This window comes from Myotis myotis, unplaced genomic scaffold (assembly GCF_014108235.1).
Source record: "Myotis myotis isolate mMyoMyo1 unplaced genomic scaffold, mMyoMyo1.p scaffold_m19_p_22, whole genome shotgun sequence".
In the NCBI taxonomy this organism is placed as follows: Eukaryota; Metazoa; Chordata; class Mammalia; order Chiroptera; family Vespertilionidae; genus Myotis; species Myotis myotis.
The window spans coordinates 3,320,175-3,436,087 of record NW_023416327.1 but is presented as its reverse complement, the minus strand read 5'-3'; the positions used below and the strand labels follow the sequence as shown (position 1 = coordinate 3,436,087).

At 49.1% G+C, this 115,913-nt stretch overlaps 2 protein-coding genes and 1 pseudogene across 6 annotated transcripts; 1 reads left to right on the top strand and 2 right to left on the bottom strand.

Moving 5' to 3' along the window:
- Nucleotides 1–8,367: 8,367 nt before the first annotated feature.
- On the top strand, nt 8,368–25,761 carry CUNH2orf49 (chromosome unknown C2orf49 homolog). 4 transcript variants are annotated; one of them, XR_004975102.1, is made up of 6 exons: nt 8,368–8,509; nt 9,955–10,121; nt 13,025–13,400; nt 16,392–16,466; nt 23,707–24,701; nt 24,900–25,761. XR_004975102.1 is itself a non-coding variant. In XM_036355393.1 (5 exons), the coding sequence occupies exons 1-4, from the start codon at nt 8,411–8,413 to the stop codon at nt 16,446–16,448; spliced, it is 699 nt and encodes a 232-aa protein (XP_036211286.1). In that variant the 5' UTR covers nt 8,368–8,410; the 3' UTR covers nt 16,449–16,466; nt 23,707–25,761. The 4 variants fall into 4 exon arrangements, 3 of the variants coding, with proteins under 3 accessions (XP_036211286.1, XP_036211287.1, XP_036211285.1); XM_036355393.1 differs by having other exon boundaries at nt 23,707–25,761; XM_036355394.1 differs by lacking the exons at nt 23,707–24,701; nt 24,900–25,761 and adding an exon at nt 18,962–19,502.
- Nucleotides 25,762–29,376: 3,615 nt separating this feature from the next.
- Nucleotides 29,377–103,122, bottom strand: FHL2 (four and a half LIM domains 2). Of its 2 annotated transcripts, none has more exons than XM_036355458.1 (6): nt 102,858–103,122; nt 63,075–63,250; nt 44,201–44,375; nt 32,709–32,878; nt 30,484–30,670; nt 29,377–29,974 (listed from the first exon to the last, which is right to left on the bottom strand). In XM_036355458.1, exons 1-6 carry the CDS (start codon nt 103,105–103,107, stop codon nt 29,823–29,825), a joined length of 1,110 nt encoding a protein of 369 aa, XP_036211351.1. In that variant the 5' UTR covers nt 103,108–103,122; the 3' UTR covers nt 29,377–29,822. The 2 variants fall into 2 exon arrangements, with proteins under 2 accessions (XP_036211351.1, XP_036211352.1); XM_036355459.1 differs by lacking the exon at nt 102,858–103,122 and adding an exon at nt 72,803–72,932.
- On the bottom strand, nt 55,847–57,863 carry LOC118679091 (annotated as a pseudogene).
- Nucleotides 103,123–115,913: the final 12,791 nt, after the last annotated feature.

Genomic DNA, 115,913 nt, shown 5'->3' with positions numbered 1-115,913 from the left:
TATCTCTCCATTTTACAGATCAGTTGACTGAGGCACAAATAAGCGAATTGCTTATCCCAAATTCCATGGTAGCAAGGGCAGAACAAGATACAAACCCAGAATTCAAAACCAGTGGATTTTTTATATGCATCAAATTAAGTTCTGTTGATTGAATAGTGTATGGCACAACACTATGTTCTGCTTTAAACAATACAGGAGTGAAAGTGTATATTAACAAAAAAGAGAAAAATAATTCAGAAATCATGAGTTCCTTTATGAAAGGATTCACCATAGGATGCTTACAATGTCAAACTCCACATGTGCACACTACTCCATCTAGAAACATGTGTGCTTCCTGGAACTCTGAGAAGTTTACTTCACATATGGCAGGAACCTCTATGTAAATAACTATTCCATAACCATGGAAATATCTGCATCAGGACTAATTCTAAATTAGTTTGATTACATTTAAGAAGAAATATATCAGTCATGTTTCTCCAAGGAATTGTTAATTAACTTCATTTATTAATATTTATTCAATATCCCTTGGGTCCATCCGAAACATGTTACGAGTATTTATAGCATGGGAAGTAAAGTTGTGTTCTAATGGATTAATGAAGATTAAGAGTTAAATAGATACAACTGAATGCTTTTAATAGTTGCCATCTACTCTCCTACTTTCAAAACATAACATCCTCACACTCACAAGCACACTTAAGGTTCCTCACTGGCTGTAAGCTCTTAAGGACAGGTGTGTCTATCAAGTTTTTGCTGTGTCTATCTGCATGTAGGAAGCGCTCAACCAACATTTAAAATTCTTGCCCTAGCCGGTTAGGCTCAGTGGATAGAGTGTCGGCCTGCGAACTGAAAGGTCCCAGGTTCGATTGTGGTCAAGGGCACATGCCTGGGTTGTGGGCTCGATCTCCAGTGGGGGACTTGCAGGAGGCAGCCAATCCATGATTCTCTCTCATCGTGGATGCCTCTCTCTCTCTCTCTCTCTCTCTCTCTCTCTCTCTCTCTCTCTCTCTCTCCCTCCCTCCCTCCCTCTCCCTTCCTCTCTGAAATCAATAAAAATATATTTAAACACACACACACACACAAATGCATAAAAATAAATAAATAAAATAAAATTCCTGATACTCAATATTAAATTAGGCTGTCATTAAAAGAGACTTTTCATGCTAAGATGCTGTTACTCTAATTTATAAGCTCTCGTTACAAGTACACATCTAGTTTGGATATCAGTTTAGAATGTGAGGTTAAGCAAAGAAAGGTTATATTTATGATTTTTAAAAAATTTTTAAATTAATTTTTAGAGAGAGAGAAAGGAAGAGGGAGGGAGAGAGAGAGAGATAAACATCGATGTGAAAGTGAAACATGGATCAGCTGCCTCCTGCACACGCCCCACTGGGGATTGAGCTGGAAACCTGGGCATATGCTCTGCCTGGGAATCGAACCAGCAACCACTTGGTACACAGGACGACACCTAACCAGCTGAGCCACAGCAGCCAGGGCTATAATATATATATATATATATATATATATATATATATATATATATATATATATATATATATTTTTTAGCAAGCATGTTTTAAGAGCTTTTACATGTATTAGCTGATTTAAAGATAATACACATATTTATATACTTGTAAACTAGATTCAATAAAATAAACTTTTTGAACTGTTATTCCACTCAACTATTTCTTGAGCAGCCCCTATGTGCCAGGTACTATGGCAGAGGCTGCTGGGGATACTGAAATAGGACGTAGCCCCTGACCTCAAGCAGCTTAATTTAGTTCAGTGGTTTATAAAGTATGATCGGTGATCAGCAATACCAACATCTCCTTGGAAGTTGTTGTAAGTGCAAATTCCCGTGCCCCTAATCAAACCTCCTAAGTCAGAAACTTGGGGGTGACTAGCTCTCCAGGTGACTAACGCTCAGTCAGTTTTGAGAAGCATGGCTTTAGTGGGACTTGTGGGATACTCTCCTGGTCATATCCTAACGTAAAATATAATGTGCTCGAGGTTTGGTGACAGGAGGTCAGTTAGGAAGGGCCTGAGGAGCTGGGGAGGTTTACTGACGTTTGTTCGTCACGCACTGTTCTTTTATATATATATATATATATATATATATATATATATATATATATACACACACATACATACACACACACATATATATATATATATATATATATATATATATATATATATATATATATTATTGATTTTTTTACAGAGAGGAAGGGAGAGAGATAGAGAGTTAGAAACACTGATGAGAGAAAAACATCGATCAGCCGCCTCCTGCACATCTCCTACTGGGGATGTGCCCGCAACCCAGGTACATGCCCCTGACCGGAATCGAACCTAGGACCTTTCAGTCCGCATGCCGACGCTCTATCCACTGAGCCAAACCGGCTTCGGCACGCACTGTTCTTATACTGTGCGTGGTGCTGTGCTGGGTGCGGAGACAGGATGTAAGAGGCAATGGGGGGGCTCACTGAACAGGCATCTGATGGGTTTGACAAGAAAGCCAGTAGGGAGTTTAAGTATGTAAATGCATCTTTATGGTCATTGGATTGTACAGTAAAAGGGATGAGAATTGACAATAGTAAAAAATATGGTCTTTAATAATCATTATGGCCGAAACCGGTTTGGCTCAGTGGATAGAGCGTCAGCCTGTGGACTGAGAGGTCCCGGGTTCGATTCTGGTCAAGGGCATGTACCTGGGTTGCGTGCACATCTCCAGTAGGAGATGTGCAGGAGGCAGCTGATCGATGTTTCCCTCTCATCGATGTTTCTAACTCTCTATCTCTCTCCCTTCCTCTCTGTGAAAAATCAATAAAATATATTTTTAAAAAAATAATCATTATGGTACTAAAGGTAGTTATTAAAAACTCAAAGCAGAACTGTTGTTTTATTTTTATTTTTTTTAAATATATATATATATATATATTTTTTTTTTTACAGAGAGGAAGGGAGAGGGATAGAGAGTTAGAAACATCGATGAGAGAGAAACATCGATCAGCTGCCTCCTGCACACTCCCCACTGGGGATGTGCCCGCAACCAAGGTACATGTCCTTGACCGGAATCGAACCTGGGACCCTTGGGTCCACAGGCTGACGCTCTATCCACTGAGCCAAACCGGTTAGGGCGAACTGTTGTTTTAAATAGCTAAAAATACAGGTCCCAAATGGAAAGTGTTTTTAAAATTTTTACATTCACTTTGAAGCTCTTAATTTGATTTATGCTCAGCTATATTTTTGACAACTAATGATAAAATATTTGTAACATAAATATCTTAAATATTACACTATGGACAAGAGGAATCAACACCTGAAGTTCTCAGTATATATTTCACTTATGGTTCATTCAATACATATTGATTGAGTAACTACTAAGGACAACCACTCACTGTGCATGCTGGTGACCAGGATGGAGATTCAAAGCAAAGGTGTGGCCCTGTCCTGGAGGAGCTCGGGTCCTAGTGAGGTGGTGGTGCCAGGCCAGGCAGTGTCGGCTGCTGCCCTCAGCGTTGGTCTGCCAACTACAGGCACCAAAAAATGTTAATGAATGCAACGCCATGATCCAGGTGATGCAGAAACTCTCACAATTCTGAACTTAAAAATGTACGGTTATGTAAGATACAATTTGTAGCAGGAATCAACTTCAGTCTACATATTCAAATGTGTAAAAAATAGAGTTATTTTTCTGTAACTGAGCTTTATTTCCATTTGAAGCCCCCGTTTGGCCGCGGGAACAATAATCTTATCAATAGAGGCCTGCCCCCTTCCTCAGGGCTGGGTCCAGATTAGGGAATCTCTGAAGTGCCAAGATGAGAAGAGGGAGACACCAGATCTTTGCATTACTGATCCACCCACAGGGACCCTGGGATGCTCTTGGTCTCCGGTGCCGGTTGTCAGTCTGGCCCTCCGGTCCTGGCGACACCTGGCTCGAGGCCGGCTGTGGCTTCCTTGCCCTGCGAGGTGGCAGAAATCTCTGGGAGGTGGCCCTGCTGCCTCGGCATATTTGAAACATCACCTCCGAACTCCTTAGAAAGGAAAATTCTCCTCTTTCCCAGATTCCTGCCTCAGGACACTGATTGGAACCCAGACAGCAGGTTGCGAATACTCCGAGGCTCCACGCTCCAGGCTCTGCAGACGGAGAGGGCGCAGGCATTCCCAGGCTCCCCTCCCCGGAGGGTCCGGCATCAGAATCTCACTCTACTTCCTCCTCTCTGACCCTGGGTTTTTTTCTCTGCCTCAGAAGACACTCCCTCTACCCTGAGATTTTAGCTTCAGAGACACCTAGAATTATCGTAATGGATTTTTCATTTTAAAGCGGGATGTACTCGCGTCAGGTGACTGGTCCAGAGCACCCCAGGGAGCAAGGACCTCTCGCCGTTTTCAGGGTCTGAAGCTCAAGTTTTCCGCAGCTCCACCTCCGTGCTGCCACGTCTCTCCTTTGATGACAGTCACAGGCTACCACAGATCTCCAGGCAGGGCAAGTGCTCATGCGTTGGCGCCAATCTCTTAACATGACGAGGTGTGTTATCATTCCCATTTCACAGGGGAGGAGGCTCAAGTGGGGAGACGTGACGTGTCTCAAAACCAGCTGCCATTTATTAAGCACCTACTCTGTGTCAAGTGTGTTCGTTTTTGTTTTTAAATTGATTTGAAAGAGAGGAAGAGTGAGGAATATCAATGTGTTGTTCCACTTATTTATGCACCCATTGGTTGATTCTGTATGTGCCCTGACGGGGGACCAAACCTCAACCCGGGCATTTTCGGACCCTGCTCTAATCAACTGAGCTACCTGGCCAGGGCCCAAGTGTGTTATGTAAGCTCTACTGCTTAGATATTCTCCACGGACGGTGTTAGCAGAGCATTTTTCTGGTAAGACTGAAGCTCAGGACTTGAGTGACTCACCCAGGGTCTTGGTGCAGCAGAACAAAATCTGAACTGAGGCCTGGTTTCCAAGGCTCCCTCCAAGGCAGCTGCTTGTGCCACTAAAACAATGCACGTGCCTTTTAGAGGAGGAAATGGGGCCAATGCCAGTCACACTCACTTCACTATTATCATGAAAATCAAGTCAGATTCTGGACGTGGAATGCCATGATGCTAATACCATGAAGTTAATACACATAGCTCCAAATTAGGAACCCAAACACCTGCTTCAGCTCAGTTCTAAAACCCTGTTCAATTTGGCAAGTCGTTTAATCTCCTCAGACCCACTTCCTCAGCACTAAAATGAAAGAACTGACCTGAGTAACTTTTAATTCTGCCCTGCTCTGAAATTCAATTTCTAGATAAAGCATCATATACATAAATGATTATGAAAAATTGGAAAACACCTCTCAACTTTATCTTGGCTTTTGATTTAGCACCTCACTTATTTTCCAATTCCCTTGCAAGTTTATCTTTCGGCATCCTCAGATCTTTTTAGACACCGTAATAACTTCCAATAAAACAATACATCATAGAGGATGCAAACCACAAGCTTTGAGAACTGTCTGCAAGTTTAAGTTTTAAATGTGCAAAATATTTTGGGATGTATATCCCCTCCACAAAAGATGAAAGAGAAGTAGGAAAGATTTTTCAATAAATTAACTACTAGAGATTAGATAATAACACAACTAGATTCCGTTTAAACTAAAACTGTTACTTTACTGTAGGTACAAGTGCAGAGGAAATGTACTTGAATGTTAGTCTTGCTATTTCCTCATTCTCTGATCTTGAGCAAATTCCCCCATGCCTGTTTTCTCGTTTGAAAAAAATAAGCATTCCAGTACTGTGCATCTCAGAAGACTGTTCCAAGGAACCAGTTCCAAGGAACTATATAAATGCAGTATCTGGCACACAGCCAAAGTCTAACTAATATTTGGACGTTGTCACCAGCGCTCTCAGTTATTTTTATACGTGAGCAGGTTAATTCGAGAATTATTTTAGGGAACAAATAGGCGAGTGCCTACAGACCCCCAGAGCGAGGACGATGAGCTAGGTATGGAAACTCACTAAGGCAAAAAGCCCGGGAAGCCAGATGCCGAGCAAGGGGCGAAACTGGGAAAACAAGAACTTCGCCCCCAGGGTGACCTCTCCTCCCCTAGCATATCACTGGTCATGTGGTTTGGACCGGGCTCTTTTAAAAGGCCTGAGACCTTTTCCTCTCTAGGCCTCAGTTGTTTTTCAGTTTCAAGCCAAGAAAAGCAGCAAAACCAGGCAAGTGACACTGTGGCTGCCTCAGGACCAGCTTTTACCTCCCAAGTCAGTCCCTCCACATTGTGTCCTCAGCCGTGGGTAATGATTTGGCATGTGCTACGGATTGTTTTTCCTACATCCCTTCTTAGCAGGAGACAGAATTCTACTCAAAACATGGAAAACCGGATCACAAAGACGATCAACATGGCGGGACCCTGGGACGTGCTTCTCACCACTCCAAATGCTCTGGGTCCCTGGATCCATCACACCAGAGTGAAGAGGGCCCCAGAAGGGGAAGAATGGGTGACTGAACCCCAGGAACACCTCGAGGAGGAACCTATGGAGAACAGACCTTTACATCTTGCCTGGTAGGAGCTGGCACACCTGTTGCTAATATACAGAATTATACTCATTCTATTCATTTTGGGAAGAAAGTCACATACGGGGACCTTTATGTGTTGGAACTCATTGTCCGGGAAAAGGACTGTGGATGAAAAAACAAGGCCACATGCTAACCTGACAAGCTCAGGGAGGCCTGCTTGGCGGTCTTGCAAACTCAAAGACCTAAAGTAACCATAAAGGATGGTCTAAAATTGAAACTTTAACTACAAGCAGTTTATAGTGGGTAGTCATGTCCTGGGCCAGTATCTTCCCTAGTAAAGGTCAATCTTTACCTTAACTGAGTCTGTCTGTCTTTTTGCGTCTAAGATAACATCCATGTGAAAGGTCGGGGTAACTTGTAACTTCCCTTTTTCTGGACCCCTCAGGGCATAACCAAGTGTGCTTGGGCACCAGGACAGAGATCATAAATCCCTTTAGTGTTGTTGTTATCATGTTCATTGTTGACTGTTACCTATCCTGCACCCACCTAAGTAAAAGAAGGGTGTGTCTATCATTTTACTTTTTATCCAATCCCAGAGGTTCCCACCCCTCCCCCCTTTGCTTTCTCCCACCTCCCTAATCCATCACCAATGGAATTCCTGTAACCCACCTAGGTCCCCTCCTTCAACTGCAACGTATAAAAATAGATGAAAAACCCACCATTCTCTGGAGCATTGTCCCAATCTGTTGAGATCCTGCTTCCCGGCAATTGTCGACAGTTTGGCTCAAATGAATTCACAAAAATTCTTTACAGGTTTGAATGTTTTTATGCTAACAAGATGCAGGATGTTTTCTCTAAAGGTTGCTGCAGTAGCTCCCTGTGGTGAACGTCTGCCTTTTCCCAGGTGACCTAGTTGTCTTTCAGTATCTAACAACTACAATATGAACTATTATAATGTCACCCTCCCTTATAGTAATGGACATACTAAGCTGCCAACTGGTTGTTGTTGCATATTTCAAGAAAAACAATTTTAAATATAATAATGTTAACTGGTTGGTTTCTGATATGTGGAGTAACTGTTTATTCAGATACCCGGTCAACAGCACCAGAGGGGAGGGCCTTGTTCCTTACGCCCACGGACAGAAGGAGGCCTCTGCCCCATTCCATTAAGGATAATTATTAACAAACAGAAAGGGAAGGGAAATGTTAGGACCGTAGGGCAATAGGATCCTTAACGGCCATTGGTCAGCTTCCCGCCACAGGAGACAGACCCGAAACAAAGCTTTCCTGACAGGGTCCTGAAGGCACCAGCTCGCGCGCCTGCATTCCAGCACCCCCCCTCGCCCCCCCCAACCCCCCAGCCCCCGGTCCCCCGGACAAGTCCCCGCAGGTGACTGCGCACAGGAAGAAACTCCAGCGCCTGGGAGCTGCCATCGACCACCCACGTCCCCTGGGCGGTGCTGGGCAGCCCCTGCCTTTCCCTAAATCCATTCCATTTCTCTCCAAGCACCTTTGCTTACCCTGCCCGCGGCCCTACACCGGTTCACTTTCACCTACTATGTGCTGCGCCCGGCACTAAAGTCCCGGGTCTTGCAGCAAATTAAAGCGGGATTAGGGGACAAACTAAGGAACACGTGGCCAGCGTGAGACGCGCGTCACCGAGGCGGAGGGGGACCTCCCCCAGCACTGTCCTCGCGTCGCAGCAGACACCTCGGTTCCCCGCGCGGATCCCCGCAGCCCACCCGGCTGGCCCCGCCCCGCCCCGCCCCGCCCGATTGGCTCCGCCCCGTCCCAGGAGCGCACGCGCGGCGCCCCGGGGATGACACGCTCAGCCCCGCCTACACGTCACTTCCGGGACGCTTCCTGCGCGGGGCCTTGTGGGTAGCTGGCCGGGTCCGGGCGACGGTGATGGCGGGGGACGTGGGCGGGCGCCGCTGCCCGGACTCGGAGCTGCTGCTGCACCCGGAGTTGCTGTCCCGGGAGTTCCTGCTGCTGACGCTGGAGCAGGTCGGCGCCGGGGCCGCGGGGCGGGGGCCGGGGTGCTCTGGCGGGAGCGCTCCCGCCCTCTGGGCGGCTCGGCGCTGGCCCACCTGGTCTCCCCGCGCCCCCCGAAAGGAGACTTCCTTCCACATCAGGAACCCCTGGGGATTGGGACTTACCTTTTGGGGTTCATGATGGCTCGCAAAGATGGGTCCTCGGCGACCCTCGCGGCCTGTACGGGAGCAAGGAAGAGGGGCCGGGCGAGGGTCGTGGGGGGACGGAAACGGGGACGTGGTCGGGGACTCGGGAGCACCGCATGCGCACCCGGTTGCAGACGAGGACGCAGGGGTGAACTGCCCTCTTTCGGGGCACCCCGTCGTGATTGCGGTGCAGGATCCGCCAGGAGGAGAATTCGGGGTTCTGCGCTCCCGGTGTAGCGTTTGCTCTTTCTCAGCTAATGTGGCCGCTCGTTGTAGGCGAAAAAGAAGACAGAAAGTGATAAATTTTGTGTAAAGTGGTAGAGAATTACTGGCCGTTTCCTTGGGGTTTTATGTATAGCATCTTGTTTTTCTTGTGGCTCCTGAGCCCTCCGTGCTGCATCTTTGTCTAAGCTCATCAAGCCCTAGCTCAGCGGGTCATCTCAGTGATGTCAGTTACCTTTTGCCTGTGTTTCTCAAACCTCTTAGGCACATCAGAGTCACCCAGGACTGGTTAAAACACACATTTTGCGGGACTCATCCCCACTGTGTCGGAGTCAGTAGTTCTGAGATGGGGCCTGGAAATCTGCGTGTGTTTTTTTAGCCAGTTCTCGCTTCTAGTTCAGGGACCACAGTTAGCACCGCTGCCCCTAAGCAGGGCCTCCCGGTCTAACCTGCCAGTGGTTCTGCGGGACACTGTCTATGGGACCCTCGGGGTTCCCACGTGTCCCCGAGTGAGTGAGTGCAGGTGCAAGTTGATGATACACGCCCATCTGGTATAAGACAGAAAAGGAGCACAATTGTGCTTTTAAGTTTTTAAGGGGAAAAAAGGATTGGGAAAAGTTTCAGAGGACATAGGTTGGATGTGTTTAGTCAGTTCTAAGCACAGTGTTCCCAGAATGGTAGGTGAGCCGTGATCACCTCTCCATTCCGGCTTGCTTCGCTGTTCTCCTCATCGATGAGGATGGTGTCAGCGGACGTGCCCCTGTTGCCTGGCATGTTGGCTGAACACTGTGGACAGTAGGGCTTGTCCCACGGAGGACATGTGGCCATTGCCTGTCAGAGGAGGCTGGACCTAATATTGACAGAGTTTGACCTACTTATAATACCGCATTTTTCAGTATTATAAAGGACCCTTAAACATGTGCCTAATTGTAGCAATGGTTTTATAATTTGTTGTTTAAGCAGTAATGTTCTGCCCTGTTAGGCAGGTAGTTGGTTAGTTGTTAAAAGAAGGATGTTGTTTTGAACTTACTTTTGTTTCCTTTTCCACAGAAGAACATAGCTGTTGAAAGTGATGTAAGAATAAACAAGGACAATCTTACTGATCTGTATGTTCAGCATGCAATACCATTGCCTCAGAGAGACTTGCCAAAGAATAGATGGGGGAAAATGATGGAAAAGAAAAGAGGGCGACATGAGCCAAAAAACGAGACTAAAAGGTACTTTTCAATGCTTCTGGTTTTCATCTTCTATGACGAAACAATTTTGCTTTTTTTTTCTCCCTAGGTAAATTTAGGTCAAAAAGATTTCATTTACTCAACAACTATTTATTGAGCACCAGGCACTGTACATATACCATGAATAAAACTCACACAATTTCCTGCTCATATTTTAATATGAAGAAACATGATAAAAAAATTAAGGAAAATATATTGTATGTTACATCATGACAGAAGAAAAAGCAGTGAGAGGATTTACAGTTTTATTTATTTATTTTTTAAAAAATATATTTTTATTGATTTCAGAGAGAAAGGGAGAGGAAGAGAGAGATAGAAACAGCAATGATGAGAGGGAATCCTTGATTGGCTGCCTCCTGCACGTTGGACCGAGCCAGCAACCCAGGCATGTGCCCTTGACTGGAATCGAACCTGGGACCCTTCAGTCCGCAGGCTGACGCTCTGTCCACTGAACCAAACCGGCTAGGGTGGATTTACAGTTTTAATTAAAGTGGCCAGGAACAACCTCACTGAGAAATGCCATTTCAGTAGAGAGACCTAGCGAGTAGCGTGTAAGCTAGCGTTCCAAGCAGAATACAATAATTGGGGTCAGGAGTGTGCCCACAAACAGCAAAGAGACCCCCAGGCTGGGTGGAGGGATTCAGAGGGCGAGGGGGCGAGGTTGACTGTGCGTGAGTGGAGATTGTCAGATCACATAAAGCTTTGCAACTCATTGTGAGAACTGTGGCTGGACTGTTGAGAGGAGAAGGCAGTGGAGGGTTTCAAGCAGGGCGGTGACACCATCTGAAGTCCGTTTTAACAGGGTCATGCTGGCTGCCATATTGGGAAGTGATTTAAGGTGGGGAGGGACAGGGAAAGCAGTTAGACTGCAGTGATGCAGGCAGCAGCTGGTGATGACTGTGAGGTGGTCGTGGACTTGATAAGAAGTGGTTGGGTCTGGATGTATTTTAGAGGTAGAGCCAGAGCCAACGTGTGCTGAATTGTGAGAAAAAATAGAATCAAGACTCTAATAAGGTCTTTGAATAATACAGAAATGGAGAGCTCATACAGCTTCAGGGACACTTTCACATTTTTAAATTTCAGAAAATTGTTTATAGAACCACAAGCAAATGAATTTCCCTTTTAAAGGTACATGTGATTAATCAGTGTAGTTGGTTAGTTAATGAGGACTAAGTACCCAGAGATCCCTAAGTGAGCTAGTTTCTTTTCCTGTGTCACTTATATGGCAAGTGGGTGTTACTGATTACTGAGTCTCCTTTGGGAGCCTTCTGTTTGTAAGGTACTGTCATGGGCAGTGCAGTAGCGATGGAGTGAGGGAGAATGCTAATTCTGATTCCAGGTTTTAATCTCTAGTTATGAAGGATGCAGAAAAACTCATGACCGGTAGGGAGGTTATTCTCCGAGGAGTAGAATAGTGAAGATTGGGGCATGCGTGCCCAGAGTCTTTTGGAAAGTAAATGAGCGTACACTCCCACTTTGGATCAGGAACACATTCAGTTCAGATTGAGCATCATTTTAGCTCGATGGTTGCGTGTTGGTCAGGCTGTGTATTAGTGTCAACTTTCATAAATCTGGATTATATATTATATATGCTGTGCATATCTTTAATTGACTTCTGTTAACTCTTACTTCGAAAGTATTTTCTTCTTTATCTGCACATTCAGGCCCATTGTCCTAGGCAAAGCTTTCAATCCTGACGTACTTTACTTCATGTGACGGCTTCTTTTAGTCCCTCAGAGTCACTTTGGAAAGGATCTTTGGCTCTATTTTTAAAAATCACAGTTTGACTCCTGCATCAGAGCATTAAAGCTGGAAGGATCTACTAGGTCACCGAACGTTACTGAGCCGCCTGCTGGTTCATCTCTGGAGGAACGAAGCTCTGGAGAGGTGCTGAGACGTGCCTGGTCCCACCGAGCTGGACCAGGGCTTTACTGCTGCGCTTCTCGGACCTGAAGGTGCCCCTTGCCTCTTAGATTGAACTCTCACAGCTGACGCACCTGCTCACAGTCCTTCTGTTTCCCTCCTGCAGTGGCAGTGGATTAGAATGAGTTTATTTTTCATCTTCTGCCAAACGGTTGTCAGTGGCAAATTTGGCCAATCACCTGGGATCTGGTTAAAAGGCAGATTCTGAATTTTTTACAAGCTCCCAAGATACTACAGATGCTACTGGTCCCTGGACCACACTTTGAGTGGCAAGGCTGGAGAGGTCTTCCTGCTAAGTGTGTTTAATTAAAAGGTTTTTATCATAAATCTGTTGTTTGAGGTATAAAGAATAATGACCAAATGAAATGCTTTTATTATCTTACGATTAAGAGTGGGAATTAGATTTTCAGAAGCTAAATATGAAGACGTGCTAGATTTTAAAATTAAAATCATACAAATGTCACAGTTCCAGTTTTTTAGAAAATGCCTTGGCGTAAGCTACCTTACTGAATGGAGCATGGTGTTCCGTATCGCCGTATGTAGATTGCCGCTGCGGTCGTCTTGGTATGGCTTTGTAGTTTATTATTCTTTCTGAATAGTAATACTTGGTCAAGATAACCCTGTCAATAAGATGGTGATTTTTAAAAATTAGAGAATTTTTAGTTACTAGGAAATTCTGTTTTACTTTTTAGGGGTAGTTGGTCAATTGATGTTTTAAAAATAACTCTTGTGTGTACAATAACACTTTAAATTTCATGTCAACAAATATTTAAACTTTAAAGCACTAGAAAATTGTTATTTCATTTACAATGTAAAAGAAAATTTCTTTTCCAGTGGTCCTACTTACAATAGATTGGTCTTATCAGTAAATTTTTTTGGTCATGGTTTGTTTTAACTTTACATTCTGGTAACTGCTTTGCCATTGCAGATGGCATCTTTCATGAATGTGTCTCTGATTGCAGGAGTAGCACTGTAGACGTGTCAAAGAAAAGACCTCTCATTGTGTTTGATGGAAGTTCAACAAGCACAAGCATAAAAGTGAGAAAGACAGAGAATGGGGATAATGATCGACTCAAGCCTCCCTCTCAGGCAAGCTTTGCCAGTAATGCCTTTCGAAAAGTATCCAGTTCCTCTTCAAGTGTGTCACCCCTAATTCTGTCCTCCAATTTGCCTGTGAACAATAAAACGGAACACAATAATAATGACACTAAACAGAACCATGACTTAGCGCATGGGAAAAGTCCTCTGGGCCCCGCGAAGCTGCCGCCGTTGTCCCCAGTGGGAACTACTCCAGTGAAGCTAAAGCGAGCTGCTCCGAAGGAAGAAGCCGAGGCCGTGGTGAGTGAGAGGGGAACGAGGCCTCTGAGCAGTCACTGCTGCAAGCTGGTCCTTAGCCCTCACGTGATCTGTCAGACTTTCACATCTCATTTCTCATAAATCCATCATGGTAAACTGATGCTTTTTAAGAAGTACACTCAGTTTTGTTTTTTTCCTGCTTAAAATGTGTAAAGAGAGAGTCTCTTAGACACTTATCCTAGATTTTTCTCATTTAGATCCTTTAAGTATCTTGCAACTAAAAGAAAGAAACACTCTTTTTTAAAAATTTATTTTTATTGATTTCAGAGGGGAAGGGAGAGGGAGAGAGATAGAAACATCAGTGATGAGAGAATCATTGATTGGCTGCACACCCCCCACAGGGAATCAAGCCCGCAACCCAGGCATGTGTCCTTGTCCAGAATCGAACCCCTGACTGTCAATCCTCATGCCGACGCTCTATCCACTGAGCCAAACCGGCCAGGGCAGAAAGAAATCCTCTTGTTAGCAAGGCTCAGCATGGTAGGTAATTTGTGCAGGTCACATTTCAGTAGCATGGGAGGGCGTGGTCTTTGTATTGTACTTAACTTAAGCCACACTAGAGTCTAGGACAGCCGTGGGCAAACTACGGCCCTCGGGCCAGATCCGGCCCGTTTGAAATGAATAAAACTATTGAAAAAAAAGATCGTACCCTTTTATGTAATGATGTTTACTTTGAATTTTTATTAGTTCACACAAACACTCCATCCATGCTTCTGTTCCGGCCCTCCGGTCCAGTTTAAGAACCCATTGTGGCCCTTGAGTCAAAAAGTTTGCCCACCCCTGGTCTAGGACTTACCACTTGCCTCCCCTGCCCCTTGAATGTCCCTGTCCTTGGAGGGTAGAGGACACTTGGAGGAATCTACTATGTTGTGTTCTACTGCACTTAAGCATTTTAGATGCTGGCAAATTGGATACAGTTACACAGTTTACTTAGAGTTTAATTTATGAGATTTATGTAAACATCCAGCGGTTTTATAACCTTGTTCATCTCAGACTGCTATAACAAAAATACCATTGATGGGATGGCTCAAGCAACAGGCAGTTATTTCCTACCATCCTGGAGGCTGGGAAGTCCAAAATCAAAGCCCTGGCAGATTCAGTGTCTGGTGAGAGCCCACTTCCTGGTTCATAGTCAGTTGCTTGTCTGGGACCTCACATGGCAGAAGGGACAAGGCACCTTTCTGGGGTCCCTTTTAGAAAAGCATCAATCCCGTTCATGAGGGCTCCACCCCATTACCGAATTACCTCAGAGGCCCGCCTCCAAATATCACATTGGGGGTTAGGTTTTAATACATGACTTCTGAGGGCACACAGACATTCGGTCTGTAGCACATTCCTGTAGTATATACTTGGGCTTTATTATCTTCAAATTGTGTGTAAAGGGATCAAAACTCAGAGTATTCAGTCAAAAATAGTAGACGCTAGAAAAAGAAAGCTGCTGTGTATCCAACCAGCCCTAAATCCTTACATTAGTTCCTTGAATCCTTTTAGTAATCCTGTGATGTAGACACAATAGTTACTTCCATTTCACAGATGAGGGAACAGAAGGTTGGATAATTTAAATAAACTTGTCCAGGGTTCAGTTAGAACTCATGCCTGGCCCCAGACATGCGCTTACGACACCATGTTGCCTCCACAGTAAACTCGGTCACCTTTGTAGGAAGGAGGGAGAGGGCGTCAGATAGGAGTGGGAAGAGGCATCCACCCTCACATATTACAGTAAGGAGTGAACTTTAAGGAGTTTTTTTTTTTTTTTTAGTTTTTTGAGAAAACATTTTTCTACTCAAAAAACTTTTACTCTTTCAGAGGTGTGGTTTTAAAAATTTTTACTTATTTTTAATCCTCACCCAAGGATATGTTTTCTGTTAATTTTAGAGACAGAAAGGGAGAGAGAAACATCGATGAGTTGCCTCCTGTACATGCTCCGACTGGGAATCGAACCCACAACCTAGGTGTGTGCCCTGACCAGGAATCGAACCTGCCACCCTTTGGTGTGTGGGTCGATGCTCCAACCACCTGAGCTACCCGCTAGGCCAGTGATGGCGAACCTATGACACGCGTGTCAGAGGTGACACGCAAGCTCAGTTTTTTGGTTGATTTTTCTGTGTTAAATGGCATTTAACTATATAAAATAAATATCAAAAATATACATCTTTGTTTTACTATGGTTGCAAATATCAAAAAATTTCTATATGTGACACGGCACCAGAGTTAAGTTAGGGTTTTTCAAAATGCTGGCACGCCGAGCTCAAAAAGTTCGCCATCACTGCCTAGGCTCAGAGGTGTGATTTTGTGTGTTTTTTTTAAAATCTTTTCTCCTGTTAAGGTCTTGGATTGTGAGATTAGGGGGGGACATGGGCTCTGCAGGGGGGAAGCAGCCCAGGAGCAATCAGTGGTCTCAACCCTGCGTATACCCTAGAGCAGCGGTTCTCAACCTGTGGGTCGCGACCCCTTTGGGGGTCGAACGACCCTTTCACAGGGGTCACCTAAGACCATCGGAAAACACATATATAATTACATATTGTTTTTGTGATTGATCACTATGCTTTAATTATGTTCAATTTGTAACAATGAAATTGGGGGTCACCACAACATGAGGAACTGTATTAAAGGGTCACGGCATTAGGAAGGTTGAGAACCACTGTCCTAGAGCTTCAGAAAGTCAGAGGTCAGAGCCTCATCCCTGCTGCCTGTGGGTTCTCATCTAACTGGTCCTGGGATAAGGCCCAGGTCTGGACATACTTGTAAGTGCCCTGGGTGATCCTAAGGTGCACATGTTGAGAACCACAGCTAGAAAAATGGGAGCCAAGCAGGCTTGCTCTGTTTCCTAATCTAAGATCTCTCCCACCAGATGGCAGCAGAGATCTACCATTTGTATGTTGGTAATAAACCTTGGTGGTTTAAAAATAGTCATTCCAGTTGTTCTCTGACATTTTTGTAAGTATAAACTGATTTCTGTTTATGTCATTTTAGGATAACCTGAAGCCACCAGAAACAAAGAGGAAGATACAACACGTTACATGGCCATGAAGGAAAGTTTCCAAAAATGTAAATATAACTGTAGTTTTCAAACAGTTCACATATATCGACAGTATTTACAGAGAGCTTGATTATTTTGAAAATTTTCTAAAGGTTTAAAATTAGGTTAAAAAAAAAAGTCTTTCCCTCCCTGCCTTTCTCCCTCCCTTTGAAAGAAAAAAAATTGCCTTTTATTCTCTGATTAGGAAAGAATTTCTCTTTTTTAAAAAATATGTTTTTATTGATTTTAGAGAGAGAGGGAGAGAAAAACATCCATGTAAGAGAGAAACATCGATCGGCTGCTTCCTCTGCATGCCCCCTACTGGGGATCAAGCCCGCAGCCAGGGCACATGCCCTGACCTGGAATTGAACCAGCAACCTTTCTCTGCACCGGCCGATGCCCAGCCAGCTGAGCCACACTAGCCAGGGCAGAAGGAATTTCTTTGTAAATGAATGGCTTAGTATACGTTATTTATGTTGACCGCAGTCAAATCAGGAAGCTACAAGTCTGGTGTACCATGAAGCATCTGATGGATTTTAGGAATAATTCTCAATCTGTTTCAATCTTTGGAGAACTTGGAGATTTTTTAAAAAAAACTCATATTTTAGAAGTTCACAATTTTTCTTTTCCCAAGCAAAAGAATATAACAGTTCTCAGTATTTTAGTAAATACTGCCAGTTCATCCTTGAGGTTCACTGAGAAAAGCATATTTGCAGTGCTGCCAATACACTACTCAGAATATACAGATAAAATTGCTGTCCTCTAAGTGCTTGCGATTGCTCCTTCCTTTGAAGTCATAGCAGAATTGTTTCTCATGAGTTGACTGCTCAGTGTTGCCCCAGGTCCACCCTTCAGGATATCTTGTCACAAAGCAGTCCTACCTCCTCTTTTCAGGAGCAGTCTGATCTCACTCTGAGCTCGGGGATCTCCCTCCAGGAGCTTAATGAGGCCGGCTTTAAAAATCTCCAGGTGAAGTCATCGTGTTAGAGGTGGTACCTGTTGGTAGAGAGTTCAGTGAACAGGAAGAGGAGGTAGAGTTGTAGAATTTAGGAGAGTCTGGGAGTATGGGGGTGAAGGGGGAAACTCGGTGTGACCCAGATGGGCCAGCAGAGGAGGTGCTGAAGTCGGAAGTTGGCCGGGTCCCTGCTGGTGCAGCATGGAGCGCTGTCCACAGGGCTGTCCCGCAGGCATATCTCTGAGTGTGTGCTAAGTGGTCTTGTTCCAGCTGCATAATTGAGTCAGTGAGCAAACAGGTTATTCCTCACATTCGTGACTTGCAGTGTTCACTTTCCTGCCGTGTGTTTCTAACCAAGTGCGAGAATTCTTGATACTCTCTCCCTTGTATGATTGATCTTCAAATCAGGGTTTGCCTTTTCAGTACTTTTTACAACAGTCTCATTCCTCTTTCTATTTTTAAAACAAGCATTTGAATTCAGCTATTGAATAGCCATAGGAAGAAGTAGTTCCGCCGTGCAGGTGAACACTGTACTGAAACTTTAACCCTGTAGTTTCAGTCCTGCCTTCTCCAGACTGTGCATCTGCTCGCATGAGACAAAGTGGATACATACTGAGTTGCATAAATTGTTAATGTTAGGGCAAATTATTAAGTACGCAGTTGTCTGCGGGGCTGATGTTTTCCTATGCATAACTGTTAAGGGACATTTTGAAAAGTGCAGATTTTAGGGTAGAATGACAAGTTATATTTATTCAGTTGTTCCTTCTGCTTTCATCTGCATTTCTCTCTTAGTTAAGAGAGAATTCGCCATTTGACAGTTTTAAGTCAGTAGAAACTTATTTTTCATTACTCAAAAAATTAACTTTTAATTTGTGTATTTAACTTACAAAGTAGGTTGGTACTAACAGCTGAACTGTGTAACATTGTTGCTTCAAATTGAAGTTTATATTATGGACATTCAGAGTCAGCGCTCATATAGCAGCATGCTCTTGACCTACTTTGAGTTTGAAATGTGGAGGAGCTAAGCTGGGTACTGTGTGTCCCATACACCAACATCCTGGAGCGCTGTGCCTTCCTCCGGGCACAGACACGGCTAGCCCTCGGCGTCTCCACGTGCGGCAGCGGCCCCCGGAGCCTGCCCTGCATAGCCTGCCCCGGAGCCTGCCCCGGAGCCTGCCCCGGAGCCTGCTGAGGGATGCATGGGAAGTGGCAGAGGTGTTGGGAGGCTGATGGTTTGAAGTGTTGCTTTGGTGAGCTTTCAAACTGAGAAGGACTTGAATGGCCAACAACTTCAGAATCCTCTGTGCTCCCTAACACGGGTTACTGTTGTTGCTCTCGATTCTGTAGTCCAATAAAGCCAGTTTTTCTTCTTGTTGGGGTAGGAAAGCGAATGGCATTTGTGTAGAGAGTGTCTTCTGAGGTGGAGTTCCAGGCACTGACCACTGCCTGCCCTTGCCAGGTGGTCTTGTTCTTTTCTTCCTCCCCCTCTTGGTTCCCCGTTTTCCTTTCTCATGGCCTCGTTTCCCGCATTTTCACTTCCTTTTGCCTTCATCTCCCTCCTCTCTGTAGAGCCTAAGCTTCAGGCTTGGTCACAGCGTGGCCCTGCTCATTCCCTGCGGTGGAGCTGGACCGACCCGTCCTCGTGCGGTGAGGTCGGGCGCTGCGAGGGCTCTGAGCGTGCTGGGGCCTCCGGGCTGTCGGCTGCCGTTTTCCAGACGCTCCGCAGCCAGGCCCTTTGGGAAGCTGGTTCACCTTCTGCCATGAGGCCATAGTGCTTTTCCTCAGAATTGTAATTATTTTTAGAAGTAATATTTTGGTTGCTTAAGTTTTCAGAGACAATTCTAAGCTGATCTAGAGACTCATTCAGCAGCAATGACCTTTTTAAAACTTACATTAAGTAAACTGCCAGTAGCTTAAATCACATGTATGTCAGAGCCTCCTCTGTTCTCTGCTGTGGGACTTCAAATGTTTTTCAGTGTGCTCTTTATTAAATGCTTGTGCAGGTTTTGTAATTCAGTACAGAAAGTTTAACCTTGTAATGTACATTTTTTTGTATGTAAAAAGTCTTTTAAGTAGCCTTATCCTTATTTAAATAAACTGAATAAAATTATTGAGTAGGTCTGTCGTTCGTAAAAAAAAATAAAGTGAAAAAATACTCTGTAATGACTTGATCTCTTTTTATTTGAGTAAGTGCCATTGAAAGGTGTCATTTTTATAGTAAAAAGTCTGTTTCTGGACTGAGTGAGCTCCAGCATGATTCCGATAGTCCCCCATCTCGGGGCGCTGCTGCCCAAGGAGCATGGCTGGAGTGGCCGGCGTTCAGGACTGCCTGGTGCGGCAGAGGCTGACACTGACCACCGCTGTGCCTGGGGGAGGGAGGCACGCTCCCAAACCTCATCCCTTGTAAGCTTTCTTTTTTTAAAAAAAAATGTGTGTGTGTGTGTGTGTGTGTGTGTGTGTGTGTGTGTGTGTATACATATACACACACATATATATATGCAAATTGATTTCAGAGAGGAAGGGAGAGAGAGAAACATCAATGGTGAGAATCAAAATTGGCTGCCTCCTGCAGCCCTCCCGCCCTCACCGGGGATCGAGCCATAGGCCGACGCTCAACCACTGAGCCATGCTGGCTGGGCCCTTGTAAGCTTTCTTAACTGGGGCAAACCAGAGATTCATTGAGGGCTTATTTGTGTTTGCGTGGTCTTAAGAAAGTTAATTTCTAAACTGGTGTCTTAATGTTGATAGTGAAGCTCTAAATTAACTAGGAAAAGCCTCAGGTCACCTGCCTTGAACTTAAAAATTAGATCCTTGATTTTTTTTTTTTTGTCTGGACTGAAGCGACCAAAAAATTTTATTTCCATTTAGATTTTTACTAATGTGTTCTAGTACTAACTGAAGTGCTTTGCCCTGCCAGTTGTTATAAAGTTGGTTGTCTTCCCTGTTGTGGCAGAAGAAATAAAGATGTGAATTAAGTTCTCCTAAAGAAAAGACAGGCAAGTGAACAGGAATGATGGGTAATTATAATGAGAGGGGAAAAAATCAGGCTTAGGGTGAGAAACTATTTAAATTCTAGTGGTTAGGAAAGCCTCTTTGAAACGCTGGTATTTTAAGGGGTGACAGCTATGGAAGCTTTTGGGAAAAATATCCTATAAATCGTAGATTGTGATCAAGCAAATGCTTCTACTGTCACTCCTGGACCCCTGCTGCAGCAGTGATGGGGAAGAAGCTAGAAAAATATGCCCCACTGACAGCCACCCACTCCCCATCCAGCTGCCAGGTGACTGACTGCATGAGGTCCCAGGGCAGACAGCCCAGACAGCTGACTCGAAGAATCACAGGGAATAGAAGGGGCGGTGCTAAGCCACTAAGCGCTGGGGATGGTTTGCTACCCAGCACTAGATAACAGACATCAGTCTCCATGGTGAAGTGAACACCTGAGTCTTCGTAGGTTTTTAGATCAAAAAGACTAGTGGGGAGGGTGGTATGAAATGAAGTCAGAGAAGGTAGGCAGAAGCCAGAGTAAGGTGGATCTTAGGCCATAAAGGACCTCGAATGTGATGCTAAGAGAAATTGGAAGCTGTTTGTTAGTGCTGTTCAGACTTGACCAAGTTGAATCAAAAGACAGAAACAAGACTGGTTGTGTACAATAGCATGAAATGTTTTTTAATCTCTAGTAAAAGTAACCAGGTGCCTTGTTTTTAGCCTTTGGGTACATGGTTTGAACCAAACTATTTACATTTCTTTGACTAATAATTAAACCTTAGAAGACTAAAATACCAGTTACGCTTAAAGATAGTTTTGTAAATATAAGAACGCCAACCCTAACTAAGCCTTCTCTTATGTCTATTCTGCCCTGCACATCCTTTTTTTGAAATAAACTGTTAAAACATAAACCTTGTAGCGTTTTCGGTGTATAGAAATAATGCTGGCTAAGGCGGTATTGAGAGTTTCCCTCTCCCGACAGCTTCCCGCCACTGATGCGCATTAGTCTGGTGCCTTCCTGAGACTAATCAGTACCGATACATTGTTAGCTAAAGTCCATAACTTTATTCAGGCTTTCTTAGTTTTTACCAAATGTCCCTTTTCTGTCCCAGGATACCACCTTACCTTTAGTTTTCATAATAACTCCTTAGAGTCAGCTGGGCTGTGATAGTGTCTCAGACTCTCCTTAAATTTCTCAGCCTTGACAATGGGGAGCATATTGGTTAGTTGTTTTGAAGAATGCCCCTCAGTTGGACTTGTCTCGGGTTTTTTGCATGATGAGACGGGTTACGAGTTTCAGGAAGATGGGAGGAAAGAGCCCTTCCATCCGTTGTATTAGGGTGCATTCTCTAACGGCTTTAACCCTTTCGAGGGGACCCTCGGCCACCGGCTCAGGCACTGTCAGGTCACATGGGGTCACTTTCTTTCCTCCTCTCATGCTGTGCTCGGGACAGGGTCACCGGAGGAGCGTGGAGCACGCTTCACCTTGCTGGCCAAGCGGCCACATAGCCCACTTGGAATTCTCTGCAGAATTGTCTGTTCTCCCCTCTTTTAAAATTTAATAATCATCTCAGTGTGGACTCGGACACTTGCGCTTTGGGTAATGACATAATGCTTTCTTGTTGGTTTTGCTCAGATCCCTCTGGCTCTGGCCACTGAGGACGGCCTCAGTTGGCCGCTGTGTCCCTCTGACGTAGCCATCCTGTGGCTTCTCTGGAGCACCTCCTCACTTTCTGGTGGAACAAAGTGCTCCAGGTTCCTCTTGCATGTTTCCTGTTCCAGTCCTAGGCGTGGCCATCTCTTCAAGGAGTCTTGGTTCCTTTTATTGCAGGATGGCATTAGAAAGCAAGATCTGGGCACTAGGGTGCTCATTGATACTGGGGTGTCATTGCTTCTGGGCCGCAACTGACAGAGCAAGGAAATACATATGTGTTTATACTGACCCTGGTATATGCACACATCTGCGTGTTTTTATATGTAAGCGTCTCTATAGTAAGCTAAACATGAGTTCATACTGTGTGGACCACTGTAGGCCTCCTGTGCTTGTTTCTAAGTGCCCGCCCCAAAAATGAGAAACCAGGCTCCCACCACCCACTGTCCACTTACCTGTTTGCTTCCGGTACCCAGGCGCAGCGGTGGCCGCTGTTCACCGGTGCCCGTGTGGGAAACAACGCCAACAACTACATCGAGTGCAGTGATTTATACAATTCCTCTGCCTCTATCCTTTCAGACTCCACTTGTTTCCAGTGTTACTTTAAGTCATGTCGCTTAAAAATATGGGAGTTTTATATTTTAATGAACAAGAGGATGTCAAGTTAACTTTTCTCTGTTTGATTGATTGATGAGAGAGAGAGAGAGACCGATTTGTTGTTCCACTTATTTATGCATTCATTGGGTGGTTCTTGTACGTGCCCCAATGGGACGATGCTCTAACCAACGTGATCGCCCTGTTCCTGGCCACACACGCCATTAGTGCAGTAGGGACTGGCTGTGTTTCACACTCTACATAAGGAGCTGGAATAAGACATGTCTCTGCCCCAAGGGGCTTTACCCTTTTATTTATTTTTATTTATTTATTTTTAAAATGTATTTTTTTAAAATGTATATTTTATTGATTTTTTACAGAGAAGAAGGGAGAGGGATAGAGAATTAGAAACATCGATGAGAGAGATCGATCAGCTGCCTCCTGCACGCCTCCCAGTGGGGATGTGCCCGCAACTAAGATACATGCCCTTGACCGGAATTGAACCCGGGACCCTTCAGTCCGCAGTCCGACACTCTATCCACTGAGCCAAACCGGTTAGGCGGGGCTTTACCCTTTTATTAATCCCCGTTGATTCAGTCTAAACATTCAAATAATTTGAGAAAAAATCTGAAGAACATTTTATAATTAAAGTCAGGATGTTCTGTGTACCAAATGGCTTACTAGTTAACGTTTTTAATTCTTTGAAGCCTAAGGAAACCAACCCAAAACTGGCTTTCTCTCTTGGAAGATGCTTCCGACCCTGGGAGGGTTTTGTTCACATGCTTCTCATTGTACAACTGTTGATAGTGCCTGGGATGAAGTTACCCGCTCTGATTTCTGTGGCAGACTTATTTCTTCTCTCACTTCCCTTTGGCGTGCTGAGAAGAGTCAGTTTCGTAGTTCATGTGCATTTGGGCACGTGTAATGCCTGGACATTCCCTTCTCAGTGTTTCAGAAAAGCTCGTATTCAGAGATCGCATCCCCCACAATCACCTCCACATATAAGAAAACAAATTGTGTTTTATTTTAGAAATAATGCCTCCCTTAACCTTCACCCAGTTATGGCTTTTTCTCATTGTTTCAGACTGGAAGCAATGGGGCGCAGCACTCTGATTATGGAAGAGGAGGCGTGCGGAGGGAGTGACTTCTCCGAAGGCTGCCGCTAGCTGGGGGCAGAGCAGCGGCCCAAACCTGGACCCCCTGCCCTTTTCTTAAACCAGAAATGGGCCCCTTCCCAGGCCCCTCCACGCCCACCCCTCCCCTGGAGTACAGTGCAGTGGCCCTGCGTTCACACGACGGCTCACTGGCTAGCGGAGAGGAGAGGGACATGACAGACAGACGCACAGCAGCAGGTGTGCGACCGGCAGTTCCCCAGGAGGGACGGGCTGGCGTCGGGAGCCTGCCCGTGTGCTGGCCTGCCTGGCCTCGAGTGAGCATCATTCCTCTGGGCTCCCGTTTTCACTCTGATCCGGGGTCTCCCCCAGATCTCAGTTCTCTGTATTTCCACCTCGTTTCACCCTGAGCCCCTCAGGCTGCCCTCTGAGGCCAGGCAGCCTCATGTCGGAATGAGCACTTAAATACACAGGGAGCATTATAAGGCTTTTTGCTCATGTCTATCTCTACTTCATGGACCTTGTGCCTCCTCCTGGGGTCTCTGCAGAAGAGGGGGCCTCCCGCGCCTGGCCCTCCTTCCTTTCAGCGTGCGTGGCATGCCTCCTGTGAGTGTGTCTACTCTGTGTCCGGGTTCAGGGCGCTCCGGCAGGGGCGGGGCGGGGGGTGCCCACTGTTAGTGTGGGATCCCCTTGGATACTGTCAGTCACCCTTTCCCGGAAGGATTCCCTGCCGTGGCTACCCTTCCTCTGCTCTTATAACATCTCAATAGAACACAACCCCCTGTTGAAAAAATCCAGAGCCCTGAGAGTTGACGCAAAAACCTGAGACCGCAAGAACCCAGCAGAGTAGGCCATTTGTTGGATGCGCTATTAACCAGTGTGTTATGGTGAGAAGACAGCCCCGCACCCAACAAGGTGGGGAACCTGTGGCCAGGACTCCAAAGAGCACCTGTCCCCTGTGATAAAGGTGAGCTAGAAGTCAGCCTGCCTGCTGAGGGAGGGAGGAAGCCAGGAAGGAGAAAGAGCAGAGAGATGAAGGGGGTGGGGGAGGCGGAGATGGAGGCCTGCAGCAGCAAGCAGGCTCCTGCAGGTTTGCAGCCAAAGCTGCGCCCGGAGGCTTCCTGGGAAGTATGTCCAGCCTAGGCCAGCGGAGCCCTGTCTGCAGGAAGACAGCGCTGGGCATGAGGAGACGCCTGTGGACGGTGCTGGACGCGGCAACAGCACAGGTCGGCTTACCAGACACACGAGGAAAACGCACACCAGCGCCAGATGCTGCTGAACCATCAGGTGGGAGAGACGGACCCCAGAGCTCTCAGGTATTAGAACAATCAGATACAGATCAAGCAAATTTGCTTTATATTAGCTGTCAGTATAGGAAACGATAAAGAGTATAACATACACTTTTCTGAGATGTCATAACATTGTAAAGTTTAAAACCTACAGCTCAGTGAATTCACGTGTGTGTGTGTGTGTGTGTGTGTGTGTGTGTGTGAGAGAGAGAGAGAGAGAGAGAGAGAGAGAGAGAGAGAGAGAGAGAGAGACCACTCCCCAGATCAACATAGAGAGCAAACTTCCCGTAAGAGCCAACAGTATACATTTTAGGCCTATGGGCAGGCGTGTGCGGCTGAGTGGGCAGGCTATATTCCCATACACCTTTTTAAGAGAACGCAGGGCAGCGTGCAGGACTTAGCCGAGCCAGTTTGCCAGCCGAAGCACGGAACCTTCCCGCATTCCAGAAGTTCTCTCCCCCCTTTCCCCAGCAGAATGAACCACTGTTCTGACTTCCGTCTTCATCGTTGAGTTTTACCTGCTAACATTTGTTTTATGCACTTTTATGTATGTTTTATTTTTAATAAAAAGTCTTGCTCATAAGGCAGTTTATCATAGAACTGCGTTGTTGTAGAGTCAGTCGGAAGTATTGTTCAGTGTCGTGATTCCCAGCTAGGGTGGAGGCCCATGCGGGCTCTGCAGACCCCCGAGTGGGTGTGGCGGCTCTAATCACAGTTCACTACGTTCAGGATTCTTCCCTTTATCTTTGGCTTTCCACATCTTAACTATAATATGTCTGGGTACGGATCTCTTTGCATTTTTTCTACTGTGAGTTTGTCAGGCTTCTTGGATAATTTTTAGATTAATGTTTTTCATCAAATTTCGGAAGTTTTCAGCGATTCTTTTATTTTGTAAGTATATTTTATTGATTTTTTACAGAGGAAGGGAGACGGATAGAGAGTTAGAAACATCAATGAGAGAAACATCGATCAGCTGCCTCCTGCACACCCCCTACTGGGGATGTGCCTGCCACCAAGGTACATGCCCTTCACTGGAATCAAACCTGGGTTCCTTTAGTCCGCAGGCTGATGCTCTATCCACTGAGCCAAACCGGTTAGGGCTATTAATTCTTTTTAAAAATATATATATTTTTTCATTGATTTCAGAGAGGAAGGGAGAGGGAGAGAGAGAGAAACATCAATGGTGAGAGAGAATCATTGATCGGCTGCCTCCTGCACACCCCTACGGGGGATGGAGCCCACAACCCAGGCATGTTCCCCGACCGGAATGGAACCTGGGACCCTTCAGTCCGCAGGCCAATGCTCCATCCACTGAGCCAAACCAGCCAGGGCCAGCCATTAATTCTTAAAACATTTTTTCTGTCCCTTTTCCCTCTCCTCTCCCGGTGTCCCCGTTTTGCGTACGTTGGTTCACTTAATGGTGGTTCGCATTTCTCTGAGGCTGTGGTCATTGTTTTCTTTTTCCCCGTTTTTCAGATTTCATGATCTTTATTGATCTGTCTTGGTGTTCACTGACTTCCTCTCCTCCCAGCTCAAGCGTCGCTAGTGTTTCTCATTCTGGTTACTGCGCTTTCAGACTCCTGAATTTCCAGTTGGCTCTTTTAAAAAGGTTTACCTCTTTATTGGTATTCTCACTCTGATGAGAAATGGTTATACATGTTCCTTTCATTCTTTAAGCATGGTTCCCTTTAGGTGTTTGAACACGTTCATAGTACATGCTCAGCCAGGTCAGAGCTTCTGCCTAGCCCTCTGAGCAGACAAGGTTCTAAGAGCTTTGCTGCTCTGTGTGGGGCTTGGCGAATGCTCGCACGTCTGCTCCACGTCCTCCGACGGCCCCTCAGTGGGGGCAGCCCCGTCATGCCGTTTCCTGGGCCCCCAGCGGCAAGTGGGATCCCACGAGGGCCCTTCTTCCCCTGGTTTTCTGTTAAGCTGGCTAGCCTGCCATTTTGCTTTTGGCTACTAGTCTCATGGAGCTTTAGCTCCCTGGTAGTTGCTTGCCACTAAGATCTTTGTTTTTGACAAATTGGGTAATTTAAGGTTGGATACGTTTAGTGTAGCTGTGTTTTTAACCAGGAACAAGTTAAGATGTTCCATAATGAAATTTGGAAAGCTTTTACTTTTGTTTTTTTTTGAATACTGCTATTTTTATTTTCAAAAGCACATCTGCAAGAATGCTTTTACTTTTATATTATTGTGGACGAAAGGGGCCACATGCTAACCTGACAAGCTCAGGGAAGGCCTGCTTGGCAGTCTTGCAAACTCAGACCTAAAGTCACCACAAAGGATGGTCTGAAATTAAACTTTAACTAAAAGCAGTTATGGTGGGTAGTCACCTCCTAGACCGGTATCTTCACTGACAAGGTCAACCTTTACCTTAAGTGAGCCTATCTGTCTGTTTGTATCTATGATAACATATCCTTGAAATGTCTGGGTAACTTGTAACTTCCCTTTTTCTGGACCCCTTGAGGCACAACCTAATGTGCTGGGCACCAGGACAGAGACCACAAATCCCTTCATTGTTATCATGTTAATTGTTCCTGCACCCACCTAAGTATGTGTCTATCATTTTACTTTTTATTCAATTTCAGGGGTTCCCCCCACCCCACCCGCTTTGCTTTCTCCCGCCTCTCTAGTCTAGCACCAATGGATTTCATGTCACCCTTTCCTTTGATTGCAATGTATCAATACAGATGTAACCCACCATTCTCCAGAGCATTATCTCAATCTGTTGAGGTTCTGCTTCCCGGGATATGTCAACAGTTTGGCTCAAATTAACTCACAAAAATTCTTTACAGGTTTGAATGTTTTCATGTTAACATTATAAAGTAGAAGATGGCAAAACAACTAACAAGGTGGGTTTATTCTTTTTGAGCAAAGCCTCCAGCTCACTGTAACTCTGGCGGCCTGGCTCATGTGTTCAGATGCCCTCCTGGGGGTGGCACTGGCAGAGACAGGCTTTCCCGGCACACTGTTTCATTTTATAACAATTTATCTTTTTTGATGAAACTATTACAGATGTCCCCTTTACCCCCAGTGACCCCTTCTAACCCACCCCCATGCGCTGCCCCGGCCTTCACCACTCTATGGTCTGTGTCCACAGGCTATGCATATAGGCATGCAAGTTCTTTGGTTAATCTCTTCCCACCCACCCACCCCGCCTCTTCCTCTGAGAATCTTCAGTCTGTTCCCTGCTTCCAAATCTCTGGATCTATTTTGTTTGTGAGTTTATTTTGTTCATTAGCTTCCACATATGAGTGCGATCATGTGATACTTGTCTTTCTCCGACTGGCTTATTTCACTTAGCATGATGCTCTCCAGGTCCCTCCATGCTGCTTCAAGGGTAAGAGATCGTTGTTTTTTACTGCTGCGTGGTATCCCATGGAATAATGTACCGCAGCTTTGTTGTTGTTGGAGACTATTTCTTCCATTGTTTTTAGAGAGAGTGAAAGGGACGGGGGAGAAGGAGAGAAGAGAGAAACGTTGACGTGAGAGAGCCACATCCATCAGTTGCCTCCCTCCCACATGCACCCCGACTGGAGTGGGGAACCTGCAGCCTAGGTATGCGCCCTTGACCAGAATCACACCCGGGACCCTTTGGTTCTTGGCTGATGTTCCAGCCACTGAGCCACCAGCCAGAGCAACCTCAGCTTTTTTATCCACTTTTTTTCTACTGATGGGCACTTGGCTGTTTCCAGATCTTAACCATTGTAAATTGCACTGCTATGAACATAGGGGTGTATACATCATTTCTGATTGGACACCATATCATTTTATCATGGGGCATTGTCTTAGAAAACTGAGGACCGAAGGTCGACATTGTTACTATTCTGGATAAAGAAATATGCAAAGCTAGCTCATCAACTGCTCAGTGTTTTCAGGTGTGGAGCCTGCTCTCCCAGTGACTGACAGACTGCTGCCCAGCCCGGAGCTCTGCGTGACTCTGCCTCCGTCCCTCTGACTGTCTCTGTGGCACTTCCTGCAGGCGCCAGAATGCCCAGGCGTTGGGATACACAGAATGAGCTGCCATCCTGGCCCCATGGTGCTTGCCCTCTTGCAGTCCTTCACCTTCCGAAGAGAAGGCAGGTCAGGGCACGATCCCTGACGACGGGAGAGCTCCGGCCTCTCAGGGGCCCCAACTGCCTTTGCTGTCCCGGGCTCCCTCGGGAGCCCCTGTAACTGCATCAGGTCAGAGCATGAAATTCGGGCGTTTGGGGAGCGGGTCAGAGCAGGCAGCGTGTGCTGTCAGTGAAAGGGACGATCAGTTTCAGTCAACATGCCCGCCCGCCCGCCAGGGCCCGCACCTCAGACAGTGCATGGAGCGATCACGCAGCACAGTGTCAATTACACGCAGCCTTACTGTGCACGCACCACTCCCACTCGGTGCTGGGTAGCTTTATTGCAAGTCATACAATCTCGCTGCAGGCCTCACACGACAGGAAGTGACAGCTGTAGGGACAGCTCGTCATTATTTCCAAGTTCCTGACATGTTAATTGCACTTAAAATTAAATATGCAGTGAAAGAAAGATACATTTATAAAGATATTCAGCGGGAAGTTTGCACTTGGATTTGCCTGGCTTGGTTATAAAAATTCACAACCGTCTTCCACCTAAGGTCTCCATAAGGGTTTCTCCTCCCCGGGACTGGGCTAGAAGAAAGGGCGGAGGGGTTACACAAACGTGACTAGTGACTATCGCTGAGAAGCACAAGGGAAAGCCAGGTGCGGCTGGAGGAGGCGGGCTCCACGCTGGCCCCGTGCGGGGACACGGGACGCGGGCCTGCGTGATGCAGGCAGCCGCACTCAGATGTCCTTCCCGCAGTCGGGGCACAGGATGTCGTCCCTCTCGGTGAGGAAGCCGCGGCCCACCAGCGACAGGGAGCACTTCTTGCAGTTGAAGCAGTCGTTGTGCCACTGCCGCTCCTCGAAGGAGATGTACTTTGTGCCGCCAAGTCCTGTGGGCGGAGAATGACACGGGTGGGTGAGCACGCCGGGCCAGGCGCTGGGGCTGCACCGGGAATTCTGGTTCCGCTCCTGGGAGTGGGGTCCAGACACAGCCCGAGGAGCTCAGGACTCCAAGGAGAAAGGGCTAGAGAGCAGCATACGGGACGCCCGCAGTTCCAGAGCCCGTGCGCCCCCAGAAGGAACTGAGCTGAGCGCCCCTCAGCGGGGCGTGGCCAGCACCGACTTAATGAATGACGCGCTCACAGGGAGGGTGAAGAGAAAAGGCGCCTTTTCTCTGGAATGGCGGGAAAGACCGCACAGAAGAAACGGTGGGTGTGGAGGAGGGGGCGCACTTTCTCGCAGAGGGCGGTCATGAGACAAGCCCCGGAACCCAGCCGCACCCTGCCCACAGCCTCTGCAAAGTCTGCCCGTGCAACAAGCCCTCGTGCCAGACTCTCACCCGTCAGCATTGGCTCCTGAGGAGGGGCAGGGCCGCGGCCTGGTGGCCCCAGACACTCACCGCTGATGGGGTTGGTGCAGCCGGCACACTTCTTGGCATACAGGTCGCAGAAGCAGTCCAGGCAGTAGGCAAACTCATCTCGGGACGTGAAGCGCTGCCCGGACAGCGGCTTCTTGCAGGCGGTGCACACAAAGCACTCCTTGTGCCAGGGCTGCTCCCGGTAGGTGACCCCTCCGGCGGTGATGGGCTGGGAGGCAAGAGGGCAGGGGTCAGGTCCTGGGCAGAGCGGCCTGTGTTCTTAGCGTACGGCCTCCAGGAGACGTCAGTTCTGGTTCACGGTCACTGAGAAACCGCTTCCCAGCCCTCACCGTCCCTGCTGCAGACCTGGCTTCCTGCTAGTGATGTGGGTACAAGGCGCCCGCCCTCCATCCTCAGAGGGTGCTGGACTGGGCGCAGGTGTCAGGGCAGGAGGCAGTGCCGGGGTGAAGGCCGAGCCTGCAGTGAAGAGGGCGACCCTAACCTAAGCCAGACCTCGAAGGCCTGGGCCCGGGGCCACTTGTCTGTAATGACCCGGGTCCCCCTGGTCCAGTCACTGCTGTGGAAGAGGCTAAAGCCACGTGGGACGGGCCTGCGGGGCCGCAGGACAGCTGGGAGAGGCCCCAGGCCCCCTCCTTGCGGTCTCAGCCCTCGTCCTGCGCGGAAGCCAGGCACACACACAGGTGGGCAACACCTCCACCTGACCTGCTACTTCCCGTTTGCACTGTTGCTTTCCATGTTCAGTTAACCAACGGACGTGGACAGAGCCGGGCCCCGGTCTCAGCTGGCCGCGGGCCGGCCATGCACGACGGAGGGCGCTGCACTGGCACTCGCATCCTGAACACTGCTGCCCATCCAGCTCCTGCTCTAGTCCTTACAGAGACAGATGTGACTTCCATTTTGCAGATGAACAAACTGAGACCCAGAGAAATTCAGTGACTTGCCTGAGAATTCATAGCTAGTAAATAGAAAAGTAGGTACAGAGTTCAGGATTCCTTCTATCCTGTATTCTCTTCATTAAAGTATAAACCATTAATAATTATCCAACAAGTGCTCTCTAAGGAGTAGAACTTATGCAAAACATGCTGGGTGGCAAAGTGTCTGCGAGGCTACAGAGGGCGTTTCTGTGGCAGATGCTGCACCTGGAGCAGCCTCCCTCGCCCTGCCCATCCAGACTCCGCACCCTGCCACAGTGGCGTGAGCGCTGACGGCTGTGCTGATGTCACACACACGTGCAGCCCAGGCGGTGTGCCTTCATTTCCCCACGGGAACAGGACCGTGACGGGGAATGTTCCGGGAAGACGGCCCAGGAAGAGGAGCCTCTACAGGGACGTTCCCGTGGGTCTCACTGAGGAACAACCACAAAAAGGGAGAGCGCAGGGAGAGGGTCCCATGAAGGGACGAAGGAATACACAGCACAGACACATGGTCGTGAGAGGGGGCGATGGAGAAATGGAATTCAGAACAGTAAAGAAAAAATGGAAACGCGAGAAGGAAACAAGGTGGGGACTGAAGAAACGCACAATACGCTGCCCTTTGAACCGGTGCAGGCAGGTGGCTGGCAGGGAATGGGGACACGGCACAGACAGAAAACGGGCGGGAGCCAGTCTGCGCTTAGTCCCGCGACAGCAGGCCAGGGTGCTGGTGGCGGTGGAGGGTGCACAGTCCTCACAGTGTCAGGACCTGTGTGTGAGCGGACACTGGGAAACGAAGCTACACCTGAAGGGCACAGACGTGGGGGACAGGACAGGCGGGAGGGAGACGGCTTCCTCCGAGTGCAGGGCTCCGTCCTCTCTAACCTAACGGAGCCGCGCAGCCACGGCCCGGGGCCACGTGTAACTGATGACCTGCCCTCCCCGGGCGGCCGTTCCCTGGCTTTCCCTCCCGCCGCCTCTTTCCCTTCCACAGCAGTTGGCTTCTGGCTTCGTTTCTTCCAGAGCAAGACAACAGAGATCGCTCTGGGCTCATAAGTTCTCTCCACATCGAGTCACACATGAGCACACATCTGGGAAGGAAGAAGGAAGCAATGAAGGATTTTATCTCAGACCACCGTGCGCACGCCTGGGAAGACTGGAACACAGGTCCCAGGGTCCAGTGTCCGGAGCACATGAGAATATGGACAGAGGGTGACAGAGGTGTAACTTCTGCACTGTTCCGGTGTCACAGCCGGCACCTCTTTTGGGAAGGACGAGCGGGTGGGCCATGGCCCACACTGACTCGCGTGTGCAAGGCCCAGCAGGCTCGGGTACCTTTTTGCACTGAACACACTGCAGGGCATGCTGCTTCTCGTAGCAGGGCACGCAGAAGTTCTGCTCGTCCTTGGGGATGAAGCTCTTGGTCCCGATGGGCTGCTGACAGCGGTGGCAGATGAAGCAGGTCTCGTGCCAGCTGCTGCCCTTGTACTCCATCTTGCGGGTACCTGTGGTGACAGGCAAGAACAGAGTGGCGCTGTGACACGACGGCTGGGTGCAGTCTGCCCTGGGACCGGCCACCCGCTCGGCCTGCGCACAGCGAGGCGTTTTGCTCTCAAAGGCTCGCCTCTAAGTGGGATGCTCTCTAGGTTGTAGAGAGGTGCCCACTGCTACCCACCCAGTTCGTAAAACAACATCTGTACATACTCAGTGTGTGTGTATGCACATGACGTGAAAAAATATTCTAGTCTCTCAGCATTGCAAAACACAAAGAAATCTGGCATAGCTCAGACTAACCTGTGAATCCGGAGCAGAGGGACCTGTTATGAACAGCCCTGCTGCTCAGGGGGTGGAAATGGCGGCGGGAAGGAACCTGGAGCCTCTCCCGGCTCAGTGAGGAGCCTCCACATCTCACCCAGCAAGGTGGTGCACACTGAGCTGTGATGCCCAGTGCCTCCCAGTTTCCTTCTGAGTAACTATTATCATGTGATATGTTCACATAATTTCTTCAAGTAGATTAAGAAGATGGAGAATAGAGGACTAAAAATGGCGGCAGAGTAAGTGGATGCTGCGTGGACATAATCCCAGGAACAAACTGGAATTACAACTAAAATACAGAAAAGCGTCCTGAATAATCAACGGAAAACTCACAGGAGAGAACCCTGCTACCTGAGGACCGAACGTGGAGACCCCATAGAGACTGGTAGGAAGGGTGGAGGCACAAAAGAGCTGGTGGGCGCCCACAGACAGCAACTGAAGTCTAGAGAGATATCTCAGCTGTGGGGGTTGCCACTAAAAACTCTGGGATCTAATCCCCAAGCTGGGTCCCCCAGCAGTGAGTACCAAAACTGAGAAGGGTACCCCATAACATCTGACAGTGGAAAGCAGCAGGGTGCTGTCTGCCAGGGAGTGACAGCTGAAAATTCAGGCACCCTCTTAAAGGGCCAATGCACATAATTCCCTGTGGAGCCACCCACCTTGAGCTCAGGCAGCGGGAGGGTGAAGTGGACTGGAGCTGTGAGAGCAGAAGCCAGGACTGGGGACTCGGGGGACAGAGCTCAGAAGGCAGACACCCCAAGTTTCCTGGGCTGAGTCATTCCCTTAGGCAGGGGAGGACATCTTTCCCACATAGACATCTGCCTTGCCTGGGGAGAAGATAGTCAACACATCCTATTGTAGTAGTTCTCAACCTGTGGGTCACCACCCCTTTGGCGGTCGAACGACCCCTTCACAGGGGACGCTTAAGACCATCCTGCATATCAGATATTTATATTATGATTCATAACAGTAGCAACATTACAGTTATGAAGTAGCAACAAAAATAATTTTATGGTTGGGTCACAACATGAGGAACTGTATTTAAAGGGCCAGAAGGTTGAGAACCACTGCCCTATTGGAAAACACCTTGCCCTGAGGCCACTTAAGAGACTAAAAATAACAATTAGCTTCCAGGCAGAAGCAACTGCCCCACCCTGTTGAAAAAACTCTCGCCACACCTGAGGATGATTGCCTGGTGGCAATTCAAGTTGGAATCCTATCAGTCTGTAGGCAGAGGCAATCTCTGAAGGCTTTGAGTCTTTGCCTCATCTAATTAGTCAGAAACAGCCTTTAACACTGTCCTGCACTAGAGATTGAGAGGTATAGAGGATCTACCTAGAACAAAGTCACAAACCCAAAGTCACAAACTCACAGACAACCAAAGTGAGGAGACAAAGAAATAACCCCCAAATGCAGCAGTTCTCAACCTGTGGGTCGTGACCATTGGAAAACACGTATAGCATATCAGATATTTACATTACGGTTCATAACAGTAGCAAAATTACAGTTATAAAGTAGCAACGAAAATAATTTTATGGTTGGGGGTCACCACAACATGAGGAACTGTATTAAAGGGTCATGGCATTAGGAAGGTTGAGAACCACTGCCCAAATGAGAACTAGATAATTCTCTAGAAGAAGAGATAAATGAAGCAGAGATAAGAAATTTATATGAAGCATAGTTCAGAGTAATGATGGTAAAGATGCTCAATAGCATGAAAAAAAGATATAGTAATTATGAAAAAGGAACAGTCTGAGATAAAGAATGACATAACACAAATAAAGAACACATTGGAAGGAATACACAGCAGATTAAGGGAAGCTGAAGATTGAATCAGTGAATTAGAAGACAGAGTTGAAAATATCACTCAGAGAACCAAAAAGAAAAAACAATTAAAAAACAGGAGGACAGCTTAAGGGAGCGGTGGGACAATGTGAAACATAATAATATTAGAATAGCAGGTGTGCCAGAAGAGGCAGAAAGGGAGAAAGGAATAGAGAATGTGTTTAAAGAAATAATGGCAGAAAAATTCCCTAACCTGGTAAAGGAAAAAGTCATACAAGTTCAGGAGGCACAGAGAGTGCCGAGCAAGAAGAACCCAAATAGGCCCACACCCAGACACATCATAATTAAAATGCCAAAAATTAAAGACAGAGAATTTGAAAGGCAGCAAGAGAAAAGAAAACTGTTACCTACAAAGGAGCTCCCATAAGGTTGACATCTGATTTCTCATCGGAAACTCTACAGGCCAGGAGGGAATGGCATGAAGTACTAAAGGTAATGGAAAGCAAGGATCTTAGTCCAAGATAACTATTTGCAGCAAGGCTATCATTCAAAATAGACGGTCAAATAAAGAGCTTCCCAGACAAAAAAAGGCTAACGGAGTACATCACTACCAAGCCAGCATTACAAGAAATGCTAAAGGGACTGATGTAATGAGAAAAAGAAACAGAGAGAAACCTAGCCATACAGAATTAAAATGGCAATAAATAAGTACCTATCAATAATAACCCTAAATGTAACTGGATTAAATGCTCCAATCAAAAGGCGAAGGGTAGCTGAATGGATACAAAAACATGACCCAATTATATGCTGTCAACAACAGACCCACCTCAAAACAAAAGACTCACAGAGGATGACAGTGAAGGGATGGAAAAATATCTTCCATGCAAATGGAAAAAAATAAATAAAAAGGTGGAGTAGCAATACTCCTATCCGACTTTAAAATGAAGGCCATCACAAGAGACAACAAAGGTCACTACGTAATACTAAAGGGACCGATCCAACAAGAGGATATAACCCTGGTAAACATATATGCACCTAATATAGGAGCACCTACAGATATAAAAAAAAAACTTCTAGAGAACTTTAACGAAAAGATCGACAACAATACAGTCATAGTAGGGATTTTAACACCCCTCTGACTTCACTGGATAGATCTTCCAGGAAAAAATTCAACAAGGAAACAGTGACTCTAAAGGACACACTAGATGAGGTGGATTTAATTGACATTTATAGAACATATCACGCCAATACAGCAGAATATAGAAGTGGGATTTATTCCAGGGATGCAAGGATGGTACAATATTCACAAATTAATAAACGTGACACATCATATAAACCAACTGAAAGACAAAAATCACATGATCATATCAATAGATGCAGAGAAAGCATTCGACAAAATCCAACACCCATTTTTGATAAAAACTCACAGCAATGCGGGAATAGAGGGAGCATATCTCAACATTATAAAGGCAATATATGACAAACCTACAGCCAACATCACACTCAATGGGCAAAAACTAAAACCATTTCCCCTAAGAACAGGAGCAAGACAGGGATGCCCACTTTCACCACACCTGTTTGACATAGTACTGGAAGTGCTAGCCATAGCAATCCGACAAGAAGAAGAAATAAAAAGCATCCAAGTTTGAAAAGAAGTTAAACTGTCATTATTTGCATGATATTGTACATAGAAAACCCTAAAGACTCCATAAAAAAAAAAAGACTTCATAAATGAATTCGGCAAAATTAACATCCATAAATCTATGGCTTTTTTACATACCAATAATTAATTCACAGAAAGAAACTAAAAAGAAAACAAGTCCATTTACCATTGCACACAAAAAAATTAAGATACCTAGGAATAAACTTAACTGAAGAGGTAAAAGACCTGTACTCAGAAAACTATAGGACATTGATAAAAAAGATAGAGGAAGACATAAAGAAATAGAAGAATACATTGTGTTCATGGATTCGTAGAATCAACATCATTAAAATGTCCATACTACCCAAAGCAATCTATAGATTCAATGCAATCCCTATTAAAATACCAATACATATTTCACAGACCTAGAACAAACTCTCCAAAATTCATATGGAATAAAAAAAAAAAGACCCCGAATAGCCACAGCAATCCTGAGAAAGAAGAACAAAGTTGGAGGGATCACAATACCAGATATCGAACTATATTACAAAGCCACTGTTCTCAAAACTGCCTGGTACTGGCACAAGAACAGACATAGACCAATGGAACTAAACAGAGAACCCAGAAATCAATCCAAGCCATTATGCTCAATTAATATTTGACAAAGGAGACAAATGCATACAATGAAGTCAAGACAGTCTCTTCAGTAAATGGTGTTGGGAAAATTGGACAGATACATGCAAAAAAATTGAAACTAGACCACCAGCTTACACCATACACAAAAATAAACTCAAAATGGATAACGGACTTAAACATAAGACAGGAAACCATAAAAATCTTAGAAGAATCCATAGGCAGCAAAATAACAGACATGTGTTATAATGATATCTTTACAGACACAGATCCTAGGACAATGGAAACTAAGGAGTAAATAAACAAATGGGACTACATCAAAATAAAAAGCTCTGCACAGCAAAAGAAACCATCAACAAAGCAAGAAAGGCCACTGCATGGAAGAGCGTATTTGCCAATTTTATTTCCAATAATGGTTTAATCTCCAACATTTGCAGGGAACAACTTAACAAAATGAAGATAAAGAACACAACCAGAAAATGGGTGAAGGACTTAAATAGACACTTTTCAAAAGAGGACATACAGAAAGCCAAGAGACATATGAAAACATGCTCAAAGTTTCTGATGCAAATCAAAATGACAATGAGGTACTGTCTCACACCTGTCAGAATGGCTATCAGCAACAAATCAACCAACGACAAGTGCTGGCGAGGATGTGGAGAAAAAGAAACCCTCATACACTCCTGGTGGGAATGCAGACTGGTGCAGCCACTGTGGATAACAGTATGGAGTTTCCTCAAAAAACTAAAAATGGAACTCCCATTTGACCCAGTAATCTCACTTGTAGGACTATATCCCAAGAAACCAGAAACACCAATCAGAAAGGATATATGCATCCCTATGTTCATAGCAGCACAATTCACCACAGCTAAGATTTAGAAACAGCCAAAATGCCCATCAGCAAATGAGTGGATTACAAAACTGTGGTACATCTACACAATGGAATACTATGCTGCTGTAAAAAAGAAGTAACTCTTGCCATTTGTAACAGCATGGATGGACCTGAAGAGCATTATACTAAGCAAAATAAGCCAGTCGGAGAAAGATAAATATCACATGGTCTCACTCATTTGTGGAATATAACGAACAACATAAACTGATGAACAAAAATAGAGCCAGAGGAAAAAATATTTTAGAATATAATAGAAGTAATCCTGTTACTTGCAAGATTTGTTTTATATGTTGTAAATAAGTAAAATAAATTAAAAAATAAATAAGAAGATGGAGAACCTAAATGCTTTTTGGTTCACCCCACCCCTACCCCCATGCCTGACGCACAGCAAACATTCAATACTTGTTGATCGATGTTTTCCCCATACTTTACCAAAAAAAGTGTGTATTTACTGAAAGACATGGTTCAAGACGGACAAGTATGTGAGCACCGCTGGTATGAAGCAGAAGCAGAGTACTTGGAGAAAGGGAGCAAAGGGATGAAGGAAGGAGAAGCGTGGCGCCAGCTCGCTGCACACACCCGGGCAAACCCAGGTTTTGTTGGAACCAGCCACTCCCGCTCACGCGGCCCTTCCGCAGCTGCTCTCATGCTGCCTGCAGAGGGGAGCAGCCGCGACAGGGCCGTGGCCTGCAAAGACCGGGTTACTAATCCAGCTGGGTCTTCATGGAAAACTGCGCCAACCCCTGGCTCACGGGAAGGACACTACAGTGGGATGACTGCAGCGAGCACTCCAGCAGCAGGGAGTTCGCCTGCTGGGCCCTGGGTGGCAGCTTCTGAGACAATGCAGGCAGCACAGTGCAGGCGTCTACAGTCGCTAAGTCAAAAATAATACAACCAGGCTAAGGGCTGTGTTTAGCTGGGGGGCAAGTTGGTGAGATGCAGGCGACTCGAACCATTAGACTATGCACTGGGAAGCATTACTGATTACGTTACTAGATGTCATCCTGGGGTCACTCTCTCAGCTCCCTGTCCTTTCAGGATCAGACATTTGGGCACCATCTCCCATAGTCACGGAATTCTTGCGGCGGGGGTGGGGGGCGGGGTGCATCGCGATCTTCACAGCCTATGGAATTCAATCAGGGGGTGATGAATTCTGAAGCGAGGAAAATTCTAGTAAGCAGTTTAATTTCAAGTACAAATGGTGGGTGCTATTTTATTATTATTTCAAAGCGTAAGAGAAAGTTTATTTAGAAAGTCACAGAGGTAGAAGGAGTGAGCCACGGATGTAGGAGGAATGGGCGCAGGAAACAAGGTCCAGAGGCTGGAGCCCTTGGAGCTGAGGAGAAAGGCAGCACAGGGAAGGCGCTGGGGGAGGGGGCGGGCGGCGTGCTCCCTGGAGAGAGCCGCCAGTGGTGGAGGGGTTTTCATGTAAATTCTAGAATAATTTACTTTGGTCTCGGGCTTCATTTTCCCAAATATCCCTGCATCACTTACTCTTCTCTCTGCCCTTCCCTCTGATCAAGCAGCCAAGGGCGTTGTCCATGAACACAGAGACCCCAAGCAACACTGTGCAAGTGCCTCCCTGGTGTCTTCTGAGCCGAGTCTTATACCCTCACCAGGGCTCAGGAACCAGCCTTGTCCCCGGCAGGGCATCCCGTGGGCACGCCAGCCCAAAGCGGGCCTGGGGCCTGAGACTCCATTTACACAGGCCTGCAAAAGGACTGCAAAACGTTGCCAGCAGGTGGCAGCAAACCTCGTCTAACAGAACCTGCATGGCCATGGATTCTCCAGATGGAGAGTGTGTGTGTGTGTTTGTAAAATATATTTTTATTGATTTCAGAGAGGAAGGGAGAGGGAGAGAGAGATAGAAACATCAATGATGAGAGAATCATTGACCGGCAGCCTCCTGCACGCCCATACTGGGGATTGAGCCTGAAACCCGGCATGTGCCCTTGACTGGAATCGAACCTGGGAGCCTTCAGTCCACAGGCCGACGCTCTATCCACTGAGCAAACCGGCCAGGGCCTTTCTCTCTGATTCAAATAAGCAAGGGGGCTCCAGAAGGCTGGGGAGGGCTGTGACCCACGAGCCCGCCCCAGGCTGCGGTGCTTCTGCCGGAGACCTCTGCCCAGGCCGGGGCGTTTGGTGGGTGAGCGCTGTGAGCCCTCGCACTGTGGGGTGTCACACAGCCGGGAAAGGCCGACACACTGACTTCTATGGAGTGCGGGCCAGGGTACTTTTTCACTGGGAAACGCCCCTCGTCCTGTCTGTCTAGACTCCAAAGCACCCTGCTCTGCACCGCTGGCATCTTGACTGGGCTTAGCATTTAAGCATCGAACCACAGCAAGGAAGCAGGCGTGTGACGATCCGGTGCTCGCCCTTTCTCCTTCTGGTTTTGCACGGCTAGGCTTTCCCCCACCTGCCCTGGTGCTCCTCTGACTCCTCCACTCGCTGAAACCCAGTTCATCCTTCCAGCCTGCTCCTACGGGGCAGCCCCAAGCGCCCGCCCCTTCCTCACTCCCCCGCTCTTGGCACGTTCCTCCCTCCCAGCAGGCTAGATGGCTTCTCCAACATTCCCACCAAAGCATCCAGGACAGACCCTCTCACGGAGGTGGGGGAGGGGCACTCGAGTGGACTGAGCCGTCCCCTGCTCCAGCCCCCAGAATCATGGACTGTCTTGGAAATCTCAAAACATTTGGGAACATGTCACAGCCTATTCTAAGAGACACTTGCGTTTGTCTTCATTTAAATGCCAGCTTAGTTACTCAGTGTTTTGCTCCTGATCTCGGAAGTGTGCGTTGCTCCGGGAAGTGGGAGCTCTCCCCATCCGCCATGGTTGCTCCTGTCCGAGCAGACACAGCCAGCCCCCCGGGCCCACAGGGCCGTCTCCCCAGGGACCCTCCTGCAGGGCAGGGCCACGCCTGGCTCACAGTTCCCGCGCGTCGGCTGACTGCCCTGGGTCTGCACTCGGACAGATGGCACCTGCCACTCACCCAGCCTGAGCCCATCGCCAGGACCAGCCCTCGAAGGCCTTACGCATGTCCTCCATCCCCACCCCTCGCCCATGCTGCTGCTGCTCCGGAGCTGCCCTCCCCGGGGGAAGATGGAACGGAGCTGGAGGCAGCAGGAGCCGGGAGCAGTCGCTGAAGGAAATGTGCTCCGCAGGCGGCACTGAGGAACCGAGCTCCCTCGGCCACTCTGCCAGGCTGTTTTGAATTTACAGTAACTGAGACTGGTGCGGGGCTGGGGTGGGGTGGGGAGGAGACCAGGGCCTACGCACTGTACAGTGGGGGAGGCACAGGACTGAGGAGCACAGCCTCCTGACCCGCGTCCGGTGCCCTCGCACGGATGCCGTGCTGTTTCCGGGGGAAGGGGGTGCCCCACGCTGCTCCGCACTCCTGCCAGTGGGGCTGTGGGGGTGGGGGGGTGGGGGGGGGCTGTGGGAGGGGGGGGGGTGCCCACACCGCAGAGGCTCATCCGGCTTCTCTACCTCAGAATCAATGCGGTGCCGAGGCGGGAAGCAGTCAGTATTGCCCCCCTGAGTCCCCTGTGTGCCCTCCTACCTGCGCCAGAAGGTGGCTCCCAGCCCTGCAGCAGCCTGGCCGGGACCTCTGGTGTCCTCCCTGGTGAGCTGACACAGGTGACCCTGAAGGCCATTTAAGCTTAGAACTGTCCATGCTTTTACATGTTCGCACTGTGTGATTCCACATAGCTCTCATTCCAAGGGCCGCGCTGGGCAATCTCCGCACCTGCACCCCCTGTCCCAACGCCCGGACTCCCCCGGAAAGACCTCGCCTGCAGGCGGGACCTCAGCCTGTGCGCCCCCACCAGTCCTGGGAGCTCCAGCGTGAGCTGTGTGGCCTGGGACTTCCTCCTTTGGGTCCCCTCCCCCAAGAAGGACTCCCATCCTGCCCTGGTCCTCCAGGCAGGGCAGTGAGGGGAGGACCTGGAGAAGCAGAGGGGCCCACAGGGCTTCCTTGCAAAAGGGCAGAACTCCGCTGAGCAAGTGCACACCCCGGACCCCGAGTGGACAGGGAGTGCGGAGGCAGGGCCCGCCGCCCCGGGAGACCTCGGGCGGGTGAGGGGCTGTGCACGGAGGCGGCAGGCGTCTGCTCAGAGCCGCCCACGGCCCCTCCTGGGCTCTGGCTGTGGAACCCTAGTACAGCTTGGCTTGTGCGTCCATGAACCCAGGGTCCTGTGCAGGACTGTGTGTCCCTGCTGTGGACGTGGACGTGGGCTGCGGCTGGCATTCCCACTGTCTCCACATGTGGGCCGCCTGGTTCCAACAGGTGCAGTGTTCACGTCATTTTGTAAAAGTCTTCCGGTGGCAGGGCTGTGGGCGTGGCCCGGCCTCCGCTCCCCGTGATAGGACGTCACAGTTACTTGTGAGATGTATTGACCGGGAGAATGCAGTAGCAATAGAACCATCTGACTGAGACCTAATCATGCCCCTGCCTTTCAGAAGGTTATGATTTCTTAAGGCAACAGATCTTCCTAAAATAACACCTCCCACATGCCGGTCTCCTGCTCAGAACTCTTCAGTATCTCTGTTGCCAAAAACAGAGGAAACCAAAAATAAAACACAAACTCAGAGCTTGACAAGCAGATCCCGGCAGAGTGGAGAGCCTGGCTCTCCGTGACCCCTGCAGCCTCACTGGGACCCCAGCTGCACGACCGATGATTACTCAGCAGCCGCCTTAGTTTTTAAAAATTAGCATTCAATCTACTGAGGTAACAAACTCAAAACCCTCAAGTTCACATGGCACATCTATTATCACATTCATGAATATAGTGAATTTAAAAAATCACTTTTCAGGGGCCTTTACATTTGGTTCTGTTGTTAATGTGGTGAACTGAACTCCTTTAAGACTACTTTTGAAAATTAAGAATATTTGATATCCCTTTAAAGTTCCTCAACTAACAAACTGAACCTCAAGTTCTGAAGTAATTGTTGAAATGAAGAAAACTTCTAACCATGGGGAATCATAAGATACCTTAAATGTCCAAACAGTTTATCAATGAAGACATTTTCCATTTAAAATCACAAGCCTAAATCACTTATTCCATGCACTTTAAGTCAGAATCACTAGTTTAATTTACTCTTTAGATCGACTTTTTAAAACCCCACACATACTTTATCAGATTACTTCATGCATCATTTCTGTGGGTGCCATTCTCTTAATGTGCCCCCTTAGTTCTAAACCTTGCCCCGTAAGGCTGAGCTTCCCTAAAGCAGCATAAAGCAGCAGTCTCGTGGGTGGGGCCGGGGGGGGGGAGGGGATGTCTCCAGCCCTCGCTCCAAGGGCCACTGTGCCCGAGGCTGGCTCCGTGGGCCCTCCAGACCCTCCCGACCGCCTCAGAGTCCTCAGGCCCCAAGTCCTCCACGCCCCGTGGCACCCTCATGCAGGCATCTGTACCCCACTGGCCGGCTATCGCAGGCTCCAGGGACTTAGTCGCTGCTCCCCCCTCTGTGCTCCACGGGCTGTCCTGGTTCATGTGGCTCTCCGATAGGGATGCCAGATTAAAGGTCCCGAATGGGAGACACTAGAAGATGAGCTGACGTTCAGACATAACTGGGAGGTCTGTGTTCTTATTTGCTAAACCCACCAAGTCTGCGAGGTCTGCACCTGTGTCAGCGGCAGGTCCGAGTCATCGGCCCCGCACAGGGCGCTCTACTTGCTCGCATTTCTATGTCTCACAAGATCTATTTTTTAAATGTCATATATATTTGTTCGCTCTAGTTTTTAAAAGGAAACATTCCTCCCTCCCGCAAAAACCAAAACAAAACAAACTACTTTCCTCCTAAACAATGAGGGACACAGCCCTGCCCCACCCCTCACGGGCAAGTCCTTGCTGGGTCGCGTCTGGGTTGCTCTGAAGGTGGGTCCGTCTGCAGAATGTGAGCTCCAGGACGGAGGACCGGTCGCCTCTCTGCCCACCAGTCTATGCACACCTAGCTGCTGCGTGGGGCATGCGGGGTACAGGCGTGCTGGCCGACACGACCACGATACAGAATCGCGAGCGCAGGGAGGGAGGAGCCTCGTGTGCAGGGCGCCTGACCTGGCATGATGGTCTTCTTGCACTCCTGGCACCTGGACGAGTACTCGTGGGAGTAGCAGTCGGTGCAGAGCAGCTGGTCCTCCTTGGCGGCGAAGGGCTTGTCCACCAGCGAGTTCTCGCAGCGGGAGCAGTGGAAGCAGGCCTCGTGCCAGTGCCGGTCCTTATAGGACAAGTCCTGCAGACCCAGATACAGCGACAGTCAGGTGGGGCGGGGTGGGGGGGGGGAGGGGGAGAAGTGGCTCCGCCTACTGCAGAGGCACCTGTGCCAACCTGGGAGGCAGACGGAGTGAAGGGCCGGAGGCTGTGGGCATTCCTGGGCCATGCCCTCCACCTACTGCTCAAATGGGTAAGGCGAGGCTGCTGTCCTACTGCATTTCAGAGCAACTGTTTAGATGGTGTGTGTGTGTGTGTGTGTGTGTGTGTGTGTGTGTGTGAGAGAGAGAGAGAGAGAGAGAGGGAGAGAGAGAGAGACGGAGAGAGAATGAGATGCTTTGAAAAGCGAATGGATTTCCCTTAGGTATCATCTCTGAGAAAGAGACAGAAAACATGAAAGTCAAGGCTTCTCACCGACAGCCTCTGGGCCGCAGGAGCCTGGGCCTCCGAGGGAGGCGGGCAGAGCCCCCTGACAGCAGGATCCCGAGGTGGCGGGAGGAGGGGAGCCCCAGGTGGAGGGCGAGTCAGGGAAGGAGCCAGGCACAGGCCCTGGCGGGACCTGGCGGAAAGTGCCAGGAGACTCCACGTGTTGGTTCCACCAGCTGCGGCTGGAGCCCAGGGGGGCGGTGAGCGGGAGGAAGGTCGGGAAGGGCATTCCGGGCAGAGAAAGGCCTGTGCATGGACGAGGGGCAGGAGCGGGGCGGGGTGCTTGCTGGAGCTGGTGCTGGGCTCCAGCCGGGGCCCACGGGGCGCATTCCCACCCGGGCGGGGCCAGGAGGGCGCTGTAAGGCCTGCACGCAGTCTAGGTTCATCCTGAGGCCGTGCAGGGGACATGCGTGTGCAGGTGGATGAGGACAGGGGACGGGGAGGGGACGTGGAGGTGGAAACGTGCAGAAGGTCCCGTGGAGACGCGAGGGCTGGGGGGTCTGGTCCCTGGGAAGAGCAAGTAAGGAACCGACGGGGCAGGTGCTGAGAAGACGGAGCCCCTGTGTTTCGGGAAGAGGGGCCGAGAGTGAGCCCAGGGGAGCTGCGGGCTCCCCGCTGCCCTGGGGCCCGAAGAAGAAACCTCCTCATGCTGTGCTGTTCAAATGGCTTTTGAAAGCACCAATTCGAAATTAAAGTGACCTGTTTACATGCAGCTTTATCTTAAACAAATTATTTTTCTATTGTTCCTGGTATTCCCAGCTCTGGCCCAGAACCGCCATCCATTTACTAATGAGGCAGAATCAGAATCGGAGGCCACGGCGAGGGCTCCGGGCCGGCTCCTAGCTCAGTGCCCTGACGCGGCTGCTCACACCACCGCCAAGAGCATCCCCCCCCCCCCCACCCCCGCCCCACGTCTCTGGTACCAACACCCAGGTGGGAGCTGGAGCAGGGTGTGAGAACACATCCTGGCCTTGATAGAAAGACAAAACACTGGATCCACTCGGACCTGAGACCTAAAACACCAGCTCCACTCGGACCTGAACCAGAACAAACAGTTCTCTTTTGCGGAAACACCGCAGAACTTGGAACAAACTAAAGCTATCTGATTCGGTGATCTCTTTGCGCATTGTTTTAATTTGGGGAATTTAAACAGTATCATTGCTGAACGCCTGTGAGCACAGCTGGGCGACTGGGAGGGTGAGCCTGCGGCCCGCATGCGCGCCCATCAGCGGCTTGCTTCCCAGGACACCTGGGAGGAGTCACGCCGGTGCCAGGTAACACGGAAAGGAGGTGAGACAAGCACAGAATCTCCCAGTGCAGGACTCCGTGGGCTTGTTTCTGTGAGGCGGGTTCTCCCCTGAGCCCAGCAGCCCTGGGATTGGGGGTCCTGTGAGCGGGCACTGCCTCTCAGGACCAGGGGACGACACATTGCAGCCCGCCCGCCCCGAGGGCTCATGGCCTGCGGGCAGAGCGCTGTCCTGTCTCTTGAATCTCTAGCCTCAAGTATTTTCAGAAAAGGGGAGAGATTATCTGCACTTGGCTGGTTATTTTGACAAATGAAGAAGGTAGGAACTGCACTACTTTGAGTTAACAGTACAGTGGGGCCTTGACTTACGAGTGTCCCGACTAACAAGTTTTTCGAGATACGAGCCGTCTGTCGGCCAATTTTTTGCTTTGAGTTGCGAGCTAAAATTTGGGTTACGAGCCAGCTTCAGATACCCGCTAGTTGGCGCAGCGAACGTCACAGTGAACGCCACAACATCAGCCCAGCATCACGTGTCTCACTCTTTCACTTTATGATTTGACATACGAGTAATTTGAGTTACGAGCTCCGGCACAGAACGAATTAAACTCGTAAGTCAAGGCCCCACTGTACAGATAAACTCATTTCACACCACAAAGCCCTTCTCCCTAAAGCTGTCATCATTGTTCCTTTCTGGCATGCCAGGGACAGTGCGTGTGGCCATGCAGGGAGGTCCGGCTGCGCGGCCTGCGTGGGGAAAGTTGCTGGAGGCCCAGAGATGCCCAGTCTAACAGATACATGACCGCGGGCACGCAAGACTCTTAACCGCTTCTGGCCTCAGATTTCTCACCTGTGAAGAAGCAATAACAGTAGCTACCACTGGCTGCAAAGATGGAAAGAGTTCATGAGTTACTACATGGAAAGCATTTCTTTTTCAATGTATTTTATTGATTTTTTTACAGAGCAGAAGGGAGAGGGATAGAGAATTAGAAACATCAATGAGAGAGAAACATCGATCAGCTGCCTCTTGCACACCCCCTGCTGGGGATGTGCCCGCAACCAAGGTACGTGCCCTTGACCGGAATCGAACCTGGGACCCTTCAGTCCGCAGGCCGACGCTCTAGCCACTGAGTCAAACCAGTTAGGGCTACATGGAAAGCATTTTAACACACACAAGTTCTAAGGTAAAGCAGATACACCAAGCATAACTAACTTGCTTTACTGTAATTGCTCAATTAATGTCAGTATTGGCTTCTGTTCAGATCGCCGTGAACGATGAACACACTGGCTCTGTTCCCACCGCGAGTGGCTGGCTGAGCCCCAGGGACTCTCGAAGCCATGGGCCTGACAAGGTTTCCTACCCTGCTCTCCCACACCGGGAACAGCCCCTCTCCCTTTGCCCAGTGCTGCTAGTGTCCTCAGCCCTTTTACATCTAAAACCCTGTTCCTTTTTCCTTCTTACCTATTTGGAGCCATACAATACCCTGTGACATAAGGTTTTATTCTTATTTTACACATGAGCGAATTGAACACAACGCTAAAAGCCCACATTCCGTTTCCTACAGCATTCGGCCTTCAGGGGTTTGACAGACCCAGGCATGTTTCTCACCGTCGTTGCCGGACACGGCAGCATCTTTGCAAGTTGGTCCCAACACGCCTGCCCAGCCTCGTCCTCTGCTCTGTCCCCCTTCCGCCCTCCAGGCCGTGCCCAGGCAGCCCAGCCTCGGCAGGCCCTCCCCTCCTCTCCGGGCACAGGCCCCGCTGACCCTGCACAGCTCCAGCTGCCGGCCTTACTGTGGTGGGGACGCCACCGCCGCCCCGGCCCACGACACCAGGAAGCGAGAGGAGGCGGCGTGGACAGCGGAAGGTCGAGGAACTGCGGCTGTTTTCAGGGCGGCGGCGGCTCTGGCCACACAGCACTGCCCTGGGCGACGCGGGGCGAGGAGGGCCAGAGGTGCCCGATCCCAGAGCTCAAGGCAGACGGGAAGTGCCACAGAGAGGCCGCCAGGCCGGGTGGCAGCAGTGGCCTCGTGCCCGCCCGGCCTTAGGTCGCACCCGGAAATTTCTCTGGGGAGACACGGCGGCCCTTTCTCTGCAGCGTCCCCATCCACACAGGTTTCCTTTCCGTCCTCAGTAGCCAGAACCTCGTCCAGCCCTGTCAACATTGTGACCTAAGGGCGCTGCGCCCCGGCACCCCGCGGGGAGTGTGACGGAGATGCTTCAGACCCACACAGACTCCCTGGCGGACCTTCAATCACTTTAAAGTGCCCTAAAGTATCCTGGTTCTAGCCCTCGCTGGTTTGGCTCAGTGGATAGAGCAGGGGTAGGCAAACTTTTTGACTCGAGGGCCACAATGGGTTCTTAAACTGGACCGGAGGGCCGGAACAAAAGCATGGATGGAGTGTTTGTGTGAACTAATATAAATTCAAAGTAAACATCATTACATAAAAGGGTACGGTCTTTCTTTTTTTTTAGTTTTATTCATTTCAAACAGGCCGGATCCGGCCCGCGGGCCGTAGTTTGCCCACGGCTGGGATAGAGCATTGGCCTTCGGATCAAAGGGTCCCTGTTCAAATCCGGTCAAGGGCACGCACCTCACCTCGGTTGCAGACTCCACCCCGGCCTGGTCAGGGCTCGTGCAGGAGGCAACCAATCGATGTGCTTCTCTCACATCCATGTTTCTCTCTGTCTTTCCCTCTCTTCTACTCTCCCTAAAAATCAGTGGAGAAATATCCTCAGGTGAAGATTAACAACAACAACAACAAAAAGTAAATAAATGTCCTTGTTCTGAATTCTTCTAGAGAGAGAGGGAAGAAGAAAAAAGAAAATAATCTATTATACATCCTAGAAAAAATAGCAACACTAATCTTATGCTCACAGAAATGTCATAAATCGAAGTAAGATGTTGATAAATAATGTGATTAAACACTTCCTGTCAGATTTCCTATTTTTCCATTTCAGAAACTCCCTAATATGGAAGTGCTTGTTGCTTGGCCCTTCCTGAGCCTTCAGCTGAGCCAGGGGGTGGACTGAGTGTCCTGGCGGGACCCCGGCCCGGGGCTCAGTGCAGGTGGCCGGGCAGCAGGCGGCTCCTCACCGCAGCGGGCCTGGCGCTGGCACTCCTTCGCGCACCGTCCCGCCTGGGCGGGGGGCGTTCAGCTGCTATTTCCCAAAGCAACCGCATCCACGGGACTCCCCTGTGTGAGTGGATTCTCAGTGCCTGCCATCTCAGCACTCTGAAAAGGTGGCTGACGGCCTCAGATGGTCAGGTTACTGGGCTTTGGACGGCATATTCTTTCAAACCCGCAAACAAAGGTGCAGAGGAGCAGATGAGGGCCTCTCCTATGCGACGCCCTGGTCCGTCCCCCAGCGCAGTCAGCCCCCTGGGAGAGGGACCCTGATTTCAGACCTGGGCACCAAGGCTCCCGGGGCAAGTCTGGCCCAAGTCCACCTGGGTGGGCGCGATCCCTGCTGCGTGCAGGGCGTGCCTTGCCGTGCCCTTGGTTTCCGTGGAATGAGAGGTCCTTATAGTCGCCATCTGGCTATTTTGTTCCCAGTGCTGAGGCTCCTGCTTTACTCAGCTCCCTCAGCTTTCTCTCTTAGAGGAGGGTGTCCAAATACACGTACATACTTAGTGCTCATTACAAACTCGGACAAATTACACGGAAACTCTAACGAGCTGATCCACTCATTAAGCACTTAACACAACCAACAAAAGGAGCCAGGCTGCGAGCTGGCCTGTGAGCACACGAGTGGAACAGCGAGCTGCCCCTCCCGGAAGCGCGGCCGGAGGGCAGGCGGCCGTGACCCGCTGGAGGGCAGGAAGAACACGTCAGTCTCACTTCTGCCCCTCAGCCGGGGCCAGGAATCCTCAGAATTGTCACAGAGACACCTAGCTCTAACCTGGACGTGGGCTAACCCAGTCTCCTGTCCCATTCCCGGGGCTGCCTTTTGCCAAAAGGCCTCAGGCATTTTCTGTCCTTTAAGAACTTCCAAATGTCAAAAGAGAAACTTTTATAGTTTGATGAGTACACTCGGGGCTATTTGATCATCAATTCAACGTTTCCCATTTATCTAATTAGGAAACTGACTGGAAAGAGTGTTCTAGAAGGAATCAATTCTGCAGCACAGTCAGGGCGACCTGAAGGCCCAGCAGGAACAGGAGCCCTTTGCTGAGGTCCGCGATGGAGGCAAGGCAGGCAGCTGACCCACACGACAGACCACCAGTCCCATCGCAGCTGGCCCGCGAGTTCCGCAGACAACATCCCGCCGAGGCTGGCGGGGCTGGCGGGGCTGGCGGGGCTGGCGAGGCAGCACGTGGGTCAGGAACCACCCCACCGGGGCTTTAATTCTAACTCAAGTGCCTCCCAACCCAGAAAAGACCCCACCCCTCTCTCAGCCTCAGTGGCTTCTCCATAAAATACAACGAAAAAGTCCCTCCATAGGGGGTGTTATGGGAAGTTCAGATCATGCAATTAGCGCATTTCCCAGTGTCTGGAACAAAAGTTCCACTCACTGCGTGGGGCTTTTGTGACAAGTGGACGCTACCCCTGAATGCTAGTCTTACATCCACAGATGGATTTTCAGTCGTTACTGTCTTCATCTTCCCAGAACCTGCTAGGGCACATGCATGGGTCAGGTGGCCTAGCTGACTTTATGACCTGCTCACACAGACATGCAAACTCAAAGTCTGAGCTGGGCATGTGGCCTGGAGTGTGCTGAAGTCACTGATTTGATGAATGTATGGTTCTTACAGCCATCTCTGGAGCTCCAGCCCAGCCTGTCTCATCTTTACTTTCTTGAATTTTTGAAGCCCAGAACATAGGTAGATAAACCCATCCACAAAAACAAATTTGTAATCAGGCTATAAAAAATGTTTTTTTGCTAGTATCCACAGGAACAGTGCAATGTTGGAGGATCAAAAAATTTTATTTGTATTATGTGTTCTCAACTGTCCCACTGGCCACAAAAATAAATGGTTTTTACCCGTTGAGATCATAGCATTTCCTCAGAGTAACTAAGTAGAAGTAAAGAATGTAATTGAGTGACTGCATAGAAATGACATTCAAATATATATAATCCAACTACGGTAATAGGTCCTGAAGTCTTGTCTATCTCATTTAAAAGGCAGTCAGGATGGCAGTAGAGTAAGTGGAAGCTACACTGACACTCTCTCAGGGCCAAACTGGAAATAGCGAAAATACAGAAAAACCACCCTGAAAAATCAACTGAAGACTCGTTGGAGAGAACCCCGATAACCAAGAACGGGAAGTGGAAACTGAATAGAGATTCGTAGGAAAGGTGGAGGCGTGAAAGGGCTGGCTGGGCTCCCACAGGCAGCAGCTGAAGGTCTGGAGGGACATCTCAGCTGTGGGGGGTTCCCACTGAGAACTCTGAGGTCTAAACCCAAACCTGGGCTCCTCCGCCCAGAGAACCAGAACTGAGAAAGGTGCTCACATAACATCTGGTTGAGAAAAGCAGCAGGGTTACTGTCTGCCAGGGAGAGAAGGCTGGAAATGCAGGCACCCTGTTAAAGGGCCAACGCACAAAATTGCCTGTGCAGCCACTCACTTTGGGCGCTGGCAGAAGGAGGGCAGAGTGGACTGGAGCTGTGTGAGCAGAAGCCAGGATCGGGGGCTCTGAGGTTAGAGCTCAGAAGGCAGACACCTTCTGTGCTGGTTTCCTGTGCTGAGCCATTCCCTCACGCTGCCGATGTCATCTTTCTACTATGGACCTTTGCTATTCAGGTGGTTTTGGCCTGAGGTAAGGCAGTAGCCACACCCTGTTGCGAGAACTGTTGCCCCACCCTATGGTTCACAGTCTAAGACCAATTGAGGCTGATAACAATTAGACTTCAGGCAGGTCTCTGGATCCTTTGAGTCTTTGCCTGATCTCCTTCTGGGCCTGCATCCAGTCCCAGGAGAGGGAGCCACAAACTGTGGATTGCTGATAGTCCCAAGCAGGGTACTCAGGACCAATCAGAAAGAGCATCTGACATTGTTCTGCACTAGAGATTGGGTGTCATAGCAGATCTACCTAACACATAGACACAAACCCAAACAGGCAGCCCAGATGGGGAGACAAAAAACAACAACCCCCAAATGAAAGAACAAGAGAATTTACCAAGAGAATGAAATTTATCTGATGAAATGAAGAAATTTATCTGATATAGATAAATTTATCTGATATAGAGTTCAGAATAATGATGGTAAAGATGCTAAACAGTATGTGAAAATATATAGTAACTATGAAAAAGGAACAGTCAGAAATAAAGAATGACATAGTCCGAATAAAGAACACATTGGAAGGAATACACAGCAGATTAGGGGAAGCTATGGATCAGATCAGTGAATTAGAAGACAGGGTTGAACAAAATCACTCAATCAGAGAACCAAAAAGAAAAAAAAAAATTAAAAAACAGGAGGACAGCTTAAGGGAGCTGTGGGACAATGTGAAATGTAACAATATTCACATAATATGTGTGCCAGAAAGGAAAGAAAGGGAGCAAGGGATAGAGAATGTGTTTGAAGAAATAAATGGCAGAAAACTTCCCTAACCTGGTAAAGGAAAAAGTTACTCAGGAGGTATAGAGTCCCAAGCAAGAAGAATCCAAACAGACTCATGCCCAGACATATAATAATTAAAATGCCAAAAATTAAAGACAAAGAGAGAATCTGAAAGGCAGCAAGGAAAAAGCAATTTGTTACCTACAAAGGAGCTTCCAAAGGCTGACAGCTGATTTTTCATCAGAAACTCTATAGTTTCTGGGACCAGAGGGAATGGCATGAAGTACTCAAGGTAATGAAAACCAAGGATCTGAGACCAAGATTACTATATCCAGCAAGGCTATCATTCAAAATAGATGGTGAAATAAAGAGCTTCCCAGACAAAAAAAGCCTAAAGGAGTTTATCACCACCAAACCAGCACTGAAAGAAATGCTAAAGGGACAGCTATAACGAGAAGAAAAAAAAAAGAGAGAAAAATCAAGGCATACAGAATTAAAATGGCAATAAATAAGTACATTATCAATAATAACCTAAACTATAAAGGGATTAAATACTCCAATCAAAAGACATAGGGTAGCTGAATGGATACAAAAACATAAACCCAATTACATGCTGTCTACAAGACACCCACCTCAGAACAAAAGACTCACATAGGCCCTAGCTGGTTTGGCTCAGTGGATAGAGCATCAGCCTATGAACTGAAGGGTCCTGGGTTTGATTCTGGTCAAGGGCATGTGCCGGCTTCTCCCAGGCCCAGGCCCTAGTTGAGACACATGCAGGAGGCAACCAATAGATGTGTTTCTCTCACATTGATATTTCTCTCAGTCTTTCCCCCTCTTTTTCACTCTCTCTAAAATCAATGGAAAAATATCCTTGGATGAGGATTAACAAAAAAGAATAATAATAATAATAATAATAAGAAGAAGAAGAAGAAGAAGAACAACAACAACAACAGACTCACACAGGATGAGAGTGAAGGGATGGAAAAAAATTTTCCAGGCAAATGGAAAGGAAAAAAAAGCTGAGGTAGCAATATTCATATATGACAAAATAGACTTCAAAATAAAGACCATCATAAGAGACAACAAAGGTCACTACATAATACTAAAGGGATTGATCCAACAAGAGGATATAACCCTGGTAAATATCAAGCATCTTCTCAGATCACAGTGGAATGAAATTAGAAAATAACTATAGTCAAAATACCCAAAAACATTCAAACACATGCAGGCTAAATAGCATATTATTAAACAATGAATGAGATCAGGAAAGAAATAAAAAAACTTCCTGGAAACAAATGAAAATGAACACACAACAACCCAAAATCTCTAGGACATAGTAAAAGCCGTCCTGAAAGGGAAGTTGATAGTATTACAGTCTACCTCAAAAAACAAGAAAAAGTAATAATAAACTACTTAACCCTATAACTTAAAGAATTAGAAAGAGAACAACAAGAAAAGCCTAGTAAGTAGAAGGAAGAAAATAATAAAGACTAGAGCAGAAATAAATTGCATAGAGGCTAAAAAAAGAATACCAAAAAATCAATGAAACCAAGAGCTGGTTCTTTGAAAAGATGCACAAGATTGATGAACTATTAGCCAGATTCATCAAGAAACAAAGAAAGAGGACCCAAATAAATAAAATCAGAAATGAAAGTGGAGAAGTAACCACTGGCACCAAAGAAGCACAAAGGAATGTGAGAAAATACTATGAACAACTATATGCCAACATTCTGGATATGTGAATGATATGAACAAATTCTTAGAAAAATATAATCTCCCAAAACTGAATCAAGAAGAATCAGAAAACCTGAATAGGCCAATACCAAGTGATGAAAATAAAAAACTCCCAGCAAACAAAAGCCCAGGTCCACATGGCTTCACAGGGGAGTTTTACCAAACATTCAAAGAAGAACGAACACCTATACTCCTCAAACTATACCAAAAAATCCAAGATGAAGGAACACTTCCAAACTCTTTTTAAGAGGCCAGCATTTGTCTTAATTCCAAAAACAAATAAAGACACCACAATGAAAGAGAACTACAGGCCAATATCCCTGAGAAAATATTTTCTAAAATCCTCAAGAAAATATTAGCAAATCAGATCCAGCAATATATTAAAAAGATCATACACCAAAAAGATCATACAAGTGGGATTTTATCCAGGGATGCAAGGCTGGTACAATATTCACAAATCAATAAATGTGACACATCACATAAACCAATTGAAAGACAAAAGTCATATGATCATATCAACAGACACAGAGAAAGCATTTGACAAAATCCAACACCCATTTCTGATAAAAACTCTCAGCAAAGTGGGAATAGAGGGATCATATCTCAACATAATAAAAGCCTTATATGACAAACATACAGCCAACATCAAGGGATGTCCACTTTCACCACTCTTATTCAACACTAGAGGCCCGGAGCATGAAATTCATGCGCCGGTATGGTCCCTAGGCATAGCCTGCAATCAGGGCCATCTTCCCTGGCTGCTGGCTGCCAGCGGCCGGCCCTGCCCCACCGCCGCCACCCACCCGGGTTCGCAGTTTGCCATCAGGCGGGCAATCGGAGCCTGACAGCTGGAGGGGAGGGAATGAGAGGTCGGCTGCTATCGCCCGCTCATGGCCCCACCCCTGCCATGGGTTGCCCTCTGTGTGTGGGGCAACCGGCTGGGGGGCAGGGCTTGACCTGGCACTGCCCCGCCCACATCCCCTGCTATCCACCCCCAGGTTCCTGTTCGCCATTGGGCGATTGGACCCTGCTGGCCAGGGGAGGGACCGAGAGGTCAGCCATTCTACCCGCTTGCCGGCCCCACCACCCATCGCCACCTACCCCCAGTCCCTGTTCACCATCAGGCGATGGGAGCCTGCCAGCCAGGGGTAGGGAGCGAGAGGTGGTCAGTGCAACTCATAGTGACTGGTCAAGCGGTCATTCTGTTTGTTCTGCTGTTATGGTCGCTGGGCTTTTATTATATAGGATATTATACTCTGTAGCTGATCATTAATCAGGTGTGTGAGCCCAACAATGGAGCCCTCTAACTGTTAAATATACCAGAGAAGCTTATCTAAGCATGAGCGTCCTCCTTGCTGTTTATCCAGAATGAGCGAGGGAGGGAGTCACTGTGTGCACGTGTGTGAATGCTTTCAACCCAGTTTTCAAGCCTCAAAAACATAAATACAGAGATGCATCCTTCACAGAAATCAAGTAAAATCTGAATAATTTCAAATACAGAAGTATGGCACAGACTGGAGCCACCACGGTTGCTTTAATGACACAACTCTCACACATGCCAGCATGGAGCTGCTCCTCAGGCGTACAGCGGCCCTTTCCTTGATTCAATCGGCCCTGCCCCCAGCACAGACAGGAAGTGATTCAATAATAACAACAGTAAAAATCAGGCCCGTTTGGCACTATGATACAAATGGGAAAATAGCCAGGGGAGCCTCCACTGTCCCAGCCCCAGGATATTCCTGCTGAAACAGCTATTCTCTTTAAAGGAACTGGGTACGAGGAGTGGTCTAGATTTCGAGAACTGCAAATATGAGTTTAAGAGTCTGCGTGCGACCTGGCAGGGCCCAGGCTCGGGCCCGCCCTGCCAGTCCCGGCCCAGCCTCACATGGCCTCGAACTCATCGATGATCGGTGTTGCCCTATCGGATGTGCTGTAGCATCTTGTACTTGTCACGGCCTTGCCTCATGTTCTCGTTGTGGATGATGTCGTTGTGGGTCCTCTTGTTCTTGTCTCTGGCCTGGGACAGTTCGCTGGACAGAGTCATCAGCTGCTGCTGCATGCACAGGTTCTAGGCCACGGTGACCCGCTTCTCCTCATTGCGGTCATCCAGGATGCCCTCGCTGGACAGCTTGGTGCTGTAGCCTGAGTCCTCCGTGCCCTCCTCCTGCAGGTTCTCGTGGATGTGATAGGCCACTGGCTCATACACAGGGGGTGGTGGGGGCGGTGGCGCCATCATCACCAGCTGCAGCTCTTCCTTGGTCTTCACCAGGTCATCCTGGGCTTCCTTGGTCTGGTGCTGCCACTCCTCTACCTCGTCCTCCTTGCACCTGCGCCCCTCCTCCAGGAGCGCGACCTTGGCGGTGTATTCTGTGAGGTCCGCAGCCAGCTGCTCCGGGCTCTTTATCTGACCCACCACCTGCCTCTCCAGCTCCTCCTTGGTGCAGTGCAACCATGTGGTGGGCCTCCAGGCGCCCACTCCTCCTCCAGCTGCAGGGCCCTCTGGATCTGGTCCGAGAGCTCTTTCTTGGCCTTCTTGGTCTTCTGCTCATAGTCCTGGAGCCTGAGCATCAGCTCCTCCTTCTCCCGCATCGTCTGCTCCTTCTCTCTCCACACTCCCTCGCCTCTTCTTAGTTTCCAGCTGCTGCTGCTCCAGCTGCTTCTGGTGCTTCTCCTCGCGGGCCTGGGCCTTCATCTGCTGCACCTCGATGTTGTTGGGCTTCCTGCAGCACATGTATAGCTCGTGGTTCCCCATGTGGAGCTGCAGGATCCACTTGTTGATGTGCAGGTGGGGGGCATAGAAGACGAAGTCAGGCACCTTCTTGTCGATGGGCTTGATGACAAAGTTCTTGTCATTGAAATGGATGTTCCTGATCTCACTCCACGGGAAGCCAACTTTGGGGTCAACTTATCAACTTTCTCATAAATATTTAGTCCCAGGGCATCCACTACAAGCCACAGTCAGTTCCTTTCTTATTTTTTATCTCAAAATAGTTGATTCTGTACATTTCCAGGTCCTGGGCAATCTTCAGGCACTCCAGCATGGCACTAGCTTTGAGCATCCCTTGGTGCCCCACATGCCATACCTGGATCCAGTCCTCCCACTGGTCCCTGGTGAGCTTGTGCTGCTCAATGACTCTCTGGGGGATCAGCCGCTCGGAGCTGAGGTACCCATACTTGTGAATTTCTTTGTTATCATCTCCAAACTTGGCCTGCACAGAAGCCAAGGAGCACCACAGTCTCAGGAGGGCAGTAAATCTCATCGCTAAGAATGCCCTACTTCACGTGGAGGAAGAAAAGCTTCTCCGTGATGTCCCGGATGAGCTCCTCAGACACATCTTCAGGGCAGAACTTGGCCCTGAACTTGAATTGCAGGAGGTTCTCCTTCCTGACTTCCTGGGCCACACCTTTTTATCAAGTTTCAACCAGGTGGGAAATCCTTTATTATCTACATACTGGAGGCCAAAGCACCACACTTCCCAAAGGCTGATTGTCTTAACCACCTGATCAAAAAACTGCTTTCCTGGCGTGTCTGGCTAGATGGCGAACTCCAGCTCCACGCATCCATGGTGGTGACTTGGACATTGATTGGTTTCGGCATTTTCGGTTCCTAGGGGTTCTCCTTAATCCTTAGGAACATGGCGCAGCAGCAGCAGCAGCAGATACAGTGGTGGGGACCGGTGGCAGTGGACGGTCAGGGTTTTATATTGCTATAGAGGCCCGGTGCATGGGTAGGGGCCAGCCAGCCTGCCCTGATGGGGGCCCTGGATCGGGATAGGGGTCCCCACTGGGGGGTGAGGCTGGCTGGGGTGAGGGGCCTCTGGCGGTTTGCAGGTTGGCCACACCCCCGATCAGGGTGGGGGTCCCTGCTGGGGGATGGGGCACCTGGGGTGAGGGGCCGTGGTTGTTCTGGTCATTGTGGTCATTCTGGTCATTCCACCATTTTGGTCACTGGGCTTTTATTATATAGGATAGTACTGGAAGTCCTACCCACAGTGATCAGACAAAAAAAAGAAATAAAAGGCATCCAAATTGGAAAAGAGGAAGTAAAACTGTCATTATTTGCAGATGACATGATATTGTACATAGAAAACCCTAAAGACCCCACCAAAAAACTACGTTTTAATAAATGAATTTGGCAATGTAGCAGAATACAAAATTAACACCCAGAAATCAATGGCATTTTTATACTCCAATAATGAATTCTCAGAAAGAGAAACTAAACAAATAATTCCATTTACCATTGCAACAACAAAATTAAGATACTTAGGAATCAACTTAATCAAGGATGTATAAGACCTGTACTCAGAAATCTACAGGACGTTGGAAAAAGAGATAGAGGAAGATATAAATAAGTGGAAGAATATACCGTGTTCATGGGTTGGTAGAATCATTAAATGGGTTGGTAACATCATTAAAATGTCCAAGGCAATCTACAGAATCAATGCAATCCCTATTAAAATACCAACAGCATATTTCACAAATGTAGAACAAACTCTCCAAAAATGTATATGGAATCAAAAAAGACCTCCAATAGCCACAGCAATCTTGAGAAAGAAGAACAAAATTGGAGGAATCACAATAATACAAAGCCACAGTAATCAAAACAGCCTGGTACTGGCACAAGAACAGGCATATAGATCAAAATAGAATAGAGATCGCAGAAATTGACCCAAGCCATTCGCTCAATTAATATTTGACAAAGGAGGCAAGAATACACAATGGAGTCAAGACAGTCTCTTTAATAAATGGTGCTGGGAAAATTGGACAGATACATGCAAAAAAGTGAAACTAGACCACTAACTTACACCATACTCAAAAAAACCCTCAAAATGGATAAGATTTAAATGTAAATCATCAAACCATAAAAATCCTAGAAGAAACCATAGACAGAAAAATATCAGACATCTCTCGTAGCAACAGGTTTACAGATACATCTCCTTGAGCAAAGGAAAATAGGAGACTAAACAAATGGGACTACATAAAATAAAAAGCTTCTGTAGAGCAAAAGAAACCACAAACAAAACAACAAGAAAGCCCACTGCATGGGAGAACATATTTGGCAATGATACATCTGATAACGGTTAAGGAACTCATACAACTTAACAACAGGAAGACAAACAATCCAATTAAAAAATGGGCAAAGGACCTAAAAGGACACTTCACCAAAGGGGACGCAGAGAAGGCCAAGAGACGTATGAAAATGTTCTCAAAGTCACTGATCATCATAGAAATGCAAATTAAAACGACCATGAGGTATCACCTCACACCTGTCAGAATGGCTACCATCAACAAATCAACAAATGACAAGTGCTGGCCAGGATGTGGAGAAAAGGGAACCCTCATGCACTGCTGGTGGGAATGCAGACTGGTGCAGCCATTATGGAAAACAGTATGGAGTTTCCTCAACAAATTAAAAATGGAACTGCTATTTGACCCAGTTATCCCACTTCTAGAAGTATATCCTAAAATACCCAAAACACCAATTAGAAAGAATATATGCACCCCTATGTTCACAGCAACACAATTTACAATAGCTAAGGTCTGGAAACAGCCCAAGTGCCCATCAGTAGATGAGTGGATAAAGAAGCTGTGGTACATCTACACCATGGAATACTATGCAGCTGTAAAAAAGAAGGAGCTCTTACCCTTTGAGAGCGCATGGAGGGACCTGGAGAGTGTTATGCTAAGTGAAATAAGCCAGTCAGAGAAAGACAAGTATCACATGATCTCATCCATGTATGGAATATAATCAACAAAATAAACTGATGAACAAAATAGATCCAGAGACATGGAAGCATAGAAGAGACTGTGGAACCTCAAAGGGTAGGTGGGTGGGAAGAGATTGAAGAACTTGTATCCATATATGCATAACCCATGGACACAGACAATAGGGTGGGGAAGGCCTGGGGCAGGTGATGGGGGTGGGCTAGAAGAGGTCAATGAGGGGAAAAAGGGCACATATGTAGTACTTTCAACAATAAAGATTTAATTAAAATAAATAAAAGTAAAAGGCAGTCAGTACCACAAGATTAGCCTAATTCTCACAAACCCCCATCCTTCAGAGAGCGTCACATGAGGCTCGAGTACCTGTGCGATTCTAAGAGAATGGCCCCAGATCTGCCCACTTAGTTGCTCTCTATGAAGTAACAAACATTCTTTGCTACCATTGCTTCCTCCACAAAGTCAACCATATCATTATTTCTGAGTCAAGAAAACTGTTCCAAATATTTAAAAGCACCAAATGGCAAAATCTAACTTCAACATCTCTTTTTCTTCCAACATGTGGAAAGTCACATGGCGTAACGCCACAAACAGTAATCTGGGTTGAAAAGTTCAGCATGATTTACTCTTGACTTTGCAGCAGTCATATTGATTTTGGCCCCATTTGGAGGATTCTTGTGTTTGCTCATAAAGTATGTGCTAAAGAATAAGGAGGTTTGAGGGTCTTTCCACTAAATCATATTAGAGAAATAGTGATTTATTTCCATTTATTTATTTATTTTTAATAAATATATATATATATATATATATATATATATATATATATATATATATATATGCCTAATACACAAATTGTCCCTGCGGGAGTTAGACTGGAAGACCAATTGCTCACTATGATGTGCGCTGATCACCAGGGAGCAGCATGGAATGAAGAAAGGCCCCGGCCGACAGCTGGAAGGCCCCGATTGGCTCTGATTGCTGGCCAGGCCTAGGGATGTTACCCGTGCACGAATTTTGTGAAATAAATATATATATTTATTTCAGAGAGGAAGGGAGAGGGAGACAGATAGCAACATCAATGATGAGTGAGAATCATTGATTGGCTGACTCCTACATACCCCACTGGGGATTGAGACCACAATCAGGGCATGTGCCCTGACCAGGAGTCAAACTGTGACCTCCTGGTTCATAGGTCGACACTCAACCCAATGAGCTACACAGGCTTGTTTTGTTTTTACATTAGTCTCCGTTCAAGGAGACTAAATATCCAAAATGTCTCCTTTAAACTACAGTTGTTCTTTGTTAGAATAATAAGTTAACCTCGCGGCTACTTACATCTTTTCTAGGTAAAGCTTTTATGAAATAATAATTTGTTTCTGCCTATTAGTTGTTCCTCAAACCAGACATCTCCACTGATGTTTTTATAATGAAAACTGATAGAGAAAGAGGTGTGTGGAGGGAACACGTTACGGAAGAGCAGGGACGCTGTTGGCAGGAAACGGCAGTTTGGAGCTGACAGTGATGCCAGCTGCCATTCCCGGTGCTCAGGGCTCATGTCTACATACCCAAGCCCCCCAGGAAGTGGCACCCTGGTGTCACCTCCATCTGAGGAATGTGAAGACAGCACAGAGGGCTCAAGTCGTCAGCCTCAGTGCAGACAGCTGGCGAGCCAGCCAGGCTGGAGCAGGCAGTTCGGCATGCTCGGCCCAGGGAACGAACAGGGAGTGAGGGCTGTCAGGCAGGGACACCCTTAGGAAAAGCTGGAGACGGTATTCAACTTCCAGACTCACAATCAGCGAGATGCTCATGGTGCCGGAAGCCAAACCTATTGCAGGTTATGCAGGACCCCCTCTGAGCTTCCCGTCCAACAGCAAAGCCACTCGCCGCGTGGCCTGGAGTGGCCACTGCACACCCCGTCTCTGCTCAGGACAAGGGCCTCTTTCCGCACAAGATGGAAACGATCCCACAATTGTCACGACGTGCCGGGCAGCAGGAACGGAGGGTGCAGCCCCCAGCTCACTGCCTGTCCTAGGACTGAGGTGGCAAAGCACAGACATGCAGGAACCATGCACGGGATGGGTTAGAACAGCCCATCTGTGCACAGCCTGGCTCGGCCAGTCAGCAATGAGGTCCTGACATTTGTAACAGCGGATGAGGGTGACACAATCCCAAAAGAGCTAAAGGAATGAGAGCAGGAAATGGGGACATGCCATAAGTTGCCTTAAAATCTGGGAATCCCTTTAGAGATTCCAGTGTGACCCCACTTTGTGCCCAATCAGTGGCTCTTGGGTGCCCATCGCGGACAGCGCTGTGTGTGTTTCAGCGGTGGGCCTGCGGGAAAGAGGGCACTCTCAGACACCGCGGCCCCAGGGGGTCCTTCAGGGGCCACTGTGGACCGAAGACACACTGAGCATCACAGGCCAGCGTTCCCAACACGCGATCCAGCCGGGTGGGCGGCACCCAGGGCCAGGACCCCGGCTGAACCTGCTGCGCCCTCACAGCAGGAAAGCAGGGAATTCCCACGCATGTGCCTTTCCCCTGGAAAATAAAAGGGCAAATCCCGACCTTCTGCCAAGAGAGGGAAGAGCCCCTCCTACGCCAGTGCACTTCCTGCTTTCCGGTGCCCGCCGCTGGCACCCGGCTCCGGCTCCCTCGTGCACTTTCACCCGCAGATACGGGCTGAGCAGCACCTGCTCCCTGTGAGTCAGCACCAAGCAAACATGAGTCAGTGCGTGGCCCTCAAGGAAGCTGCAGCGGCGGAGCTGGGCTGGGTGTGAGATAAGGACAGGGATACCGAAACCTGAGCCTGTACGTGGGACGCTCAGCACAAACGCCCGGGAAGGCACTGTGCATGTGCTACGCAAGCAGGAGCGGGCAGAGACCGAACCAGCGGAGGGAAGAGGCTCCAAAAGACCCTGAAGGATCCGACCTCGGAGTAGTGGTGGGGGAGGGGGTGGGGGCTCCGAAGGATGGGATTTCACCAGGGGATGCAGGTCGGGACTTCAGCACAACCATGCACACGGCCCACGGTTCCTGGGGAGCAGGGGTGGGGGGGCAGGAGCTACAGGCACTGCCGGGGGCCGGGTACCTTGCAGTCGCAGCCTATGGGCTTCCCGCACTCCTCGCAGGTGCTGGCGTAGAGGGCCTCGAAGCAGGCCACGCAGTAGGGGCTCTCCTCCCTCAGGATGTACTTCTTGCCAAAGAGAGACTCTTCGCAATGGTGGCAGTCAAAGCGCTCCATTCCGACACCTGCTCTTCCACGGCCTACCAAACAGAAGAGGACACCCGTGTTACAGTGCGGCCCTGCTGAGCCCCTGGCGGCGCGGCGGCCCTCAGGGTCACCTCTGGCCAACCGGTGGCTCCCTCCTCTGGTGAGTAACCAACTCAGCCTTGAAATGATCATAATTTTCAATACTTTTTAAAAAATTCGTTGGAGGCAGTTTTGTATCGTTGACTGTGTCAGAAAGAGCCACCTCAGTTTTGGCGACGAGAGCCTGCCGACCCCTCAGGCATGTGCTTCAAATGTGTACCAGTGTGTGACAGGCCTGCGTCCTCCCTGCCTCCTGGCCCCCAAACAGAAAGGCAGGCACACCAACAATGAGTTCACTCCTTCGAAGTTTCCATGAGTTCCACGGGTTCGTGCATGTGAATAGTAAGAGACCGCAGCGGCACAGGGAGGGTCTGGAGTGGGTAAACCTGCGGTGAGAGGCCTATCAGAGAGCATTCATTACCCATGACCTGGACACTGCAAAGGGAAGCACCGACCGGCACAGAAAAAGTGCCCGATGGAGGTCCTCCTCCCACTGCCGGGTCGCCTGGGCGCAGGGCACGGGAGGCTGGCTTCCAGGAACGGGATGAGCACCGGCACTGCAGGCAAAGGCCTCTCCAGGCAACGCCTCCCGGTTTTCCAAAAGGAACAGGAATGCGTCTCAGGCCAGTCACTGCGTTTTTCCAGGGTGAGCATGGAGTGTGCGTGAGCAGAGAGGGATGGCGGGGAGGGGACAGGAGGTTTTCACCTCGCCTCCTCCTCGTGGGCCGTTCCCATACAGGTTAGAAACTTCCAGAAATACCCGTGTGGAGAGACACCTCCAGGGCATGGAAACACAGAGCTGATATTCTGCAGGAATATGTTCTCAAGTGGCAATATTTAATTTGTGAAAAGCAAAAAGTACAATAAATTGTTAAATATGTAGACTGGCTGTGTAACTCTGAGCAATGTTTCATGAATTCTAATTAAACTTGGTTCAATTTTCCGTCATTTCAAACCACTTAAGTGTGAAATTTCATAATAATACCCTATGATGTAAATAAAATATTGTTGCCTGGTTTATAATAGCAGCAGATATGACAGTGTTTATTAATTTTGAACTCTTGTATATATAAGGTCTTGACAACTGTAAGCCAAGAAATGAACATGACTCAAGTATCCGGACTTGGTTATTTCCAGGTCTATGGGACGGTTTTTTCCAAGAGCACTGAATGCGCAGCTGGACACATGTGGCGAGATCCAGCCTCCTGGACTGCTCTTCCTGGAGTTAAGAAAACACTGTCTGCTTGTTCCTGTGATAACATCACAAGATGAGGCTCTTAAGCATTTGAATTATTATTCTGTGACCCGACATATAAATACGCTTTGTTTTTGTTTTTACTAGAAAAGTTTATTTAGAAAGTCACAGAGGTACGAGTGAGCCCGGGAAGAAGTGCGCCAGCTGGGCTGCGTGGGCCCAAGAAACAAGTTACAGAGGCAACAGAAGGGCCCCTGGAGCTTAGGAGAAGGAAAGCAGAGGTAATGTGCCAGGGAAAGAAAGGTGTGGGCGTGTGTGTGTGTGTGTGTGTGAGAGAGAGACACTGAATATACTTTGCACAGAAGCCATCACAGGCTGCAGCAGCTATGCTGGCAGAAGACTGGATGCTCTCCTGTAATTCCTCAGTTTTGAAAGTGGCTGTCATTCATTTCATCACGATTGAACACTGTCCTTCCAACACATGTATTTTTCCAATAAAGGCTGCCATTTATCTGTGGAACCAGAGGTTTATGCCCATTTTGTTCACACAAATATAAGAATAATGCCTTGAGAATATGAAATAAAAATGAAAGAGAGGAGGAAACAGGGATATACTGAAATAAAAATGAAAGGAGACAGAACGACAAATCATGGAATTTTAAAAGCTGCCAGCAACTCCCAAGATTTTCTAGTTTCATTTCATGGAGGGAAAACTGGAGCCCAGGAATCTTTTTGCTGTTATTGTTAATCCTTACCAGAGGATAGTTTTCGAGAGATTGGAAAGGAGGGAAAGGGGGGAGGGGAGGGAGAGATAGAGAGATAAAAACATCAATGTGAGAGACACATCAATTGGTTGCCTCCTACACGTGCCCCAAGCAGGGCCAGGGATCGAGCTTGCAACCCAAGCATGTGCCCTTGATTAGGAATTGAACCCATGACCCTTGGTTGTGTGGGCGGGCGCTCTAACCACTGAACACACTGGCCAGGAGTCTTAAGGAAAAAGGATAATTCACTTGAGTTTTCACATGAGCTAGCCATCTAAATTTGAAAAAACAAACTCCCAGTCTCAATGGCAAGGTGGCTGCATGTGGACTGGGACAAGCACAGGCCCTGCTGGCTTCACCGATAATCTCTCCAGAGCACCATGTTTATGTTCTCAGCTGGTGAAAGGGTGAACCTTCTTTCCTCTAAGGTAATGGCCATGACGCTCATACACCTGGCACCTGTTGGCTTCCCTCCTCCCAGTGCACAAGGCCAGGACAGAAACACATGCAGGGAGCCACTCTGAGCACGAGGAGGGTGCGCCACGTCTGCTCAACGCGTGACGCAGGCTCTCCCGAGGCTGCGTGTCACCACTGATTCTGACTCCCAGCAGGAGGAGTGGGGCCTCGACCTGCTCAGAAGGCCCAACCGGGATGGGGCGCTTGGCCCAGGGGGTCAGGTCCACTGTCTGTAGATTTTTGTCTCATGCTGATGGGTCTCTCTTGCTCCTGGCTTGTTATCTTCTCTAAGAAGTGATATGATTTCAATGATTAGAAGAACACTTCGGCTTAAAGCGACAGGTTAGATGCAAGGTGAGCACCCATCATTCATTAGGAACAGGGCAGGACACACGTTATCTGAGAAGCCCTCTTCTGGACTTCCAGAGAACTCTATGAAGCACCAACCCTGAGAATCAAAAGCAAGTAGCCCATCAGCTAGCGAGCAAACGAAGAGCTCCTCTGTCGTGATGTTTAAATCAGTTCTCCCTTCATCACGCGCTGCCAAGTGGGACATGCTCTTGTGTACGTAGGTGACACTATCAGTCCTAAGCTTCTTGTTCATAGGAAAAGTTTACCTCCAGTCCTTCAGGAGAAGCCCCTGCCATTTTCCGTTTTCAAATCCCATAAAGCACCCGAGTATTCATTCATTCATTCAAGAAGCGTCAGTTGAGCTGGAATTGGGTGGCAGAAGTGATGCAAAATGCTAGAGACAAATGTGATTAAGACACAGGCCCTCCCCGAAGGACCTTTAGTCTAGGAAGGAAAACAGACATATGTCAGACTCTCGGGCTCCCGCCCAGGACAGGGCTGCCCTGTGCACCGCCGGGGAGGAGCTGAGCTCCCCCCCCGGACGGCAGGACGGCTTCCTGCAGGAGATGGTCCCTGTGCCGGGAACAGTGAGCAGCTGGCCCTGCAGGCCAAGGGGCAGAGTGAGCAGAGGCAGGGAGACGAGCAACAGGGAAGGGTGGGTGGGCACCCCGGGAAGATGGGAGTGAGTGGTGCCACTTCAGGAACGGCAAAGATGAAGCGGAAAAGGTAGTTGAAGGCCCGGGACAGCAGGGCCTGTGGCCTTGGTCACGAACACGATGTGCCCGTGGGCAAGGATTTAGCCCGTGAGCTTCCCAAGCTTGCAGTGCGTGTGGAGGGGACACAGAGGGCCCATTGAGAGCGCACGGCATGGGAGCCCCACTGCCATGCAGCGGGGACAAGACTGAGGGCAACAACTCAACACATGTTCCCTGGGTGTCAGAGTCCACTGCTGACTTGTTTCTTCAATAAAAACAGGGCGTCTTGGTTCAATAGGGCTGTTTCAACCTAACTGTGCATGGTCGCTGACCCTCTCTGAAGCCCAGGGCCCTTCTTGACAGGGTATATGTATATGCCTCCTGCCCATGACCTGCACACAGCAGTGCTGGCAGAGAGATGCGACAGCTGCAAGGAGCCACCCAAACCTAAGGTGTGGCTGCTGACGTGCTCCTTCAGTGACCGAGTCCAAAGTGCAGTGTCCTGGAGTCCCCATCCCTCCGAGGGGTAAGTCATGCTCCGTGTCCTCCCCCCGGGCTCTGAACGGCCAGGGCATGTGAAAAAGCTGGATCTTAGGCAACAGGCTTGGCTCCAGGCCACGCGAACTGCAGTGGGCAAGGCATGTCCCAGGCACAGCTGGCAGGGCGGAGGCCCGGGGAGCCAGCGCTGTGATCTGCGTCTCCCTCAGCCCCGCGTTCAGTCAGATGCAAGAATCAAGTTCAGAGAGCCATGGGGCAAAGATGCGCTGGGCTGACCTCCTAAGGAATAATTACGACTTAAAAGTCTACAGATTTCAGATGTGGGTAATTTTTATCTTCTCAGATTCAAAAACTATAAAACAAAGTTTGAGGGGGAGAGTGTCAGAGCTAGGGAGAGAGAGGAGAAGCATGAAGAGAAGGGAGGAGAAGCACAGAAAGACGGTAGGAAGGAGGGAGCAGTGGTGAGAAGGAGATGAAGAAGGAGAGGCGAGGACATGGGCAGCCGATGCTGTCCACTTGTTTTGACCTGAAGGATTTCTTGAGCATCCGAGGAGGGGCCCGCGTGACGGACAGCCTCTGCTTCTCTGGCGCTCACCCCGCTCTTCCCACGCGGGCGGCCTGCTGGGCCACCTGGACCTAACACAGCCAGGTTTGCCTCCTTTCTGATTATCTCTCTATTTTTTTTTGTTAATCCTCACCCGAGGACATTTTTTCCCATTGATTTCTTAGAGAAAGTGGAAGGGAGAGAGAGAAACATCGATGTGAGAGAGACACATCAACTGGTTGCCTCCCTCATGCACCCTGACCAGAGCCAGGGATGAAACTGCAACTCAGGTACGTGCCCTTGATGGGGAATCCAACTCGGGACCCTTTGGTCCACGGGCCAAGGCTCTAACCACTGAGAAAACTGGCCAGGGCTCCAACGATCTCTTTTTTTTAACTACCTACTTTGCTCTGACCCCAAAGATGCCCTTTCCCTTCTCCCCCTCCAAACCCAAGTGTCTTCTAGATCAACTGTGACTTAAGACACTCCTCTAACACTCGGCTCCTAAAGAGAAGTCAGTCCTGACAAAGCAGGGCCACCTTTAAAAACCACCGGGGCGCCAGCTAGGAAATGCCATCGCTTGTCAATAATAAACCAGAGCATTTTAGAGAGAAAGAAAAAAAAGATAAAAAATATGCACAATAAAATGGCAATAAGTACATACCTATCAACAATTGAATGTAAAAACCAAAATAAACAAACAAGCAGAACAGAAACAGAACAGACTCTACTAGTAGATTCAGGAAACATTTTGATGGTTGCCAGATGGGAGGGGGCGTTGGGTGAAAAAGGTGAAGGGATTAAGAAGTATAAATTGGCCGAAACCGGTTTGGCTCAGTGGATAGAGCGTCGGCCTGCGGACTGAAAGGTCCCAGGTTTGATTCCGGTCAAGGGCATGTACCTGGGTTACGGGCATATCCCCAGTAGGAGATGTGCAGGAGGCAGCTGATCGATGTTTCTCTCTCATCGATGTTTCTAACTCTCTATCTCTCTCCCTTCCTCTCTGTAAAAAATCAATAAAATATATTTTTTTAAAAAAAGAAGTATAAATTGGTAGTTACAGAATAGTCACAGGGATGTAAAATATAGCATAGGGACTATAGTCAATAAGGTTCTAATAACTATGTATGGTGTCCGATGGGGTGAGATTTATCAATAAGTTATATAATGTCCTTAGACACTGCGTGACTATAAAGCAGGACCCTTACTGCCAGCACTTTTCATTAGTCTAGCTGAACTCCTTCTTTGAAGTGAAAATTCTGGTGAAAGGGAGAGGGGGCCAGTTCAAGAGATGTTGCTATTTTAAAAAATATAATAACGTACCTAGAATTCTCCTGAAACAGATTTTTAGATTATTGGTAAGCTGTAAGACTGACTGTGCCTACAGCAATAGGATATATTTATGGGTTAATTGAACGACTCTGAACTGAGTACGCCTACGAACAGGGGTCAGGGATGTATCATGATATGATATGTAAGCTGGTAACTTTCAAAAACAAAACAAAAATCTGATTGGTCTCTGATAAAGAAATGTCTTGTGTGAGAGACAGTGCTTGAATAAGGGAACTGCTGTCCTGCAAATAAACTTTTAAATATGGAATACTGAAAAGAAATGGGGACATGATAAGTGTCAAATTTCTGACCTTAAGTCCATAAATGCAAGAATTGATGTCCTCTGGACTTTTAAATTCAGTCAACAGGAATGTATGAGGTAACCACTATTTTCCACGTACTGGCTTAGGTCCTGGGAAACTGAGATAAGACATACAATGTCTGAAAGAGTTCCAGTCCAGTGCTAGCCTAAAGAATTTAAATCACCTTCCAGATACTATCTTGTAAGTTAATCTCCAAACATGTCAGTTCAGTCAATGCTAGACAAGCATAATTATGCAGCTAGAATGGCGGGTTGCCTCAGGTTCATAAATCATCTCAGTGCTGGGGGTGAGGAGGGACCCACCCTACAGCTCTACCACTGCCTTCCTGGGAACTTGGGAGCAAGTTATTTACACGTTCTTTCTCTCTCACCAAAATCCTAACCCTAACCCTAACCCTAACCCAGTCTCTAAAAGGCAGCTTGTTGTTTATGCTCTGTGGTCTGCCTGGCCTTCCATCTACTATGACCCCCAAATGGCCTTTTCCTTTGGTGACCTCAACTTTCATGAAAGCCTGGCTTGGCCTCTTCATTCTCCCAGCCCCAACACCACACCGTGCTTGTTCAGCACACTGCTGAACAAGGGTCCTGTGGGGATCGCCCACACGTGTCCCGCTACTCTGTGCATGGAGTGGCTGTCTTCTTTTCTAGAAGTGGTATCATCACAGACAGATCTTCTTTCTTTTTGACTGAAAACCTAAATATTTACAGACTTCAAGGATGCCCTTGGACATGAATTTTATTTACCTGTAGAAACAGGGCAGCTTCTCCTTTTACTGGCATAGACTTCACCTGCCTCACTTCATACCATGAGCCAAGAAGAGATCTTTGTCACAGACTACATCGGGCAGTAAGGAATGAGGATGAGTGTAATGACATGTGATGTCTAAGTTCAGGCCAGGTGTGAGAGTTCCCCTCAGAACTGGACTCACCATAGAGACCAAATGCTGCCCCGAACCCCTCATTAGAACGCCAAGAGGACACCATAGTTTACAGGAAAGGGAAAATCAAGACCAGCAGTAGCAAAGGCATGATGGAATCTTGAAAAACAAGATGAAGAGTTGGTGGGGAGACTTTTTAAACAAGTTACTGGGGAGCTATAGTAGTCGGGGTTCTCCAGAGAAACAGAACTAATTGGAGAGTGACTGTACAGGAGTGTGAAGCCCGAGAATAAGGAACCGACGGTGCGAGTTCTCGTTCAAAACCAGCAGGCTCGAGGCCAGAGGGGAGCGGATGCTTAGTCCAAGGCCGAAGCCGGAAAGGACACAGCCCCGGCGAGGCAGTCAGGCAGGTGGAGCTCCCTCTTGCTGGGCCTTCATGTTATATTCAGGTCTTCGACTGATTGGATGAGGCCCACCCACAAGGAGAGGGGCAATCTGCTTACTCAGTCTCCTGACTCAAATGCTAATCGAGTCCAGAAACACCCTCACAGACACACCCAGAAATAACATTTGTGTCCTGGCACCCCAAGGCCCAGTCAAGCTGACATAAAATCAATTGCCACAGGGGCTAAGTCCAAACCCATAATTTAGTACAACAGAGCCAATTCATCGACCCCCTCCCCCCCGCCCCCAAATCACAGGGCCAGCGTGGTCTCCTGGGAGAGCAGGCTCCGAGGCGCTTGAGAAGGGCCCATGCATTTCGTTCGAGGTGGTCATCTTGAGAAAGTGGCCTCTCAGTATAATTCCATCTGATGAATGAGCTCCGGAAAATTCTCCTCATGAAAAGACACAGGAAGTACCCGAGATCCCTGTGTTCACCCAAGTGTGGCATCTGAGTCAGAGAAATTTTCCTACTCCAGCCCCCTGAGCTCGGAGGGAGGCTGGGGAACCGACCCTGGTGCCGGCAGGAATGGAACCCAGGCCTCCTGAGGCCCCATCTCATTCTTTTCCATATCCCACTGGGCATTTCTGTCTGCCAGTTAGAGTTCTTCCCGTTCTGGAAGTGAGTTCACAAGCAATCTTGGGTCAAAGCATGCAACCTCAATGCATATCCAGGTGTGCCCTACAGCTTAGTGGTTAGACCTCCAGCTCTTGAGTTACGCTATCTGGGCTCATGTCTCAGGGCCACGGGCATTTACGGGTGGGAAACCTTAACCAAGTCACTGTAACCTCTCTGTGCTTCCGTTTATCTGTAAAAACAAACATAACATCAAATACGAACACACTGCTCACCATGGCAGGCTCGAAAACAGCCCTGCAAACAAGACACTGTCGAATCTGCTTCCAGCTTCGGAAACTGAGGCACTGGCTAAATCTAAAAACACGGTGGAAACCGTTTTATATAAATACAGGTGAAGTGTCCTTCATCGACTTTGGCTTTATGGAACTTTAATTGTTCAACCAGAGTCCCAGTGCGTCTAAGACTTGCCTCGGCTGTTTCTTGGTCTATATCCCCTTCAGGACGGAAAAGCCTCCTTCTAACGCGTTACTTCAAAACCAGGTAAACTGAGGCAGTGCCAAAGGAGCAGAGGCTTTGCCTTGTGTCTGAACACAGACCTCCTGATTGTAAGCGCACAGGGCGGTGATCCCGCAGGATCGGTGCAGGCGCCCCTTCGTCCAGGGGGCTCCCTTCCACGGGAACCCAGAGTGGATCTGAGAGGAAACGGGTTGTTCATTTAAGAGGAAACGGCGTGTACCTCTCTGTCGGCAATTCCAGGTAAGCTGAGATGTCACAGAGGCGCACCTTAAGATGAGAGGTTCTTTTCATTTAAAATGGCCGATTTTGATAACCCAGGGGTTTAGTTTTTCAATTTCTGCACAAGTTAATGCGTGAGGTCACATGCAGGCTCCACTTCTTTCTACCGAAGGCGGAGGTTCAGACACCCGCACAGACAGGTGGGGGCAGAGTCGGCCTCCGGGTGGGGAGCCGCCACCTCTCCACCTGGGACCCGCCCGAGGGTGGCACAGCCCTGCTCTCTGCCCCGCGGAGACCTATCTGACCTGGACTCGGACTGCGGTCCTCCCTCCGATGGGGCGGGGGCGGGTCCCCCAGCCTGCAGTACCTCCAAGGCCTCCCCACCACGGATCAGTCTCCTTCTCCCCGACTCTCCCCCACCGCTCGGCTCCCCGTCCCCGGCCTCCCCCACCTCTCAGCGCCCCCGCGCCCCGATCTCCCCCACGGCTCGGCTCCCCGTCTCTCGGGTTTCTCCCGTGGCCTGGCTCCCTTGTCCTCGGATCTCCCCCCAGCGCTCGGCGCCCCTCTCCGGGTCTCCCCCGCGCTCGGCGCCCCTCTCCGGGTCTCCCCCGCGCTCGGCGCCCCTCTCTGAGTCTTCCCCGTGGCTTGGCTTTCCTGTCCCCAGCGGCGCGGCTGGAGCCCGTCTCCCTCCGGTGGCCGGGAGGGCGGCACTCACCGCGGGCGGCGGGCGCTCCGGGACGGGACGGGGCGGGCGGGAGTCCGGCGTGGCTGCTCCGAGGCTCCGCTGCCCGGCGACTGGAGCGCAGCCTTCCGCCCGGCGAACCCCGGTGTCATTTGACCATATAAGGAGGCGGCGCACGCCTCCCGGCGCCGGGAGCGGCTGGCGCGCGGCAGCGGGTGCGGGGGCGCCGGGCGAGCGCCCTCGGCCTCCCGGGGCCGCGCCAGCGCGCGGACCCCACTTGGTTCGCTGTTCTTCCTCCCCTGGGTGCGTGGCGCACGGGTGACGTGGAGCTTCGTCCTGAGCGTTAGCTCGCGGGGGTAGTTTGGTGGAGGGCCTCGGGCCAGGGCTGGGGCGACTTGGGACCCGGGGCGGGGGGTGGTAAGGATCTGCGGGGTTCACCCACCCAGAGGCAGGCCCAGCCCAGAGGGCGCAGCAAGAGGCGGGTGGTGGAACGGCCACTTCTCGGGCCTTTGAGGGCACGAGGCAGGCGCCCGAGAGGCATTTGCAAGGTGGACTTTTTGTCCGCCTCACCCCGCAGACCCGACTCTGCCAGGAAATGAACCCAGAAAATGGCCCAAACGAATGAATAATGCCAAGTTCTTTGTTCTGCTGGAGAGGGGACAGAGGTCCCAGCCCAGCACTGCAGGGGCGACGGCCTGTTGAGAGGTTCTGTGCTCTGACCCTCTCTGGGCGAGGAAAACAAAGGTGATGCGGAGAGAAGGCCTCCCGCACTCGAAGCCCCGGCCTCTGCACCGAGCACAGGCGCAGGGACAGGGCCACCGGCAGCCTGCGGAGCGGGCGCAGGCGGAGGCTAGGCCTGGGCAAGGGAGCAGCGCATCCGGAGAGAGACTCTGTTCTCGAGGAGGTGGCCGGGCTGCAGCGCAGGCAGCGGTGGGGACAGGCTGGAAGGAAGGCACAGCAGAAAGGCTGGGGCAGCCGTGTGTGTTTAACACGCAGTGGGCCACAGAGAAGGGAGAGCGATTGCATTGCTTTCTCCTGGTTGACGCTCAATGTCTGGAGATATTTCAGACTCCCACCCCCAACACACACACACACACACACACACACGGTCTCCATCATGCAACACGCAACTCATTGCTCCCACTTACTGGGCACTAGTTCTGTGCGGCACCTTACTTGATCCTCAGCCCTTTGAGGCCAGGGATGTTACGGTGAGGACCACGTCAGAGGTGGGCGCACTGCCTCCCGGACAGTAACGATGCCGCTGAGATTTGAATGGGAGGCTGTCAGGTGGCAGAGCCAGGCAAGTCTCTTACAGGATATAAAACGCCCCTCCTCCCACGGCCACTCCATCGCCTGCCAGAGACCAAGACACAAGCCCAGACAGAATTGGATGTGAGGAATCCAGCCTGCCCCCCATTCCTCCCCGAGCCCCTAACTTTTCACCAAGAACGGAAGTATGGTCTCCTAACCTGAATTTCCACTGACAGTCAAGCATCTTGAAATTCAGATAAAAGTGTGTGGAAAAACTTATCTCTCTGATAATATCTAGACATGCTGTCTATATAGTTGCAAATTATAAAATGATTTTCTAATTCTCAAATGATGCGACTAAAAAACAAGTTTAAAAATTATTGAAACATTAGTTGCTGCATTTATCTTCTTTCTTTTGGCTAACTTTATGTTGTTTAGTTTTCTCAGTTATGTTTTTAATTCATTTGTTTTCATTTTCTTTGTTACTGATATAGTTATTTGGTTCTATAAATCTTCTAATAACTGCATTAACTGTACCATACAGATTCTGATGTATTGTATTTTCTTTATTATTATTTTAAGAAGTTCTGCGATTAAATTTTGTATTTCACCTTTGACCTAAAGAATAGAGGAACATATTAAATGACTCTATGAAGATACAGTTAATAAAATCTAGACTTTGGAAGCAAATTTACCCAGTTTCTATAATAATGTTATAAAAGAAAGAAAGAAAAAAGAGAGAGAGATGGAGGAGGAAACCAAAAGATTAAGAAAAAACTTAACCAACTGCAGTGAATGGATGGACCTAAGTTAGGTTCTGCATCAAAGAACAGACTACTTGAAAGATAAATTTTCATGAGATAATCTGGGGTTAATAAATTGACAAACTATTATTAATTTAATTTAGGTTGATAATGAAGTTACACACACATTTCTAAAGCCCCTACTTTTCAGAAGTAGTGCCAAAACATTTACCAATGAAGTAACATTATGTTTGGGATTAGCTCAAAATAATTTGACTTGCAGAGCAGACATAACATTATATATCCTATATAATAAAAGCCTAATATGCTAAGTATCTGGTCATCCAGTTGGCCGTTCAATCAACCAAAGCATAATATGCTAGTTATATGCTAAGACCGCTCAACCACTCACTATGACGTGCACTGACACCAGGTGGCAGACGCTCAATGCAGGAGCTGTCCCCTGGTGGTCAGTGCACTCCCACAGGGGGAGCGCTGCTCAGCCAGAAGCCAGGCTCATGGCTGTCAAGTGCAGGGGTGGTGGTGGGAGCCTCTCCTGCCTCCGCGGCAGTGCTAAGGATGTCCAACTGCCGGCTTAGGCCCGCTCCCCATCTAAGCCATCGGTCGGACATCCCCTGAGGGTTCCTGGACTGCGAGAGGGTGCAGGCTGGGCTGATGGACCCCCCCCCCCCCGAGTGCATGAATTTTGTGCACTGGGCTTTTTCCTATCCCTCTCTCTCTCTCTCTCTCTCTCTCATCTATCTAGAGGCCACCAGGCCTCTCTCTCTATATATACACATATATATATGTATATATATAGAGAGAGAGGCCTGGTACACGAATTCATTCATAGGTGGGGTCCGGCTGGCCCACCCTGCTAGAGGCTGATTTGGCTGGGCTGGCCGGGGGGAGGGGCTGTGGGTGGTTGACCAGCTGGCCCCGCCCCTGGTCGAACTCCCGGTTGAACTCCTGGTCAAGGGGACAAATTGCATATTAGCCATTTATTATATAGGATAGTATCAGCCATGGATTAAAGGTGACCATTGACATGGGTGACAGGTATGTGGGGTTCAGTATACTAGTCTAGCTCCTTTTATATGGCTTGAAAAATTCCATAATGAATATTTTCAAAAGTATAACTATATATACCATTTACCCTTAATCCAACATTTCCCCTTACAGCAAATTATCTTACAGATTGACTTGCTCATGTGTAGATTGAGATATATAGGGGAGGAGCCATTATAGAATTGTTTGTAATCGTAAAATACTGGACCATGTTACATGCTCATCAACAGGGCCTACTTAAAGAACCTATGGTACATTTAAAAATTATTTCTATGTGCATCTGTTAACAAGAGAGAGGTAACTACACTGACTGATTTGACATGATCTTCAAGATATAGCAATGAAAAGAAAAGTAGAGAACACTCTGTAGAAAGCAACACCTATTGGTGCTAATAAACAAAGAACAAAGAGGGAGACAACAGCACAGTTCATGTGGTTGCCTCTGGGGAGATCTGGGGCTGTGGGTATTGAGTGAAAGCAAGATTAGTTTTCACTGATACCCAATGTTCTTCTAAATTTTGATTATATAAATGTATCATCCATTCAAAAATAAATAATTAACACAATGCATGCTCCTTCTTTAAGAAAAATACGAAACAAATTTGTTAAACTGAGTTTATAGAAACTCAATAGGAGGTTTGCTAGAAGTAGAGAAAGAAGGGATGCAATTCTGGGCTTAATGGCATTTTCCTGAATAATTTTAATCAAAGAACAAACTATTAAAAATGAAAATTTCATAAAGCATTCTGGTAACATGAATTTTGAAAAGTTCTATCTTGTATACCATTGTATTCCCCAGACCTAACTATAGTGCATGGCACATAGTATGTGCTTAATAAATATAATAATGGGAGAAACCAAGATGGCGGCATAGGTTAACGCTGGAGATTGCTGCCTTGAACAACCACTTCAAAAAACAACTAAACGACGGAACGGACATCATCCAGAACCACAGGAAGGCTGGCTGAGTGGAAATTCTACAACTAGGAGGAAAGAGAATATCATACCCAGACTCAGAGGAGGCGCAGTGCTGAAGTGAAATACTCAGGTGCGGAGTGCCCGTGGAGCAGGCTGGCGGCAGAGGGCGCGGTTGTTGTTTTCAATCGGGAGGGAGTTTCAGACTCTGAGCTCCAGATCCGGGCGAGTCTCTAGGGACCCAGACTCAAACGGGAGAAGCGGGACTGTCTGGCTTTGGTCAGAACTCAAAGGCAGCTTTCTCTCCGAGGTTTGCAGCGGTTGCTGGGACTCTCTGAGGCAGAGCCCCTAGGAACGGAACTGAGAGCAGCCATAACTGCCCGCTCCAGCCCGCCCTGTAGATCCCCGGGGACCCGCTCCGCCCAAGCCCTGCAGCAGAGCCATTTGCCGGATAGCCTCAGGCAAACGCTAGATTAGCACCGCCCTAGAGATCCAGCACAGAAGCTCTCCCACTGCAGACACAGCGGACTCTCATAGCCAGTTAGCTTGGAGGTCAAATCACCCCGGGTATTGCCGACAACAAGCAAAGCTTAACTACAACAAGACTGCGCACAAAGACCACTAGGGAGTGCACCAAGAAAGCATAAAAAATTCGGAGACAAAGAAACAGGACAAAACTGTCAATGGAGGATATTCAGTTCAGAACCACACTTTTAAGGTCTCTTAAGAACTGTCTAGAAGCCGCTGATAAATGTAGTGAGATCCTCAAGAAATCTAATGAGACCCTCGATGTTATGGTAAAGAACCAACTAGAAATTAAGCATACACGGACTGAAATAACGAATACTATACAGACTCCCAACAGCAGACCAGAGGAGCGCAAGAATCAAGGCAAAGATTTGAAATGCGAAGAAGCAAAAAACACCCAACCAGAAAAGCAAAATGAAAAAAGAATCCGAAAATATGAAGATAGTGTAAGGAGCCTCTGGGATAGCTTCAAGCGTACCAACATCAGAATTATAGGGGTGCCAGAAGATGAGAGAGAGCAAGATATTGAAAACCTATTTGAAGAAATAATGACAGAAAACTTCCCCCACCTGGTGAAAGAAATAGACTTACAGGTCCAGGAAGCGCAGAGAACCCCAAACAAAAGGAATCCAAAGAGGACCACACCAAGACACATCATAATTAAAATGCCAAGAGCAAAAGACAAAGAGAGAATCTTAAAAGAAGCAAGAGAAAGAAACTCAGTTACCTACAAGGGAATACCCATATGACTGTCAGCTGATTTCTCAACAGAAACTTTGCAGGCCAGAAGGGAATGGCAAGAAATATTCAAAGTGATGAATACCAAGAACCTACAACCAAGATTACTTTATCCAGCAAAGCTATCATTCAGAACGGAAGGTCAGATAAAGAGCTTCACAGATAAGGAAAAGCTAAAGGAGTTCATCACCACCAAACCAGTATTATATGAAATGCTGAAAGGTATCCTTTAAGAAGAGGAAGAAGAAGAAAAAGGTAAAGATACAAATTATGAACAACAAACATGCATCTATCAACAAGTGAATCTAAGAATCAAGTGAACAAATAATCTGGTGATCATAATAGAATCAGGGACATAGAAAGGGAATGGACTGACTATTCTTGGGGGGGAAAGGGGTGTGGGAGATGAGGGAAGAGACTGGACAAAAATCGTGCACCTATGGATGAGGACAGTGGGTGGGGAGTGAGGGTGGAGGGTGGGGCGGGAACTGGGAGGAGGGGAGTTATGGGGGGAAAAAAGAGGAACAAATGTAATAATCTGAACAATAAAGATTTAATTAAAAAAATAAATATAATAATGAATGAATGGATTGCAGAAGAATTATTTAAAATGTAACATCACACACTTTGTAATTGATTATAATATAAGAGAATATTATAAAAAAATATAACACAATGTAAGGCAGTACAGTTTCATCTCTGGAATCAGGCCTGGATTTGAATCCCTATATTATGCCCTGTGGCCTGGGCCAACCACAAGACCTTCAGTTTGCTCATATGTAAAATGAGCTAATAACATACACATGCAAAATTGTTGGGAAGTTCCTTTCACATAATGCAAATAAACCACTTAGTTGTTATTAGTACAGTCCTTGACACATAGGAGGCCCTCACAAATAATTGGGCAGATGAACCCAGAATGAGAAGGAAACATGAAGGTGGTTAAAAGGTACAAACTTCCAGTTACAAGATAAACGAGCCCTGGGGATGTGATGTGCAGCAAGGAGACGACAGTTAAAACTATACTGCAGATTTGAAAGTTGTCCAGAGAGCAACTCTTCAAATTCTCATCATAAGACAAAAATATGTGACTATGTGTGGTGATGGATGTTAACTAGGTTTACAGTGGCGATCACTTTGTAATGTATACAAATACTGAATCATGATGTTGTACACGTGCAACTAATGTGTTTTTTCCTTTTTATTGAATTTATTGGGGTGACACTGGTTAACAAAATTAAAATTAAGTTTCAGGTGCACAATCCTGCAACACATCATCTGTACACTTTATTGTGTGTTCATCACCCCAAGTCAAATCTCCACCCATCACCATTTATCCCCCCTATACCCTCCTCCTCCTCCCCTCCCACTGGGAAATCACCATAATATAATGTTATATGTCAATTATGTGTATCTAAATTTTTAAAAAAGAAAACATACTTAATTCTCATCAGAAGGAAGCATTAAGGTTGAGGTCCTGTTCTAAAGATAAAAGATTGCATTTTTGAGAGAAAAATTCTCTGCTATATGTAAAAGGCTAATTCATAAAAGGAAAAATTAAGAAATTATATTTTCTGAGAATTCTGATAAGTTATTCAAGTTCTTGTTTAATTCGGTTCTCCTATAATCCCTTCACCAGCCAACAAGGCCCTCCCTTCTTCCTCTTTTGTGGGGGTTTCAGGAGGAGGCATGGCTAGGAAGGGAGGGAAGAAGGAAGAATTTCCAGGTAGGCCAGTGGTGCTCAAAGTGTGGTCTGCGACCAGCAGCAGCAGGTCCCTGGGAAATGGTTAGAAGTAAACATCCTTGGGCCCAACTCTGTGTTTCAAGCAGCCCTCCAGGTAATTCTGATGACTGACATTGCTTCTGGGTGAAGTACCCTCTAGGGATTCCCACTCCGGACTCAGTAATTTCCCTGAAACCCAGGGGATGTCAGTTTCTATGGCGGAGCGAGTGGGAACAGAGATAGACTAAACATAGGCCAGACTCAGGAACTCTAAATCCAACTGCAGGCAGAAAACTTCAAGACAAATGTTCCAGCCCGTGTCTCAGTGGCACAAATGCGGGAACTTAATTGTCTCCACGGAGAGGCCCCAGAGGAAGGCAGAGTTCTGGGAGGGGCAGGCACTGCAGCCGGTGGTGGGGCGTCAGGTGGGCCAGGACCCGCACCACTGGCACCAGGAGACCGCACCATTGCCAGGAAGAAAGGGAGACCCATGAAAACATGGTGGAGGGGAGTGTCAGACCTCCCCACCTAACTGACCATTTCAGTGAAGGTTTTCAGAGCGCTGTTATCCATTTAAGAAGGGCTTTCTCAGAGGCAGTTCCACCCACTCGAACCCTGGGCAGGAATCTAGCGGATGACTTGCCTTGATTCAGAGGTGATCCTTCTTAATTGCCTCGGATGGTTGGTGGGTGAGTAAGTGCCTCCGATCCTAACAGCTGTGGTCAAAGGGTGAATTCTCTCCATGCTCCCTGAGGTGGGGGGATGGGGGGGTGTCAGGAGGCAGGCCTTTGGGAACCTCCCCATGCACAGCACCAGACCCCAATGTGGTGGCCCAGACACCGGGACTCACTTTTCCTAAAAGCACGACTTTTCAGAATGAAGCAGGAAAGCCTCTCTGGCAGATGGCCCTGCCGGCAGGATGGCCGCCTGCTTGTGCCTATGAGCTTGGTCTGGTTGCAGTTATGGTAGGTTCTAGAAGGACCCAAACGCTGTCCCCTTGCCTGTGAGACTTTCAGGAAAAGTGCAGCCCTCTACAAAAGGCAAACTCCGCCCCCCTCCCCCCCCCCCCCCCCCCGCCCCCTTAGCCATGCTCTGGTTAGCAGGGAAAATGCTTGGCTTTTCCTTAAGATGCACAGTTGCCATATCTCATTTCTCCTATCTCTCTTTTTCACAAGTGGCATTCATGGATGCAAGGAGTCTGTGTTTAAAGTCTGAAAATATGTCTGACTCTGAGCCAGATCCACAAACAACTCCATGGGTCCAGGATTGCCATCATCGGTTCATCTTATTTGGGACATTTGATACAAGTTTCCATGAGGGTTTGATAACTCATTAAGAAAGCTTCTCGTTGGTGACTTAATGACCAATAAGATGAAACCGTTCACACTGCGGTTGTGGTCAGTTGTGGGTTAGGAAACGATGCTGGACTGTTTCGGATGAAAGCGATTTATAATGTGGACTCAGGAAAAGTTCGCTTCTTATTTGCGATCCTTTGACTCCATTCCAGCCCCTTTAGCGGCAGTCCATGCCCTGCTCTGCTGGCCAGCCGCCCGCTTTCATTCGCTACTCCAAACCCACTGGAAGGAAGTGTGACCGAGGTCTCTGCACACCGTACTTTGAATGAAGCAGTTTGCTCCCCGGGAATCCTGGAAGCTCTCTTTCCCCCACATTCTTTTCTCGTTCAGTTATGAGAGAAGATTGCCTGAAGTCCTCACATGTGGCCTTTGACAATTCTTCCTGGCATCTCGAAATGGGCGCTCTTCATGCCTCGCTTGTTTCTCAGAATGTTGTGGTTAAGCCACACTGAAGTCCAGAAAGTCTTAGTGAAATAACGTCATGAGTCAATGCTGCAACTTTAACCCGAGAGCTTTTCTCCCCTGCCACCACGGTCTTCCTGTTTTATTTCTGCTTTGATCAGGGTCATTAACAGACAGCCCACTGGTCTACCTAGGAAGAGCCAGGAGGCCAGTCCCTAGGAGTGAAGGGTTGGACTCAGGCCCAGGATAACCTGTGAAGCAGCGTGTCACAAGTAGCAAATACCCTTTTTTAGAAATATATTTCGACTGATTTCAGAGAGGAAGGGAGAGGCCAGGTTAGTGATCACTTTTCCACTTCTGAACCATCCTGAAAGCAAATCAGCCCGGTCACAGCATCCTCGCATGGTCCAGGGAGCCACCGTGCGGCTGGATGCATTCTCACCCACCCAGGCCTGGAAGTGCTGAAAGGAGCAAGGAGGGCTGACTTGTCCTGCAGCCCGTCCTGTAAGGCCTTACTGTTTCTGGCCTCTGTTCCTCACGGTTCCCTTTGGTGGATTTCACGGAGCCTTGATGTCCCGTGGGCTTCTTTTGTGAAGTTGGTTTTCTGCATGACAGTTCACGGCAATGTCAACACTGGTAATGCCTGCTTTCCCTGCCTTCACCCTCGGGGCTCCAGCGAAACATTTCCACCAATAAGCAGTCATCAGTGCTACCCTGTGTCCTACTGACCATCACCCCCTCCCCCACCCCCTCTCCTTGATCTCACAGATACGGGCGAACAGCTCTCTGTGGCTGTGAGGTCTGGGGAGATGATCCTGATGGTGGTGGGGGAGATGGCAGCGCTGGCCAGCAGGAGCCCAGAGCCCGGGCCAGCAGGGGCAGCCCAGATGTGCTCCCGGTGGGGAGCGGTTGAAAAGCCCGCTTCTAGAGAACAAGTTAAGGGATGTGTCCTACCTATTTAGAAAGTGCTTTAACATTGGACCTCAGAGTCATGACAGCTCTCTGCAACAGACAAGCTTCCTTCTACATCGTTGTGATGGTAGCTGACTATTGAAATACCAGGAAAAGGTTTTCTAATACTGTATATCTGACCTTCAGCGTATACTGGCAGTGCCATTTGCGCGCGCGCACACACACACACACACACACACATCTTTTAAAATTCTGGGCCATCCTGGCTGCACAGATATTTCTGGAAACTCCTGCACGGAGATGTGGGTAAGTTACTCTGTCGGAGTCCCAGGTTAGTCATGTGTCTCCCCCAGGGCTGGCGGAGGCTCCAGGGACAAATGTCCTCGGACTCCTGAAAACCTTCAGCTGGCCGTTCTTCAATTTGAGGTCTTTCTCTTTTCCTTTCTCTGTGCTTTTGCCGTCATTCCAGCCGTTTGAAGTTCTGTTTCCCTTGCAGACGGCCTCAGTGACCGCTCCTGGCCTGGTCAGCCTTGGTGGGCTTGGTCCTCTCTCCCTTCCTCTTAGTGTGGCGTGTCTGTCCCCCTGGCTCTCGATGGCTCCCTTGAGTCTCCGGGTCGTATTGAAAGCAGATGAAGGACAGGCTTGACAGGTTTCCTTTTTCTAAGAATATGTTTGGAAAGTTATCAGGTCAGGAGAGCGACCTAAAGGTCAGTGACCCTTAGCGAGGAGGCCTTTGAGACCGTCCAGCTCATTCTCTTTGCTCCCATATGCTCCACCTGCGGGGGCAGGGGGCGTGAGGGGGAGATGTCTTTCCTCTCAGCTCTGCCTGGCAAACTCCTGTTTATTCTTTAAAAGATAAAGGTGTCCCCCAGGAAGCTGTGTGGGAAACCCACCCATAGGCTCCTTTTTTCTCACCCCATACAGTCTCATTGCTCCCTTATTTACAAGGAAAGATGAGGACTGAGACCTTCATTTCTCTATTCTCTGCAGCTTGCAACTTGGTCAATAGTTACTGAATTCAATTCTGGTTCCTAAAAACGCCTAAACCAATGTAGGGCAGCCATGCGAGGGCTCATGAGGGCCTCCTTGAGCCAAACAAGACCTGCCCATCTCCCATTGGGCAGCTCAGCTCTCTGGGCTTTGCCCTGAGGTCCAGCTTGCAAACAACTTGAATTCAAGCAAAGCAGAAGGGCCCGTCCTTCCAGGTGGCATCAGAGGTAAGAAGCTGAAAGGGGGCTGCAGAGCCAGCGTGGGGACGTTCTTGGGAGCGTGTTCCAAGAGTCTAGGTCTGGAGGTGGGGGCTGCTTCTCCTCCCTGCTCCCCGAACCGCTCCCCCATACCGCCTGGGCCTGTTCAACCACAAAGCATGCTGCTCACTGAGGGCCTTCCCTGACCTCTGCATCGCTGTGCAAACTGAAGCCACGATCCTTGGTTTTAGCAACTGAATGCAGTGTTTGTGTCTTTAAATAATGCTTGGGGCAGGTTTGATTTTCTATGAACTGCTTTAAAAGGTCTGTCTATACCAATGGGAACAGACAAATGAAACTCCCGCCTCCCACAGAAACACGTAAAGGCTCTCCCCGTTGCAGCTGCACGGGCTAGCGCTGGGTCCACCTGCCCTGGCTTGGGAGAGGGCCCCCCACCCCCGCCCCTTGAAGTTGCTTTTGATAAAACGGCTGCAGAGATGGGCCCAGCCGGAAGAACATAGCTCTGTCCCTCCACCCACCCGTTGGGAGGTGAAATGTGTAAGCACTCGCATAGGTAGGCGGGTAGCGAGCTTGTCCTTCCCTGGGCTGCTGGCGTGCACGCACATGGGCTGACTGCGGGCTTCCAGGCCCGGAACCCTAATTTCCACTCACCCACCAGCAGGCGCTCTGGGAACCCTTCCCAACCTGCCCCGCAGGCCGCTCCAAGGGGGACGGGAGGAGAACCCTCCACGCCTTGGCGGTTTGCAGTGAGAGTTCGCTGTTTCAGACAGGCCTCCTGCCCCTGGGCCAGGGCGCACACGGAGAGTTCGGTGTCTGTGTGAGTGGAACTAGTTGGGCTGGGAGTCCATGCACATGAGCTTGACGTCCCTGATTCTGGAACGGGGAGCACAGAGGAGCGATCACCCATCACCACTCTTCCATCACCACTTCTGACTGCCGAGGTGGTGGCATTGGCTTTTGCAAGACGAGGTGGTGGGTGTGGATTTAGACGAGGGGTGGGCAAACTTTTTGACTCAAGGGCCACAATGGGTTCTTAAACTGGACTGGAGGGCCGGAACAAAAGCATGGATGGAGTGTTTCTGTGAACTAATAGAAATTCAAAGTAAACATCATTACATAAAAGGGTACGGTCTTTTTTTTTTGTTTTAGTTTTATTCATTTCAAATGGGCTGGATACGGCCCGCGGGCCGTAGTTTGCCCACGGCTGATTTAGACTCAGAGTCTTGGGAGGTTGATTTCTTCCCCTTTGCGTCCGAGGCTCCAGGGCGGAGAGGTGGTATTAGAGGATTTTCCCATCCAACGTGGCGCCGGGGGTGACAGCGAGGGCTGAGGGGAGTCCGTGGCAGCCCCAGGAGCTCTGCGGTGGCAGGAAAGGCCGAGGGGCTGTGGCCCGGAGGGGAGAATGCCCAGCGGACAGGGCTGCGGGACCTGGGGAAGGAGCCGCAGAGGTCGCTGGGGGATGCCCCAGGAAAAGGGGAGACTGTGGGAACCCGGGGAGCGAGGGAGAGAGGGCATGGAGCGAGGAAGGTGAAGGAAGCTGCCTTAGGGAATGAGCGAGGCGCGGCACTTGGCTAGTTATTCCTGCGGACAGTGAGGCGCTGGATACTGCCCACCCAGGAGTCCGCCAGTTTTAGAGGAAAAAGCTGAGGTTACCCCAAACCTCCCCATGGCTGAGCCTCCCACTCACTCAGCCGCTTCAGGAGAGGCCCTGATATGAGTCCCGCAGGGCAGCCCGTGTTAATGGTAAATTTTAGGATTTTTAATAGAGCTGTTTCATTGCATTGTAATGGTGCTTAGGACTGACTAACGTTACCCTCTGGTCTGTTATGGAGCGTCCTGGGTGTGCCATGTAGTCAAGAACGTGCTATTGTTGTTTAAATGCCTATCAAGGACTTGGTCCCAGAAAGAGGGGCAGAGATGGCATGAAATCCACCCTGGGGCATCTCGGGAGGCCCCTGCCTGCCCTGTGGCCCAGAGCGGCCACAGGCAGACGGAAAGCACGTGCATACCTGCTAACAGGCTCGGCCTGGCCAGCCTCCTCCAGGGCCCCTGCCAGGAGAGCAAGCTGACTCCCGCCCGCTTCCCACCTCCAGGGCCTGCGGCAGAGCCAGCCGAGACAGGGGCATTCCAGAAGGCAAGGAGTACCGGAAACCTGCGGTGCTAGGGCTGGGTGGGCCCTCTGAGGTTACCAGCCACACCCTGGCAGAGCTGGGCACAGAGGCTGTGATTTGGGGGGGCAGGACCTTAAGGGAGCGCTCACACCTAGGGCAGAGTGCAGGAGAGCAGACGGCAGGGGACTTAGAAGACCTGGGAAGTCTGAAGCTTTTATTGGCAACTATTTCACCTTCTAGAAATGGCTTGTCTGCCTCTTCGTGATTCTGACAATAACTGAGCATGTGCCCTGATGAGGAACAGGAATTATTCCCCAAATAGGAATTATTTTCTCTTCTCAGGCCTGGAGGTTCCAGGCTGGCCTCCTGGCAGATGGAGAGGAGGGGGTTTAGGCGAGGGTTAGTCTGCATGAGCCCACTTCGTCTGAGCTTCTGGGAATGTCAGGAAGCTACTTGCCGCAGGCTTATTAGGGCAATGCCTTTGGAAGTCTATTCTGACTGCTAATCTCAGGGAGATGTGTCATCTATGACGCTGCTAGTTGTTGGCGGGGTCCAAACCCACACTCGGATTGCCTTGCTCAGACCAGAAGGACTTCTTGGCCCAGGCCACCAGAGGGAAGCGGTGTATGAGCTTGTGTTTCCATTGTGCTGGCCACCGGAGGGTCCTCATCGGTGGAAGGAAATGCAGACCTGACTGTGAGGAGCAGTGCGATGAGCTCTCTATCGGAGAGAAGTTAACAGCGCTACAAGGCCAGATGCAGGAGGCAGCAGCAATGGCTATGAGCATGTAGAAAAGTTATGTGATAGGAATATGCTTAGTTAATTTAGGAAGCAACACAGTGTCTATTAAACATATGTCAGCTAAGATTTCAGGGGTCTAGCCTAAGGTTTCAAGCTCTATTTCATCATTTACAAAATGTTCACCATTTTGGCCCTGAAACAAATCCTCATGAAATTTAAGGGCGGGGAGCAGGAATGTGAGCCAACACGAGAGAATGCCCAATGGGCCCCTGTGGGCACATGTGCACGGAACCTTCACGTTTGGTATTAGACTCATTCATTCTCATCTCAGTTAATACAACTGATCTGAAAATTAAGGCAGACTAATGCCCACTCTATTTTAAACTGTAGACAAAACTAAAGACATTAATGTGGAGAGCGGCTACAGTGTTTGGACAGCTTTAAGCCTTGGACTAATGAGAGGGCACAGTCCTCTCATGGCAAAGCCACGTGCAAGTCCCAGCTTGGAGAGCAGAGCCCTCCCAGCACAATTATAGCCATCAGCTATAGTTGTAAGCTTGAACCTATGGTCCAAACACATGGCCCCACGTGCCTGAGTGATGTGGGCCTGATAGAGTTCAGGTGCATGTAATTGAGTAGGATCAACCAGGGGTCCTCAAACTTTTTAAACAGTTCACTGTCCCTCAGACCGTTGGAGGGCTGGACTATAGTTTAAAAAAAAACTATGAACAAATTCCTATGCACACTGCACATATCTTATTTTGAAGTAAAAAAACAAAACGGGAACAAATACAATATTTGTATTTGCATGTGGCCCGCAGGCCGTAGTTTGAGGACTCCTGATAAACCAACGAGAATGTTGTGAACATCTTGACCACGCCCTTACTTTGCCTCGTGGAATCTGGCTATAAAATAAAGACATGGCTTGTAGTCCGTGGTGCTGTCGCTAGTTCTCCATCAGAGGACAGCGTCCCACCCAGACCCAGCTTTCTTCTCTTGTCTGTCTTTTCTCCATCCTTCACCGCCCCCTCTCAGGCTCACCGAACCTGGCTGAGCTGGCGTGGCACATAAGGTGCCCAACGTGGGGCTGAGTATGCCATGGCCGTGCCAGCTCCCCACACATTAACATAATTTCCCAGTATACCTTTGAGTTAAAGTTTTAAATGTAACTTTTAAAAATAAAAAAATATAACTTTAGAAAGAGTATTGTTAAAGATCAGTGCTGTCATGCATATTTAAACTCAAAGAAAACAAAGTATAATGTACAACATTTCTTTCTCATTATTTATTTTCAAGCTCAACTCAGTAGCCCTTGTCTGTTATTCTTATTTTAGTTAGAATTCTGTTTCCCTATTCACCCCAAATCCTCATCTTTACATTTGTAAAAGATCCTGGAAATTAGGGCTATTTTGACAACAAAAGCTCATGTGATGTCCTTCTCATAGCGGTTGGATTGAGGAGGGTGGGCAGGAAGAAATGATTGGGCAGGAACTTGCTAAGCGATTCATCCTCACAATGCCACAAGGATGAAGAAAACTCACCCCATCCCTCCCAGAGCTTGGAGTCAGTGCGGCCATGAGAGCCCAGAAAGACCCGGTTGGGTTCAGCTATGGAAAGTATTTCCTACCCTGGGTGTATTTATATCCAAGAGAAGTGAAAGCAGAGTCTCAGAGAAATATCTGCACTTGCATGTTCATAGCAGCATTACTCACAATAGCCAAGAGGTGAAAGCACCCGTGCCCATCCGTGGGTGAATGGACACATGTAGTCTCTACACACGATGAAAAATTAATATTCAGCCTTAAAAGTCAGGAAATTCTGGCCCGGCTGGTGTGGCTCAATGGTTGGGTGCCGACCTATGAAGAAGGAGGTCATGGTTCAATTCCCAGTCAGGGCACATGCCCAGGTTATGGGTTCAATCCCCAGTGTGGGGCGTATAGGAGTCAGCCGATCAATGAATCTCTCTCATCATTGATTTTTCAATCTCTCTCCCTCTCCCTTCCTCTTTGAAATCAATAAAAAAAATTTTTTTAAAAAGTAAGGAAATTCTGACACCTGCTACAACATGGATGGACCTCAAGGACTAAGTAAAAGAAGACAGTCACAAAAAGGCAAATACTGTATGCTTCCACTTACATGAGGTACCCAGAGCAGTCTGATTCTGGAGACAGAAAGTAGACCGGTGGGTGCAGGGGGCTGGGGAGGAGGGCATGGGAGTTAGTGTTCAGTGGGACGGGGTTAAGACTTGCAAGATGAAAATGCCTTGTAGATCTGCTGCCCAGCAGTGCTGAAGTGGGGAGACAGGCCAGGGAAGGAGAGAAAGCTAAGCCAGGACCTGGTCCCAGGTCAAGTCCCAGCCTCAGGCAGTGAGCATATTTAACACGACTGAAATGCGCCCTTAAAGATGGTCGAGACGGTGAAAAGATGTGGAAAGTGTGTGCAGAAAGTGGCGGCAGCACCAGGAGAGCACTCGCCCAGCCGGAGGGTCTTGGGGTTCATTTTATGTGCTCGGTGTTTGGTCAAGCATGATCTTGGGCATTTTTGCGAGGTGCTTCTGGGTGCGACTAGCACGTGAATCAGACTGAGTGAAGCAGATTGCCCCCCTAATGTGTGTGTGTGTGTGTGTGGGGGGGGGGGCGTCCGCCCGATCAATTGCAGGCCTGACTAGATCATAAACATTGACCCTCCCCACATAGAAAAAGAGTTCTTTCCACCTGAGGGCCTCAGAGCTGGGGTTGCTTTTGTCCTGCTTTTGGACTTGAAACACTGACTCTCCTGGGGGTCTAGCTTGCAGGCTCACCCTGCAGGTCATGGGACTTCTCAGTCTCCATAACCAGGCAAGTCAATCCCATAACCACTCACACACATGCACACACATGCACACACACACACACACGCACACACACACCCCTCTGGTTCTGTCTCTGGAGCACCTAGGAAGGCTTTTCCTGCAGGAGATACCCCCTGGCCTAAGCCTTGACAGGAACGTAAGAGGTGACCAGCTGGATGGTGTGAATGGACACAGAGGCCCCTGTGACATGTCAAGATCTGTGTCAAGTTTTGCACACAGCTCAGCATGACCAGAGCCAGGCGTGGTGCTGAGGGGAGGTGGGATCAGGCCACAGAGACCCTGATTGCCACACCAGGGCCCTGTATCCTATAGGCCAGCATCTCTCAGTCAGGTCTGAAGATAGTGTGTAAGAGGCGCCTCACACATGACACACACAAGCAAGTACTCAAGGTTAAGGTCAGACAGGGCTGGTAACTCCCAAGTTCAACAAGTTAACGGTTTCTTTACTCCAGGGATTGTCAGAGCCCCTGGTGAACCTGCGCGCAGCACGCATCTCCAGGGAAGGAAGGTCTGTTCCCACGGGCTCCCTCCTCCCGCCTCATTCTGGTACCTATTAAGATGGGGAAGGAGGCTGCTTTCCACAGAGGGCTGCTGGGAGAGTGGAAGTCACGGAAATGGCGTAAGTGGGAGACCGACGTGGCTAGTGCTTCGATTTGGTAGATGACTGACTAGAGCAGTGGTCGGCAAACCGCGGCTCGCGAGCCACATGCAGCTCTTTGGCCCCTTCAGTGTGGCTCTTCCACAAAATACCGACTTCTGTGCATGGGCCACGAAGTTTAAATTGCGCTGTATGTGCACACCCCCACGTGGTATTTTGTGGAAGAGCCACACTCAAGGGGCCAAAGAGCCGCAGGTGGCTCTCAAGCCGCGGTTTGCCGACCATGGGACTAGAGTAGAGAAATCTGCCAGGGGCTCCCTTAGGAGCAGAGGGGATTCTGCCTGCTCTCACTGCCTCAGTGCTGCCGCCCTGGGGATGGCAGCTGTCACTCCTCCCCGGTGGCCTTGCCCTGATGGACTGGGGGAAGGTGGAAGTCCAGCTCCCTTCCTTAGTCGGGTCAAACCCACAGGATCCGGGTCCGGCTGAAGCTGGGGTTGGGCCTGAAGCCACGTTCTTGTTGAGCTTCCTCCCTTCCCTGTCCTGTCCCCATGGCCTACAGGGGCTCTTCCTCAGTAAACCCAGACTCCCTCCTGGGAACCCAACCTGTGGCAGGTGGCTGCCACTGTCCTTTTGAAGGCAGGCAGGCTGTGAATGGGCAGGAGTACCAGGACCGGAGAGAGAAAGCGTCAGAGTCAAGGGTTTTAAAGATGTGAAATCAGTAGGAATTGGATAGTTGATTGGATCCTGAGGATGAGTCCAGGACAGTTTCTGTGGCTTGGATTAGTGACAGGCACCAGCATCAGGAAAGAGAAAAAACGGGTTTGTGGTGCAGGACGGTTTTCCTTTTGACCTACGGAAACTGGAACGCTTTGGGGGACGGCCATCCAAGCAGAAAAATGTCTTAACTTGTGTGAACAACCGGAGAACGGTTAGAGCTGGCGATACGGCTCTCAGGGTTCACCAGCCAAATGGCAGTTTAAAAACAACAACAATCAATAGAGTAAGTCACCCAAGAGGGGATGTGGCTTGTGAGGACTGGGTCAAGTTCCAGAAGCCTTTAGAGTTTAAGGGGCTGGCAGAGGAGGAGGCATCCACGCGTACCAGGGACGGGGGAGCAGGAGAGAGGGGAGGCACCATGACTAAAACACTTCAAGGCACAGTGGCCAGTAGTGCTGAGCGAGGCCAGGGGTGCTGGGGGCAGCTTTTTGCAGGAGGCCGCCCATTGCCTTCACTAGCAGAGAAGTGCAAACAAGGATCCCGGAACGCTGGTGAACCTTGAACCCATGGCAAGGGCCTGAGTTATGCACCGATTGTCTAGTCCAGACAATGGGGGCTCAAGCTATTTCCTGATCAAATAGTCTCAGAGTAAATCCTTCTAATATTTACTGACCGTTAAGATAGTCTGTCTGTTACCGCAATTGCCTGCCTGCCTAAGAGCTAGATGTGTATCCAACATTGAATAAAAGGCTGGCGAGGCCTGGGCACCGATGGAAGTCCTTCCCCTTGAGTTGGGCTTGTCCGCCTGGCCCCCCAGTATTTCCAAATTATCTCTTGTCTCATCTCTTTCATTTGTGTGTGGCTCCTCTTCCAGATCCTGAACCCTGAGCTACGTGGGATGTGGGGAACATACACAGCTTTTCGAATGACTGCAAGCTGTAGCTCAGCTTTCAAGTATTTGGAAGTCACTTGAAGATTTCAAAAGCGTATTTCATAAACAACCCTCTGCAAGTGGTCCCAGCACTTGCCTGGACACACAGATGAGCCCCCACGTTTCTTTTGTGCCTGCTGGTCGGCTTCCCCCCAGCTTACTGGCCACCCTCCTCATCCCCTGCGGGTCCCGTGCACGGAACCCGGGGGATGAGCGCTTTGGTACGCTTTGCTCTGCCCCCTGCACCGCAGCAGCGCTGGGCTCTTGGGATGATAGGTTCTACACTCCCATGAGGCAGAGGGAAGAGAGAAGTACCCCAGCCACCTGAACGGCAATGCCTGTCTCCCTCACCCCTCACCACATAGCCCCACCCCACCCAAAACGTCAGTCTGCAGTTTTGATGTAGAAAAGCAATTGCTTCTAAGTTGCTTTAACCAAGAGGCAGAGTTCCATACTTCAAGTCAGAAGTAACCGAGGCAGAATGAGGACCACCTGGGAAAGGATGGCGTCCCTGAGCAGCGGCTGTACCTCTCCTCCCAGACCTCCTGCCCGCCCCAGGGTCCCCTCTGCTCCCTCCCCCTAGCCAGCCGTCATAAAAGGCAGCCTTGGATGTGGGGGTAACCAGCTCACCACCCCCTCAGCCCGTCTGCAAATGACAGGGACAGGCTGCTGCAGAGACCCTGATACAGAGGAGGGGGCCAGGCCCCGCTGGGATGTTTTACCTACTTGGTGGCCCAGGAGGGAGGTGAGTTAGGCGCCCACAGACCCTCCGCGTGTAGGCTTAGGCAGAGCCACAGGCAGAGCAGGCGCAGCTGTGCGGAGGCTGGGAGTTCCTGGTAATTAGCCACGACGGCTTTAGGCTTCTCAGAGCTCTGTCCCTGGCCCCTCTCACGCTTCGTGAACGCACAGGTTTTTGTTGTTTTGTTTCTTTTCCTTTTCCCCACAAAGCCTCATGTTTATGGAACTGATCGAGCACGAAAACATTTCATTGGCTGCAGCCTAAAGGATCAAACTAGGTCATCTGCCCAGAGACCAGGCGTCCCAGGCGCTGGGAGGGCGTGAGCTGCCCTGGCCTGTGAGGACCCGGCGGCAGGAAAGGGGACCTGCAATGCGGTTCCTGGCAGCGGATCTCCAGCTCTGCCAACCGCCCACACGGGACAGGGCTTAGCTGTTGTTGTTAATCCTCACTTGAGGGTATTTTCCCATTGATTTTTAGAGAAAGAGGAAGGCAAGGGGGAGAGAGAGAGAGAAACATGAATGCGCCAGAGATCAAACCTGCAACTCAGGTACATGCCCTTGGCAGGGAATGGAACCCAAGACCCTTTGATCCAGCGTCCTTGGGCCGACGGTGGACCAAACCAGCCAGGGCGGGAAGGACGTTTTTACACGCAGCCCCACTCAGGGCCAAAATTGTCATGAAATAATTCCCATCCTTACTATGTGAGACGTACTCTGTTCTCTTTTATTCTATTTTTTAAATTCTAGTTTATTTCATTTTATGGTTAAATCATATGTGGGTCTCGCCCTGCCCACTGTGGCTTAGTTGGTTGGAGTGTCCTCCTGTACAGTGAAAGGTCACAAGTTCGATTCCTGGTCAGGGCACATACCAGGTTTTGGGTTGCATACAGGAGGCAATCGATGGCTCTCACATGGATGTTTCTCTCTCTCTCCTCTCCCTCTCACTAAAATCAACAGAAACATATCCTCTGGTGAGGATTAAAAAATAATTATTTTAAATGTGGGTCTCAATCCACCAAGTGGATCTTCCGGCTCGCGCAGAGCAGTGACGTCGACCCCTCGCTGGAAAAGCTTGCACTCGGGGCAGACTCGGCCCGAGGACAGCGTCGTGTGAACTCAGGGTCCCTGTGAGCACATGAAGCTCCGCAGAGAGCAAAGGCTCACAGTTTAGGAAAATGTCACAAAGGCAGCTAGAGCTACAGGTGAGGCCATGGAACTCTCTAATGTCCACAGTCTCCTGAAAGAAGAAACGCATGTGGTTTAACGCAGTGGCCAGTGTAAGGGCTCACATGTAGACGTCTCTTACAGGAATCTGTGCTCCAGGCCCTCCCTTTCCTTGTGAAGGGAGTAAAATGCCTGAAGGTGTAGCGAGCTTACGGGGGTTGAACAGACCCTCTAAATGTTCATTTCCCGCCAAGGCCGGTCCACCGGGGATCTTGGTGCCTGTGGCAGAGGAGGCTCAGCCTGGGCCGGAGATGGGGCCCCCGGACCTGCCCCTTCCCACCTGCTGGCCCGCATACTTACTAAAAGCATTCTCTTTCTCTCTCAAAGTGCCCCCATTTGGACCATAAACTCCACAGTCACCCTAAATATGGATAATCAAGGAAAATATGTCTGTATAATAATAATAGTTGTTATTATTATTGCTTTGCCACAGAAGCATACAGCCCACATGCTTACTCGCCGATTTCTGACACTGTGAGGTAGACATGCGGGAACGGGTTGGAATAATGCGACTGGATTCCTGCCCCTGAAATTCACGGTCATGCGCCGTTCCTGCCGCCCAGGGGCCAGCTTACGCCTTCCCCGTCCCGGCCACCGGGAGGAACTCGTCCTTCTTCCACAAGCTCTGGTGGCTCTGGAGCCATCCCGGAGTGGGGGGAGAGTACATGTGTGTATTTAGGGGCAGCCAAGTGCCACTCAAGACAGGGCTGGCAGGGGCCTTGCTGAGCCGTGGACTGCGGGCCTTTCCCTTCTGGTCTCCCCCTCCATTGGGCCGGACCTGCCCCTGAGAGCTGGACTGGTCAGAGCCTGCCCAGCCGTGGTCATCTGCTGGACCCCACCTCCCAGGGCGGACACGTGGCCTCACTGCCCGGGCGCTTCACTCCTGATGCCTCAGGCTGCCCGCTGCTGGCGGGCACCTCCTGGCCTTGCATCCCGGCCACCAGGTGCTCCTGGAGGGCCTGAGCCAGGACCCTGGCCTGGCCTGGTGCCTGTCAGGTGTTAACCAGCTCCTCCTCGCCTGCATGTTCCCTGGGGCATCCTGGTGCCAGGACTGCTCAGAGCTGTGCCCTCTGCCCTCCGCTGGCACCTCCCGCCACAAGCAGCGTGGCCCCAAGGGCCTGCATTTCCACTCTGCCGCCTGCTCGTATGGGAGGTCTGGTTCCTAGAAAGCCAACACTATGTGCAAGTAGAAAGGAGCCCGAGTATGTTAGAACTTAGCTCCGTAAGACAGAGTGACTTTCGGGTTAGCCGTGATCTGGCGTCCTGCACACCGCAGGGCACAGGGGGACGAGGCGTCCTGCTCAGTGTCATGTGGACCCTGCCTTCATTATAACCCCGGGAAGGGCTCCCAGTGTGGGCGCCTCACAGTGGGGGCTGTCACTATGGTTACTGCCCCCCACGCCCCCCTAAACAGTGTGCAGCAAAGCGAAGGCCTCTGAAACGAGGTTAAGTTGGGGGTGGGAGGGTCAGACGCAGAGCCTGCTGGGGCTACTTTGATGTATGAATTACAGTGAAAAAATTTTAAAGAATGTGAGCCTCCCCCCAGGCCCCCCAACAAATACTTCAGAACCTAGTCTGTGCCACACATGGGTGTGGGTCCTGGGGACGCTGGGTGAGCAAGAGGGGCTCTGCTGTAACCGGGCTCCCGTGTTATGAGGGTGCGACAAACACCGACACGGATGTGTTTGTGCGTGTGTACGTGTGAGATGAGGTAGGAGCTAGAGCTAGACTGTGGGATTTGGGCTGGGATGTCCAGGGCGGGCTCTCAGATGTGAGTGCATGAGGGAGGGAGGAGGGCATGTGATTTCCTGGGGGAGTGCTGACCGCTACCAGCAAGTGGCCAGCCCGGGGGCAGGCAGTGCTGGGCACAGCTGGGGCGGGGCAGTGAGCCTGGAGCATCCCCGATGCAGGGGGAGAGCCGAGGCGATGAGCGCAGACTCCCGGGCCTCAGTGCTGGGAGGGGAACAGCGGGTCAGCAGGGCTCTGCTCGTCCTGCAGCATAAAGATTGTATTTTGATTTGAGAGTTCTGAGCAGGTGAGAGGCATGATCTGATTTGTTGTGACTATGATAACAGATTTAAAAAGAGACTTGTGGTTCAGGGGGGCTCCCGCCCGAGGCTTGGGAAGATGGCTGCCGCTTCCTAGGACGCAGTGAAGTGCCAGCCACAAAAGTAGAAACAGCTCAGGGCCGAAGCGGGGGAGGGATGGAGGGGGTGCCAGGATCCTGCAGAGCAAATCCACAGCCAGACTGCCAGTGGGCGCTGCCTGATCCCATGGCTGAGACCCCACCAGTCCTACCAGATTCATTATGTCAATGATCTGAGCTTGTCACTGCCAATTCCCAGGCCTTCGGACTGGGCACTGTTCGGCTGAGACGACCCCACGCTGCCTCCTGGCTGCCCTCCAGGTTTCCCACCGGAGTGGGTGTCACGGGAATGTGGTGTGAGCATGCCCACCCTCGCCTGGCCGGTTGCCCAGCTGGTGAATTGAGTGCCAGCAGACTCGCACCTGTTCTAGGATGCCGCCTTTACCTTTGCAGGAGGAGAGAGGGGTGCCGACAGGGGTCTGTCTCGTGCACTTTCTAAACCTCTTCCCGTCTTCTATGTCACAGGCGTGTATGCTTTCCTCACTGAGCCTAACGCAAGGCTCTCTGGCCTCTGTGCTTGGGGGACTGGAAGGGCCTACTGTTTGGCCCATAATTCAGTGTAATTAAAGTTGGGGTTTTGAAATAAGGAGGCTATCTTCTCTCACCTGTATTTTTTGTTGTTGTTCACTAAATTAAATGTAAGCAAAATGTTGTTTTTTCTTAATAATGAATTAAGATATTCTGAATAAAATTGGAGAGCTTTTGGAAAAGGAAGCTTATGCCACTTAGAATTTATTCAGCCTCCCCAACCTCTTTCCTGTCTCCCAACCAAACACACACATTCACACACACCACATACGCACTCCCATCCCTCACCCCCTCACACATTCACACACACACACTCCCATCCCTCACCCCCTCACACATTCACACACACACTCCCATCCCTCTCCCCCTCACACATTCACCCACACCACATACGCACTCCCATCCCTCACCCCCTCACACATTCACACACACACTCCCATCCCTCTCCCCCTCACACATTCACCCACACCACATACGCACTCCCATCCCTCTCCCCCTCACACATTCACCCACACCACATACGCACTCCCATCCCTCTCCCCCTCACACATTCACCCACACCACATACGCACTCCCATCCCTCTCCCCCTCACACATTCACACACACACACACTCCCATCCCTCACCCCCACACACATTCACACACACACACTCCCATCCCTCACCCCCACACACATTCACACACAACACACACTCACATCTCCCCCCCGCCCCCAACCACACACACACACACACACACACACACACACTCACATCTCCCCCCTGCCCCCAACCACACACACACACACACACACACACACACACTCACATCTCCCCCCTGCCCCCAACCACACACACACTCACATCTCCCCCTCCCCCGCCCCCAACCACACACACACACACACTCACACACACACACTCACATCTCCCCCCTGCCCCCAACCACACACACACACACATAGACACACACACACACACTCACATCTCCCCCTCCCCTGCCCCCAACCACACACACACACACACACACACACACACACTCTCACATCCCCTCCCCACAGAGACTTTGGTGAATGAAAACTGCCATGTCAGGGAATTGACTCCTTGCAGTGGTTCTCAGCCTTCTGGCCCTTTAAATACAGTTCCTCATGTGGTGACCCAACCATAAAATTATTTCCGTTGCTACTTCATAACTGTAATGTTGCTACTGTTATGAATCGTCATGTAAATATCTGATAGGCAGGATGGTCTTAGGCGACCCCCCTGAAAGGGTCGTTCGACCGCCAAAGGGGTCGCGACCCACAGGTTGAGAACCGCTGCCAGAGACACATTCCCATCACACGTTAGTGTTTAGGGCCCGCGCACTCCATGTGGAAACACGCTGTGCTCACTGGTTCCGAGCTGTGGGATCTCAGCCCGGCGGCCCGCGGGGAGGGAGGCTCCTCTGCTCCCGGACCTCACACTCCGTCCGCTGAGCTCAGCACAGCGGGAGGCTGGGCAGGAGGTGCAGGGACGGCAGGAGGGGGCACCCGGGAAGGCGCTGGGAATGACGGGAGAATGTAAAACAGGGAAATAAGGGTAGTTCACAGCCCTCCGTCATCGCTAAGGTGAGATCCTCTCCAGGCGGAGACTTTCCAGAGTCTCTGTCGGATGCCGGGCACAGCCCCGCGGGCCCTGAGCCGCTGCTTCTCCCCAGCCCGAGAGCAGCGCTGCCCTGTGCACCTCAGGGCCGCTCACCCGGGCCGGGGGGCCCGGCTGCTCACCCGGGAGCGGGGGCCGGCTGCTCACACAGGAAGGGGGGCCGGCTGCTCACACACAGGAGGGGGAGCCCGGCCGCTCAGGCAGGAGGGGGAGCCCTGTGCGCCATGGAGCGTGCGCAGCTGCGCTGCCTCCTCACCCAGAGCTTCTCTTCATTTTAGATTTAATTCTGATCGGTGCTAGTTCAGGGTCTTTACAGAAAAGGGGTGTTTTGCTTTTTCGGTGTGGGGAGCCAGGAGACATGTCCATTTCCTCTTAGGAAAGGTTGGTTTTGGGAAACGTCTCGGAAAGCGCAAAGAGGAGTGAAGCAGCCATTGCCCCAGGGGCTGTTCCTGCCGCCCCTCCCCAGCACGCAGGTGGCACACACGCTTGTGCCTGCAGGACGAATTCTGTTTATGTCCAGTCTGCACTGTTCACAGCTCCCCACCTGCCTGGGCCTTTGTAGCTCTTACTTCCTTTAGCGCCATCCTTTTCCTATGTAAAATTTACCCCAAGTATGTCCTTTAGTCCAAGTCATGCTCCTATAGGATTATTCCCGCCATTCCTCCAGCATCTCTGTATGCCCTTCAAACCACACTGCTCATCGCTCGGGGCTTTACGTCGCTCTCATGTTATTCTAATGTCAACTTGGCTATGAAGGCTTAGAAGCTGGATCATATCTTCAATATGGTATGATATGAGTATTTCCTTATCTCTGCAGGTCTCCAAGTTATAAAATATATAACTTGGTTGCAACTTGTGCAGTGAATAACACTGTTTCAAACTCATTTCCCTGTCTGAAAACAGGAATAATAATACTTATAGGCGGCTGTGAGAATTAAGTGAGCTAATACATAGTTCCTGGATATAGTGATTATTTAATAAATTTTAGCATAGAGAAAATATAAAATTCCTACTACTCTTATCCCTTAGAAACAATACTTTTATATACATACACTGGAGGCCCGGTGCACAAAAATTTGTGCACTGGCAAGGGAGGGGGGTGGGGGGTGTCCCTCAGCCCCACTTGTGCCCTCTCAGAGTCTGGGTCCTCTCGGGATATAACCACCTGCTGGCTTAGGCCCGCTCCCCAGGTGGCAGATGGCAGATCTGATCCCTTGGTGCCTGCCCCGCCTCCCCGGGTCACACACACAGCAGGGCTGATCTGGGGGTTGAGGCGCCGCCCTGGGCCGGTCACACACGGGATGCCTGGATGGAGGCTGGGCGGGCTGGCTGATCGCTGCTCACTGCCCAACCGCCCCGGGTCGGGTCGCACATGGACGCCCGCTGCCCCGGGTCGCAAATAGCAGGCCCAGATGGCAGCGGGGCAGGCGGGATGGCGCTGTCCCACCCTGTGTGCAGTATGCAAATTAGCCGCCATCTTTGTTGGCAGTTAATTTGCATATCACGCTGATTAGCCAATAGGAGGCGTAGCGAAGGTATGGTCAATTACCATGTTTGTCTATTATTAGATAGAATTATACAGTTAAGATAATAAATTATGAATGTAGCTTTGTATTTTGATTTTTTTAAAATAAAAATTCCCCTGCAAACTGTTTGATGGTTGTATATATTCCATACTATGACTACATGCCCCATTTAATTTAACCATACTCAACCTTGGACAATTGCATTGTTTAGCATTTTAGTTATCCTATATAATAAAAGCCTAATATGCAAATCGACTGAACGGAGGAATGATGGGTGGAATGACCATTTGCTATGATGTGCACTGACCACGAGGGGGCAGATGCTTAATGCAGGAGCTGCCCCCATCCTGCAGGCCCCAGGCCAGCCAAAGTGGGTGCCAGCGGGGGGGTTAGGGGGGACCCTGATTGTCCTGCCGGTCACCCCACAGATCAACCCTGATCGCTGGCCAGGCCTAGGGACCCTAACCGTGCACGAATTTTATGCACCGGGCCTCTAGTTACATATAATATGTTGTCATAGAACCCTTAGTGCCTCCATACTATTCATTTTATCTACCTACAAAGGATATGGAAAAGAATGAAATAATCAGTATCATGCATTTTTCTATTTTGTGTTCATGCTAAGCCATGACCATGCTTATTACTCAAATGCTAATCCCCATGTCATCAAATAGTTAGCTCGGCTGTCCCTTCAGACACCCTGCCCCTTCCATGCGGATCAGGCAGGTCCTGGGCAGCCCAAGAAGGCTCACTTCTTAACATCCAAAATGAAATTCTTGCACTTTCCCTTTAAAACCTAATTACACAGCCTTCTTAGTAAAACACATGGAGCATGTTCTATGTGTTGTTGCCTTGATGTGGTTTTATTTTAGTTAAACTTTTTGGGGTCATTTTTTTTCAACTGTATAAGTCGTCTGTTAAAATGAATTTTTATTCCTCTTCTCTCTATATAAATTTACCTTTTAAATTAAAACAAAGCTCCAAATTGTAAAATTGTCCTCAATGTTCAAATGGCTTTTATTTTAATGAGGTATTTTAATACCTTTAAAAATTAAAGGTATTTATGAAATATATCTGTTAAGTACCAAATTGCTCAGAACTTATTAGTTTCTTTCTATTTTTCATCCTCATTTTAGTATATTGGAGACTAAGTGATGAAAGACTGGCAAATCGATGACAATGAATAAAATCTGTAAGGAGGTTTTGGGCGAGCATCCAGATCAGGTGCAAGATGGTTGAGCTTTTCACTATTCAGTAAGTAGGTAGTATTCATAGTATAGAGATTAGCAGATCATACTTCAAAGCAAGTTATAGTCTGATAAAAATTACTCATCTAAGTCTTAGTTTATGCTTTTCACTTCCAATTTACCTGACTGTTATGAATATTTTAATATTCTGGCTAAATGAAAGAAGTCATAAAGTCATATAGAGATAACCAATTTTCAATGAATTCAAATTTAAATACACAGTAAAAGTACATAGATGATAAATTGGACAAAAAATAGATAACCTGGTCATATGTATGTATTCATATATACCTATTAATTATAACTTATATTTCTCCCATAATTTGTTATTTTGGGGTTCATCTGAATATACATCATAGTGGGAATTTCCCCCTCTCTTTTAAAGCTAATATTACGTTGATGATTGGTCTTAGAATCAAGTACCTCTTAAGTTAAGATAAACAATAAAATGCTGAGTATTTCCTTATCTCTGCAGGTCTGTATTTTCTATGGTAAACATAAGTTTGTATAGTAAGAAAAAAGAAACAAAAGAAAATATAAACACTATGAATATACTTTCACCTATATTTTTGGTGGTGTCCAAAACCAGACAACAGGCCCCAAATGGAATTGCTTACGCTAAGCCCCATGTCATCAAACTGTAATTAGCTTAATTACAGTTTCAGCCTTTCCCAAAAGTGGACTCTTTAACAGGTCCATCAGGAGTCCCCTGACCAGCCCCAGTGAGGACATCTGCCTGGTGGACTCCCTGCCGTCCCTGAAGGAAAGTCATAATTAACCCACTTTTTGCCAGAATGACTCCCCCATCCTGTGCCCTTCTGCCTCAGCTTTTCCTCTTGCACAGCTCCTTGGCGCTCCTTTCTATCCACTAGCTCGGAGCTGACTGATTCATGAATCATGGAATAAAGCCAATAAGATCTTTAATATTTACTCTGTTGATCTTTATTTTCTAACAGTGGGGAGAGGACAACTTAAACTTAGAGTTGCGTGGCTATTTATTTTAAATAGGAAATATTTTAGAAACCAGTCGTTTCTAAACTGTGTAGGTCCCTGTGTTAAGAGTTGTGGGACTGTAGAGAGAGGTACAGCGTGGCCTGGCCTCCAAGATCTGGAACAGACGGGAGACGTGGACGCAGTGACCAGGATGATGAAGTCTAACAGGGAAACATGTGCTCGGAGACAGGCCAGGATGGGTGGGCAGCCAGGATGCGTTATGGGGAAGTGTGCAATTTTTCATGGAAGTCCTTACACTAAAATATTTCCTTAATATTAGAAAAAACCTCCAAAATGTAATCATTTGGGCTGAGTGAGTGGCTAGTACATTAAGCACTTTTGCAAAATGGGATGGATCTCAAGATGTGATCGACTTGATTGCGGCGCGTCTTGTTATGAACCCAGCAGTAAGACACAAGTGAAGTAACACTCCTCGACATCTTGTTATAAACCCAGCAGTAAGACACAAGTGAAGCAACACTCCTCGAGAAGCCAGACAGCAGGCCTAGCAGAGCAAACGCCTGGCAGGCCTGTTTTTAGATTGGGCTTGACAAGCCCCTGCAGGGAGCCTCCGGCAGGGGTTACAGGTGATTGATGCCCATCACCGTACATGTCCCTTCTTTCGGTATCAGCATTACTCACGCCGGTGCAAGCTTACTGAGCACTGTGCATTTCCCATATGTTCTGCTCTAGATGTTAGTAAAACATGAACGCATTTCCTTTTGAAAGCACCCACAGCTATCTGTACTTTTGAACCATCAGCCGGAACAAGTTATCTTGCACAAACATTCTTTCCCAGCATAATCGGACTCAGCAGTAATCTGCCTTTCACCCCAGGCTCCCTGGAAATCCTGCCAGGGAGGAAAAGTTCAAGACTGTGTTTTCCCCCATCCAATGTTTATTTTTAGGTTCTTCTTTTTCTGTCCTCATTGAGGAAAAGCTCTGTGGTACTCAGAACTCAGTATGAATTCTGATTCCAGCTCAGAGAGGGTGAGCTGACCCAGGGCTCTCCCGCATTCCTCTTATTCCCCCGGGCCTGTGGCAGCTTGGAGGGACGGGGCAGCTTCAGGCTCTGCTCTCTTCCTGCAGATCCCGGAGCAGGACTGTGCTGCAGGCAGCAGCTGCAGGGCCACCTGGGTCTCCGCGGGTTTGCAAGTGCACCGTGCCAGAGAGCTCCCTCCCAGGGCACGAAGCCTGCACAGCGGGGTCCCAGGCCACAGGGCAGGAAGGATAACAAGGGAGAGGGAAGGGGAAGAGGAAACTGGGACCCTTACCTGCCTGTCTTCTGCTCCCCAGCCGGACCAGGGGGGACGGCAGCCGCTTGGGGCCAACCACTCTCTTAGACGGCCCCAACCACGTATGCAGCGACGGCCAGCAGCTCGCTCCTGCCACCAGGGCTATAAATAAGGCGCATCCAGAGCGCAGGAGATAAGAACTCAGCCCCTCGCTCCCGCCTGCCTTGTAAGGTATCCAGATGGGAAGGGGCTGCCAGCTCCGCACTTGGCCTGCCTGCCTCAAGGACATCCCAGCCGCGCACAGGTTCCAGCCAAGGGAACAGGACAGCGCCAGGAAGGGCCTCACATTGTCAGACAAGCCCACAGCCCCTCGGCTTAGGTGGCTGGCAGTGAGGCCCAGAAGCAGGACACTAGCCCAGGCCGCAGAACACCTCTGGGAGGTGGTGGGGATTCCAGCACTGCCTCTAGGAGAGAGCTCGCTGACCCTCTCCCCGGGCTGCAGAAACATTTGACTGGATGGAAAAGAATCGACCAAGGGATCGGTTTGATAAACGAGGGGCTGCAGGAAGCTAGGACTGGAATGCATTTATTTCTGTCCTCTCTCTCCCATCCTCTCCGCTCATGAGTGCTTGTGAGGGCGTCCTGAGCCACATGCCTTTTTTCTCTATAGAATTTAAACAGAGAAATCTTACTAGAGCCCTTTAAGCCATATGTTGGCGAGGAGAGAAAAGGCTAACTTGGGGGAACAACAGTTCCTGATCACCTTACATTTCTCATTTCTGCGGCTGGAGGAGGGTGGGAGGACGAGTCAGGCTCTCTGGAGGACTGCTTGGCAGCGTTGTCTGCCGTAACACAGCGGGCCCAGGGCCGCGGACTTGTCCTAAGGAAAAATGGTGGATGTGGCAGAGATACAGCCAAAGGAACCTTTCTTGCAACTTTGAAAGGACATGTGTGAATGTACAAATGTGGTTATGGCTGATGATAGCATTTTGGCTGGTTTTATTTTCTGCTTTGGCTATATGTAATCTCTAAATTATTTACAATGATCTTTGATATTTTTTGATAATAAGAACATTAATTTCATTTAAAACCTAAGTGTCTCAGAATCAGAAGAGAGCTGTCTGTGTTTCTGTATTAATGAGCCCAGATTTACTTCAGGGTTTCAGGGTTTCTTGAGTCTCCCCAGCTTTTGAAAAGACCTGTGTAGGATCAGCAGCTCCTTTCATGCCAATACCAACACTATGATGTGGCAGCATCAATAGAATCCTCACGTGCCCATCAAGGTCAAGGTCAAGGTCAGCCAAGGAGAGAGCAAGGAAAAAGAAGGAAATAAAAAAAAGATAAAGAAAAAAGGGAGGAGGAAGGAAATAAGAACTATAATAGGGTGATAGAACATAGCCATCGCCCCATCACCTTTGTCTGACCTAACAGCCTGTGGGTGCTGTGACCAGGGCGTACGGAGGCACTGGCTGAAAGGAGTGCATGTTCTGAAGATGACTTCCCTCCCCATGCTGCTGACCTCAATGCCGGCCTCCAGGCCTGGCAGCGACAGAGCGCACACTGCACAACCGGTGTGGGGTGGAGTGGGGGGCACGTGTTGAAGGAGGGACTCCTCTCCTGGGCCCCGGCTGCTGGCACAGGGCCGGGAACCCTTTAACTGCCTCTCTGCCTGCGGAGGCCACAGTGCCTGGCCTCCTTATGAGCAGGACCTGGCCCGAGGGGGGGCAGTTTCAAACTTTCGGGTTGAGCCATTGTTACAGGAGGGGGTGGGGGCTCTCAAACAGACACAGAGACCCAGGGGCAGAGCCTGGGGACTGAGGCCGAGCAACTTTCTGGAGTGTTCTTTGGAGCTTTCAGAATCAAAGCCCTTCTGGGCCACTCCCCTCAGGCCTGCCTTCCCCACCCACCTCGATTGCAGCCTCTTACTCATGGGCACGTGCCCTGCAGGGATCTCCGAAGAAGACAGGACTGCAGCCTGGATCGCCAATGCTGGGGCGGGGTTTCCCTGAACAAGGGCCGATCAGTGCCCAGAAGGGCTGCATGGGGCTCTACTTGGAGGACTGGAGGACGCTGGGCCCAGCCAGGAACTGAGGTGCACACATCTCGGGCAGCCTCTGTGAGGGCTGGGGTGAGGGCGCACTCGCCTGTGCGGCTCGTCCTCAAACTCCAGGAACAGCTCGCACACTGTGTGTGTGTGTGTGGAGGGGTGCCCGTGGGGGGCTGTGCCTGCTGACCTCCACCTTGCCCGCGGGAAGCACGGCATCTGCTGGGCGGGGCCGGATTCTGGGACCAGCTGTGCAGGAGGCTCTGTGCATGTGGTGCTGGCCTCGCTCCCACGCTGCCCCGGATGAAATGCTGACACCAAAACTGAAGGACGTGTTGGTCTGGAACAAACACCTTGATTCTGTTCCACAAACGTTTGGAGCCCCACAAGGAACCAGAAACTGTGGGCTCGGGACAGGAGCCACGGAGCTCCCAGCAGGTCCCTGGGATCCAGGAGTTCGCCCCTGGCCACCAGCCTGGCCCGGGCACCACCAGTCTGCACCCCAGCTCCCGGGCGCTCGCAGGCACTGGCCCGAGGGCCAGGAAGTCTCCTTGTTCACCAGCACTATGAGTTCTTTCCCTAAAATATTCATTAAACGTCCTCCAGGGGCCAAGCACTGTGGCTGGCTCCTGGCTCCTGGCTCCTGAGCCCAAGCAAACAGCAAGACCCTCCGCCAGGAGCGCACAGCCTGCCTGTCATGTGCTGTAGTCACATCATGTGAGCCTGAGCCTCTCGCATTGAACCTGGCCCCCCTTCTCTCCTGGTCTCTGCAGGTGCCATTTACTGCCAGGCCACCCGGTCACCTTTCTGTGTGATCACTGTCAGCACTGCTCTGGGGTGGGCAGCCTTCACCCTCCTGCGGACCTGGCTGTGCGCCCTGGAACTGCGGGAGGAGTTTGCCGTGGGATGGGGTGCTGTCCCCGCCGCCGAGCACAGCACTGGGCCCTCTGAGCCTGACTCGGGGAGCGTGTGCCCTCACCTGTCAACAGGGCCAGCAGGGCCTGCCAGCCCCTGCTCCCGGGACTGCCTTTCCTCCTCCCCCCCTCCCCCAAGGTGGGAAGGCACCTGGGCTAATGCCCTGTCCCCTGGTGGGCCGGGAGCTGGTCTCTTCCACCCGCACACATCTCCTGGTGGGACCTGTAGATCCCACGCAGATGGAGACAGGTGGCCAGTGAGTCAGAGGACAAGCAGACGGAGGCGAGGCAGCGAGCAGCGAGGACGAAGGACAGCCTGCTCTCTGCCGGGAGGGAAGTCCTCATGCAGAAGGCGGTGCCAGGGGTGCCCAGGGCACTGGTTTGTGAAGCGAGCCGCCCACCCAGTGCCTATCCACAGACCCTGCAGGACAAGCCGCGTTGGCTCCCTGTCCTCATTTCCCAGTGAAGGCCTTTCGTCCACTCCATGTGCTGAAACCCCTGCATAAACATTCCTCCCGCACTTCCCAGAATAACAAGCAGCAGGGACAGTTGCATAAACGGCCGATCGTGCAAATGCGTCTGTGAGCCGCTCTGGAAAGTTTCAACCTGAAAAATCGCGTCACCGTCCGCTGGCGGGACAGAGTCCAGGCTTCTCCTCTGCTGCGCGAGGTGGTGGCTGTCACTTGCAGGGGGAGAGCCGGGGAGCGCCAAGGACGGGCTGAGCCTTCCTCAGTCACGATCCCCCGGATCCAACACGTCGCGTTGCTGCAAGTCCCAGGCCAAAGATAAACGACAAATGCAACGCGCACACGCCAGCACATGGCACGCAGCAGCCCGGCGCCAGGTGCCATGCACGCGGGCTCTCTCTCCCGTAAATGCCCAGCAACCCTGCTCTTACCATCTTCCCCTCACCGCCGATTCTATCACTGACAGCGGCTGGGACTCACGGCCTGAAGTTACTTGTACCCCAGTGAGGATCAAAAACGTCCAATCACAGGGATGAAACTTGAACTGGTGACATGTCAAACCTCAATTAGAAGCTGAGGGAGAATTGGGAGGGAGTGGGCCTTCCTAGCCCCTGAGTTTATACGAGAAACACTCCCAGATGTGTCCCGTCTGTGCTGGAGTTAATGAATGGACTGGACTCAGGTGGGCCGGCCTGTAATCCCAGAACCCCTCACAGTTACCGTGTGGCAGGACCGGGGGAGAGGCCAGGTCCTGGGAGAGGCGATGCTAGGCCTCCTGGAGTGAAGGGCCGGAGGGACCTTCTGCCCGCCCCCACCTGCCCCCTGACTCCCTGCCCAGGCGGCTGATGTAAATGAGCATCAAAGGGCTCCTTTGTTCCCTGGCGTTCTGGTTGGTGTAGCCAGTGAAGGAACCTGCCGATCAGATGACCGAGGGTGAGGTCAGGTCCTCAGGCGCCGGGATCCCGGGCAGGAAGGCTGCAGGTGGTGGGCTTCTCTCAGCTCTGGAAGCAGTTCCTTGTCCTTGACCCCAAGGGCTAGGCGTGCCATGACTTTCCGCAGCTGCCGCATCCAACGTCCTGCCCTGTCCCTCACTGATGTCCCTAACTGCTGCCCACACCTTTGTCAACAGCTCCTTTGCCAAATCTGAGCTCCATTGATCTAGGTTGGGTGTGGCATCTCTTTCTGCCGGGCCCCTGGGTGACCCAGAGAGGAAAGCTGAGCATCTTCCACAGCAGTTAGAGCGAGAACTGGTCCAATGCCCCGCCTCCTCTCCCCCACCCCCACCCCCCACAGGCTGTGAGTGACAGGGAGGGGTGTGGGTTCCACGGTGGTGCTGCCACCATGCGGCCAGCAGTTTGCCTCAGATGATGGGATTGGCTGGCACCCACTTAGTGGGGCACATAAGCCTCCAGATCCTGGTGCAGTGAAGACGGGGGAGGGGTCCCAGTCACGCCCAGACGGGAATTTGCTGCCATGCTGGTGGAGAGCGGGTGCCCAGAACCCTGAGTTGTTTCAAGGGAAATAAGGCAGTATTTCCTGCAAACCAGTGCTTACAGGCTGAGTACACAAAGGCTTTAACAACACCTGCCATTTGCTGAGCTCCTAGGGTGGGCAAGGACTGTAGGGGGAGGGGCAGCTCACCGTGGTGGAGCCGGCCTGGAAGCCCAGTCTGCTGACCACAGAACCGTGCCCTTCCTCTCAGGGGCCTGCAGAACACAGAACAATCCTTATGGTAAAACCACCCTCGGGGGGCCGAGGAGAAACACTCAGTGTCACTGTCGCACAGCTACTCTAGTCTTCATCTGCTTGTTCTCCTTCCTGCAGAGGCGGGGGCGAGGAGACCTCTAGGCTGTGGGCGTCCCACAGTCTGAAGGCAAACCCAGCCTGACCCCAGAGAGAGGGCCTTCCGAGAGCAGGAGGCTGCCCATGTTGCCGGAACCTCCTGTTTTCCTGAGGGCCTGCTGCTGTCCTCAGGGGCGACACCTCACGCCAGACTAACGACACGCCGGAAAGGCAGTGGGGGGAGAGCAGACCTCCACCCACCCGCTCTGCCGCAGGCAGACACTCGTTTCCCCCTCAGCAAGGCCACACTTCACCTCTGCTCACTCTTCTACTCACACAAATGGAATCTGCAGAGCGCAGAGGAAGAGAATCACGCGTCTCCCCTCTCGCACCATCAGGTGAGCTGCATTGAGCATCCTTCCTGGATGACTCAAGTGTTTGTTGATTCTGCTCCGGTCGCCATGACAGTAAGAGACAGAGCTCCCTCTCTCCACTTCAGTCTACCCGGCTAGCCCGTGCTCGACGCACCCAAGCAGGCCTGCCTCCCTCAGGACCCAGGTAGCGTCACCTTATTGCAAAAGACCAAGCCGGCGGGCTGATCGTGAGGCAAGATTGTTTTACGAGTCACTCAAAGCACAGTCCTTATGACTCACACTGACTTGCAAAAGCGCAATAATTTTAAACGTCCTAAATGCCCCGGGCTCAGGAGGAAACCCGTAAGGTAAATATATATTTTAATTAAAAATATTTTATTGTGGTAAAATACACATAACATAAAATTTACCGTTTTAACCACTTTAAGTGGACCGCTTAGTGGCATTACATACATTTACACGGTTGTACATTTACATTGTTTTACAACCAGAACTTTTCATCTTCCGAACTGGAACTCTGCACCTAGTGAAGGGCTGTGGGGAAGACAGAAACTTCCCTCACCTTCTAGGTCCCCTCAGCTGGTCTCATCATCAAACGGACAGGAGAGAAAGTAACAAGGGAAAAGAGCCAAATGTAGTCACATATGGACAGACGGACACCCCCCATACACGGGAGCATCAGACACCTCACGCAGTGAGAGGTTCCGAGGCAGAAATGGGAAATCGGGTGCGTGTGGGGTCCTGAGCTAAGGAGGAGGTAAGGTGCCTGGGGCGTTGGAGGGGGAAAGGCCGTTGCAGGACGATAAGAGGAGCAGGTGTCCAGCAGTCAGCGGTTTGCTCTGCTCCGTAAGCAGGTCAGGAAGGACCTCTCATCTCCAGCACTAGCTCTTATCCTGGGCAAGACCCTCACGCAAACCCTTCCTGGTCGTTCAGGGAGAAGTGTTTCCTGAGCCTGCAGGGCCTCCATTGCCTTCAGCTCAAAATGACCACCTGCCCACGGGGCCCAGCCTGGGGGCCTGTTCAGACCCCACGGTAACTCCCAAACCCTCCCTCTCTTCAGCCTCTGGCCTCTCTCTCTCTCTCTCTCTCTCTCTCTCTCTCTCTGACTACTCCAGGGGCCTCATATAAGTGGGATCCTACAGTGTTTGTCCTTTGTGACTGGCTAAAAGGAACAAAGCCTTTTCTTTTATCCCTCACAACATTGCACCTCTGACACCAACCAATTCTCCTGCCCTGTGTGGACACCGCCTGGGTGCCCTACAGTTCAGCTCAGCTCTGACACCATGTACCTGACGCTCGCATCAGATCCACAGGTGAAGGGCTCAGCCCACAAGGCCGCCCACCTCAGGTGCCAGCCGCAAGTCCTGGTCTCCTCCGACCTCTGACTTACTGGCTGGAATCAGAGGCTCCCCTGGCCCCCTTCTGGGTTCCATATTTTGCTTACATTTGCCTGTTTGTTTCAAAGAATACAGCTCAGAAGCAGCACGGAAGAGACGACTGGGCCGGGTATGTGGTGTGTGAGGCCGCCGCGGTGGCTCTTGCCATGGCTCCAACAACGGCTAGGTGCCCCCAGCTTTTTGGCCTCTCAGAGGCCAACAGTGGCTTCCTCCACCCTCCATCGCCAGTGTGGCCACTTCTTGCATTAAATTCCTTCGGTTCAAATGACTTCAAGTGGGTCATACTTTCTTTTTTAAACCTTCCACGTGGTTTCCAGATGCTCACAGATTTTATCTTAATTGAAGTCTCATTATATACAAATGTCTGGACAAATGAACAAAAACTGTATCCCAATCCTCTCATCAACTAATTCATCTTTTCCTGCTTAAGTGAGCTCTCCATGTCCTGCAAGACCAGGAGAGAGCTGCGTAGAGGAGGCGAGTCCTGCCGCGCTTTAATCAGGGAACAGGACTTTGTAGAGGGAACTCGCCGCATGTGTTCCCACTCAGCCTAGGGTGCTGGACTACTGGGGGTAACAGTGGAGAGGACATGAAAGTGGGAGTATGAATACATTAGCCACTCATTAAATTAACCAGTTTTATGGACATACTAATTAGGAAAATGTATTCGAGGAGAAGGAATATTAAATGTAGCTAGTGGTGAAGAAGTGAGTTAGAATGATGAATTGAGGGAGTGTGCATCAGGCAGCAGGACAGCCAGGAGTGTGGTGGCAGCAGAGGGTGTAACAGCCCTGCACAGGTACCTGCTCAGGTAGGCCCAGCAGGGAGGGGCTGGGACTGTCGCAGCCAGGCCAGTCCCCAGGGCTTCCTTCTACACACCCAGGGCCATAGACAAAGTGGACTCATGAGCACCTAATTAATTCATAGCAGTATCGTCACGTGAGCCTGGTGCAACAGGTGTTCAGCCCTCAAGATGTCCTGGGCACCCAGGCTCGGTGCCTGTTCTATTGCTTTGTCCTTTGTCGTATCAAGGTGAGGTGACCGGTAAGCAAATAAGAATGATTTGAGTAAGGGGTGGAGCAGCAGACAGAGTAGCCAGTGCTTGCTGGGCAGGTCTGTGGCGTGACCTGGGGAATTCACATAATAACAAAGCAGGAGCTCTACTGGCCTGGCCTGGGATGCTGTTTCATCAAAGGATAAAGTGCTCCTGGACCAGTGATGGTGAACATTTAGAGCTCGGCGTGTCAGCATTTTGAAAAACCCTACCTTAACTCTGGTGCCGTGTCACATATAGAAATTTTTTGATATTTGCAACCATAGTAAAACAAAGATGTATATTTTTGATATTTATTTTATATATTTAAATGCCATTTAACAAAGAAAAATCAACCAAAAAAATGAGTTCGCGTGTTACCTCTGACACGCGTGTCATAGGTTTGCCATCACTGGCCTAGAGGTTAGGAACGCTGAGTGAACCCAAGGACAGGGAGGGGGGACTGTGCGCACCATTGTACCTGGAGGAAGCAAGGCTGCGTTCATTGTTAAGAAGCTGCTAAGACGAATCTCTGCCTCCACTCCAAACTCAGCCTCACAGGCACTTAACACAACCCTTTCTCAAGAAGGAACCAGACATCAGGTTTCCTCCTATTTTTTAATCATTACCAGCCACAGCTATGTAAGTTAGCCTTCTTCTAGTCACCGGCAATGCACTTTGAAAGTTTCATTCGTTCACTCATTCATGCAGTCATTCAAAGAATCCTTATAAGTTCCCTTTTACATGGAAGGTGCTATGTTATTATACACAACCCTAGTTATTCACTTCTCACAGTGGCTTCTCATTACCTTAAAGACACCTTTACTTTTGCCATATTAAGGACACATTTCCAGATGAAGTTCACGGTTAGTGATTCATTTCTGAGCCCCTAATTGACTTTCACTCACTTGGCTTTATCTTTAGCCATTCTTTAGCTCTGTGGAGTAGAATTAAAAGTTTGGGCCGAGTACAGCTTGAAAACTCATCTCATGTATACGAAGTTATTAAGAAAGAAACAAGACCCCAGCAGCTGAAAGCTGGAGACTGCTGGTCCCAGGAGGGACTCACGTTTCAGACTGCTGTCGCTGACACTAGCTTGTGCTCTGCACATGTGCACGACTCAAGACGTGGGCCCAAGTGAGAAGGAAGGCCGGAGGCACAGCCACACAGCTGTTGCTGTGAGAACTAATGTTTGTTTTCTGTGATCTTGTCAAAGTCACTCCTGGCAACTAATCGGTAACCGGAGCCCTGGCCCTGGCCTGGCCAAGTGCTGAGGGACAGCTTCTGTAAGCATGGCGGAGGGACAGGCTGGTGCTGGTCCCCGAAGCACTATGAAGAGGATTTAGGAATGGGCGCGGGTACTGGCTCAGGAGACAAAGAGCAGGTGGTGGTAAGTTACCAAGTAAAACATAGAATTTCTGAGTTTGGAAGCTGGATGTCCAACTAATTGTCTGATGCTAGAATTCATTCAAGAGGAGAAAGAATATTAAATGTAGCTAGTGGTGATGAAGTGACATCCAGCTTGAGATAAGGGAAGACATAAAAAACTAAAACCGTAAAAACTGAATTAGGCCCTAGGCAGTGTGGTTCAGTGGTTAGAGCGTTGGCCTGTGGACTGAAGGGTCCTGGGTTCAATTCTGGTCAAGGGCACATACTTCGGTTGCAGGCTCCCAGCCCTGGTTGGGTGCATACAGGAGGCAACCAATTGATGTGTCTCTCTCACATCAATGTTTCTCTCTCTCCAGGTCTCTCCCTTCCCACTCTCTAAAATAAAATAAAATAAAATAAAATAAAATAAAATAAAATAAAATAAAATAATAAAATAAAATAAAATCAATGGGAAAATATCCTCAGGTAGGATTTAAAAAAATGAATTAGGCCACACTCAGGGCAAAAAAAAAACCATGTACAAAGGTAAAAAGGCAAACACAAACTGGAGGAAAATTTTATGATATTATGTCAGAGTATTAATAGCCCTAATATAGTTTGTATAAGTTAACATGACAAGATATCTCTCCTTCTCCCTTCCTCTCTAAAATCAATAAAAAATATTTTAAAAAATAGTTAAAAATAAAAAGAAGAACAAACAAAATCCAAAGTGAATAGAAGAAAGGAAATAGTTAAATCAGAGCAGAAATAAATGAAATAGAAATCAAACAAAAAATAAAAAAGATCAATAAAACTAAGAGCTGGTTCTTTGAAAAGATAGATAAAATTGACAAACTTTTAGCCAAACCCCTCAAGAAAAATGGAAAAAGAATCCAAATAAATAAAGGCATACATGAAAGAAAAGAATTGACAACTGATATCAGAGAAATATAAATACTATGAACAATTATATGTTAACAAATTTGACTTTAGAAGAAATAGATAATTTCTAAAAGTATATAACATTCCAAGACTGAACCAGGAATAAGTACAAAATCTAAATAGCCCAGTTATCACCCTGGCCAGTGTTGCTAAGTGGTTAGAGTGTGGTTCTGCACACCGAAGGGTCATGGGTTCTATTCCCAGTCAAAGGTACATACCTGGGTTGCAGGTTCAATCCCCGTCCCTATTGGGGTGTGTGCAGGAGGCAACCAAGCAGTGTGTCTCTCTCACACATCTCTCTCTCTCTCTCTCTCTCTCTCTCTCTCTCTCTCTCACTCTCTCTCTCTCTCTCCCCTTCCTCCCTCCCTCCCTTCCACTCTCTCTAAAAATCAATAGAAAAATATCCTAGGGTGAAAATTAATAACAATTAAAAAAAATAAACAGACTAATAACTAGCAGTAAAATTGAAGCAGTAATTAAAAAAACTCCCAAGAAATAAAAGGCCAGGACACACAGCTAAATTCTATCAAATATTCAAAGAAGAATTAATATATATTCTTTTTTAATTTTTTATATTTTTAAAATAAATCTTTATTGTTCAGATTATTACAGATGTTCCTCTTTTTTCCCCCATAGCTCCCCTCCACCTGGTTCCCACCCCACCCCATGCCCTTAACACCCGCCACTGTCCTCATCCATAGGTGTAAGATTTTTGTCCAATCTCTTCTCGCACCCCCTACATCCCGTTCTCCCTGAGAATTGTCAGTCCACTCCCTTTCTATGCCCCTGATTCTATTATATTCACCAGTTTATTCTGACTTAATTTTTAGATTCACTTATTGATAGATATTTATTTGTTGTCACTTTGTTGTTCATAATTTTTATCTTTACTTTTTTCTTCTTCTTCCTCTTCTTAAAGAATATCCTTCAGCATTTCATATAATCCTGGTTTGGTGGTGATGAACTCCTTTACCTTTTTCTTGTCTGTGAAGCTCTTTATCTGACCTTCAACTCTACATGATAGCTTTGCTGGGTAGAGTAATCTTGGTTGTAGGTTCTTGCTATTCATCACTTTGAATATTTCTTGCCACTTTCTTCTGGCCTGCATGGTTTCTGTTGAGAAATCAGCTGACAGACATATGGGTACTCCCTTGTAGATAACTAACTGTTTTTCTCTTGCTGCTTTTAAGATTCTCTCTTTGTCTTTAGCCCTTGGCATTTTAATTATGATGTGTCTTGGTGTGGTCCTCTTTGGATTCCTCTTATTTGGGGTTCTCTTCACTTCCTGGACTTGTAAGTCTATTTCTTTCATTAGGTAGGGGAAGTTTTCTGTCATAATTTCTTCTAATAGGCTTTCAGTATCTTGCTCTCTCTCTTCTTCTGGCACCCTGATAATTTGGATGTTGGTACGTTTGAAGTTGTCCCAGAGGCTCCTTTCACTATTTTCATATTTTTGGATTCTTTTTTCTTTTTGCTTTTCAGGATGGGTATTTTTTTGCTTTCTCGTATTTCAAATCTTTGACTTGATTCTGGGGATCCTCTAGTCTGCTGTTGGATCTCTGTATATTATTCTTTATTTCAGTCAGTGTATGTTTAATTTCTGACTAGTCCTTTTCCATTTTTTTGGCATTCTTATTAAGATCCTTGCAGGTCTCACTAAGTTCCTCGGAGGTTCGTAGAAGATTCTTGAGTAACCTTGTAACTGTGGTTTTGAACTCTATGTCCAGTAGTTTGTTTTCCTCCATTTCTTTCATTTGTGACATGTTTCTTTGTCTCTGCATTTTGGCTGATCGCGAGGACCTGCTGTGTCTATAGTGGAAGAACTGCTGTGCTGGAGACACCCTTATGGGGTAGGACTTGCTTCAGTGGGGTTTTGGTGCTCACTGAGTCTGTCTCTTGAGTGTGTCCCTTATGGATGTGAGGAGTTGAAATCTGGTATCTGACCACTGGGTACCCTGGCTCCTGGATCTCCAAGTCAACCACTGTGTGAGTCCACCCAGGAGGAGCTACAGTGATATCAGCAGATTTCTCCTCTTTGTTTAGGGTTTGGAAGTTTTGGAGCTCTCTGACCCAGCTGCAGTTTGTTAGGTTAGGCTGCAAAAGGGAAGATGGTTCCCTTGCCCTGCTTGAGTGGGGACGTAAATTGATTGGGGCGGGGTCTCAGAGAATCACCAGGGCGGAGCAAACAGCAATGGCTGTTGTCAGCCGTCTTCGGGACTCCTTGCAACTCCTCGCGTCTCCGTGTCTCTGTGTCCTGAGTCCCGGAGTCCCACGCCCCCACAGTAACAATGGTCCCTGTGAGCAGCTCTGCTAGAAAGCCACCCTTGCTTTCCGACCCGCTGCAAGACAGTCCAGTTTCTCCCTGTAGGAGTCTGGGTCCCCAGAGTCTCGCCATAAACAAGTTCAGTGCATTCGAGAGCTTGTATCCCCTTCCGATTGAAAAAAAACTGCACACCCATGTGCAGCCTGCCTCACGCGCACACACACGTGCACCTCCATACCTCTGCTCTTGGTGCCTCTGCACCTCCTACCCAGTCTCAATGCGCTTTTTTCTTTCCTTCTAGTTGTAGAACTTCCACTCGGCCAGCTTTCCCATGGTTCTGGATGATAGCTGTTTTGTCTTTTAGTTGTAGTTTTAATGTGGTTGCGGGGGGAAGCACATACAGGTTTATACCTTATGCCTCCATCTTGGTTCTCTCAATACATATTCTTTTAAAACTATTTTAAAAAATATTGAAGGGAAAGGAATCCTTTCAAACTCATTTTATGAAGTT

Coding starts and splice junctions, on each gene's coding strand:
- CUNH2orf49 (XM_036355393.1), top strand. CDS start 8,411: ATGGCGGGGGACGTGGGCGGGCGCCGCTGCCCGGACTCGGAGCTGCTG. Junction 8,510..9,954: donor TGCTGCTGACGCTGGAGCAG/GTCGGCGCCGGG, acceptor CCTTTTCCACAG/AAGAACATAGCTGTTGAAAG. Junction 10,122..13,024: donor CCAAAAAACGAGACTAAAAG/GTACTTTTCAAT, acceptor CTCTGATTGCAG/GAGTAGCACTGTAGACGTGT.
- FHL2 (XM_036355458.1), bottom strand. CDS start 103,107: ATGTCCTTGAGGCAGGCAGGCCAAGTGCGGAGCTGGCAGCCCCTTCCC. Junction 63,251..102,857: donor GGGGAGCAGAAGACAGGCAG/GTAAGGGTCCCA, acceptor TCTGTTTGGTAG/GCCGTGGAAGAGCAGGTGTC. Junction 29,975..30,483: donor CTGCACCAACCCCATCAGCG/GTGAGTGTCTGG, acceptor CTCCGCCCACAG/GACTTGGCGGCACAAAGTAC.